The sequence below is a fragment of the Chlorocebus sabaeus genome, chromosome 22 (assembly GCF_047675955.1).
Source record: "Chlorocebus sabaeus isolate Y175 chromosome 22, mChlSab1.0.hap1, whole genome shotgun sequence".
In the NCBI taxonomy this organism is placed as follows: domain Eukaryota; kingdom Metazoa; phylum Chordata; class Mammalia; order Primates; family Cercopithecidae; genus Chlorocebus; species Chlorocebus sabaeus.
In genome coordinates this window covers 42,166,311-42,277,947 of record NC_132925.1, presented here as the reverse complement: position 1 = coordinate 42,277,947, position 111,637 = coordinate 42,166,311, and the positions used below count along the sequence as shown (strand labels likewise).

At 41.4% G+C, this 111,637-nt stretch overlaps 3 protein-coding genes across 6 annotated transcripts; 1 reads left to right on the top strand and 2 right to left on the bottom strand.

Annotated features, from left to right (window-relative positions):
* Positions 1–3,935: 3,935 nt before the first annotated feature.
* Positions 3,936–61,457, bottom strand: PARP15 (poly(ADP-ribose) polymerase family member 15). Its single transcript, XM_007985600.3, is given in 13 exon segments — positions 3,936–6,430; positions 7,053–7,227; positions 10,018–10,151; positions 17,415–17,618; positions 22,874–23,041; positions 24,645–24,707; positions 27,313–27,462; positions 28,612–28,690; positions 31,371–31,598; positions 33,906–34,142; positions 38,579–38,695; positions 60,577–60,680; positions 60,683–61,457. Coding segments are annotated over 13 exon segments (2,055 nt in total). The 5' UTR covers positions 60,789–61,457; the 3' UTR covers positions 3,936–6,140.
* Positions 61,458–63,194: 1,737 nt separating this feature from the next.
* On the bottom strand, positions 63,195–74,009 carry DTX3L (deltex E3 ubiquitin ligase 3L). The gene is made up of 5 exons (XM_007985604.3): positions 73,823–74,009; positions 72,361–72,572; positions 68,364–69,899; positions 67,716–67,933; positions 63,195–66,698 (listed from the first exon to the last, which is right to left on the bottom strand). The coding sequence occupies exons 1-5, from the start codon at positions 74,007–74,009 to the stop codon at positions 66,629–66,631; spliced, it is 2,223 nt and encodes a 740-aa protein (XP_007983795.2). The 3' UTR covers positions 63,195–66,628.
* On the top strand, positions 73,891–110,878 carry PARP9 (poly(ADP-ribose) polymerase family member 9). Of its 4 annotated transcripts, XM_038003406.2 has the most exons (12): positions 74,096–74,204; positions 78,343–78,446; positions 79,581–79,614; positions 81,873–82,708; positions 86,030–86,251; positions 87,886–88,104; positions 93,056–93,113; positions 98,190–98,570; positions 101,997–102,133; positions 102,733–102,907; positions 109,118–109,196; positions 110,059–110,255. In XM_038003406.2, exons 2-12 carry the CDS (start codon positions 78,432–78,434, stop codon positions 110,141–110,143), a joined length of 2,241 nt encoding a protein of 746 aa, XP_037859334.2. In that variant the 5' UTR covers positions 74,096–74,204; positions 78,343–78,431; the 3' UTR covers positions 110,144–110,255. The 4 variants fall into 4 exon arrangements, with proteins under 4 accessions (XP_007983793.3, XP_037859334.2, XP_007983792.3 ...); XM_007985602.3 differs by lacking the exons at positions 74,096–74,204; positions 109,118–109,196 and adding an exon at positions 73,891–73,997 and having other exon boundaries at positions 110,059–110,878; XM_007985601.3 differs by lacking the exon at positions 109,118–109,196 and having other exon boundaries at positions 110,059–110,878.
* The last annotated feature ends 759 nt before the right edge of the window (positions 110,879–111,637 follow it).

Below are 111,637 nucleotides of genomic sequence, written 5' to 3'. Positions count from 1 at the left end.
GTGACTCATGCCTGTAATCCCAGCACTTTAGGAGGCCAAGGCAGGTGGATCACTTGCAGTCAGGAGTTTGAGACCAGCCTGGTCCCTGTCTCTACTAAAAATACAAAAATTAGCCAGTGCCTGTAATCCCAGCTACTCAGGAGGCTGAAACAGGAGAACTGCTTGAACCCAAGAGTTGGAGGTTGCAGTAAGCCGAGATTGTGATCATACCACTTGCACACCAGCCTTGAGACTGTCTCGAAGAAAAAAAAAATTATTTTTAAGTATATTTTAAAACTTGGGGGCTCCTGGTGAATAATCTAAGGTAACAAGATAAAAGTTATTCTAATGCACGTGATTATTATGTAATCTCCCTTAATTGAATGAAGTGTCCTTTTTCCCCCAAAGCTATATTCTTTTTTCAATTCCAGGAAATTTTCTTTCATATTCTTGACTTGTGGTTTTTCAAGCTGCCTTTTGGTTGTGTTTACTCAGAAACCCCTTTGATTAGGACTTTGAATTTGCATACCCTGTTTTCTGAGTTAATTAAGCTTTCTTGACTTCTTGTGATAGGACTATTTAGTGCTCTTTCATTTTTCAGTTTTTTGTTGTGATTTTTTTTTTTCTTTTTTTTTTGAGACGGAGTCTTGCTCTGTCGCCCAGGCTGGAGTGCAGTGGCGCAATCTCAGCTCACTGCAGCCTCTGCTTCCCAGGTTCAAGCAATTCTCCTGCCTCAGACTCACGAGTAGCTGGGATTATAGGCACGCACCACCACTCCCGGCTAGTTTTTGTACTTTTAGGAGAGACAGGGTTTTACCATGGTGGCCAGGCTGGTCTCAAACTCCTGACCTTGTGTTCCACCTGCCTCAGTCTCCCAAAGTGCTGGCATTACAGGCGTGAGCCACTGTGCCCAGCCATTTTTCATTTTATTTGTTGGTTTACCATTTTTTAAGTCAGTATACTGTTTTCTGCTTCCATTCATGCAGTGTGGAGTCTATCAACAACTCTGATCTTTCTCAGAGATTTGACACCCAGTCCCAGCACTGCCACTTACTAGCTGAATGAGAGAGGCATGTCATCTGATCCCTTTGAGGATCAGCGTCCTCCATCAAAGGGGCCCTTCCTCAGAGGACTGCTACAGAGAGAAGTGAGATACTGTATATATTAAAATGCTCTGTTGGCTGGGTGCGGTGGCTCATGTCTGTAATCCCAGCACTTTGGGAGGCCAAGTGGAAGGATCACTGGAGCCAAGGAGTTTGACACTACTCTGGGCAACACAGGGAGACCTTTTCTCTACTGAAAAAAAAAATTATTCCAGTGTGGTGGCACGTGCCTGTGATCCTAGCTACTTAGGAGGCTGAGATGGGAGGATTGCTTGAGGCTAAGATGGGAGGATCACTTGAGCCTGTGAAATCAAGGCTGCAGTGAACCATGAGTGCACCACTGCACTCTGGCGTGGGTGACAAAGTGAGACCCTGTTTCAAAAGAAAAAAACAAGGCCTGGCACAGTGGCTCAAGCCTGTAATCCCAGCACTTTGGGAGGCCAAGGCGGGCAGATCACCTGAGATCAGGAGTTCAAGACCAGCCTGAACAACGTGGCAGAACCCCGTCTCTACTAATAATATAAAAATTAGCCAGGTGTGGTGGCACATGCCTGTAGTCCCAGCTACTTGGAAGGCTGAAGCACAAAAATCACTTGAACTTGGGAGACAGAGGTTGCAGTGAGCCAAGATCACACCACTATACTCCAGCCTGGGCAACAGAGACTTTGTCTTCCAAAAAAAAAAAAAAAAAAAAAAAAAAAGAACAAACAAACCTCTGTTAACAATAGAACATTTGGCCAGATGTGGTGGTTCACACCTGTAATCCCAGCACTTTGGGAGGCTGAGGCGGGTAGATCACCTGAGGTCAGGAGTTCAAGACCAGACTGGCCACCATGGTGAAACCCTGAGTCTGCTAAAAATAAAAAAATTAGCCAGGCGTGGTGGTGAACACCTGTAATCCCAGCTACTTGGGAGGCTGAGGCAGGAGGATCACTAGAACCCGGGAGGTGGAGGTTGCAGTGAGCCAAGATGGCACCATTGCACTCCAGCTTGGGCAACAGAGTGAGACTCCATCTCAAAACAAAAAACAAAACAAAAAACAATAGAAGTGAGTTATTGCTCTATGGTGTTTATCATTATATGTTCTAGATTCTAATACTCCTACTTTTACTTTCTAGGTTCTTGTTTTTATCCCCCTATCCCGTATTTACACTGAATTTGTTTTTGTTGTTGACCCTAGATTTGTTAATTTTATGTTGTTCTTTTTGTATTGGTACTTCCCTTATCTTGGGCACTTTAATTGGAATTTTAGTGGAGTTAATATGAAAAAAAGAGCTCCATCTAGCACCATAAACTACAAAGACCTAAAGAGAAGCATTTTCATTATTTTTTTTCTGTTTAGGTGGAGGGTTGATCTTGCATTGTACTAATTGAGTAAATTGAATGTGAAAAAGGTGTTGAGAGTTGAGCAGTCTAGGTGTGAAGAGACAAGAATACATTAAGCACATGAAAAGAAAGGCTCAGATTGAAGAGGTGGTTGGATTTTATGGAAGCCACAATCACTCCTCTGATAGGTCTTAGTTATAGAGTGATAATTTTAGGAACAAGAGACTTAGGGGAATTAAATACTGTGTAGAAAATGCCCTTCTCAGTGAAATAAAGAAAAGAAGATTGAGAATATTTATATCCTAGTTACCACAAAAATAGTGTAAACAAAGAGAAATGGGCCAAAGATCTTTTAAGTTATTCATACTCTGAATTTAGTTGTAAGATTCCCTTCCTATGTTTACTAATGTGGTGAAGACCAAAGCTAGGATATGGAATAATTTAATCAATTAAGCTTGTAAAACATATTTACTATAAAGCTTGTTTACTAAAAGAAACTGTATTTGTTCTAGTCAAGTACTCAGAAGAAATTGAATTTGATCATACTAGCTATGAAAGATCTTACCAGTCCTGTGATAACCCGCCACACTGTAAATGAATTTGTAAACCTTGTGTTCAATTAATACATTACCATATATACTATGTGGAATTTGAGTGGCTATCTAATATTGGTGCAGAAAAAAATGAAAATATTTCCTCTGATTCATCCAAGCAGAGTGTGTGTCCTTTTTTTCCACAAGTGAGAGAAAGAATTAAAAAAAAAAAAAAAGGAACAAGAAGGAAAAGAATGGTAAGAAAAGCAATAAGAGAAGATATTTGAGACCGTAAAGGCTTCTGTGAAAGAAGGCTGCCAGTCAGGAATTAGAGCTCATGGTCTCTGGTCTTGGATCGATCAGGTACCATTTACCTGAACTCTGAAGATACAGAGAAAAGAGATGGATTTCTTCAGTAATTAGCAGTTTGACAAGACTTCTAATTTTGATTCTAAGCTAGATAACAGTTAGTTCTTCGGATAGAAGTAGAGACCATTCTAGTCATATAGAGAGGAAAAATCAAGCCAAGTGGGAAGGAGATGGACTTAAAGGATGGAAAGATACAATTTAGCGTCAGACTGACAGGAGGTAGAATTTCTAAACAGCTATAATTATTGATTGGTTCATTGTTCCTCAAGAAAGCATCACAACTTTAATAACATGGGTATACTGTACTCCAGACTTCTGTGTCTCACTCCTGACATAAGGGTACAGCAAAATAAACTGGGGAACAACATCCCTGAGTAACAATATTGAAGGAGGCAACAAGTCAGCAGCGGACACTGTAAATAAGAGTCCACCTAACCTAAGTAAAAGGGTCTTTTTTTTTTTTTTTTTTTTTTTTTTTTTTGAGATAGGGTTTTGCTCTGTGACCCAGGCTGGAGTGCAGTGGCAGGATTATAGCTCACTGCAGCCTTGACCTCCTGGGTCTAAGCAATCCTCCCACCTCAGCCTCCTGAGTAGCTGGGACCACAGGCATGTGCCACCATGCTGGGCTAATTTTTTTTTATTTTTGTAGAGATGGGGTCTCCCTATTTGCCCAGGCTAGGAGTCCTTTCCTGTTCTAACATGGCTCACGAGAATTCTGCGATGGTATTGAGAGACAAGTCCCAGGCAGGAATTGCATTACTTAACCTTACTTTGTTCTCTGGGACTATATTTCCTTCAGGTATGTTACAAATTGCAGCAACAGAGCATTTTGACTGTCTTGTTGAAGGTAGATTAGGATCTTTGCATCTCATATTCTAGCCTCATATTTATCAAGAAATATAGGTACCTTATTTTGACACGACATGTAGGTAGAAACAGGCAATGAAATACTATGCAACCATTAAAAATAATATGTAAAATATTTAATGACATGAGGAAAATGATACACTGCAAAATAAAATTGATTATTAAACTATAAATGATGATTACATTTTTTTAAATTTTATAATTCTATATACATAAAAATAGGGAAAAGATATAAAGCAGAATAACTCTGCCATTAAAATTATGTGTACAGAAAAAATAACACAGGAGAACAACTTGTAATGTTAAATGAAAAATGGTAGAAATAATATCATATGATTCATGACTGAACAAAATGTGATTTTGACTTTGTTGAATTTGGACAGAGAAGAAACTGGAAGGGAGAACATGAGAAATTGGCAGTGGTTTTCCCTTAGTGCTGGAATTATGAATGAGTTTGGTGAGATATTTTTCTTTATACTCTTCTGTCCTTTTTAAATGCACATGTAATTTATTTATGATAATATAAATACTTCTTAAATGTCTGTAACTTTTCAAAAGTGATGCTTCAGGATAAATAAACTGCTAGGCATTTTAAGAATTTACATAACTCTAATATACTGGAGGGAAGGGATGAATCTGAAAGGCTACCATCGGTAAGAGGAATAAAACTTGTTCTGTGTCCTCCAGAAGTCTGGACAGTGATCAGCAGGTAATAGACATAGAGGAACTGATTTCAACTTTTGAAAAAAAGAGTTTTCCACTAATTAACACTGTCCCACAGTGGAATAGGTTCCCTCAAGATGTTGAGTGCTGAAAGTGATCTAGCAGAGGCTAGAGGGCTTCTTGCCTGGGAGCAGGGGAGGGCTGGGGGAGAAAGACAAGAGGACAGTGGGGTAGGTGACCTCTAGCATCATTTTCGCTGCTAACATTCTATCTGTGCATTCATTTGCTCATTCACACAGCTTCCAAGCTGGCCCCCAGTGATCCTTGCCAGTGTGTATTCATGTCCTTGTGCAATTCCCTCCCAGGTTGAACAAGATGATCCAAATAATCAATAGGATACTGCGGAAAAGATGGTGTATGACTTCAGTCATAAAGACTTGGTAGCTTCTGCCTTGCTCTCTCTTGAGTTGCTCACTCTGGAGTAAGCCAGCTCTTGTGTCATGAGGACACTCAAGCAGCCTGTGGAGAGGCCCGTGAGGAGAGGAACTGAGGACTGCCAATACCTGTGAGTGATTCACCTTAGAAATAGACCTCCAGCCCAGACAAGCCTTCAAATGACCACACCCCCTGACATCTTGTCTCTAAGTTCAGAGAGACCCTAGCAGAATGACCAGGTAGGCCTTACCTGAACTCCGGACCCACAAAGACTGTGTGGGATTCAGTCACTAAAATTGGGGGTAATTTTTTTATACATTTTTACCTGAAATGTAAACAGGTAAAATCTGTTATGATTTGTTCCATAACAGAGTTAATATTCAGTGATCCAGTCATTTCAGCTGAACTATCGACAGGTTTTTCTTAATAAGGCAAAATCCCCAGCTGTTACAGATGCGTAACAGTAGCCTCTCCACTTAAGTAGTACAGTTTAACGCGCCACCATTCGATGTCTTAACATGTTCCAAGTAGAACAGTGTCATCTGGGCTTTAAGGTGATGTATCTTGGTTTTTTTCTGATAGAAAAAGAATAATGTGCTTTTTATTCTCCTACAGATTTGGTGTCTGTGAATAGCTGTAGCTCTAACTGTGACATTTACCATACATTTCTTAGCTTCCACCCATCAATTTGCTGAGAAAAAAAGGTATGCTACAAATTGCAGCAATAGAGCATTTTAAAAAGGTAATTTTCAGCATTTTAGCACCTAAAAGGGAAACTTTTGTCTGCTTAAACAGGCCAAAAGCAAAGACAAAGATTGCATGTTGTTCTCACAGATAAATCATCTCTTTGATGATAAAAATATTTTTAACGCGTGAAACTTATGAGATATTCTGGGTAAGCCTGATTATCAAAGAATATCACAAATAGCTTTGGAGATTGTGTATTGTCTGTCACTGAGTCAAAGAGATCTGTGGGATTGTGAGGATTCTTGGGTGGAGGGGTAACTAATCCTGCATGTCCCTGTGTGAAGACTCCAGTAAGTACTCGCACAACGTACATGTGCTTTCTCCCATTGCTGTCCGGCTTGGAGTAGGTGTCGTTGGCAGAATAACTGGCATCTACAGCAAAATAGGTTCCTTTTCCATAGCATACAGCTGGAAAGAGAAAGACAAAAACCTTCCTAAGAATATAAAATTACACAATATGTAGAACCATGCCCAATCTGACAAAATTGTTTTCTAAATGCAGTTCTAGCCAGGTGTGTTGGCTCATGCCTGTAATCCCAACACTTTAGGAGGCTGAGGCAGGAGGATTGCTTAAGGCCAGGAGTTCGAGACCAGCATGGCTAACATTATGAGATCACTTCTCTATAAAAATAAAACAAAATTATTAGCCAGGCATAGTGGTGTATGCCTGTAATCCCAGCTACTCAGGGGACTGAGGTGGGGACATCATTTGAGCTCAAGAGATCAAGGCTGCAGTGAGCCATGATCTTGCCACTGCACTCCAGTTTGGGTGACAGAATGAGACTGTCTAAAAAGAAAAAAAAGCCTCCCCCCAAAAAAAACCTGCACATTAAAATTACTTTTCTTCATTTCTAAAATTTGCTCAATCTTCCCTCAGAAGGTTGCCAGTCTCCTTTATAGTGAAACACAGCGAGCTCTATTCTGACAGTGATAATACAGCTGCCAACCATGGTTCCACACTGCTTGGGTATGAAAAGTCTGAAACTATCGTTTGCCTCGTTCTGATCAGCCAGATTACTCACTTCCTTACCATTCTTCCCAGCATAACTTCGATTAAAGCCATGCTGATTGACATATGTCACTGAGTCTGCATCTGTCCCATGGAAGAGGAGTTTCTCATTATTCGTATCGTCATTCTTGATATCCATTTGCCTTTTCTTTACCTGGTAGCTCTGCCAGAGAAATGCATTCTGTATCCTCTCAATCTGCAAGTGACAAAAGACAAAATATTTCAGAAATGACCTTGGGGCTCAGTGTATTGCACTTGTTGTGGATTTAAAACAAGCAATATGAAAAAGAAGGAAGAGGAAGACGAGTTGGTGAAGGAAAAGGAGAAGAGAATACAAGTAGACAGCACATTCAGAGAGTAGGCAGTTTTCTGCCTTTAGAGAAAGATGGGCTAAAAGTATCTATTAGTATCTATGCTTTGTAATAGTGCTTGTTAGTATATATTTTAAATAACATAATTTATAGTTTATATCAAAATGATTACCAATATATATTCCCTGGAATTCCTGGAGATTCACTGACATTCAAACACCTACTCAAAAATGTGTAGTTATTCAATAGCCATGTCCTTAACTCCTTCTCATCTTCCAACTCATTCCATGTGGCTTCTCCTCATAACAGTTCTTTCTGTTAATGCTCCAATTATGGTCACAAATCACCTTATAATTGCCTAATCTTATGACTATTTTTTTCTAGACCTCTGAATAGCATTTCAAACCATGAACCATCCCCTCCTTAAAACTCTGTTCTTCTTTCACTTCTTTTCAAAATATCACTCTCTACTGGCTCTCCTTCCTCCTAGGAAACGGAGTTAACATCCATTCAGCCATCACCTACTGAACATCTCTATGAATCAAGCTTGTGTTGGATCTCTGCCTTCATGAAACAGTCAGTCTAATGGCACAGGGGCAGGGGCAAGGCAAGAAAACTAACCACTACCCCACAGAGTGATAAGGGATGGTCAGGAGAACACACCTGGAGCTATGAAGTTATAAGAACGGGCTCCAGATAACCTGTGTCTGGGAAAGGAGGAGGAAATCTGAAAGGACGATGTTCTGGAAACAGAGGAAGAAGAGAGGTTCAAGAAGAATGGAGTGGGTACCTGGGCAGCTGTTGAGGAGAATCCAAGCCATAAAAGGTAGGAAAGATGTTCTGCTGAAAGTAGCGGAGGCCTCCGGGAGAGAAATGAAGGTTTGCAATGGGGAATGTGTGAGGGGGTGACTGGAGGAAGCAATGAAGGATTCCAGGCAGCCTGGAGGGTCCAGCTGAGGCTGGGGATCATGAATTAGTAAGGATTTCATCTAGGAGCAGCAGGAGAGAAGGTAGGTTATGGAATTAATCCAAAGTTGGGGGTTTTCAAAAGAAGTATGAGCCAAGAAAGTTGCAGATACTGGGTAAACACAGTTGAAATGAGGTTCTTGCACATCTTGTACAGTCATCCTTCAATCTCCATGAAGGATTGGTTCCAGGACCGCTGCAGATACCAAAATCTGAGGATGCTCAAGTCCCTGATATAAAATGACATAGTACTGTATTTGTATTAATATATAATCTACACAATCCTTCCATATACTTTCAATCATCTCTAGATTTCTTATATTGCTTCATACAATGTATTAACAAATGCTATGTAAATAGTTGTTACATTGTTTAGGGAATAATGACAAGAAGAAAAAGTCTGAAAAAAAAAAGAAAAAGTCTGTACACATTCCATACACTCAATCATCATAGGCCTCACCACACTTTCCATCCGAGGTTGGTTGAAATCATGGATGCAGAACCCATGGATTCAGAGGTCTAGGACTGTACTTCCAACAGCTTTTAACACGACGAGGCATCTCCTCCTTTAAATTCTGTCCTTTCTGTAGGATGTCTCTATCTCCTGGTTCCCCTTTCTCAGGAATTAAGCTCATTCATTCAATCAAGTTTACTCAATACATATTGTGTCCTACTATGTGCTAGACAGCTTCCTAGGTACTGCGAATGAAGAAATGAACAAGATGCAACTCCTACCTTAAGCAGCTCACTGTCTAGTCAGGAAGCCAGGCATGTGAAAGGTTATCAAAGTACCTTATAAGTGCTGTAATGTAAGTGCATAGTTACAAAGTACCCACTTTATAAGTGCTCCAAGAGGTAAGTACACAGTTCTATGGAAGCACCAACAAGATTTTAAATTACTAGGATGCCACACCCTGTTCTGATACACATGGTATGATAATGACCTCCTATAGTTTACTGACTAATGTTTTTACGCAGCATAGAGGGAATTGTGATAATCTTCTAAACATACATTCTGCCTCATCAGCAACTTCTGGTTTGAGTGGGATTGGCCCTACTTATAGTTCTAGGATGGCGTCTAATTGAGTTAAACTGATCGGGATTTCAATTTGGATCACACATTGATGGCATTTGATAGCTCAGGCCCAAGCCAACCCGAACAGGGTATTCCCTAGACACGGAGATAGTTGCAGTGGTTGGGCTTCTTGTCCAGTAACTGCAGGACAGGACAGAGTTGTCTTCTATGGGTTGTGAATGAGAAAGCAGAGATCCTCTAATGGCTGCCAGCAGCCATCCAACAACCACAAAGAGAGTCCAGCCTTAACACAAAGCTGACACTGAGGACAGCAAAGCTGGAGCAACTGGATCCAGGACACCATCAAGCTGCTGGATCAGACTTCTCCAAAGCCCATCCTACTTCGGGACTTTCCATTAATTTCCGACACAGTTCTCCTTGCTTAATCAGTTTGAGTGAGTTGGTTTGTGACTTGCAGCTGAAAGCATCCTAACATACACATGTGACTTGGAATCTCCTTCATTACTGCTAATGAGTAAACCGTGAGATTTGAGGTCTGTGGAGCTTGAGTAAGCCTAATTCCAGTTAAAATAAACATAGTAAGGTACAAAGGAAGGAAAGGTGTCATTTAAAAAGAGATAGCTTTTATGTTAATTCATCAACATTTTTAAATAGTAAATTTTAACAGTATTACCTTCTCTATTGTGTAGGAAGAACAAGTTTGGGTGAACTTGTCCTTTATGGTATTATATTCTGGTTGTCCTGGGTCTAGCTGGACCATGCGAAACAGCTGATGATTCATGTCAGTCCAGTGTTCAGGAAGATTATCTGGAAAGTCAGCATTTGGTCAAAATACAACATTCATTTCCAAAGACCTCTGAAAATCAGGGCACCGCCTATGTTCTTGTCTCTCGCCATCCAAACCTGGTCTTTAAACTAGAAGTTACACATTTCACAGTTGCTTCTTCTATTATCCTCAGTTGAGTAAACCCAGATGAAGTGAACGGTCTGACATCAATATGACACACAATATATTCATTAATGCTCTAGCTAAAATATTTAGATAAACTTAGATCCACTGTAGCTTGACGTTGTAATTTTCCCAGAGAGTTCTATGGAATTAATTTTGTAAGAAACTAATATGTAAACATGAATGTTAATTTCTAGGTGCTTTTGCTTTTATCAGTATTATTTAATGTAGTTCTCTTCTGTTGTTTTGAAAATGATTACCCTGCTAAAGATATTTAAAGTACATTGTTCTGTACCCCATCTTATACACCAAGCAGAGAAAGCAGCATGTAAAGAAAATAGCAGATGTGCTAAGAGAATGCTTTCCCATAAGGTGATCATGCCCGGGTTTCCTTTGCTTTTCAATGGCTTCCTGGAACTTCTAAAACACCAAGGCTAGACATCAACTTGCTAAGATAGCAGGACCAGTGTGAACATGGACACCCTGCATTAGAGACACACCACCATAGGTAAAAACCAAAGGATTTCTTCCTTACAAACAAAGCCACAATTTACTCCTTTTTAGTGAAAGATATACCCAGCCTGAGAGAGGGATCCAGGGCACTGTCTTCCTGTTGAGCAAGTCCATCCGGGGTAAGTTCTCGTGACACAGGGAGGCATCTAACCCTAATCAGTAAGCTCTTTTCAAACTCTATTTTTAAAGTCATTCTGGCAGTTTCCCACCAATAAGATGTATGGTTTCTGAAAGCTACATTCCTTCCGTTCCCCCACTGTCCATCTCCTTCAGGATCTTTCTGCCTAATCATTTCTAACCCAAGGCCTTACAGTCCTTTTGGATCTGCTGCTTCCTTTCCCCCGAATACAGCAGGCAAGCCTGGGAAGTACGGAGGTGAAGGTTTTTTGGGGGCCCTCTATTCCTTTCATGCCCTGAGGTCGGAGAGCAGGAAGCTATCAAGACTTAGAATCAGAAGACCAGATCAGCCTCAGCCTGTGACCAGCCATATGACATTGAACACATATAACACCACTTCTGGGTGAGTTTTTATTTTCTCATCTGTGTAATGGGAATTGTAAGATAGATCCCATGAGCTCTATCTACCACCTCACAGGATTGTTGCAAAGTTAAAATATAGTAAGGAGTCTGAAAGTGCTTTAGGGAATGCCAAGTCCTTTGTAAACATAGGGTTATTATTCTTAAAAACCAATTAAGCTTGATTTTTTTACATCCCAGAGGTATTTGCATATTATTATTAATTATTATTATTATTTTGAGATAGAGTCTCACTCTGTTATCCAGTCTTGAGTGCAGTGGCACAATCATGGATCACTGCAGCCTTGACCTCCTAGGCTCAGGCAATCCTCCTGCCTCAGCCTCTCTAGTAGGTGCGACTACAGGCACATGCCTCGCTATTTTTTTTTTTTTTTTTTTTGTAGAGATGAGGTTCTGCCATGTTGCCCAGGCTGGTCCCACTCCTGGGCTGAAGCAATCCTCCTGCCTTGGCCTTCTGAAGTGTTGGGATTACAGGCATGAGCCACAGTGCCCAGCTGGTATTTGTATATTAACAGGGAATAAAGCATAAAGCCAAAGGTATTTTCTTGGAGGAGAAACATTTAAATCATACCCTTAAGCCACACCAACCTACTCTGTCTTCTATGTACAAAAGATGACTTTGGCTAGACAATTTAGAGGAGAGAAAACAGAGTCCCAGGAATACTCACCCAGCATCACATGGAAGGTCATTACCAAAGTAAGGAGCACTGTTGACTTGCAGCCCAGGGCTTCACAGAAATATCATGATAACTACCCTTTTAAAAGTGTTTCCATGTGCTAGGCATTTTCCTGAGCCCTCTTCCCATACAGCTCTTTGAAAAGATTAGTGTTTTTTAAAACAGGGGTCCCCAAATCCCAGGCCAGAGATTAGCACTGGTCTGTAACCTGTTAGGAAGCAGGCTGCACGCAGGAGGTGAGCCACAGGCAAGAGAGCAAAGTTTCATCTGTGTTTATAGCTGCTCCCTGTCATTCACATTACCGCCGTCTTCTGTCAGATCAGCGGCAGCGTTAGATTCTCATAGGAGCTCAAACCCTGTTGTGAACGGTGCATGCAAGGGATCTAGATTGTGCACTCCTAGTGAGAATCTAATGCCTGATGATCTGTCACTGTCTCCCATCATCCCTAGATGGGACTGTCCAGTTGTAGGAAAACAAGCTCAGGGCTCCCACTGATTCTACATTGTGGTAAGTTTTATAATTATTTCATCATACATTACAATGTAATAATAATAAAAATAAAGTGGACAATAAATGTAACGCACTTGGATCATCCTGAAACCATCCCCCTTCATAATCCAGTCCGTGGAAAACTTGTCTTACGTGAAACTGGTCCCTGGGGCCAAAAAGTTTGGGGACCACTGTTTTAAAAGATAAGCTCTACTTTCAAATTCCTGGTGGTTCAGGATAAATGCCCTCAGCTGTGGGGATGGGATTAAAAACCAAGATCCCAACCGAGCACGTTGGCTCATGCCTGTAATGTCAGCACATTGGGAGGCCGACAGGTGGATCACTTGAGGTCGGTAGTTCGAGACCAGCCTGGCCAACATGGTGAAACCCCATCTTTACTAAAATGCCTGTAATCCCAGCTACTCAGGAGGCTGAGGCAAGAGAATTGTTTGAACCTGGGAGGCAGAGGTTGCAGTGAGCCAAGATTATACCACTGCACTCCAGCCTGGGCAACATAGTGAGATTCAGTCTCAAAAACAAACGAACAAACAAACCAGATCCCTGGCTCTGCCCCCAGTCTTTCTCTCCTCACTGTTTATTCTCATGGATAAGCCAATCACACTTAAGGGCTTCAATCCCACCTACTCACATGACTTCCCAAATCTATATTTCTAGTATCTGATATACAGTTGGTGCTCAATAAATAACCTCTGGACTCAATAAATAGCTTTAACATACATTTGAAAAGTAATTGTGTATCATCTGCACAAATGAATCTCAAAGCTATCCTCTTTAAGTTCTTTTTGAAAAAGGGCTATATGTTAAATCCTTACTAAAATTCCAGTTTATCTGAGCCAACAAACTTCCTTTTTTTTAAAATTTATTTATTATTATTATACTTTAAGTTGTAGGGTACATGTGCATAACGTGCAGGTTTGTTACATATGTATACTTGTGCCATGTTGGTGTGCTGCACCCATCAACTCGTCATTTACATCAGGTATAACTCCCAATGCAATCCCTCCCCCCTCCCCCCTCCCCATGATAGGCCCCGGTGTGTGATGTTCCCCTTCCCGAGTCCAAGTGATCTCATTGTTCAGTTCCCACCTATGAGTGAGAACATGCGGTGTTTGGTTTTCTGTTCTTGTGATAGTTTGCTAAGAATGATGGTTTCCAGCTGCATCCATGTCCCTACAAAGGACACAAACTCATCCTTTTTTATGGCTGCATAGTATTCCATGGTGTATATGTGCCACATTTTCTTAATCCAATCTGTCACTGATGGACATTTGGGTTGATTCCAAGTCTTTGCTATTGTGAATAGTGCTGCAATAAACATACGTGTGCATGTGTCTTTATAGCAGCATAATTTATAATCCTTTGGGTATATACCCAGTAATGGGATGGCTGGGTCATATGGTACATCTAGTTCTAGATCCTTGAGGAATCGCCATACTGCTTTCCATAATGGTTGAACTAGTTTACAATCCCACCAACAGTGTAAAAGTGTTCCTATTTCTCCACATCCTCTCCAGCACCTGTTGTTTCCTGACTTTTGAATGATCGCCATTCTAACTGGTGTGAGATGGTATCTCATTGTGGTTTTGATTTGCATTTCTCTGATGGCCAGTGATGATGAGCATTTTTTCATGTGTCTGTTGGCTGTATGAATGTCTTCTTTTGAGAAATGTCTGTTCATATCCTTTGCCCACTTTTTGATGGGGTTGTTTGTTTTTTTCTCATAAATTTGTTTGAGTTCTTTGTAGGTTCTGGATATTAGCCCTTTGTCAGATGAGTAGATTGCAAAATTTTTCTCCCATTCTGTAGGTTGCCTGTTCACTCTGATGGTAGTTTCTTTTGCTGTGCAGAAGCTCTTTAGTTTAATGAGATCCCATTTGTCAATTTTGGCTTTTGCTGCTGTTGCTTTTGGTGTTTTAGACGTGAAGTCTTTGCCCATGCCTATGTCCTGAATGGTACTACCTAGGTTTTCCTCTAGGATTTTTATGGTATTAGGTCTAACATTTAAGTCTCTAATCCATCTTGAATTAATTTTCGTATAAGGAGTAAGGAAAGGATCCAGTTTCAGCTTTCTACTTATGGCTAGCCATAAGTAAAAAATTCGGTATTGATGGAACGTACCTCAAAATAATAAGAGCTATTTATGACAAACCCACAGCCAATATCATACTGAATGGGCAAAAACTGGAAAAATTCCCTTTGAAAACTGGCACAAGACAGGGATGCCCTCTCTCACCACTCCTATTCAACATAGTGTTGGAAGTTCTGGCTAGGGCAATCAGGCAAGAGAAAGAAATCAAGGGGATTCAGGTAGGAAAAGAAGAAGTCAAATTGTCCCTGTTTGCAGATGACATGATTGTATATTTAGAAAACCCCATTGTCTCAGCCCAAAATCTCCTTAAGCTGATCAGCAACTTCAGCAAAGTCTCAGGATACAAAATTAATGTGCAAAAATCACAAGCATTCTTATACACCAGTAACAGACAAACAGAGAGCCAAATCAGGAATGAACTTCCATTCACAATTGCTTCAAAGAGAATAAAATACCTAGGAATCCAACTTACAAGGGATGTAAAGGACCTCTTCAAGGAGAACTACAAACCACTGCTCAGTGAAATCAAAGAGGACACAAACAAATGGAAGAACATACCATGCTCATGGATAGGAAGAATCAATATCGTGAAAATGGCCATACTGCCCAAGGTAATTTATAGATTCAATGCCATCCCCATCAAGCTACCAATGAGCTTCTTCACAGAATTGGAAAAAACTGCTTTAAAGTTCATATGGAACCAAAAAAGAGCCCGCATCTCCAAGACAATCCTAAGTCAAAAGAACAAAGCTGGAGGCATCACGCTACCTGACTTCAAACTATACTACAAGGCTACAGTAACCAAAACAGCATGGTACTGGTACCAAAACAGAGATATAGACCAATGGAACAGAACAGAGTCCTCAGAAATAATACCACACATCTACAGCCATCTGATCTTTGACAAACCTGAGAGAAACAAGAAATGGGGAAAGGATTCCCTATTTAATAAATGGTGCTGGGAAAACAAACTTCCTGTTATCTGATATTTCATCTGTATTATTCCTTTTCTCTAACAACAAAGATGACGTAATGCAGTTTTATTGTGGTTTGTTTTTGCCTCGGGTGCCAGAAGTTCAGGTTGAAATCAGTCTTTCACTGCATTGACAACCCTGCTGTCTCAGAGGGTCAGTTGTCTGCTCATTTTAGTCAGTTTTTTGTTTGCTTCTCTCTTCAACTTCACTGTTTTGTTTTTTAAATTTGTAAGTCTGTTTAAAATCTTGATGAAAGCAAAGAGTGATGAACCAGTTAAACTTTATCTTTTACTTTACTGATAATGACTTATTTACTGTTCTTAAATTTAAATAAAAATTTTCATCTACAAGGACCAAAGGGAAAAAGTGTTAGTTTATATATCCCTAGATACTGTAGTAGGTACATACTATTTTTAAATGCCCAGTATCCTTTTCTCATCTTCTGGTAAAAGCTTTCTGAATTTCCTCTGGGGAACAGCTATTCCCCATTGCTTCGAATGGTGACCCCGTCTAGCTGAAGTGTGGAGTATGTGACCCTGGTTTGGCCTATCAGTGTAATTCTGGTTCCCTGCCTGCAATGATAACCTAAAATGGTCCAATCAGAAAGACTCTCAGCGCTTAAAAGACCTCTGTTCCCTGGCATCATGTTCCTGGATAAGTGTATATCTCCACTGGATATACTCTTTCCTGTTGAAACTGACTGTGGAAGGATGTGGACCTAAAGCTGCTAGCAGCCATCTTTCACCATATGAAGCCCAAGGAAAAAGACAACACAGCTGAGAAGAGAATGAGAGATGAAGAAATTCAGGGTCTAGATGATATTATTATATGAGCACCTGGACCAAACTGTACCTGAAGCCAGGAATGTGTGGGTTTTATAATAACATGAGTTATTGAATTCTGCTTTTTGCTTAAGCCAGTGTAAGTTGGATTTTCTGTTATTTGCTACTGCAAGAACCTTTACAGATCCAACTATTATTTTCATGTTTTTATTGTGTGTGTCCTACATGTATTGTGTGTTGTAGCATGCTGAGGAGAATACTTGTCAGGAAATAAATGTAGAGAGAACTGACATTCCTCCTGACAGCAGCAGATAATAATTCTCAGTTTAGGGAGGCTGCTGATGGCACATGTGCCTTATCACTAGCAAAACCCACAGCGCTTTAAGGGTGAGTGCTCCAAATGGGTGAAAATAGTGATTTCAAGAGGAGGCTGCAATCCTAGTTATTTTAATAGCAGTACAAATGCCACAAAATAGGGGAAAACGAAATCAGAGGAAGAGGTTGGTACAAATACTTAAAGTATAAACACACCTTACAGAGTAGCAACTGGGTATCTGGGAACTGTCTGGCTGCTTGTGATGTAGTACAACCAGCTGACCCTAGCCACTCCCTTCTTACATCTGATTTTATTCCAGGCTAACATGTCTATAGGTGGATGATTAGCAGACCAATATTAATCAGCTAGTTCACAGCTCCAAGAGGCAATGAGGGTCAATACCAACCAATCAATGAATATTGGCTAGACCATTGGCTAGAATTTGCAAAGCCTCCTCCCTCTTTCTGCTTCCTCACTTCCATTCTCTTCCTGTTTATTTGCCATTCCTATTTCCCAGGCATGATTTTGCCTCTCAGGAAAATAATCAGTTGACAGGAGGTTGCGTTCTCTAATTTTTGTACTTTTCCCATGGATCATAAAAACTTATCTGAAAAGTCCTAAAACAAATAGAAAACTATAAACTCAGTGTACATTCACACCTAAACATTTTCTAAGTGATTATCAGAGCCAGCTAGGTGATTTTTAAAAAGTAAACATCTTACATGTAGTCATGGAGAACGTGGACTGAAAGTTCGGTGATGCGCAGAGGTCTCTTTTCATGCTGTCGTAGAATACATTTAGCAGCTCAGGTTGAAAGATGACAACTTTAACGGTTTTTAATGATGTGGTGGAATGCTGCAATGAGAAGTCTACAATAGCATCGATTATGTTATCAGCAACTGTGACTGGATTTTTTCCGGCATTTCCTGAAAAAAATTTAATGACAAAGAAGAAATTTCAGCTGATGTTGGTAATATGATGAAATTCGGCACATGCAGTTCTCAGTGCTGAGAAACAGAAAAACCCCTGAGAGCCAGGAACTGATCTGACACTCACAGCTAGTTGATGTTCTTTAGCTGAATACAAACAATTTCATAGTATATCATCCATGTAACCACTCTGACCATGATGAATTAACACAAAAACAAGACTACTCCATAATTATGTCTTATCATAGACAAAAACATGAACCCTGTCCAAATCACAGAGATGGCCAAACATCCCCCATCTTGACTAATAAGAGTGACAGCTGCTAGGCCAGCCGTGGTGGCTCACGTCTGTAATCCCAGCACTTTGGGAGGCTGAGGTGGGTGGATCACAAGGTCAGGAGATTGAAACCATCCTGGCTAACATGGTGAAACCCCGTCTCTACTAAAAATACAAAAAATTAGTCAGGTGTGGTGGTGGGCGCCTGTAGTCCCAACTACTCGGGAGGCTGAGGCAGGAGAATGGTGTGAACCCGGGAGGTGGAGCTTGCAGTGAGCCAAGATCGTGCCACTGCATTCCAGCCTGGGCGACAGAACAAGACTCCGTCTCAAAAAATAAAAATAAAAAAAGAGTGACAGCTGCTGCATTACCAATCATACATTCAGCCAGAGTGCATCCTCCTTCCTTCTAGATAAGACAATCATAGAATTATGTCTGTTTCCTCAAAGTCTCTGATCCAGAGAAAAGCCCCACTTACTTGAGACTGCCACAAAATCACCTAAAACAAGCCCAAATCCATTACGTTTTCTAACGCTCTCCTACTGAGATGCTGCAGAGCTCCCCATAGTGTGTGTTCCTGGTGATCTTTTGCTTATGGGCATTGGCAGTGCAGAAATAAGAACATGTGATCTGGATGCAGAAGAGCTGAGTTTATGTCCTGGCTCCACTACTTACTAGCTGTCTGATCTTCAGTAAGTCATTTGATCCCTCTTGAAGTTAGCTAGGGCTGCGGTATAAAAAGCCATGGACTGGTGGCTTAAGCAACAGAAACTGATGTTCTCATAATCCTGGAGGCTAGAAGACTGAGGCCAAGGTATCAGCAAGGTTGACCTGTAGATGGCTGTCTTCTCTCTGTGTCTTCACATGTTCTTCCTTCCATACCTGGCAGTATCCTAATGTCCTCTTCTTATAAGGACATTAGTCATATTGGTTTAGGGTCCACCTTAATGGCCTCATTTTAACTTAATTAGCTCTTTAAAGACCCTATCTCCAGACTAGGTGCTCACGCCTGTAATCCCAGCACTTTGGGAGGCCAAGGCCAGTAGATCAATTCAGGTCAGGAATTCGAGACCGGACTTGCCAATATGGTGAAATTCTGTCGCTACTAAAAATACAAAAATTAGCTGGGCATGGTGGCGGGCACCTGTAATCCCAGATACTCAGGAGGTTGAGGTAGGAGAATCACTTGAACTGGGGAGGTGGAGGTTGCAGTGAGCCAAGATAGTGCCCCTGAACTCCAGCCTGGGTGACAGAGCGAGACTCTGTCTCAAAAAACAACAACAAACAAACAAATAAAAAACAAAAAACAAAAAAAAAAACCCTACCTCTAAATCTGAGGTACCAGGGTTAGGACTTCAACATATGAATTTTGGAGAGACACACTCAACCTATAGCATCTGTATACTTCAGTTTGCTCAGCTAGAAATTGGGGGTAATAATAGAAGGTAATAGGTAACAGAGAAGAATATGGTAGCTAAGAATACAGTAGGTAAGAATATAATGGTTAAAAAAAAAAAAAACATGTAATAGTAAAAAGCGAACAAGCAAGCGAACAAAAAACAAAACAAAAAAAATGTAATGGTAAAAATTGTGCAGGATTTGGGACCAGGCGGCATGGCTTTGAACCTAGCTCTGTTGCTAGGTTGAACCTACCTCAAGTTCCTCAACTACAAAATGGGGACACAGAGTTTAGGATGGATCCAGGTTTTGAAATTTATATATCTCAGAAAAAGAATAAGTATGTAATTATGTATAACAGTGAATATTTAGAATGAGAAAAGAAATCACAACAAAGTATATCTTTTAAAATGCTGAAAATTGTGTTTCTGAGGCAACTTTCCTTAGCTATATCGTGTACATGTTTATAGCCACCCCAACATCCCCCAGTGCAAGGGGAAGTATGAGACGTCAAAGTGGGGAGAAACAGTGGTCTTAATTCATGATGGTTAAAATATCCTACTTTTTAAATTTTACTAAGTCATAGAACCAGGTGAAGACATTATTAGGGCTTCTCTCAGGGTCTGTTAAAAATCCTGTGCAAGTGAAGTCCAATAACTTAAGCTTCATTATCTTCACAATAAATTTGTCTTTGCTAATAGTTTCCATGTCATAGGTACCAAGACCAACCCTCCCAGTTTCCCCAGAGCAGAGAGGCTGCCTGCAACATGGGACTTTCAGTGTTAAAACCAGGAAAGTCCTGGGAAAACTCAAAAGAATTGATCACCCTATATAAAGTTACTGTAATGAATACATGAGCTTTGACATATAAAACACCTAGAACATGTAGTAAGGACTCAATAAATCTTAGCAATTATTAATATTATTACTAAAATTAATGTAGCTATTCCAGCTACTTCATGGGAGTTTAGTGGTACTCAAAATAGATTGCGCCTGGCAAACATTTCTTTTTTCTGTCCGTCTTTTTGTTTTCGAGATGTAGTCTCACTTTGTTACCCATGCTGGAGTGCAGTGGTGCAATTTCAGCTCACTGCAACCTCTGCTTCCTAGTTCAAGCAATTCTCCTGCCTCAGCCTCCTGAGTAGCTGGGACTACAGTTGCCTGCCACCACGCCTGGCTAATTTTTCTATTTTTAGTAGAGACAGGGTTTCACCATGTTGGCCAGGCTGGTCTCGAACTCCTGACCTCAAGCAATCAAGTGATCCACCCTCCTCAGCCTCCCAAAGTGCTAGGATTACAGGCGTGAGCCCCTGCACCAGGCCTGAGAAACATTTCAAAAATGTTCGTTGACATCAATGGGGAAGAGAAAATCCATGAGCACGTCTGGAGGCATCATCAAAATCACCTGTTATTCATTCCGCCATTCAACAAAATTTAAAGGGCAATGATTCTTCACTCAACACAGGGCAGAGAAGACATAAAGATCTGGTCCTTCCCTTTTGAGGATCTCACAATGTATTCACAGTCGAAGAGGCCTGGCACAAGCATTTCATGGCCTCCCACTTCCTCCTCTGGGGTTTTGCACTTACCCTCCTCCAACACTTAGGATTACTGGTTGGTTCTTTTGCTGATTTTTCTGCCCTTTCCCCACCACAATCTACCTGTGGGCATTTTCCACTGTTCTGGTTTCAGCCCTCTTCTCTTTCTGTATGCAGTCCCTTGACAGGTTCATTCCACCTGCCCAGTTGCAAACCTTCCCATTATGTGGCCGATCACACCATGTGATCTCTGCATTGGGTATCATTCTCGGTTACTATGTCTTGCATCTGTTCCAAAATCACGAACTCCTGGAGGGGCCAGAGCTTACTCCATTCTGTTTGCCCAGTGCCAAGTAGCAGAGTGCTTGCCCTGGGTGATGGCAACAAAACAATTTGGGTTTGTGAGAGCTGTAATTAGCCAGATGGTGTGGGAGAGGCTCCAGATGGGGAGAAATGAATGAACAAAAGGAACAAAAAGTGGTAACAAAACGCTTGCAGCACGTTCCCCCTGGCTTCCCTATTGCCCTCATTACCACTGATAACAAAAGGTTATAACTAAAGGTTATAGGTGTTAATAAGGGCAGTGGGGAAGGAGGAAGAATGTACTGCAAACTTTGGAGGGTGCCCTGGGGGTTATACGAGAGGGGCCTGGGATACCTGCAGGAGCATTCTGTTTTAATCTGGGAAGAAGGAAGTCTACAGAGTTGAGCTAAAATGATGGTGGTGGCTCTAAGATAAAAAATTTAATTGCTGAAAAACTCTCTTAGATTAATGGTAATCTGTGGCTACATACTATTAATACTTCCCAAGGAAGAAGCCCTCACTTGCATGAGAGTGACAGGGGACATGGATGTGAATGAATCAGGAAGTGAGTGACCAGTAGCACTGTCAACTAAGAAGAGCAAATGACTGGATGATACGATAGAGATGAGGAAAGCATTCCTAGACACTGTGAGCAGGACAAACCTGAGCTTGTTGCTCATGGGGAGTGACTGCATCTTACTCATGATTTTCTCCCCAGTGCCTTGCACAGAGCCTGGGTAACGGCATTTCAATTCAATGAACGCATGAATGAGGAGCCGACTGGGAGACATTGAAGTAAACCAGATGGGGGAGGTCTGAAGGGTTTGGAAACGAAAAGAAAGGCTGGAACTCAACAACTCTCCGGAAGAAGATTCAGCAGGACTTGCTGACTCTGGGGGTCTGGGGACACAACAAAGCAAGGATGGCAGGCCAGGGTAGCTGGGAGCGTCATGGCACCACTGAAGAAGGAAACGAGAAAGCCTGAGAGCTCAAGAGGAGTGTCTGTTTTCAAGGGAGGATCATGAGTTTGGATTCTGATGTAATGAAGTTTCTAGTAACAGAAAACTTCCCCAGAGGAGATCCTGGAGAGAATGAGAAATGCTGATTTGAGAGTCAGTGCAGAAATGTTACCAGATATGAGAGCAAATGAATCCCCCAAGGGGAAAAAATGAAGAGTGAGAAAAGTATGAAGTTAAGGACCAAACTTGGAAAGATACTTAGGGAACATAAACAAGAAAGGGGTGGGCTCAGCGGCCCATGCCTGTAATCTCAGCACTTAGGGAGGCTGAGGCAGGCGGATTGCTTGAGCCTAGGAGTTTGAGACCAGCCTGGGCAACATGGGGAAACCCTGTCTCTATTAAAAAAATACAAATATTCGCCAGGCGTGGTGGTGCACACCTGTGGTCCTAGCTACTTGGGAGGCTGAAGTGGGAGGATTGCATGAGCCTGGGAGGAGGAGGTTGCAGTGAGCTGAGATCATGCCACTGCACTCCAGCCTGGGCAACAGAGTGAGACTCTGTCTTGAAAAAATAAAGAAAGAGAGAAGAAAGATGGAGGAAAGAGGCTTGGGCCCAGTAGCTGGTGGCGCCCTCTGGATCTAAAAGATGGCTCCCTCTCTGATTTACATCATTGTTGCCACCTTCAGATGGACTCAGCATTGATCTGCTTAAGAGTGAGACTAAATCTAAAGGAATTTGTATCATTCAAATTTTATTATAGAGTGATAAGCTGCAAACCTGTTCCGATGGCTGGAAGGGAAACTGATGTGTACTTCCTCTGTTCACACTCTTCTAGAACACTGGTGACTGTTTTCCTGACATCATTTTCCCCACGAACATGAATTATTATTTTGCACTTTAAGCATCCACCTTGTGTAATTATAAAATCTCCGTGTGGCTGTGCAGCTGAAAAAAAGGGAAGAAAAACAAACATGCAGCCCATTAGTTACTGGAGGCAACACTTTGATTTTTGAGAAATGAAAATAGCGGACATCAGTGAAGGCTGTGAAGCCCAGCCTCCCTCGAGCCTGTTGGTTTCATTCACTGGACTGTGACAGCCACATTTTCTTTACAATCAGAATTCTCGAGCTCAACAAATACACTGTTGAGTATTTGGGGTGCTATTCAAAAGCACTTTATCTGCATTAATCTGCTCAATCCTCAAAACAAGCCCGTGAAGCAGGTACTGTTTTCCCATTCACACATGAAACAGCCACAGAGAGAGGTAAGGTCAGTAGCCAAAGATTGCCTGGGACTTGAACCCAAGCAGCCAGTCTCCAGAGCTCTAAACCCCCACTCTGCTGTCCCAGAAGAGCAAAAAATAACGTGGCTCATTCAGCCACGTTAATTTTTGAAGGAGATAAAAGCAACGAACTCTGTGGCACGGAGGTGTAAAAGGATGAAAACTTCTCCTTCGCTCAGGACTCTAGAGCTCTTGAGCACATGGAAATGACCAGGGCCATTTTAAGGCATTGCTTCTTTGGTTCAGACTGCTCTGAGTAAGGCTGGGGCCGGCAAAAGGAAGGAGGAGAAGAGTGGATCCCTGCCCATCCCATCCTGCCCTCCTGAGAAGCACCCATGCCCAGGCACTCCCTAGGGCCCCTCGGGTGTCCTTCTCACCTCCCTCCCAGGCAGCCTCCTCAGGCTTTTCCAGGTTGTGCAGCCCACCTTCATCCTCTGCTCCTGCCTCCCAGGCACAGCGAGCTCTCCCAGTGCTCCAACTCCTGCTAACTCCTCATGTTAGTGATCAAATATTATCTTCCTCTGCTCTCACTCCAGAGCTTTATTCACTCCAGAGAAATTTCTTAATCAGAGGAGAGCTACTAAGATAGGAGTTTCAGGCACTGTAGCAGGTCAGTTGCGGGAATACATTGTCAAACATGGTGCACTATGACTTCTTGAAAGTACATTCACAGCTGACTGTCTACCCTCCTCTGCAAGGGGTATATTAAAGGACAAATAGTTTATAATCACTACCTTAGGTTCCCCACTCAAAGTCCACACTCATTCATAAAACGATTAGAAGTTGGTTATATGCAGTTGTGTTGGAAGAAGTAGAACAAGGTTGGGGAAAGTTTGTACAGCACTTTACAGTTTACAGAACTTTTCACATTAATTGTTCCTTCTGATCCTCAAAACCACCTGTGGCACAGCTTTCCCACACTACTTATTAGTAGAACTTTCCTACTGATGAGAGAAGCAAAGCTCTTAGCAGTTAGATGACGTGCCTAGGATCGCTCAGTAAATGGCAGAGCCAGGATTATTAGGACCCAGGCCTGGGTTCTTTTTACTACTCAGGAAGTAAGAGACAGATGAGATGGTGGGATAAAGAACCTCTCCCCCATAGCCTCCAAGTCCCACCACCTGTGCCTGCTCTTCCAGTGAACCAACCTTCTTTCAAAGTTTTGCTCGCTACTTACTCCACCCCCAGTCCTCCTGTACATCCTCTCATTGTAATCTCAGCCCCCTGATTTTCAAGTTTGTAGTCAAAAGTAACATGTGCCCATACCTAATACAGCACATTCATTTTCCACAGCTTGTCCAGCACCTTCTAAAATAGCTTTTGACACACCTAAATAAGACATGTTAATGGTAAAAGGCATCAGTTAGAATTCAATAAGTGGTTATAGCTTTTGTACATTAGACTTCTGCTCAACTCACCCTTTTGTGCATAATCCATTGACCACCCCCATGCCCAACCAACTGCTGTTTCTATAGCAACCTCCTCCCAGTGGCTGATGAACAGTCTGATCTCAGTGCCATGGAAGTGCCCAGGATCTGAAAGGCTGGCATCTGCAACTTTACCTTCTCTATTTATACAGGACTCTTTTTGCAGTTATTCGAAATTTTTTGCATTCTACCCTTATTATTTTGTAAAAATGAATGAAAATATAAAAATAAAAGTTCTGATACTAATGAGAAGCATGGATCTCAAAACTGTAATAAAATCAAGCACTTTACTAAGTTATTTGATTCCCTGCCCCATTCAGTTAGACAGCTGGTTTCAGTCCAGTGAATCTTCCAGTCAAGGTTGTAGCTTCACCACTTTGGTCAAGTCTAATGACAGCTGGGTTCAGTGGTTAAAAACATGGACTTTGCATTTTGACAAATTGGGTTGAAGTTGACTTCAGGATTTACTAGCTTGTATGTGACTAATAAGTTCCTCATCTGTTACACAGAGGCTAATATGGCACTTCCCTCACAGGGTTATTTGTACATTAAAAGAGGTAATGGATGAAAAATGCTTAGCACAGAACCTGGCGTGCAGAAAATATTGAATGAATGTTAGTTGTTTTATCATTATGAAGATATCTATATATCCTTGGTTGTGTGTGTGTGTGTTATAAAATGTGTCTTTTTAAAAAAATCTTTTTTCAACTTGTTTGTTCTGGTCTCTGTCTTTGCTGTGAAGACTTTTTTCAAATATCAAGTGATTTTCGCCAGTCCATTCCTATTTAAGAGTGAGCTTAGAAGTTCTACTCAAGAAGGCGTGTTGACCAGCGGCCTTCAGTATAAGGCAAGCAGGCAGCACCTACTGTCTGCTGCTCTGGGATCCACGCAAGGAGAGGGGCTGGGCACTCAATGTTTGGTACACAGATGTTCTCTTAAACAGTTTTCAGTCTAGCTCCTCATCTCACCTATGCCTGGTGCCCTAAGTCCAAAATCCCTCTGGTTCTGTTTCTCTAGAGAATAAACCTCCCATCTCTGGCCAGGGAAGAGCAAGGAAATTTACTGCTGTATAGGATGGGCGATCCAATCAAGTAGTCTAATTGCTACTGATCTTGAATTTCATTCAACCTTGTTTTTATCTCTGTACTTGCCCCCTGCCTTCTCAGATACCAGCAGCCTCCAATTCCTGTATCTCTGGGGCTACTCTTCTCTCCTGCAGGTACTAAATTTTCTCTACTCTATGGCAGTTACCACCCTTGGCTAGCAGCTCCCCATCATCTAAAAATTTGTTATCTTCTGTTCATAGTTGTTTTCCTTCCAATGTTCTTTTTTCTTGTGTGTTTATATCCTTTTCATTCCTTTACAGTTGTATTAATGGAATCCAAAAGGGGACGGGGATAAATGCATAGGTTCAATTTAGCATGTTTCAAATAACCAAATGTTATTTATGTCTACATTTTAAATGACTGAAAAATGGAATGACCAATGAATTAAATGGATATTCTACAGATTCACTTCTGCATGGTAAGTTCTATAATATTTTTCAACTTAGAAAATATTTAAATTCTATTTCTATTTATGTTTTATCTTACCCTTTTAACTTAAAAGTCAACGTTTTATAATCTACACAAATTTAAGAGGGCTAGGCACGGTGGTTCATGCCTGTAATCTCAGCACTTTGGGAGGCCAAGGCAGGCAGATCACCTGAGGTCAGGAGTTTGAGACCAGCCTGGCCAACATAGTGAAACCCCATCTCTAACAACAACAAAAAAAAAAATTAGGTGGTGGCGCGTGCCTGTAGTCCCAGCTACTCAGGAGGCTAAGGCATGAGAATCACTTGAACTCGGGAGGCAGAGGTGGCAGTGAGCCAAGATCACACCACTTCATTCCAGCCTAGGCGACAGAATGAGACTCCACCTCAAAAAACCCAGAAAGGTTAAGAGTGTATGTGTTTAAGTTATAAATTAATAGACATATGAGGGGAGGGCATGCCTGAATGTGTTACTATGATGCGAGTGGTCAAACATTTCAGGGAAAATAAAGAAAAAGGTTTGTGTTTCATTTCTGGGTCAGTGTAATGTAGAGAAGAGAAGAACTATGGGAGGTGAGTTGTGAATGCCAACTGGGTTGCATAAAAAGGAAAATAAAAATAGAGGAACTTAGAGGTACTAAACTATACATGTGGAAATTCAACAGTCCAGAGCTGACACTAAGTACCATGCATCAGTTACACTCCACCTTTATATCAGTTGACACCCCATCTCATCCTCTCCTGGGAAATAGGCATTTGACAGGCAAAGAAACTGACACTCAGAGAGGTTAAGTGACTTGTCCACAGCTATACATTGGTAAGTGACGTAGCTGGGATTCAACCCACATCTTCCTGAGTTCAGGGACTACATATTTTCTACAACACTCTCTGTATACTCAGGGCAAATATTAGCCACAATTTCCCTTCCAGAAATTAGTCATACTAATAATTACAATGTATTGCTTAAATAAAGTACCTGATTTCAGATTAAATGTCCTTGTTGTTGAGTTTACAATAACATCTACCTGTTCAGTGATTATATCTCCAGTAGCAACCTGAAAAGTAATTGCACCAATTTTCATTTCATATGCTGTGAAACAAGGCTTAGAGACAGTCCCGACCACACCTGAAAAGAAAGGAAATAGGTAAAGAATGGGCTGGCTCAGCTTCTGGAGGAAGAGCACTCATCTTGGGGCCCTATTCTCTTCCCAGCCCGGCCCTCTTTCTTTTTCCCCAACATAAACCCAAATATTACCGTATCTCCTGGCCTCTTAAACAGCTAGGTATTCTTTTTAAAGGAAATTAGAAAATAATGCTTTGTGACAGTAAGCATATCTACATTTTCTGAGTTACATAGGATGAGGCAGAAATATCCGATTGTGCCAGTCTGTCTACTGGCAGAGCTACTGTGGTGTCAAGAGAGAGGAGTGAGGAAAAAAAGGCAGTGTGAAAAGGGCACTGTCCTTTCTTGCAGACAACACTCCTAGGAGGGTCTTTTATTACCACAGGTGTAGCAATATAAAGGTTACTCTGAAATCCCAGCACTTTGGGAGGCTGAGGTGGGAGGATCACTTGAGGTCAGGAGTTCGAGACCAGCCTGGCCAATGTGGTGAAACCGTGTGTCTACTAAAAATACAGAAAAATTAGCTGGGTGTGGTGGTGCACACCTGTCATCCCAGCTACTCAGGAGACTGAAGCAAGAGGATGGCTTGAACCGAGGAGGCAGAGGTTGTAGTGAGCAGAGATCGCGCCACTGCACTCCATCCTGGGTGACAGAGCAAGACTCCATCTCAAAAAAAAAAAAAAAAGACTGCTCAGAGGAAGTTATGTTTAACCTGTTGACATATTACTCTCCACTCCACACTCTGAGGCTTACAACTTAGATATGCCACTTCAGCTCATCCCTTAAACCCTTTAGATCTACCTTTTGACATTTACAGAGTGGCAACAGAACTACCTGCCATGGGGCCATTGTACATGTTAAATAATATACTATATAAGACAGGAATCAGTAAAGTATAGTGTGCCAGGCACAGTTTCGTTATTTTTTATTACCATTACTTACAAACTGGTTTCATTACCATTGATTTGGTTCATGTTAATATGCGATTGCTTCTTTGTGTGCCCAGACAATGGGACATGCTGTAACACCTCCTCTATCACAGATTTGTTCTTCATGTGAATTAGCTTTGCCTCCTTCTATTGGACTTCAACTACCACTGAAGAGTTGCTCAGCAAGAGGAAATATTTCCTTGGCAGAATGACTTTACCAGACCTTGGGTATCTCCAGCCATGGGAATCCTGGCCTTGTCGGGATTTATTCTTGACCATTTAGTGAATTCATCTAAAAATGCCTGGAAATAGAAATAGTTACTGACCACAACAATGTTGCGTAAAAATATTAATCCAATTCTTTGGAGCATTGATCATCCAATATCAAAGAGTTGATAACAATAGTTCTCAAAAGATTTCCTCTTCCTTCAGAGACTTCTTAAAGGATTGCAGCTCAACCTAGGAATTTTCTCAGCAAATAGCAGTGCTGATTTACTTTACCCTGGGAGTAATCTAACACTGTCCAGGCAAGTATGTCAGCAGGGGTGCTGACTCTGGCTCTGCAGGAAGTCACATGCCTTTTTTGTGACCACTATCAGTTATCCCTCCTCTTTTGAAACTCCATAATTCTAATCTCCTACATCCAATGTGCTGAGGGCAGTGTAGAGCATTTGTAGGTGAGCGGGGTCAGGGCAACAATGTTCCTTGGCATCTCTGGCTATTAGGTACATTCTGGGGGTGATTAACAACAAACACATACAGTATGCTTCATCTCTTATGTTCAGCCAAAGCCTCCTGAATGAAAACATGAAAATTCACAGTAGAAAACCTCAGACATCGAAGTTTTGTTTAGAAATGAAAAAACAAAAAGGCATTTTGGTCGTGTGAGTGATAAAACTGAGCAATGGGTGACAGAGTAGAGTTATAAAGTTTCACTTGGGTTGTATTCATCCATTTTCTTTCTTTTCAGGTATCTTTGGGACTCTTTCTACTTTTTTTCTCTTTCTTTCTCCTTCCTTCCTTCCTTCCTTCCTTCCTTCCTTCCTTCCTTCCTTCCTTCCTTCCTTCCTTCCTTCCTTCCTTCCTTCCTTCCTTCCTTCCTTCCTTTCTTTCTTTCTTTCTTTCTTTCTTTCTTTCTTTCTTTCTTTCTTTCTTTCTTTCTTTCTTTCTTTCTTTCTTTCTCTTTCCTTTTCTCTCTCTTTCTCTTTCTCTCTCTCTCTCTCTCTCTCTTTTCTTTTCTTTTTCTTTTTGGACAGGGTCTCATTCTGTTGCCCAGGCTGGACTACAGTGGCGTGATCTTGGCTCACTGCAGCCTCAACTCCCTGGACTCAACTGATCCTCCCACCTCAGCCTCCCAAGTAGCTAGGACTACAGATGTGCACCACCATGCCTGGCTAATGTTTTGTATTTTTTGCAGAGATGAGGTTTTGCCATGTTGCCCAGGCTGGTTTTGAACTCCTGGGCTCAAGCAATCCCCCTGCCTCAGCCTTCCAAAGTGCTGGGACTACAGGCATGAGCCTGTACCAGTCCATGTTTCTAATTCTTGGTTAACAATGAAATTTGGGGCAGTTACTTTCCAGATTGCTACTGGAGATGTCACCCCAGTAAAGGGCAGATGTTATTATGAACTCAACAAGGACACATATATCATGAATATTTTGCTAATAATAATTTACCCCAGTTTATCTTTGAGCAAGAAAATATGTCTCTGGATATTTTATATTTACTGGGGGAAGAAAACTAAGAACCTTTGGGGCTAAATGTTATTTTTTAAACTGTTATTATTATTTCCAATGGATAAATTTACTTACGAACTACATCATGCAATACTTTGGAGTGTTTCTGGGGAATTTTGGGAAACATCTCTGGAAAGACCACACTTCCATCCAGAATGGGTAAGAATAACTAAGAACTTAAAAAACAAAATTATCTTTGATCCTGTTTAAGTGGTGATGTTAGTAAGTTGTAGCAATTTCCTGTCAGTCCTTAAAGTCAGGTAATGACTACAACCAGTTTTGGGGGTTTTCTATGTGCTAGATATCATGCAAAACACTTCAAATACACCCCTTTTAATAGTTAGAACAACTCCAAAAGGTGTTATTATCACACTTATCTTACACTTGATAAAACTGAGATTCAGGCTGGGCGCCGTGGCTCACGCCTGTAATCCTAGCACTTCAGGAGGCCAAGGTGGGTGGATCACCTGAGGTCAGGACCAGCCTGGCCAACATGGAGAAACTCCGTCTCTACTAATAATACAAAAATTAGCCAAGCGTGGTAGCACATGCCTGTAATCCCAGCTACGAGGGAGGCTGAGATGGGAGGATTGCTTGAATCCAGGAGGCGGAGGCTGCAGTGAGCCGAGATGGTGCCACTGCACTCCAGCCTGGGTAACAGAGCAAGGCTCTGTCTGGGAAAAAAAAAAAAAAAAAAAAAAAAAGCTGAGATTCAGAGAGGTATGTCACCCAACTTTTAAATGGTAAAACTGAGATTAAACCTAGGTATACCATTCTTCTAATGTCAGTGGGAACTACTTAGTGTGCTTTGACTGCCTCTCCACTGCTGAATATGGTGCTGCTATTTCTAGATCGTAGACACTCACAGACTTGTATAGACTGGTCTATTCTATCCAAATAACTAAATCTTTGAGGCTTCTCTTATTCTGCCCTTTCCCCATAGATAAAGCCATGACTTAGCTTTCATATAGTCAGTGTTAAAATGTCAAGGCCGTTTTTATGCCAATAACTTTCCACTTCTTTCTAAGAATGTATTTATTATCAATTAGCTTGTCTGTTGATGAACTGTCTAGGAACATGAGTTATCAGTGTTGGCTCATAGTTAAGTCATATGGCAACCTCCCATTAGCAACTATCACTTATGGGCACAGGAGTAGAAAACACAGTTATTCCTAGATCTATAAAAACATCTGAATGCTCTTGGGTTCACTTGCCAGAATTAAGCAGATGGGACATGTAAACATACCTGAAGGCCTTCATCGTCATTTGTATATACCAGAAAGTGGACTTCTTGTAAAGGTTTAGTTATCGGCCTTGCGCTGCTACTGTATTCGAACACTTCTGAAAGGATTAGTTTAGCAAAAACAGCTTTGGGAAACCGCAAATTGCCTGTTCCAATCATGGGAAATGTGATTGATGAGAAAGATAGCACTTCTACAGTTGTCAAACATTTCTTGACTATATTTGCCATGATCTGAAATGTGCAAAGTACATTTACATAAGTTAGGGCTTAAGTTGGTGGAAAACAAAGAGTTGTGGTCCCAGCAACTCTGACAAGGACCTCTCTGCTATTGTTGGCTTAGTCAGGGTCTGAGAAGTCAGAAAGAGGAAACAAAAACAGGGCAGAGTACTTTCCAGAGAGAGTCACACTCATTCAGGAGAGGCGGGTCCACAGTGTGGGAATGGCTGCATAAAATTGTACCTCAATGCAACTAAAAGTGGTGTTTATGAAGAATCTTTAAAAACATGCAGTATTTATGTTAAGTTTTTTTTAAAAAAAAACAAAAACAAAAACTGTATTGGCCGGGTGCGGTGGCGGGTGCAGTGGCTCCCAGCACTTTGGGAGGCTGAGGCAGGCAGATCACGAGGTCAGGAGATCGAGACCATCCTCGCTAACATGGTGAAACCCCGTCTCTACTAAAAATACAAAAACAAAATTAGCCAGGCTTGGTGGCATGTGCCTGTAGTCCCAGTTACTTGGGAGGCTGAGGCAGGAGAATGGGCGTGAACCTGGCAGGCAGAGCTGGCAGTGAGCCGAGATCACGCCACTGTACTCCAGCTCTAGCCTGGGTGACAGAGCAAGACTCCGTCTCAAAAACAAAAACAAAAAACGGTATTTAAAAATGTTTAAAGAGAATATTGGGCCAAAAGAAGAAGAAGAAAAAAAAGATAATATTGGGCCTAACACGGTGGTTCACACCTATAATCCCAACACTTTGGGGGGCTGTGGTGGGCAGATAGCTTGGGCCCTTGAGTTCAAGACCAGCCTGGGCAACATGGTGAAACCCCATCTTTACAAAAACACAAAAATTAGCCAGGGATGGTGGTGTGTGCCTGTTGTCCCAGCTACTGGGGAGGCTGAGGTAGGAGGATCACCTGAGCCCAGGAGGCAGAGGTTGCAGTGAGGTAAGATTGCACCACTGCACTCCAGCCTGGGCGACAGAGTGAGACCCTGTTTCAATTAAAAAACAAAAAAAGAGAGAGAGAGAGAATCTCAACTAAGAAATAAATATGCTGTCCAGTTGCAGTGGCTCACGCCTGTAATCCCAACACTTTGGGAGGATGAAGCAGGCAGATCACCTGAGGTCAGGAGTTCAAGACCAGCCTGACCAGCATGGAGAAACCCCATCTCTACTACAAATACAAAATTAGCCAGGTGTAGGGGCGCATGCCTATAATCCTAGCTACTTGGGAGGCTGAGGCAGGAGAACTGCAAGAACCCGGGAGGCAGAGGCTGCAGTGAACCAAGATCGTGCCATTGCACTCCAGCCTGGGTGACAAGAGCAAAACTCCATCTCAAAAAATAAATAAATATGCATGAAGTCATAAAGTTGACTTGAAGGAAATATAGTAAAATGTTAACTAAAGTTACCTCTTAAGGCCAGGCACAGTAGTAGCTCATGCCTGTAATCCCGGCACTTTGGGAGGTCGAGGCGGGTGGATCACTTGAGGTCAGGAGTTTGAGACCAGCCTGGCTAACACAGTGAAACCCCGTCTCTACTAAAAATACAAAAATTAGCTAGGCCTGGTGGTGGGTGCCTGTAATCCCAGCTACTCAGGAGGCTGAGGCAGGAGAATCACTTGAACCCAGGAGGCAGAGCGGAAGTTGCAATGAGCTGAGATGGCGCCACTGCACTCCAGCCTGGGTGACAGAGCAAAACTCTGTCTCAAAAAGAAGAAGAAAACAGTTATCTCTTGATGGTTGGATTATTATTTTTATTGTCTTTTTGTACTTTTCTATATTTTCCACAATGTAATTGTATTACTTTTTTATATTCTGAAAAAAAGTTGGGAAATTAAAGTGGGAGTGGAGGTGGGAATGATGTTATCGAAAGGGCACTGACTCTTTTTTATTCTTCACCACAGTGCTGGGCACACCTCTTTGCTATACTGAAAGATTATTACATTACATCTTAGACACCCCTCCTGTAGAATCCCAGTGACTGTTACTACTTCCAAGGGTCAATTACTCGGAAATAACTGGTAGTTGTGATGGATTCTCCATGGAATGTAATAAAGATTGCAATAGACAGACAGGGTTCAATCAATACAGGGTTTCACAGCCTAGGGCAGACATTTCTTTGTTGTGGGGACTGGTGTGTGCATCATAGGATATTTGGCAGCATCCCTCGCTTCTACTCACTAGATGCCAGTAGCAGTTGTAACAACCCAACTGTCCTCTGTAGGGCAAAATTGCCTCCCTTCAGCACAGATCTACACCACACCAGAAGAAGATTCCCAAAGCTACCAAGTGAGGTGGAGAACTAAGAGCGTTCCCTACCTGCCAAGAAGTCCCCGCTCCATTATTCCAATCTGGAGCCACGGCATGGAGCACAGCTTTGCAGTCCAGATTGCAGCCACTTGTCATGAATATGTTACCCACTTTTTCCTCTGTTTCCCGCCTGCTGTCATCTAACTCTTTCTGGAGCATGGGACCAGCTTTCTGCAAAAGTGCCCGAGATAGTGGTCCTCCTCCAAGCTGAAGATTCATGGGAACAGTGTTGACAATGACATCAGCCTTAACGAAAATAGCAACAGTTAGAGATTGAGTCAATAATACATAATGACTGAGCACCTGTAAATTTACTGAGTATTATGGGCTAATGTACGGATATGTTTTGCCTGTCATACTAACATGTCATCCCCACCCTCGAGGAGCTTACAGTCTATTGTTAGCACTGAAACACCATGATGAGGTCATTTCCAAAACTTAGACATTAAGGAAATATATTTACCACTGCTGTGAAATCAAACATAATGAGTCAGAGTAGAGCTATGAAAATGAGTCAGAGACCAGAGGCAGAGAGTCAAAGACTGAGAGAGAGAAATGGAGAAAGAAGAAAAGTGAAAGTGAAAAACAGAGACAGAGGCAGAGAGAAACAAAAACACAGAAAGACTGAGACAGAGAGACGGGAAGGGAGAAAGAATTGCTCTTAGGCTGGCAGGAACTGAGAATATTTATTTTGAATTTAACAATATACCAAAAGAAAGACTAGGTCGATGTGAAGGAGGGTATGGTCGACCCTGAACACCTTGGCAAAGGAAAATCACTAAGGTGAGGGTAGGCAGTATCCATTCTAGCCTGTCCAGGGATATCAAGTTCTCCAATGTCAATGCTAAGGCTGTTCATTTGGTGAAATGAGGGTCATAGCCTAATGCTATGAGATGTTACATATTCAGCCCGTAACTCCTATTAGTCAGATTTTGTGTTCACCAGAAACCTTCTGATTCCCTGGTAATTTGGGAGTAGGAGGAGACAAACACTCTCATGATGTGGCTTTTTTTTAATTTTAATTTTTATTTGTTTATTTATTTACTTTTTTGAGACACAGTTTCGATCTGTTCCCCAGGCTGGAGTGCAGTGGCATGATCTTGGCTCACTGCAGCCTCTACCTCCCAGGTTCAAGCAATTCTCATGCCTCAGCCTCCCAAGTAGTGGGGATAACAGGCATGTGCCAGCATGCCTGGCTGATATTTGTATTATTAGTAGAGATGGGGTTTCGCCATGTTGACCAGGCTGGTCTTGAACTCCTGACCTCAAGTGACCTGCCCACCTTGGCCTCCCAAAGCGTTTGGATTACTGGAATGAGCCCAGCCTGATCATGTGGATTTTGGTTGTCCTGGTTCTTTGGGGACTCTTCTTCATGGTAAATTAAAAGATGTCTATGTCTCTGAGACATATAATAGGTTATATTTCTCAACTTAATAATTAGCTTTCTTGGGTCCACTTATATAATGTTAGTTAGCATATGAGCTATTATATGAAGTTAGCATAAACCAATGTCAAGATCCGAGAAGCCCCCTGCAGAGACAAGAATGAGCAAGCCATCCAAGAAACAAAACAAAACGAAACAAAATTGATCTAGCCCATGTTCTCCTCACTCCCACTTGCAGTTTCACTCTCTGTTTACTGATTCCTACACAGTTTGGGGAAGCAATATATTAACATGTAAAAAAATAGGCCAGGCGTAGTGGTTGACGCCTGTAATCCCAGCATTTTGGGAGGACGAGGCAGGAGGATTGCTTGAACCCAGGAGGTCAAGACCAGCCTGAGCAACACAGTGAGACCTTGTCTCTACAATTAAAAAAAGAGGAAAATGAGCTAGTGGCCTGTATTCCCAGCTACTTGGAAAACTGAGGTGGGAGGATTGCTTGAGCCTAGGACACTGAGACTGCAGTGAACCGTGACGTGCCACTGCACTCCAGCCTAGGTGACAAGGTCAGACTCTATCTGGAAAAAACGAACAATGGAAAAAGTAACTTGTCATAACGTTTAAATCAATTCAAAATAATCAAAACACATGGTTAAATATACAAATATTAGTTGGTATAGAATTTCAAAAAAGATAGGAAAATATTTAGATTGGAATAGTGAGTGAAGACTTTTTAAAGGGGATAAGAATTTGAGATAGGCCTTGAAGAATGGCTGTAATTGAGTCAGGTAGAAAGAAGGCAGCAAGGCATTCAAGGTGTGTGGAATAGGATTGTGACCGGGTGTGGTGGCTCACACCTGTCATCCCAGCACTTTGGGAGGCCAAGGCAGGCAGATCACATGAGGTCAGGAGTTCGAGACCAGTCTGGCCAACATGGTAAAACCTGGTCTTCACTAAAAATACAAAAATTAGCTGGGCGTGGTGGTGGGTGCCTGTAATCCCAGCTACTTGGGAGGCTGAGGCAGGAGAATCACTTGAACCCAGGAGGCGGAGGTTTTAGTGAGCCGAGATCACACCACTGTACTCCAGCCTCGGCGACAGAGCGAGACTCAGTCTCAAAAAAAAAAAAAGAAAAGAAAAGAAAAGAAAAAGAAAAAAAGAAAGCATAGGATTGTGAAAGATCAGAAAGTAGTTCAAATTTAGCTGAAGCAGAGGTTCAATAGTGAGAAGAGGGGCTGGGAAGAGATTTAGGGCCAGACGATGGAGTACTTGGAAAGTCACACTTTTTTGGACTTTGCCCTATAGGTAGAAGGAAGACACCAAAGATGTATGTGCAGAGAAGTACCTGCTGAAATAATGTTTTTGGAATATATATCAAACAACAATGTGGAGGACAGATTAAAGAGTGACAAGGAGGTCACGGTAGTATTGAGGTGTGATTGGGGGTTGGGAGTGGTGTGTACTGAAATGTGTATTGTAGACAATAGCAATGAAAAGGAAAGGCATGCACATGAGATATTTTGAAAGAGGGCTTATTAGGGTTTGGAAACTAACTGGATAGGAGAAAGAATTCAGAGAAGAAAGATAAAGTGAATTCCAAAGTTTATACAGCACCACCCAATGGTAAGAATAGGTAAATCCCAATATGAGTTGACATGAAATTTATAATCAACTCGGTGGACTGCATAGTGAAAAGACCTTGGTTTCTTTATCTATAAAATGTGGGCATGTCATATATATCTTAATTAGGTTGTAGTACTAATTGAGTAAGGTAAAGTATAAAGTGGACCATCATAAGGGGATAATGATAATAGCTATCATTTTTTTGAGGCCTTTCTACGTGCAAGGCAGGGGATAAGTGCTTTATATGAGTTATTTCATTTTAAGCCTCATAACAACCTTCATATCATCATCATCCATATTTATAGATAAGAACTCTGAGACATAAGATGGATATTGACCAAGATCAGTGGCTGTTGAGTGGTGGAGCAGTATTTGAACCCTGCCAGAACGGACTTTAGAGTTCGTCTACTTACTCACCACACTATGCCTACACCTAGAGTGAAAAATAAATTTACTGTACTTTTATATCATCCAGTTCTTCTGGTCATATTACTCCCCAATCACTCTCATAATACTCAGTTGCAGAGCTCACTATTACCAGTAGCCATGGCAATTATCTTTCTCATTGCAAACAAAATAATTACAATTCCAGTTTTATAAGTAAGTCTCTTGAGTTTGATTAGTGCGAGTCAGATCAATTCTGTGTAAAATGATAAGATGCAACTTCTAAACGTGCTGATTTGAGGACAAAGTCCTGAACCCACGTGACAGAGGACTCTAAAAACTCTAGAGAACATGAAGAAAGCAGCTGGTTGCCTCCCCTCTGCCATCCCATTAACTACAGCAAATGCAAAGAATATTTCCAGTGGCTCCTAATCCAGAAGAGTCTCCCAGTTTCTCAGCAGAGTTCTCTTTCTGTTAGTCCTGAATGTCTGCCATCTGAAGGTAAACATCAGGTGTCCAAATGGTGGGGCTATAGAATTCTAAGAAGCATCTGGACCAGTGATTCTCAGCCCTAGCTGCATAAGATAATCACTTAGAATGCTTTCAAAAACTATTGTCACCTACACCACATCCCTGACCAATTAAAGTCAGGATCTCTAGGGGTGAGGCCTGGGAGTCTGTATTTTTAAAAGGTCCCCCAGATGATTATGATCTGCAGCCAGGATTGAGCATGATGGATGTCAACTATAGGAGGATTATAGGGCCTGAATCTTCTGTTAATTGGTGATTCCAAGGAAGAGGAAGCAGTAGGAGAGGAGGGATAGGCAGCAGCCAGGCTGAGGATTTAGCACCTCTTCTGGTAACCTTTATCCCTCCTCGTTCTTCCCGTGCTTCTGCAAAGTGCTCAGGCAGAAGCAAAGATGTGTTTGTGAAGGGTGATTCTATACTGTGGTGTACACATATCTTCCTCAATAATGCTGACTGGCGCAGGAGAGAAAAATAGAACTGGGTTGAGAGTAAGTCAAGATCAGTTACAGAGAAATAAGAGATGGATCTGCAAACTCTTGTTTGTGGTTAAACTTGAACCCCTCCACATGAGTACATGTGGAAGAATATAGGGGATGGTAAGTATATTTCTGCATAAACTTTAAGTGGGTTTAACTTCTCAAATTTATCTTTGATATCTTTAATCTTTGATTAAGACAAAGAACAAGTTAAATCATGGAACAAGTCACAGAACAAGTTAATTAGATCCCATTGTTCCTTGGTAGATTTATTAAATGGCATCACCTACCCAGTCGTATAGAACATCTCCACTTATCAACTTGAGATTCAGACCTTCTTTGGTTTGGATTGAAGCTACAACATTCCTGATTGAAAGGCAATCTTTCTTGCTGAACTTGTCTCTGGACTGTGGAGAAAACAGTAAAGCATTACCAGCAATGCCAATTTCAAGACTTCCCTTAGGCCAGGTGCAGTGGCTCAGGTCTGTAATCCCAGCACTTTGGAAGACTAGGTGGGAGAATCACTTGAGCCCAGGAGTTCAAGAACAGCCTGGGCAACATATTGAGACCCTATCTCTACAAAAAATAAATTTAAAAAATTAGCCAGGCTCAGTGGCATGTGCCTGTAGTCCCCACTACTCAGGAGGCTGGGATAGGAGGATTGCTTGAGCCCAGGAGATCAAGGTGGCGGTAAGCCATTATGGCACCACTGCATTCCAGCCTGGGTAATAAAGTGAGGACCTGTCTCAAAAAAATGAAAAATAAATAAATAAACTTTCCTTATAGGTGTTCGTATGGAAAATAACTATTACATTTCACAGAATTCTCTAAACTCATAACTCAGCTCTGGGATTTAAAAGCAGATAGTTTATTATTATAATGTTTGAATATCAATTGTATTTAATATCCCAAATGCCAGTGAGCTTTTTTACTTATCCCCCCAAGAATCCTAGCATAGCCAACCCTGTCTGTATTCCCCAGCCTTTACTGTTTAAATGCACCCTGGATATATTTCCAACTGTATTTCTTGCCTGGGGACTTTCTTTGGTGACAGACCTCATTTGGCTTGCTGGTGTAGCAGAGAGGAAGTGCAGGTATATTGAACCCCCCTCCACAATCCCCCACCACCAGCCCTCATCCAGTGGTTGACAGGAGCTGGTATAAATATACAGCAGCAACCTTGCCTCCCAGAGAGATTCACTGTGAGTTTCCCTAGTGGGATTAAGTGGGAGCTGATTTGATGATGTGCCCCATCGGTTTCCTTTACTTTCTTTCTTTTTTTGTTCTGAGACGGAGTGTTGTTCTGTCACCCAGGCTGGAGTACAGTGGCGTGATCTAGGCTCACTGCAACTTCCGCCTCCCAGGTTCAAGTGATTCTCCTGCCTCAGCCTCCCAAGTAACTGGGATTACAGGCATGCACCACAACACCCTGCTAATTTCTGTATTTTTTTTTTTTTATTTTCTTTTTGAAACAGAGTCTCGCACTGTCACCCAGGCTGGAGTGCAGTGGCACGATCTCGACTCACTGCAACCTCCGCCTCCCGGGTTCAAGCGATTCTCCTGCCTCAGCCTCCCAAGTAACTGGGATTACAGGCATGCACCACAACACCCTGCTAATTTCTGTATTTTTTTTTTTTTATTTTCTTTTTGAAACAGAGTCTCGCACTGTCACCCAGGCTGGAGTGCAGTGGCACGATCTCGACTCACTGCAACCTCCGCCTCCCGGGTTCAAGCGATTCTCCTGCCTCAGCCTCCCGAGTAACTGGGATTACAGGCATGCACCACTACACCTGGATAATTTCTGTATTTTTTTTTTTTTTCTTTTTGAAACAGAGTCTCGCACTATCACCCAGGCTGGAGTGCAATGGCAGGAATTCGGCTCACTGCAACCTCTGCTCCCGGGTTCAAGCGATTCTCCTGCCTCAACCTCCTGAGTAGCTGGGATTACAGGCACCTGCCACCACACCCGGCTAATTTTTGTATCTTTGCAAAGATACAAAAAATTATCTTTTTAATTGTTGGCCAGGCTGGTCTCGAACTCCTGACCTCATGATCTGCCCTCCTCAGCCTCCCAAAGTGCTGGGATTACAGGTGTGAGTCACCACACCCAGCCCTAATTTCTGTATGTTTGTATTTTTAGTAGAGACAGAGTTTCACCATGTTGACCAGGCTGGTCTCAAACTCCTGACCTCAAGTGATCTACCCGCCTCCGCCTCCCAAAGTGCTGGGATTACAGGCATGAGCCACTGCATCCAGCCTATTTCCTTTACTTTCTTAGTCAAATAAGTTGCACTTGAATCCTGTCTTAGGGTCCTCTTCAGGAGGCACTCAAACTAAGACATATCCCTGAGTACTCCATAATAATGCATTTGGAGTTTGACTATTAATCGATCACAGAATTTTAGAATTTAAAGGGTCATGACAGACCATCCAGGATAGAAACTTCATTGTCCTGAAAAGGAAACCAGTGTGCAGATGGCTGAAATCATTTGATCAAAATCAAACTACTAGCTAATAGAGGACACAGTACTTGAATCTGGTCTCTTGACACCCAGTTCAGTTCTACTCTTCATGGAATCTGAGCTTATCCACCTCATGGTATTTCTCACACAAATGGCAAAAATATAGTACATGTTACCCCTCTTGCACTTGTGACAGACATTATTAATCCATATCAGCATTCTTTTTCAATCAACCCAGATCTAGTCTCAGAATCTTCCTCAACAGAGCTCCAGGCAAGAATTATCATTTGGTCAGAGGTAATCCATGAAACAAAACCTATTTTCCATGCCTGATCTCACTCAAAAAGGATATCAATTTTCTTTGTTTAAAAATGTTTTTGATTATTTTTCACTCTGCTTTGGCAGTGGGTTTCTGGGCAATACCTTCACTTGCTCAAGAATTTAATGATTTGTTACTCTTCTGCATGCATGCTGGCATGTTTGATGAAAGTTTTATCAGTGATCTCCCACCCTAAGAATTCTTTGGGTGAGAGTCTTTTAAAGCATCGATGTGAAGACTAGAAAATCTCCCAAAAGAACTAGCTACATTCTCAGTCACATTTTGGTTTTCCTTTTTGTTTTGGTTGGTGCTTTTTCTTATTGTCTTTAATTGTGTTACAACTCTTCACATCCTCCAGACAACCAATTATTATGACCATTTTCTTGAACATATCAAAATCAAAATCCTATCATCCTCTACAGTTTTTTATGTCTTCCCGTACTGCTGGCTTCACATTGAATCTAATGACTTGATATTTAGACACAATGCAAGAGAATTTTTTAGAAACATGTTCTCTTCGGGTCTTGATGACATTGATTTTTTTCAGTCTTCCTTGAGTGAGCTGGGTGGTTGCAGACCTGCATGTTACCTCCAACCCCTTGCGGCTGCCTTGGGGTCATGCTACCTCACAGTGACAACTTCTCATCTTGTGATTTGTCATTGTGATCAGGTGATGCATTTTAGGCAATAACTTCCATATGTGAGGATCCAGGGCCACCAGGAGTGCTGCTGGCAACTTTCTCAGAGACTTTTACCCTTGATACAAGGCTGTGCCCAAAGACATAACACTGGGACACAGAAATGGGCCTTTCATTGAAGACCCAGGCTTTTTGCCCAAGTAGGTGTCCAGCACCAAAAATAAAAATAAAGGGTAGGCATCATTCAGACAAAACCAAATGGTAATTTTTAAAGAGTAAAAGGTACCTCTTGCACATAAATCCTGACACTCATGAGACTGAAATAGAATGTCTTCCTAAAATGGCACGACTGTCAACAGCTCAGTGAGAGATGTGACATTTGTAAATGCAATGGAAGTAATCCTCACCTAATGGAACGGATCGATTCCATGCATGTTTACTTAGCCATAAAGTTTTATCATTTTGATCTGATTTTCCCATTGACATTTGTCATAATATTGAAAAGGTAATTCTTTTCCTGAAAAAGTCTTGCCCTTAGAGATTCAATAAATACAAGCAACAATGCATAAGCAATTCAAAATAACCTATTTGAAGTAGGGTCATTAGTACTTTTGAAAAGAATGGTTATAATAGTCAAAAATATTAGAAACAGTTGTGTGCTATAATCAAAAGAAGTCATAAAATTAGGTCAGATTCCCTAGCAACAGAGCCTGAGTTAGAGATTCATGTGCAAGTAATCTACAATTGCATAAGGTTGTGCCCTCAGGAGAAACCTGTAGGGAGTGAGAGATGAAGATAGAGAAGGGGAAGAAGCTAAGCTAGAATATGTTTTTAGGTGTACCCTGGTGTCTGCCTGATCTCCCAGGGAGCTCTGGAATATATAACTTCCATAACAGCATTTGTCCCTCCTAGGGGCAAGGGAGCTCAGTTCCTCTACCTCCATACCAGTCAGTTATTGTCTACAGACCATCTGATCAGGAGATGAATGTCAATTCCCAGGCACCTCCGGGAGAGGCACCCTTCAGTCTCCCAAAGGCAATTCCCTGGGGAAGAATCTAAGTGTGAGTCCTTAACAGTAATACAGTCAATAAGCAGTTGGCTTATGAATGCACCTGATAAGTAAAAGAGACCAAGCCCAGGGCATCTGGAGAGGCACAAAAGAAAAGAAAGACCACTAAGGAAAGTCCAAAGAATAACTGCACAAGTTTGAGAGAAAGAGAACGTGACTCAGCAGCTAAGTCATATAAAAATGTCTAAGGGATCCTGATGGGCAGTAAACTCAGTACAAATTAACAGTAATGTAGCTCTGTTTAAGAAAGAAAAAAAACAGGCTGCCAAATGCTGGCAAGGATGTGGAGCAGTGGGAACGCTCATTCATTGCTGGTGGGAATGCAAAATGCTACAGCCACTTTGGAAGACAGGCAGTTTTTTACAAAACTAAACATACTCTTCCCATATGATTCAGCAATTGCATTACTTGGTATTTACCCAAATAAACTGAAAACTTTTGTTCACACAAAACCTGCACATGAATGTTTCTGGAAGCAATATAACTTTATTCATAACTACCAAAACCAAGATGTCCTTCTGTAAGTGAGTGGATAAAGGAACTATGGTCCTTCCATATGATAGAATATTATTTAGCACTAAAAAGAAAAAGAACTGAGTTATCAGGCCACAAAAAGACATGGAAGAAACTTCAATGCAGATTCCTAGGTGAAAGAAGTCAGTCTGAAAAGGCTACATACTGTATTGTTTAACTATATGACATTCTGGAAAAGGCAAAACTCTAGAGACAGTAAACAGATGAGTGGTTGCCAGAGATTTGGGAGAAGGAAGGAGAGATGAATAGGTGGAGCACACGGAATTTTCAAGGAAGTGAAACTATTCTGTATGATATTGTAATGGTGGACACATGACATTACGCATTTGTCAAAAACAATGGAGCAGGCCAGGGCAGTGGCTCACGCCTGTAATCCCAACACTTTGAGAGGCTGAGGCAAGTGGATCACCTGAGGTCAGGAGTTCGAGACCAGCCTGGCCAACATGGTGAAACTCCATCTCTACTAAAAATATAAAAGTTACCTGGGTGTGGTGGCAAGCACGTGTAGTTATGGCTACTCGGGAGGCTTGACCCAGTAGGTGGAGGCTATAGTGAGCTGAGATCACACCACTGCACTCCAGCCTGGGTAACAGAGCAAGGCTCTGTCTCAAAAAAAAAAAAAAAAAAAAAAAAAAAAAAAACACAAAAGACAAACAAAATCCAATGGAACTATACAACACAAAAAGTGAACTCTAAACTATGGATGTTAGTTAATAACAATGCATTGGTTCATCAATTGCAACAAACGTATCACACTAATGCAAGATGTTAATAATAGGGAAAACTAGGGGAGAGGGAGTATTTGAGAATTTTCTGTTTTCTGTTAAATTTTTTCTGTGTACCTAAAACTCTAAAAACAAAGTCCATTCATTAAAAAAAAAAGGTAAAATGAATTTGGGAGCAATACTAATAGAAACACACTAATGAGAATGTGCACGAATAATAACTTTATTCTACTTTTCACTGTTAAAAACAGGCAACACCTGTGGCATGTGCTTACTTCAAAGTGCCAAATGTTGCAAAGGGATTATGAAAACTAGATATGTTCAGAATAGAAAAACCGACACCCTGAAAGGATGCAAAACCATGTCACATGAGGATATGCAGAAGGGAATGAGAATCTTTGACTTGCAGGAGTAGAGTTAATGAGTGGGGTGGAATGCAAGAGCAGTGGTCTTTAGACATTCGAAGGGCTGCCTTATGAAGGAATGATTTCTACAACTCTACACTGGTATGTAGAGCTATAGTAAAACATTTGGGCTTAACATAAAGCTACATTTTTAAATAATTAGAACTGCCCTAAGATGGAATGGGTCAACATGGGAAACAATAACCTCCCAGGCAAGCAGAAGATAGACCATCACTTAGTGGTCTGGTTTTACATCTAAGTGAACTCTTTTGCCTTTTTTCTCCCATATTTTTCTTAATTGGACTCCCTAGCCTATTTTAAATACATTTTACTAGTAAAAACAGTTTTATTTAGTACTCATATCAGAGGTGATAGCAATGAAGGACAGTGAAAATGAAAGAGTGAAATATTTAAATAACATTTAATAATGGCATTTTGTGCTTATATCTGCTAAGAATTACAGCTATCCAAAACACAACTCATACCTGTTATTTCTCACCAAATTAGTAACTTTTGTGTTTCCCATTTGTTCTTAATTTGATAATTGTAACAGCTTTATTTATTGGGTACCTGTTATGTGTCAGATATTTTGTAAATATTGTCTCAATTTAATCTTCACAATGAACCTGTGAGACAGATTTTACCTGTACTTTCTGAATAAGTAAACAGGCCTGGTGCAGTGGCTCACACCTGTAATCCCAGCACTTTGTGACGCCAAGGTGGATGGATCACTTGAGGCCAGGAGTTCAAGACAAGCCTGGCCAACGTGGTGAAACCCCATCTCTATTAAAAATGCAAAAAAATTAGCCGGGCATGGTGGCAGGCTTCTGTAATCCTAGCTACTTGGGAGGCTGAAGCAGGACAATAGCTTAAACCTGGGAGGCAGGGGTTGCAGTGAGCTGAGATTACACCACTGCACTCCAGCCTAGGTGACAGAGGGAGACTCTGTCTCAAAAATATGGATGGATGGATGGATACATAGATAGATAGATAGATAGATAGATAGATAGATAGATAGATAGATAGATAGATTTTATCTTCTAGTCTCTATATATATATACACGCATATATATGTTCAAGGTGACTAGAAGATAAAATGATTTACAAAAATGGAGTAGCAGAGCTCACTCCTGGTATAGCGGATAAGGGCACACACATTGGAGTCAGAGAGATTTGATTTTGAATTCTGGCTGTAACATTAAAAAGGCCATTTACTGTAAGGCTTAAAAACAAGGGTTGCCTGGGATTTGAATCCCAGCTGCACCATTACTGAATGTGTGACTTTGGGCAAGTCATTTATGTTCTCTATGCCTTAGTTTCCTCACCCAGAAAGTGAGGATAATGATACTACTTGCCTCACAAGGAGATTAAGAGAGTTAACATTAGTTTAATGGTTAGAACAGTACTATGCGCATGCTTGACTTTCCTCTCTTTCTTTGCCTTGTCTGGTTTTCGTTTTTGTTTTTATTTTTATTTTAAGTTCTGTGGTACATGTGCAGGATGTGCAGGTTTGTTACACAGGTAAATGTTTATCATGGTGGTTTGCTGCACCTAAATACCCATCACCTTGGTATGAAGCCCAGCATGCATTAGCTATTTTCTCTAATGTTCTCCTTTCCCCCACCTCATCCCGCAACAGGCCCCAGTGCGTGCTGTTCCCCTCCCTGTTTTCATGTGTTCTCACTGTTCAGCTCCTGCTTATAAGTGAGAACATGTAGTGTTCCGTTTTCTGTTCCTGTGTTAGTCTGCTGAGGATAATGGCTTCCAGCTCCATCCATGTCCCTGCAAAGGACATGATCTCATCCTTTTTATGACTGCATAGTATTCCATGGTATATATGTACCACATTTTCTTTATTCAGTCTATCATCAATGGGCATTGGGGTTGATTCCATGTCTTTGCTATTGTGAACAGTGCCATAATGAACATATGCATGCATCATGTATCTTTGTAACAGAATGAATTATATTCCTTTGGCTATATACCCAGTAATGGGATTGCTGGGTCAAATGGTATTTCTGGTTCTAGATCTTTGAGGAATCACCACACCATCTTCCACAATGGTTGAACTAATTTACATTCCCACCAACAGTGTAAAAGCATTCTTCTTTCTCTGCAACCTCGCCAGCATCTATTGTTTCTTGACTTTTTAATAATCACCATTCTGATTGGCATGAGATGGTATCTCATTCTTTTAATGAAGGCCCATTGTGGGATGTCTGGAATCTCAAAGTAGTGTGCAACCATAGTTTGCAAATGAAATGTAAAAGCTGTCGTCTGTCTTACCAATTTTTTTTTTTTTTCTGAGACAGAGTCTTGCTCTGTCACCAGGCTGGAGTGCAGTGGCGCAATCTTGGCTCGGCTCACTGCAATAACCGCCTCCCTGGTTCAAGCAATTCTCCTGCCTCAGCCTCCTGAGTAGCTGGGATTACAGGCATGCACCACCACGCCCAGCTAATTTTTGTATTTTTAGTAAAGACGCAGTTTCACCATGTTGGCCAGGATGGTCTTGATCTCCTCACCCTGTGATCTGCCTGCCTTGGCCTCCCAAAGTGCTGGGATTACAGGCATGAGCCACTGCGCCTGGCCCCAATATTTTTAAGAAAAGTGACAACTTTAATGTTGGGTGTTACTCCCACCCTGAAGTCACCATTGGCTTCTGGCAGGTCACTAACAGACTCCATGAGCAAGGTTAGCATGTTCTGAGTCATGATGTCTTGGACATTGTGAAGTGCGGCCAAAAGAGAGACTTGTAAAGGATCTCTTTTGCAAATTCATCTACTTCATCCATTTCCACTTCTTCCATTTTATCCACTCTTCTGGAAAGTATTACTTTTGTACCTGAATGTTCCAACTTACTGATTTTTAAGGAGACAGAAACACTCAGGATATTTTTATGTCTGATTTGAGATTTGAAAGGATTTGGCCTTTATATTACTTTCTATTTTTAAATACTTTGGAAGAAAATAGATTTGATTTCTTTTAATAACAAAGCAAATAGTAACTCATTGGCTAAAATATTGCACAAAGTTAAACATTATATTTTGTAAAGTCAGATTTACTTACCAAATCATGGGGGAAAAAAGTAACAAACATGATAGTAAATGATGGCGATCATCCACTGATTTAAATTAATAGAACTACAACATTTTACCGCAAAGAAAGAAGTTTCTGTTACTGCATAACAAAAGGACAGTCTACAGATGTAACCAAGACACAGAAGTGTTGCATATTCAAAAAGAAGACTGGGTTTGAGTAGACCTTTATCACAAAGGAAGGGGACAATAGAGACTCTGACTTCCATTTTTCATTGTTTTTTATCTTTGAAAGAGAAATAAAGGAGCTTTCCCTTAGCATAATAGAGAGTCAAAGTCAACAGTATTCACAGTGAAGAAGAAAAGTCACTCTCCTTAGAAGTAGCAAAAATCAAAATAAAACAAAAATCAGATATGTGTTCTGTCACTACTTTGCTTCAATATATTATTTGGAACTCTTCTTGGTCATCAAAATAAGGTGAGGAAAAGAAAGAGGGTAAGTATAGAAATGAAAATGATAAAAAGTTATGCTTTACAGGCTGGGTGCGGTGGCCCACGCCTATAGTCCCAGCACTTTGGGAGGCCGAGGCAGGTGGATCATGAGGTCAGGAGATCGAGACCATCCTGGCTAACACAGTGAAACCCCGTCTCTACTAAAAATACAAAAAAATTAGCCGGGCATGGTGGAGGGCACCTATAGTCCCAACTACTCAGGAGGCTGAGGCAGGAGAATGGCGTGAACCTGGGAGGCGGAGCTTGCAGTGAGCCGAGATCGTGCCACTGCACTCCAGTGACACAGTGAGACTCTGTCTCAAAAAAAAAAAAAAAAGTTATGCTTTACAAATAATACAACGTATTGTGAAAATAAAAAAAATAACATGATTGAGAAAGTGAAGACAACTCACAGAATGGAAGAAAATATTTTCAAATCATATAGCCGATAAGACTTGTACCTAGAATATATAAAGATCTCTCACAAGTCAACAATTTTAAAAAATCCAATTTAAAAAACGACAAAGGATTTGAACAGACATTTCTTAAAGGAAGATATACAAATAGCCAATGAAGACATTAAAAAGATGCACATCATTAGCCATTAAGAAAGTGGAAATCAAAATCACAATGAGATGCCACTTCACCCCACTAGGATGATTAAAATGAAAAAGACACATTGCTGGTGGGAATATAAAATAAGGCAACCATTTAGGAAAACAATGTATCAGTTCCTTAAAAAGTTAGTTACCACATGACTCAGCAATTTCACTTCAAGGTATATACCCAGCAGGCATGAAAACATACGTCCACACAGTAACCTCTACAAAAATGCTATGGACTGAATGTTTGTGTTCCTCTCTAAATTCTTAAGTTGAAGTCCTAATTCCCACTGTGATTGTATTTGGAGCTGGGGCTCTTGGGAGACAATTACGTTTAGATGAGGTCATGAGGGTGGACCCCATGATGGGATTAATACAAGAAGATGAAGGGACAAGCCCATGTGAGGAAACAGCAAGTAGGGACCATTGACAAACCAGGAGGAGGGCCCTTACTAAGAACTCTACCACGCTGGGACCCTGATCGCAAACCTCCAGCCTCCAACTTATGAGAAAAAAAGTTCATTTTTGAAGTCATCCAGTCTGTGATATTTGATACAGCAGCCCAAGCTGACTGAGACAACAAATGTTCACAGCAGCATTATTCACAATCGCCAAAAAGTAGAAACAGGCCAGGCGCGGTGGCTTACACCTGCAATCCCAGCACTTTGGGAGGCCGAGACAGGCGGATCACGAGGTCAGGAGATCGAGACCATCCTGGCTAACATAGTGAAAATCTGTCTGTACTAAAAATACAAAAAAATTAGCCAGGCGTGGTGGCAGGCACCTGTAGTCCCAGCTACTTGGGAGGTTGAGGCAGGAGAATGGCCTGAACCTGGGAGGTGGAGCTTGCAGTGAGTCAAGATGGTGCCACTGCACTCCAGCCTGGGCAACAGAGTGAGACTCCATCTCAAAAAAAAAAAAAAAAGTAGAAACAACCCAAACGTCCATCATTCGAATGGATAAATAAAAGGTAATATATTCATACAATGGAATATTATTTGGTTAAAAGAAGAAAAAGTAATGAAGTTCCTATACATTTGACAACATACCTTGAAAACATGCTAAGTGAAAGAAGCCAGTCACAAAAGGCCACATATTGTATGATTCCATTTATATGAAATGTCCAGAATATATAAATCCATGAAGACAGAAAGTATAGTAGTGGTTACCAGGATTTGGGGGAGAGGGAGGAGGAAATAAGCGGTAACCGCTAATGCATACGGAGTTTCTTTTGTCGTGATGAAAATTTATTTATTTATTTTTATTTTTTAGAGACAGTCTTGCTCTGTCACCCAGGCTTGAGTGCAATGGCACAATCATGGTTCACTGCAGCCTCAATCTCCCTGGCTCAAGTGATCCTCCCACCTCAGCTTCTGAAGTAGCAGGGATTACAGGTATGAGCCACCACACCTTGCTGAAAATTTCTAAAAGCAGATAGCAGTGGACTCCGTAAACATACTAACAACCACTGAATTGCACACTTTTAAAGAGTGAATTTTATGGCATGTAAATTATATCTTAATAAAGCTGGTATCAAAAAACAAGAATCAATAAGCCAAAAAAAGTCAATAAACCAATTCCTAGAAAATATATAGATATATGAGATCATATTAACAGAATAACTTAATTTTAATGGCAAAAATAAGCCTCAACAGATAGTCTCTGCTCATGTGTAAATATAGTACAAATAATAATAGTCTCCAAGCTAAATTATAGATAAAATAAAACTTTTAATTCAATCTCAAGACACTAACACGATAAACTATAAAATTTGATAAAATAAAAGCAAAACGTATATATTTTTAAAAAGATAATACCAAAGGAAATGATTAGGAACTTGGCTTGCTACACTTTAAAATGCATCTTTCCACAGACTGGGAGAAAATTTTTGCAAAAGACATATCTGATGAAGTGTTATCTAAAATATACAAAGAACTCTTAAAAGTCAACAATTTTTTTTAAAAAAACACCAAATTTTAAAATGAGCAAAAGATGTGAACAGACACTTCACCAAGGAAGATATACAGACAGCAAATAAGCATATGAAAAGATGCACAACATCATGTTAGTGAGTTGCAAATTCAAACAACAATGAAGCCGGGTGAAGTGGCTAACACCAGCGTGTAATCCTAGTACTTTAGGAGACTGAGAAGGGAGGATTTCTTGAGTCCAGGACTTCAAGACCTGAACAATATAGTGAGACCTCATCTCTACAAAAAAATAAACAAAATAAGCCAGGTGTGGTGGCTTATAGTCCCAGCTACCAGAGAGGCTGAGGTGGAAGGATCACTTGAGCCCAGGAGGTTGTGGCTGCAGTGAGTGATTGCACCACTGCACTCTAGCCTGGGGGATAGAGCGAGACTCCAGCTCAAAAATAAGTAAATAAAAATAAAAACAAAACAACAATGAGCTACCCTATACGCCTGTTAGAATGGTGAAAATCCAGAACACTGACACCACCAAATGCTGGCAAGGATGTGGAACAACAGGAACACTCATTTGTTGTTGATGGGAATGCAAAATGGTACAGCTACTTTGAAGACAGTCTTGCAGTTTCTTACAAATCTAAACTTACTCTTCTCATATAATTCAACAGTCGTGCTCATTGGTATTTATCCAACTGACTCGACAACTTTTGCCCATGCAAAAATCTGCATATACATATTTATAGCAGCTTTAGTCACAATTGCCAAAGCTTGGAAGCAACCAAGATGTCCTGCAGTAGGTGAATGGATACATAATCTACAGTACATTCAGACAAGGGAATATTATTTAGTGCTAAAAAGAAATGAGTTATCAAGACACCACACACACACACACACACACACACACACACACACCACCACAGAGGAAACTTAAGGCATATTACTAAGTGAAAAAAGTCCATCTGAAAAGGCAAAATACAGTATGATTCCAACTATATGACATTCTGGAAAGGCAGAATTATGGAGGCAGTAAAAAGATCAGCTGTTGCCAAGAAGGAAGATGAATAGCAGAGCACAGAGAGTTTTTAGGGCAGTGAAATTGTTCTGTATGATACTATAATGGTATATACATATTATTAAACATTGTCAAAATCCACAGAATGTATAGCACCAAGAGTGAACCCAAATATAAACTAAGGGCTTTGGGTGATAATGATGGGTCAATGTAGGTTTATAAATTGTGACAAATGTACCACTCTGGCGTTGGATGTTGATAGTTGGGGGGACTGTGTGGGGCTGGGGTGTGAGGGATATATAGGAACTCTGTACTTTCTGCTAAATTGTGCTGGGAACCTAAAACTACTCTAAAAATTGAAGGCTATTTTTAAAAAACGCATCCTTAAATAACAATTATAAAACTAAATAGTTCTAAGTTAAGAATGGATAATATAAGAACCACAAGAGCAATTCTAGAAATAAGCCTTAATCTCTCAAAAAGTTTAACATATGGGCATGTTGGCTCATACCTGTAATCCCAGTACTTTGGGAAGCTGAGGTGGGAGGATTACTTCAGGCCAGGAATCTGAGACCAATCTAGGCAACACAGCAAGTCCTCATCTATACAAAAACTTTTCAAAAAATTAGCTGGGCATGGTGGTGTGTTCCTGTAGTCCTACCTACTTAGGAGGCTGGGGTGGGAGGATCACTTGAGCCCAGGAGTTCCAGGTTAGAGTGAGCCATGATTAGGCCACTGCCCTCCAACAGAGGTGATAGGAAAAAAAAAAAACGTTTAACGTATGAAATATTAAGGAGAGTGGAGAGATGAATCATAATTTAATAAATATTGTTGGAAAAGTTGGGTTTTTTAATGAAGAAAATTAAACATCAATTCATACCTCACAATCAACACCTAGTCACAGTAAAACTAACGCTGTTGGGTTAAAATTTTTAACTTTTAACACCCCAAAAGTAGTAGAATAAAAGTTCTGTATTTATTTAATTAATTGAAAATGTTTCAACTGATGAAGCAAACAGAAGATCTACCAATGGCAATTGAAATGGATTCATATAAAATACTAAAACATTAATTTTAAAGACATTTGCAAAACAACAGTTACTCAAGAAACGTAGGTTGATAAACTAACACAATGGAACACAAGGCTCTGTCCTCAACCAAGGTGGTAAACTGTCTAAAGTTCCAGAAATGGAATAGGGGATGGCAGTTTATGGAGTCCATGTGATAAATCAAAATTGTCTTCTATCAGATGATTCATGAGAGGGTGAATTCAGTATGCAAAAATGTAAATGCACCAGACCAATGTGGTTCAACTTTTATGTAACGAAGTTGCAAGTTGTTTTTCAGTTGCCATAGACCCCCAGGTTGAAGGTCACGTAACTGAACACCCAAATGTGCAACCATGGGCAGAACCTAAGTGCTCAGCAGCAAGGAACGGGAACTGTATTTAGTGGTGGACACTACATGGCGGGATCCAGGATCCAATCAGATCAAACTCTGATGTCACTCCATAACAGGATCCAGTCATATCATGTCTCCTAGCATTATCTCATTGCAAGATCCAATCAGATCATACCCCATTTTTCTGTGGCTATAAAATCTGACCCAGTCTCCAGCTTGGAGAGACAGATTTAAACAAGGTCTCCCTCTGTCACCCAGGCCAGAGTACAGAAGTACAAACACTACTCTCTGCAGCTTTCACCTCCTGGGCTTAAGTGATCCTCCCACCTCAGCCTCCTGAGTAGCTGGGTAGATGTAAGCACTTCCTCCTGTCTTTGTGTCAGCTCACTCAGAATAAATCTTTCTCACTGCAAAAACCTGGTACTTTAGTATTTGGCTTTCCACTGCACAAGCAAATAGACCCAGTTTAGTTCAGTGACAAAAGGGCACTTCATAGATATCAATGTGTAAAGCACTAGAATATGAGTTACATAAAAGTCAAGCAAATCAAGAATGGGTCAATTTTCAAAAATCTATTACTATAATTCACCATATTAATAGGTTTAAGGAAAAAAAAAATATGATTATTTCCAAAAATACTGAAAAAGCTTAGACCAAATTTAACACCAATTCCTAACAAAATCTCTTGAAAAATAGAGATGGGCCCAGTATGGTAGCTCATGCCTGTAATCCCAGCACTTTGGGAGGCCAGGGCGGGTGGATCACCTGAGGTCAGGAGTTCAAGACCAGCCTGACCAACATGGTGAAACCCCGTCTCTATTAAAAATCCAAAAATTAGCCAGGCATGGTCACACACACCTGTAATCCCAGATACTCGGGAGGCTGAAGCAGGAGAATCGCCTGAATCTAGGATATGGAGGTTGTAGTGAGTCAAGATTGTGCCATTGTATTCCAGCTTGCGCAACAAGAGTGAAACTCGATCTCGAAAAAAAAAAAAAGAAATGGATGAATATTTCCTTAACATAATAAAAACAGATGTACTTCAATCCTAAAGGAGCATTCTACTTAGGAAAACTCTGTAGGTATTTTTTCATTAATGTCAGGAACAAGGTAAGTATGGTAACTGATTTAACATTGCTCTGTAGGAACTAACTAATGCAATTATATTTGTCAAAATATAAGTTCATAGAATAGAAAAAGGTGAAATAAAACTGTTTTCACTTGAAGGTGACATGATTTATACCTGGAAGACCCTAAATTAAATGAAAAAATAAATAATAAAAAAACTCATCTGGCAGCAAGATACATACAAAAGGAGCACGCAAACATCAAAAGCTTCAGGACTTCTACTTAGGCAAATATGAGTAACAGACTTCCCATCCCACTTTAAACAATTAGAAATTTGGTCAAAAGATATCTCAAATATTTTTTGAGATATTTGATAACAGGCAATATGGGACAGTGATTCCTCGGAGAGAAGAAACAGGGTGAACTCTACAATTGCTCCCTTCTAGGCTTACCACATGGAGAGCGGTGCAAGTCACAAAGCAGGAAAAAGAAACTCAGGAGAAGCCTGGAAGCCTCACTGAGTGAGGAGACAGACAGACTTGGGACTTAAAGGAGGCGAAAGTGACTAGAAATTACAGGTCAGAGTACTGGAGAGGAGAGAGTTGCGCAAAGAGCTCCAGAAGTCTACAGAGTATCCCCCTTGAGTCTCGAATGACAAAAGGGCTAGGAATAGTGCCTGTTCTTAATAGCCACAGTAGAAAAATCTCATAATGCTTATGGTATAAGGTAGAGCATTCAGAAGGGTTTTGCCTCCATGGTGTAAAAATTAACTATAGATTAAAGGTCACTCTGCTCCTGCCTAACAAAGCTTAAAAGCAAGCCTCAAAAGGGTGAAACAGTTCTCAAGTAACTTAACTGCAACCCAGATACAATCTCAAGAATATTTGTTAAAGTGCAAAAATATCCAGGACTCAACAAAGTGAAATTCGTATAATGTGTGGCATCCAATCAAAAATTACTAGGCATGAAAAAAGTAGCAATATATAATGCATAATGAAGAGAAAAATAAATCAATTGAAATTAATTTAAAAATGATACAGGCTGGGCATGGTGACTCACACCTGTAATCCCAGCACTTTGGGAGGCCAAGGTGGGTGGATCACCCAAGGTCAGGAGTTTGAGACCAGCCTGACCAACACAGTGAAACCTTGTCTCTACTAAAAATTCAAAAAACAACTAGCCAGGCATAGTGGCAGGCACCTGTAATCCCAGCTATTTGGGAGGCTGAGGAAGGAGAATTGCTTGAACCTGGGAAACAGAGGTTGCAGTGAGCTGAGATCACGCCATTGCACTCCAGCTTGGGCAACAAGAGCAATAATCGATCTCAAAAAAAGACAAAAAAGATACAGATGATAGAATTAGTAGACAAAGATATTAAAACAATTATTATAATGATATTTCATACTTCCAAGAAGGTAGAGGAAAACACGGGCATACTTAGCAGACACTTACTATAAAGGAGAACCAAATCAAACTCCTAGAGAGAAAAAATACAATGTCTGAGGTAAACAAACAAACAAACAAAAAACATTGTATGGGATTAACAGCATAATTATATACAGCAGAAAGAAAAGACAAGTGAAATTTAAGTCACAGCAATGGAAAACAAGCAAAATGAAAGACACAGAAGATAATGAATAAAGTATTAGTAAGGTATGGCAAAAGTTAAGTGGACTAATATGAAAGAGAGACAGGATGGTACAGAAGAAAATACTTGAAGAAATTATGCCCCCCAAAATTTCAAATTTTATGAAAACTATAAACCAAGAAACACAATAAACATGAAGAAGAACTACACCTAGACACATCATACTTGCTTAAAACCAGTGATAAGGAGAAAATCTGAAAAGCAGTCAAAGGAAAAAGAATTACACACAGAAGGATAAAAATAAGAATGACAGCAGACTTCTAGTTAGAAACAATGTAACCCAGAAAACAGTAGAGCAGTATCTTTAACTGTCAACTTAGAAAATGTCATTCATGCTGGGTGCAGTGGCTCCTACATTTAATCTCAACACTTTGAGAGGCTGAGGTGAGAGAACTGCTTGAGCCTGGGGGTTGAAGACCAGCTTGGGCAATATAGTGAGACCCCATTTCTACAAAAAATGTTTAAAAACCAGCTGAGTGCCAAGGTGGTGCATGCCTGTGGTCCCAGCTACTCAGGAGGTTGAGGTGACAGGATCGCTTGAGCCCAGGAAGTCAAGGCTGCAGTGAGCAGTGTTTGCACCACTGCCCTCCAGCCTGGATGACAGAGGGAGACCTTGATTCAAAAAAAAAAAAAAAAAAAGGAAATATCAATCACAATAAATGTGAAATAAAAACCTTTCAGACATGTAAAAGCTGAAAGAACTCATCATCAGTGGACCAGTGCTATAAGAAATGTTGAAATGTTAAAAGAAGGTCTTCAGAGAGAACAAAAATAATGCCAGATGAAAAATGGTAAAATGCAAGTAAATATAAAAGACTGGTTCTCTTATTTTTAAAATCATTTTTAATCTCCAAATAACCAAAACTATCTTAAGAACGAACAACTAAGCTGGTGGTCTTTCACTTCCTGATTTCAAAACATATTACAAAGCTATGGTAATCAAAACAGTACAGTACAGGCATAAAGGACATATAGAACAACGGACCAAAAAAGAAAAGTTTCATGGCATTGAATTTGGCAATGATTTTTTGGATATGACACCAAAAATACAGGCAATAAAAGTAAGAATAAACAAATGGACTACGTGAAGCAAAAAACTGCATTGCAAAGGAAACAATCAACAGAATAAAAAGGTGACCTACAGAATAGGAGAAAATATTTGCAAATCATATATTTGTGAAGAGGTTAATATTCAGAACATACAAAGAACTCCTGCAACTTAACTTCAACAAAAACCTGATTTAAAAATGGGCCAAGGACTTGAATAGACATTTCTCCAAAGAAGATATACAAATGGATGACAAGAATATAAAAAGATGCTCAACACTGCTAATCATTAGGGAAACAAAAATCAAAACCATGGTGGAATATCACCTCACACCCATTAGAATGGGTGCTGTAAAAGAAAAGGAAAGCAAAGGAAGACAGGAAGGAAGAAAGAAAATAAATAATAAGTATTGTCAAGGATGTGAAGAAATTGGAATCCTTGTGTACTGTTGGTGGGAATGTAAAAATGATTTGGTTGCTATGGAAAACAGCATGGCAGTCCTAAAAGAATTAAAAATAGGATTACCATATGATCCAGCAATCCCAGTTCTGGATATAAATACAAAAGAATTGAAAAAAGGATCTTGAAGAGATACAGTAATTTGTCACTTAATGATGGGGATACAGTCTGATAAATGTGTTATTAGGCAATTCTGTCATTGTGTGAACATCATAGAGTGTACTTACACAAACCTAGATGGTATAGCCTACTATACACCTAGGCTACATGGTATAGTCTATTGCTCCTAGGCTACAAATCTATACAGCATGTTACCGTACTGAATACTACAGGCAATTGTAACACAATGATATTTGTGTATTAAACATACCTAAATATAGAAAAGGTACAGTAAAAACACAGTATTATAATCTTCCGGGACCAGCATTGTTTACATGGTCGATCACTGACTGAAACTTCATTATGCAGAGCATGACTATATTTGTACACCCAAGTTCATTATTATTAGTCAAAATAGCCAAAAGGTGGAAGCAACCCAAATCCATTAATAGGTGAATGTATAAACAAAATATGTTTATATATACACAATAAAATATTATTCAGCCTTAAATAGGAGGGAAATTCTGACACATGCTATCACATGGATGAACCCTGAAGACATTATGCTAAGTGAAATGTCAGTCCTCCCCCCAAAAAAAATACATACTGTTTCAGTTTTGCAAGATGAAAAAGTTCTGAAGATTGCCTATGCAACAGTGTAAACACACTTAACACTACTGAACTATATACTTAAAAATGGTTAAGATGGTAAATCTGATGTTATATGTATTTTATCATTATTTTTTAAAATAAAAGAAAAAAACTTGGTAGATTTCAGTGCAAATATTATCAAGGGTAAAAATGGCATTTCATAATGACAAATGAATCAATTCATCAGGAGGAAATAATCCTAAACATTTTATTCCTAATAACAGAGCTTCAAAATATATGAAACCAAAACTGATAGAACTCTGAGGAGAAAAGAAACAAATCCACAATTATAGTTGGAGATTTCATCATCCTCTCTTAATAATTGATAGAATAAGTAGACATAAAATCAGTAAGGACATGAGGACTTGAACAACAACCAACTCTACCTAATTCACATTTATAGAACACTCTACCCAGTGAGAGAATGTACTTTGTTTTCAAGTGTGCTTGGGAATTTACCAAGATAGATCATATTCTGTCCATAAGACAAACGTCTTTCTCTCTTTCTCTCTCTCTCTCTCTCTCTCTCTCTCTCTCTCTCTCTCTCTGTGTGTGTGTGTGTGTGTGTGTGTAGTTGTTGTTGAGACAGAGTCTTGCTCTGTCACCCAGGCTGGAGTGCAATGGCACAATCTCAGCTCACTGCAACCTCTGCCTCCCAGGTTCGAGCAATTCTCCTGCCTCAGCCTCTCGAGTAGGTGGAACTACAGGCGTGTGCCACCAGGCCTGGATAATTTTTGTATTTTTAGTAGAGACGAGGTTTCACCATGTTCGCCAGGCTGATGTTGAACTCCTGACCTCAAGTGATCCACCCACCTCGGCCTCCCAAAGTGCTGGGATTACAAGTGTGAGCCACCGGCCCTCAACACATAGGTTTTAAAGAATTCAAATAATGAAAAATATGTTTTCTGATCACAATGGAATTTAACTATTAATAGAAAGCAGTAGCAAACTGGTGATACCTAAGGCTCCAAAGACTCTCTGCTGGATGATTTTATTTACATGACTTTCTGGAACTTTAGGGACCAAAATATGACCCCTAGTGATTGCCAGGAGCTCATCTTGAGTGAAGAGGTTGAAGACAAAGAAACTGGTAGAAAACTCTTTTTTATCTTCATTGTACTGGTAAACATTTGTCAAAACTCACAGAACTATACAGTAAAAAGTATGAATTTTCTAAATATAGAAAAGCTGTCTGTAAATTACACCTTAATTTTTTAAAATGAAAGAAAACATCAAAGTATACATACACGTAGATAGACAATACAGTGAATGAGAAAACCTCATATATAATATTGAGAAAAAAATTAAACAAGAAATGTTTTATGTGAAGATAACCATAAACCTTCTTTAAAGACACAAAAGTCAACTTAAACAATGAAAATGCGTCCTTTGTTTTGCTTCCTTTTCTACGTGCTTCAAAACATTCTTTCATAATGGAGATTTCACTGGTTGTGTTCAGGATCAGTACACAGATATTTCAATTTGTACACAATTCTTAACATACACACACACAAAAATTTTACAAAGTCATGTATTGTAATTCTTTTTAAAAGTTATTTTAGTGACTTTCCAGCTTAAAATTTGGAGGCAAATTTTCCTTAAGAGGATATGAAGTACCAGTATCTACAACTGTTGATAAGCTGTTACCTATGTCCCACCAATTCACAATTTAATATCATATACATTACATACTCAAATTCTCAGTCTTTCACAGCACGTTAGGTTAGACCATGTCAACACCACCTAAAGATATCAGCTCTCTATAATTTATTAATTTAATGCAATCCCAATAAAAATTCCAAAGAGTTTTTCTTTTCTTCTTTCTTTTTTAACTGATCATACATCAGAAAAGTTCATAAGGAAAAATAAACAACAAGAATAGCTAGGAAAATAGTGACAAGGAAGCACTCTCTAGAAAAAACATACAGCAAAGCCTCTCTAAAACAGATGAATGAACAGGTCAATGGGCGAAAATAGAATGTCCAGAAATATCCAAACTACATATGAAAGTCTAGTACATGATAAAGCTGGTATCTCAAGTTACTGGGACAGGGATAACCTTTATAATAAATGGTGTTGGGACAGCTTGACACCCATTTGAAAAAGAAGTAATTAGATTCACTCCTCAAATCACACACAATAACACACTCCAAATGTATTACAGATCTAAATGTAAAAAATCAGTTCAAGTACTAGAAGTAAGCATAAGTGAATTCTTCTATAATTTGGGTGTAGGGAAGAGTATGACTAAAAGTCATATATTAAAATATGACTAAAAGTCTAGACGTCATAAAATAAAAGACTGGTAAGTCTGGCTACACAAAATTTAAAATATTTGCATGGCAAAGAAAAAAAAGCCACCATAAGCAAACTCAAAAAACAAAAAATAAATTGGGAGGACATACTCATAACACATATCACAAAGGACTCATATCCCTTCAAACTTTATAAAGAACTTTTAAATTTTAAGCAGGGCGCGGGGGGGGTGGTGGAGACCAGAAATCCTAAGGAAAAAGAGGCAGCACGCTCCCCCCTCTTCCGGAACAGGGAAGTAAGTCACTGTAGTCGGCGCCCCCTGGAAGAGAGGGTTCTGCGTGGCGTGGGGTCTCTGCGCCCGCCCGGGCTGCTGGGTCTCCCGGGCCCCGGGCTTAGCCCTGCTGTCCCCTTCCCGCACCCGTCCCCCACGCTGCTCACCATCCTCCCGAAGGAAGAGCGCCGGAAGGCCTGACGCGCCCCAGGGTTCCCGGCCAGCCGCACGCTCCCCGCCTCCGGATCTCGTCCGGCTCTGGAAGTACACGTGCAACTCGGTTCGCAAGTTCTTCGGAGGTCGGAGCCCCTGCACTCAGAGCAGCTGCAGGAAGGGGCCTGGGGCAACCATCCTCGGCTCGCCCAGACTGCAAGTGCATCCCACCCAACAGGCTTGTACCTCGAACTTCTTTCGCTTTCTTTTCTCTGAAAACCGCTTCTGCCAAACATTGAGGCCGCAAGTCCACAAACAGCTGCCTCAGGATTTTGTCGCCCTTTGACAAATCCTGGGTCAAAGTCTTGGGCTCTGCAGTTTTATTAGTTGTGTAGCCTTAGTCGATAGCATCTGTACAATGGGCACAGCCATAGCTATTTTATGTTATTATCATGAAGATTAAATGAGATAAAGTCTGTAGAATGCCTGACACATTAAAACACAAAAATCGGTTTTCCTTTCCTTTTCTGCTGGGCATCCCATTCCTTGCCCCCCAAATCTCCCTACACACCCATCTTTAGAAAAATACACTGGGTTCTTTCCTGTGCTCCCTAAGCCAGGGCTGGAGTCAGGTTCCCCTCTGGCCCAACAAGGCATTATTTAACAATCAACGCGTATTGAAGGCCTTTGATATGCCTGGCACTGTGTTGAGATTATAAAGATGAATTAGACAGATCCCTTCTCTTTGGAGTGAGGGGGGAAGTAAGAAGATGGAGAAATAAAACATAGATTAATACAGTTACCTGGTGTATCACAAAAAGTCCTGGCAGTATACCGGTGGTATACTCAAAATTAATCATTGAGGATAATTTAATAAAGAAATTATTTACACAGGTGTGGGCAAAGGATTAAGGAAACCAGTGAGAGATGGCGAAGCAGCCTCCTCTCCTTACCATCTAGGCTGAAGGGGCAAGGGAGGGGGCATCTCCTGAACTTGGTAAGAGCTATACCCATAGGAAAGTGCCAGCAGGTAGGATCCATGACTGCTTTCCGGAGACAGCCAGGGGAGTATAAGCGTCTCAAGTACTCTCTCCCTCTGCCTTCCAGTCTCGTGCTGGTATCTCCCACTGCAGAACCCAATGAGTAATCAGAGAATGGAGCTGATGTGGTACTCAGAGGTCAGCCCTCTGTACCACCTCCAAGGCAGAGAGCAAGGCAATGGGTTTTGGTATCGTATTTGCATTGAGACACATGTAAAGTATTAGGATAACAGAAATCAGTGGTTTGTTGTAATTTAGAGACAAGATTGGAGAAAAGTTTCTATAGTAGTGGCATTTCAGTAAGACCTTGGATGATGAGTAGGGGATTTTCTAAGAGGAAAATGAGGTGAAGAATGAGAATGAGGTGTGTCTCTCTCTCCCTCTCTCTCTTCAGAGTTCCTTCCTTCATCATCTGTCATGCAGAGAGCAGGAGTAGGGGGTGGATTACACAGAACAAAGATCACACGAATGAAAGTATAGACTGTGCTTTGGAAAATCTTGTAGTCTGGTGTGACTGAACCCTAGGGACTTGGTGGTGAGGAAGGAACACAAAGTATGAAAAGTGGCATGAGAAATCTCTAATAGCCATGCTGCTGAGTTTAAACTCTATTTTCTAGGCCAGTGGATCTCTAAATGTAATTCCCAGACCAGCAGCATCAGGCTCATTGTGAAGCAGGAACCAGGGTGATAACTCCTAGCACTGCATTGCATTACATCTTACTTTGCCTCACTTCTCTTTTTGTTTCTCCTTGGGCTTGGACCTCCAAAATTATTAATATGTTAATCTTTGCATCGAGCTCTGTGTTTTAGATCTGATCAATAAAAATGACCCAATCGATAAAAAAGGAAATAGTACCTAACTTCTGTATGGAAATCAAACCAAAAACAGTACTAAACTTTTTTTTTTTTTTTTTGAGACGGAGTCTCGCTCTGTTGCCCAGGCTGGAGTGCAGTGGCATAATCCCAGCCTACTGCAACCTCTGCCTCCTGGGTTTAAGCGATTCTCATGCCTCAGCTTCCCAAGTAGCTGGGATTACAGATGTGCACCACCATGCATGACTAATTTTTGTAAACACTAAACTATTACAGTAAGTGTAAGGAAGTCCAATAAAGATCTTATTTTTCTCCTAATGACTACTTTGATGCTATTTTCAGGGAGGCATCAAATACGTCAGTATTATTCTTTTATTGTATTTTTTCTTTGGAGAGAAGGATGCCCCTGATCTAATAGTGCTCAGTGAGTTGTCTGGGTAATTCAGCACCAATGTTGAAGAGGTGAAACAGAACCTCGAGAAGCAAGGTATTGCATATGCTTTCTCTAGGAGAGAAGAGATGAAATCTGCAGCCTACTTTTATCTTTATAACCTATGTGTTATAAGGAAAAAATATTGAGAAATGTGATTTTTACAGCCAAAAGTAACAGCAGTGAAGTCAAGAGTAGTTAAGTTGTACTGTGATAATTTAGGAAGCAGCTACACACCAAATCAACTAAAGACCTCCATGCACATGTTTTACAACTGTATCCTGTGTGTGTTGTAGGAAACACCCAGAATCTCAACCGAAAGGGAAAAAAAAGAAGGGAGAGAACACAATTTGTTCTAAATCTTTAACTTTATTTAAAGCAGATACAGATAACACCTTCCAAAGAGTAAAAGCAGTAACCCAAATGCTCTCCAGTCACCCATACCATGAAACTTGCACATCACACACAGTGCAATCTCCCATCCAGAACTTAGTAGAAACCAAACTTTTCCTTCTTTGGAACAAATTTAGCTAAAAGATGAATAGTTAGAAAATAACTATAATGGTAAAGAATTTAATGAATCACCAAAAACTAAATTTATAACCTGATTTTTTAAAAAATCATGTATCATTTAGCTTAAGCTTCCTCAACTCTCTGGACAAAGAAAAAGATTCTGAGTTTTTAAGTTCTTCAAGTAGGATTTCCTCTGGGGAAATTTGCTTTGAGTACTGTGTGGGAATCCATTTCTGAGAGAAGCCCAGAATAAAGGGTTCGACTCAGCCTGCTCCATGGAGAAGTACCCTCATGGGAGACAGTACAGATCTCAGGGGCAGAACTATGGGGGCAGACTACCTGGTTCATGTCCCAGCATTTCCACTTATTAACTGTGCGACCTTTGGCAAGTTACTTATCCTCTCTGTGCACCAGTTTTCTCAGTTATAAAATGGGAAAATGAATTGTATCAATCACACGTATGTAAATCTGTTGAAAGGGGACAAAATAAGGTAAGTACTCATTAAATATTAGCTATTATTATCTGATAAAAAATTTGTACGTGTGTATGTGTATCTTTGGGAAAAGAAGAAGGCATCTTGTTTACCATTTTTTTGGAGAGAGGCTGGGAAATGGATAATCACATAATTTGCTATTATTAATCTGACTTGAAGAACTATTTAAAAATAAAATTTGGCATGTCATATATTGCATATAGTAGGCTTATTTCACCTTCCTTCTGTCCAGAGAGAGTATCAGCGAGAAGGAATTTAAAGGTGAAAACATGAATTGGTGGGAGTTAAGGGTTGAAAAACTACTACAATGTGGGCTACGGTTATTATAAAATGATGGAGATGGAAACTAGAGTAAGTTCGTCTGTTAAACCTGGAAGTGAGCTAGGCATGGTCGCTCACACCTGTAATCCCAACACTTTGGGAGCCCAAGGCAGGAGTATATCTTGAGCCCAGGAGTTCGAGACCAGCCTGGGCAACACAGGGACACCCCATCTCTACAAAAAAAAAAAAAAAAAAAAAAAAAGCCAGGCATGGTGGTGCACGCCTGTGGTCCCAGCCACTTGAGAGGCTGAGGTGGGAGGATCACCTGGCCCCAGAAGGTTGACTCTGCAGTGAGCCGTGATTGTGCCACTGCACTCCAGCCACTGCACTCCAGCCTGAGGGACACAGTGAGAACCTGTCTCAAAACAACAACAACAAAAACAAAACAAAACAAAAAAAAACACTTGGAAGTGGGGTATACTCAAAAGTACAAAATTATCTAGAGAAAAACAATGCTCAGAAATATGTAGCATTACTGTGGCAGGGCAAGTGCACCCAATATGGCAGTTTACAAGGAACAGAAAGCAAAGGCTCAAGTGAGGGGCCTGGTCAGAGTTCAGGCTGCAAGTGTTCTAGAATAAGAAACTTAAGTCAGGCACAGTGGCATGTGCCTATAATCCCATCTACTCGAGAGGCCAAGGTTGGGGGATGGCTTGAGCCCAGGAGTTCAAGTCCAGTCTTGATGTTTTCCCTTAAGAGACAGGGCAATATAGTAAGGACTTGTCTCTTAAGGCAAAAAACAATGAAAGAAAGAAGCTCAGTTTTCCAAATTAGTAGCCAGGACTCTAGAAATGGCTTCCTTACTCCTGCCTCTGCCAAAGATTTTGGAGGCAAATATCCCTCTGCTGGCTTACTAGCAACCTAAGTCAGGCAACACAATTTTATGAAACACTGCTATAGTTTGGTTTGTTTGACCTCCTCCAAATCTCATGTTGAAATTTGATCCTCAGTGTTGGAGGTGAAGCCTAACGGGAGGGGTCTGGGTCATGGGGGCAGATCCCCCATGAATGGCTTGGTGCTGTTCTCATGGGAGTGACTCACTCTCAGTTCCTGAAGAACTGCTTGTTAAAAAGAGCTTGGCACCTCCCCCACACCTCTCTCTCACTTCCTCTCTGTCATATGATTTCTGGCTACACTTGGCTATGAATGGAAGCAGCCTGAGGCTTTCACCCGATGCCCAACCTTCTGGCCAGCAAAATTGTGAGCCAAACAAACCTTTTTTCTTTATAAATGACCCAGTCTCAGGTGTTCTTTTATAGCAACACAAACAGACTGACAGGCACCAACTATATAGTAGGCTCTTGGCCATTAAAAATGATAGTCTTGGGTGGATGTGGTGGCTCATGCCTGTAATCCCAGCACTTTGGGAGGCCAAGGCAGGAGGATCATTTGAGCTCAGGAGTTTGAAACCAGCCTGGCCAACATGGCAAAACCCCTTCTCTACTAAAAATACAAAAAATTAGCCGGGTGTGGGCGCACACACCTGTAACCCCAGCTACTGGGGAGGCTGAGGCAGGAGAATCGCTTGAACCCGGGAAGTGGAGGTTGCAGTGAGCCAATATCACACCGCTGCACTCCAGTCTGGGAGACAGAGCGAGACTCCATCTCTAATAATAATAATAATTAGTCTTATTCCACTTATTACCAATGCTTGCCCAATCTCTACTCATGGCCACTTTTCTTGCCATGAGTAAGAAAGCGGAATATGGGTCTTTAATTTTCCACAACCAACCCTTTTTCCTCCCATTTACAATAGAATTTCACTTTCACAGGTAGAGATTAAGGGGAAAACACACAAAAAAATGAAGAACCACCCCAGAGATGGCAATGAAAAAGGGATCAATTGGCAGCTGATAGTTCAACGGAAGGACATAGAAGATGATTTCAGACCCACCTCTAACCCCAGTGATGACACAAGAGGCATGACACCCTTGCAGCAGATTTTACACAGATTTGGGGGGCTTTTGTCTTCCATAAAAAGTATCACTCCAGGGCCAGGCACAGTGGCTCATGCCTATAATCCCAATGCTTTGGAAGGCTGAGGTGGGCAGATCACGAGGTCAGGAGATCAAGACCATCCTGGCTAACACGGTGAAACCCCGTCTCTACTAAAAATACAAAAACAAAAATAAGCCGAGCGTGGTGGTGGGCACCTGTAGTCCCAGCTGCTCAGGAGACTGAGGCAGGGAGAATGGCGTCAACCCGGGAGGCGCAGCTTGCAGTGAGCTGAGATCGCACCACTGCACTCCAGCCTGGGCGACAGCGAGACTCCGTCTCAAAAAAAAAAATCACTCCAGAAATGACAGACTAGCAGATTCTTATTCTTATACAAACCATTTCTTAAGAAGAAAAATTTCAAAGTCCTTTCTACATAAGGATTTAGATTGGCATAAAATCAGCCTCCTAAAATATACTTTTTTGAAAGCTTGATTTAAGACATCTTCCAGCAGTTTTCTTACTCAATTCCTTTCGCTTTCAGCTCCTCTTTGACACGTTTCAGGTAAGAAGGATCAGGGTAGCCATACCTGGAGAAAGAAAAATTCCTTTAGTGTCACCACAAATTTTTCCGATATGTGCAATAGATATCCAGCATTTAAGGATTTAATATCCAGTGTTGCAAACATTCACAAGTAATCCTGAAGGTGGATGATGTATCATGACTTTTAAGTTTGCAGATGCAAGTCATTTAGCTAGTGAGTGAGCCTAGCTGTCTGGCCAACATCTGCCTTTCAACCTGGCTTCTACCCTGCCAACTCCAAAGTATTAACATGATGTAGTTATTACATTTTGCATCAAAGGGCAGGGGGTTTGAGAATCCAAGATGAATGGTAAGTACGTTGATTTAATTTGAGGCTTCATGTCTATGTTAATTCTTAAAATTTTTCAGTTTATGGTAAGTAGTGACTCTCATAAAAATATAATAATATACTGTGTTTTATTGGGGCGTTGTAATCACATGCTAGTAGGATTTTCAAATTTCAGGTTTTGAAAATGTCTCAGGGTATATATTTTTTCTTTAGTACCAAGGGTCTGAGGAATCCTATTGAGGTTTCATAAAGAACAATTGGATTTCCTATAATACAGTTTCTACCAATAGTCTCCTTACAACTTAGACTTTTTCTAGAATATTATTGGTCAAGTGATTTCAGGTTCTCTGTGGACTGGTGGGGGAAGAGGGGAAAAAGAAAGGTGACCTTAAAAGAAAGCAAAGTAAGTAACTTTCGTAGCATCTAGCCTTCAAGTAGACACCAAACCTCAAATTAAATCAGCTTATATGGTATTCATCCTAGATTCAAAACCCCCCGGCCCTTTGGTGCAAAACTGAAATAACTCCATAGTACTTTATAGCTGGCAGGGTAGAAGTTGATGGGGACCAATCTTGCTGTCTTTGAGATTATCATCCCTGACTAGCATCTCTCAAAATACTTGACTATACCCAATACCACTGCTATAGATTCTTCTTATATCCACATCCAGAAATTGCCATAGTTCATAATCCCTATAATCTGTTGAGTAGCCATTACATCCCAAAAGGCTCTCACTTTTCTGGTCCTCCAAACTTGGATGTTTTGTGGTGAATATCATTCCAAGTGATGACATCTGAGGTTCCTGATACGCGAGAGTACCCCACTGTGAAAATCAGCTTTTGGTCAAAGGCCCTATGAAGCAGTTCCAAAACCTTCCTTCCTTCCCTATTATCAGGCAAGTATGCAGTTCGCTGTGTTCCAGAGTATCTCTTTCCTGGGTTTGGGTGTTCTCCCTGTGTGAGGACAAGAAAATGTCATGTGAAAACAGTGCCCTGTCTAATTTTTATTATAGGTATAGATGTGTTCATTTGTAGATAAAGCAAATCAAAAGCAAGAAAAGTATTGAAGTTATGCTGATATTCCCAATGACCCATATTTCTCCTCTTTCCTTGAATTCATGCTGGAAACACTGTCCACCTTCCTGATACCCCCATCTCAAGATATAATCTCCACCTACCCTTTCTCTGTCTTAAGAAATAGACACAAAAGATATTTGAATTATCAGCAAACATTGTGACCTTTACCACTATTTCAATCCCTTGCACATGACCCTGGAGATAATTCCTTGGGAAATCTACTGTCTAATAGGCAATAGGACAGTCTCTTTTGCCCTGGTAATCGTAGCATAGTGGCAAGAAACCCATGGACTTCAGAAATACTTACTGTTTGTATGCCTCCTTTCATAGAATAATTAATCACAATGGTGCCACAGGACTCATAACCTGGAAGTGAGTCTCTTGAAACAGAGACAATCATGCTTCCCTCTGGCTGATTTCCTTTGTGAACACCATAGGAAGTCTGGCACGTGGGACAGATTGGCTTATATGACATGGCTTTGCTGATACAAGGGCCGCAGAATTCATGCTTGCACTTTGGCAGCACTTTTTTGTTACTAATGGTGTCCATACAGATGACACAGAAGCCCTCTTCCTTCTTGTCCAGTTCTGAGGCCTCAGAGCTCACAGAGCCCTTGAGTGGCGGAGAGGCTGCTTTGGAATCATCGCTATCAATGTCCATCGGTGTTTCATGATCCTCCTTCAGTTTCTCTCCAGCCAGTGAAGATTTTCCTCCTCCTTTTAGAACATACTGCTTTGCCTTTGCAAGGTGATTTGGCAAACCAGTCAAAATCATTAACTCTTGATTTAGCACAAAGTGTACATTTGGATGTCTTTTTCTAAAGTCATCTGCAAACTTGGTCTGATATAAATGCTTTCTCTCCTTGCCCAAAGATTTCAGTAAAAGAACTTCTTTCATCAAGTGACATGAGGCATGTTGAAAGGCATCGATGAAACTTGCATAAGCATGCACAGATAGATCTACCTGCTTGTCCTTGGGTTCAAACAGAACGCAGGTTTTCTGACCTTTCTCAGAAACCTTGCTGCAAGTGTCATACCTTTTTTCGATCTCTGATATCTCCTGTAGTAATTCAGTTTCTAAAAGTTTATAGCGGGCACTATCAACCTCAATTCCATTCATCATGTAATTGACAGTGAATAGTTTCACGGGTGTCTTGACAAGAGCTTCAGAGATTTTTTGTTTGGCAGCTGAAATGTCATCTTGGGTTCCAAGGAGAGTTAATTCTCCTCCTTTCTCCTTTATAAGAAGTTTTGTAAACTGTTGATTCAATTCCTGTTTGAATTTATTTGCCTGCTTACTGTCTGCTAAAGAGACACATTCTTGCTTCAGAGGTTCTGTGTTCTTCTGAAATTCACTAGCAAAAGACTCACGAGCTGCTTCCAGGTCACCTGATTGACTTGAGGTGAAATCTAAACAGACCATATTTGGAGAACTGTCCTGGATTTCAATGTTTATACCAAATCTTTTCTCTATTGAGTCGATTTTATCAGGACAGATATATTTAAAATATTCAAAGTAAGGCAAGGAAACTTCAAAACAGTTGCTTTTTTCTTCTGCCTTGGTTTCTGGTTCAGAACGAGAAATGTAGCTGTCCCTCTCCTGCTGACTGAGTGGCTTCCCCTCTGTCATTGAAGGGGAAAATTCTTGTTTCCGCTCACTTTCCAGGAACTGCTCACTCAAAAATTGATGTATTTTTTCAATGTCTTGGAAGTCACCACACACCTTCTCAATTCCATCGTGACCTTCCATTTTTCTGATACTAGGGCACAGTGTGGTTATGTATGCCCTCTGCTCTTTGGAGAACAGGTTACAGTTCAGGTCAGCTGTTACAGTAAGAAAGATCTGAAATTTTAAAAGGAACAGGAACAAATAAAACCTCTCAGCATGCAGACCTACCATCTTCTCTTCAGGAGAATGCATAGAGACTAGAGAAACAACCACTACATCTTCTACATCTTCCCCAAGCAGGGGGCAACTTCTTTCAAATCCTATTTATTTATTTATTTATTTGTTTGTTTGTTTGTTTGTTTGTTTTGAGATGGAGTTTCGCTCTTGTTACCCAGGCTGAAGTGCAATGGCATGATCTCGGCTCACCGCAACCTCCGCCTCCCGGGTTCAAGAGATTCTCCTGCCTCAGCATCCCGAGTAGCTGGGATTACAGGCATGCGCTGGCACGCCTGGCTAATTTTGTATCTTTGGTAGAGACAAGGTTTCTCCATGTTGGTCAGGCTGGCCTGGAACTCCCAACCTCAGGTGATCCTCCTGCCTCGGCCTCCCAAAGTGCTGGGATTACAGGTGTGAGCCACTGTGCCCGGCCTCAAATCCTTTTTAGAGGATACAGCATGCTACATCCCAGAGGTTCTCAACCCTGTCTGCATATAAGACTCACCTGGCAAGTTCAGGAAAAAATAAACCAGCCAAAGCCCAAGCACATCCCCAGAGATTCTGATGTTAACTAGTCTGCAGTGGAGCCTGGGCATGAGCATTTCTAAAAGCTCCATGGCCAAGAGATCTGTGTTCTACAACTGCCACTATCTGTTTGATCTTGGGAACAGCAGACAAGGGAAGGCACTTGTGCTCTCTGGGCGAGTTGTCATGGCCCTCACAAATGTTTGTGAACTTGGAAGGGAGCCATAAAGCTGAGGAAAATGGCTTTCCTATGACTGTTTTTTCTCTTCTTCACTCCTCCTCCTTTTTTCTTTTTTAAACTAAACACCTGACTGCATGCGAAGTTGTTGGTCCCTTCTAAACCCTGGCCTTTAGAAGCTCAAATATAAGATGTGCCAGGTTAAGATGAAAAGGACAGAGGCCAATTAAATGTAATATAAAAGCAAAATTTCTAATGTTTTGTTCCTTCTCAAGGACTTTGCATGTAAGATCCTTCCTCCAGATCCTCAAAATGTTTCCTGAATCCAGCCATTTTTCACACCTCCATCAAGGCCACCCAAAGTCCATGCCATTCTCATCTTTCACCTGGCGCATTGCAACCCCTCCTAACTGGGTTCTAACTCTCCATTAGAACCCAGGAAGGGGAACATGGGTTCCCCTTCCTGTGTTCAGTTTTCCAACAGCAGCCAGAGTGACCGTTTAGAAATATAAACAGATCGCCCTCTCCCCTGGCTCAAAACTATCTGATGAATCCCCTAACATTTTAAGTTAAAAATCCAAAATCCTTACCTTCAGCCCCAAAGGCCTGTCTTCTGTGTACCTTCCCGAGTTCCTAGCACCTCTCTCCCTTGCTCACTGCCCTCCCCACCACACTGGCTTCCTTCAAGCTTCTGGGCCTCAGAATGTCAGCTCTTGGGGCCTTTATACCTATGCTTCCCTCTAGGACATTTTCCCCCCAGAAATCCACTTGGCTAGAGATGTCATCTCACTTGAGGCTTTTCCAGACATCGTATTTTAAATGGTGGTTCTGTCATTGTCTATCACGTATTCTTCTTCTTCTTCTTTCTAGCAGGTATGACTGGCAGACATTTTATTATATATCTATTTGTTTATTAATATTGTCTGTTTCTCTCATTAGAAGGTGCCATCCCCGGAAGCAGAGTCTGCCATGTTCCTGGCTGCCTCCCCAGCTCCTATAACAGTGCCTGGAACACATTAAGCAGTGGATATCTATTGTTGAATGAATCTTGTCATCATTCAAGTTGCAGGCCAAACGTCACCTCCTCAGTCAAGTTGTCTCTGATTTCTGGTTAGAAGTAGCACCAGGCTAGGCGCAGTAATTCATGACTGTAATCCCAGCACTTTGGGAGGCCAAGGCAGGCAGATCGCTTGAGCCCAGGAGTTTGAGAACAGCCTGGGCAACATAGTGAGACTCTGTTTCTACCAAAAAAAAAAAAAATTGGCCAGGTGTAGTGGCACCTGTAGTCCTAGCTACTAAGGAGGCTGAGGTGAGAGGATCGCTTGAGCCCAGGAGGTCAACGCTGCAGTGAGCCATGATTATGCCACTGTACTCCAGTCTAGGTGATAAAGTGAGACTCTGTCTTGTTGGGGGAAAAAAGAAGTAACACCACCCCCATCTTCCCTTTGCTCGCCCTAGCCCTGTTTCTCTCCAAATAAATAAAATGGTTCTAATTATTTCACTTGCCTACTGTCTTTCTGTGCATGCCCTGGGTCCCAATATAAGCTGCCTGAGAGCAGGGACCTTGTCTGTTGTGTTCATCTCTGTGTCCAGTGCCTAAAACAGTGCCTGGCTCCCAGGTATGTGCCCAGCACATGGGTGTTGGATCAATAATACATGAGGCTGGTGACTGGAGAGGAGGCGCAGGCACAGCCAGCTCCTTCTTTCAATACTCACCCTTTGGAGACAGGAATCCACAGCATTAGGAATTTGTCCTTCATGTTGATGCGTATCACTAGACGATGTTTCTGCTTGTGGCTGTGTCAGTGAAGAAATTTGAGGTCTCGTGTTCTTCTTTATTGAATTTTCAGTGGGTACCAGGAAAATGGGCACAGGTTTGTTGTCAACAAGCATTTGGTGTTCTCCTTTTTTCAACACTCTCTCCTTAGCTTCAGCGGAAACATTAAACACACACATATACATACATAAAAATGGGAGAGATTTCAAGTAATCCTCTCATTGCTGTGTCTGTACCCTGCCCCAGCACCTCCCAGTAAGGCTGCTCACTGCACCCCGGAATAGTGGGTTGGCGATGGAGGAAATCGGGGAGCTATTAAGAGTTCTAAAGTGTGCGGATTAAGTTTTACTGTAGAAGTGAAAGCTTAACGACAATGGAACATTGTCCACTCATTAAACGTCATGTTCCTGAAACTGTCTCCAGTCTCCCCTTTCTTCTTTCCTTCTTTCCCTCCCTCCCTTCCTTTTTTTGTTTTGTTTTGTTTTTTGAGACGGAGTCTCACTCTGACACCCAGGCTGGAGTGCAATGGTGCGACCTCGTCTCACTGCAACCTCTCTGCCTCCCGAGTTCAAGCGATTCTCCTGCCTCAGCCTCCGGAGTAGCTTGGATTACAGGTGCGCACCACCACGCCCAGGTAATTTTTGTATTCTTAGTAGAGACGGAATTTCGCCATGTTGGCCAGGCTGGTCTCGAACTCCTGGCCTCAGGTGATCCACCAACCTCGGCCTTCAAAGTGCTAGGATTATAGGCATGAGCCACCGCACCCATCCCGGTCTCCCATTTCAATACTCATTATACAAGTAAGTTACAACAGCAAGTATCAAAAGTGCAGACTCCGAATTGTGTAAATACACGTGTGTTTGCTGGCATTCGTAAAAAAGGGCAGGAAGAAAATACACCAAATGGACACATTGTTTATCTCCAGGTTGTTTTCTTTTTCACTCTTTTCTCTTATTTCTATAGTGAGCATATATCACTTTTGTAATCCTCAAAAATACAAAATGGAACACCCTTTTGTTAATGAATGGAACAATGGAACCATTATTTAAAACATAAAAGTGGAATCCCTGAATGACAAGGACGGCAGCTGACAGGCATCTGGGGGATGGAAGATGACAGCTGAGAAATTAAGTTAGAATGAGGATATGGAAAATATCCACACTAAGGCGGGGTTAGCCGGATCCGCACCGGGCACATGTGAGGCCCTATCCTCCACCGAGTGTTCACTGTCTCAGTGAGTCTCTTGGCAGCAGGGCCCCGTCCCTGTCCGCCACCGCACAGTGGCATACTTTCTTCCGCCCTCTCCCCTAGGTCAGCTGGAACTGGATCCGCCTGGAAACCCGGGAGCCCGGCCCCCAGAGACAGCTTTCGGCTTTCGCAGCCCGACCTCCCGAAGCTCACCTGCCCTTTCACTGAACTCCACCCGGAAGGTGCCCGGGGCTTCGTGTTCCTGGGGCCTGACCGTGCACTCCCCGCCGCCCGAGGACTTAGAGCTCTGGAAGTAGCTCTCCAGCTTCCGTTGTACCCGGACGCCGGACCCGGACACCCGCACGAGGAGCGGGGACGGCGGGCGCAGGTCGGAGGCCATGGCTCTGCGCGTCGGGAGGGCGCGGGGGCTCCGGGACGCCGCTGGGCCGGGACTGGGGTAAAGGCGCGGCCCGCCCCGCCGACTGGGCGCAAAGTTTCAGTTTCGCTTCCCCGGAGGTCCCTCCCTGTTCCCAGCAGAGCTGCTTCCCCCTCTTCCCTGTGCTGTCCGCACCGAGGCGAGTGGTCTGCCGGGTGGGTAAGTCCGGTGCCCCTGGGCCCTCGGGGTCCCCTTTCCTGCAGGCTCAGGGTGCGGGGGGGCGGAGAGTGGGGGCGGGCGCAGACCGGGATCCCAGGGCCAGGCCTCCCTTATGAGTAGACTATGCAAAGAAAGTAAGTTTCTCCTGTGTTTCTTATTCTTTGTAACTCTTACTGCTGTTATCACTGTTATTTGATGCTAAAAAGTAATTCACATCTGAATCCATGTTAAACTTACCCATTTTTGAAAATTTGAATGTGTTCATCTGGTAATTGTGACCTGTTACCCCCTCCCTCCCTCCAACTCTACCCTTTTGACAGGCTCCTGGGGGCTTTTCTCCTCCATTGCTTGATTTAACCAACAGCACTGAATTGTTTCTTGCTGCCCAAAGAGCAGAGCAAGGGCCTGATGTCAAGGGCTGGCGAGGGGAGGCGGACCTGTGAACCAAGGAGCAAAACTTCTTCAAGGCCTCCAAGGAGAAGTTTCAAGCAGCATCTTAATAAACTGAGTGTGGCGACGAGATGGGGAGGACAGGGTTGGGGGGAAAAGCACCTAAGGCTTAGGGACCACTGTGGTCTGAAGCACAGAGTGGGCCTGGGGCCTGGGAGGATAGGAGATGGGTGAGGGGATGAGGGAGGGAGGGCCTACCTAGATGGGCACTGTCCAACAGAAATACAATGTGAGCCAGTATGTTCATTCTAAAATTTTTGCAGCCATATTTTTTAAAGGATAAAGAAACAGATGAAATTAATTGTAATGATGTTATTTAACTTGACATATCCAAAACTTAATCATTTCAGCACGTAATGAGCTTTTTACATTTTTTATCATACTACGTCTTTGCAACCCAGTGTTTTTCTTATACTTACATCACATCTCGGTTCAGACTGGCCACATGTAGCCTCAGTAGCTAGGTGAGGCTGATAGTCCACCCTGGACAGCACATATCTAGATGGTGAAAAGCTTTGAAGAGCAGTGAAGATGACTCGAAGGGTTGTAAGCAGGCAAAGCAAGAAAATGACTTGCCAGATTTGCATTTTAGAAATATGGTGCTGACAACGGTGTGGAGGACACATTTACAAGCAGGGATGACTGGCGGCAGAGAGGACAGAGATAAGGTTTTTGCACATGGCTGGTAAGACTGGAAATGGGTCAGTCTTCACTGTGAGCAATTTGGCAGTACTGTCAGAATTACAACAGCATATGCTTTTTGATTCTGGAGTTCCATTTCTAGGAATTTGTCCCATTGATATATTAGCCCCTGTGTGAAGTGACCTGTGTACAAAGATGTTCTTTACAGCCTCGTTTACAATGGCAAAAGATAGGGAACTCTTTAATGTCCATAAATAGGGGGACCAGCAGTTTAATAATAATAATAATATATCTATACAATGGAATACAATGGGCAGCGGGAAAAATGAAGAAGCCCTCTATGTGCTAATATAAAAAGACCTCTAGGATACGTTATGTTAGAAACATAAAGATGCAGAAGTGTGTGTATAAGCTACTACCTTTTGTGTAAAAAATGCCACTGGAAGAATGCAGGAGAAGCACTCTGGACAGGGAATTTAGTAGGGGAGATAGGAGGAAACCTTTTACATTTTCTTATACATCGTAAATGTAATACCTATTCAAACAATAAAATGTCAAATTAGGTACATTTAAATCTTTGAAAAGAGTATATTGCTGGCTGGGCCCGGTGGCTCATGCCTGTAATCCCAGCACTTTGGGAGGCTGAGGCAGGTGGATCACGAGGTCAGGAGATCGAGACCATCCTGACTAACACAGTGAAACCCCGTCTCTGGTAAAAAAAATACCAAAAAAAAAAAAAAAAAAAAAAAAATTGGCTGGACGTGGTGGCGGGCACCTGTAGTCCCAGCTACTCAGGAGGCTGAGGCAGGAGAATGGCGTGAACCCGGGAGGTGGAGCTTGCAGTGAGCCAAGATCACGCCACAGCCTGGGCCACAAAGTAAGACTCTGTCTAAAAGAAAAGAAAAGAAAAAGGGAAGGGGAGGGGAAGGGAGGGGAGGGGAGGGGAGGGGAGATTGCCACAGCTCAGGCAAAAAGTGCTGAGACCCTGAGGTGAAGCAGTGTCAGTGGGTGAGGAAGGTAGGGGCATATTTGAAAGTGATTTAGATTGTCAGGTCCCAGATATGAGACAAAAAAGACTGAGGGAAAGTTACTAGATTTCTGATTTGAGTGCATAAATGGTATTATCATTTACTGAGCTGCAGAATCCAGGAGATAAATTATGGATTTGGTGGGGGTGGGATGGAGGATTGGAGACCAGGAGATATACAGAGGCTTATTTGAGGGGACTGTGAAACCTCCAGGTGGAGTTGAAAAATGGGGCTCAGGAGAGCTATGGCCTAGAACTGCAGATATGAGAGTCATATTTGCAGTTGGTGAGTTGATGCCGCAGGAGTGGATGAGATCACTCCTGCAGAGCATGTAGAATGAGATGAAAAATGCCTTAGACAGAATCCTGGAGCAAACAATTAAGAGGGGTATGGTGGAAGTGAACGCAGGGAAAAGGCCAAGGTAAAGTGAAGGATAATAAAAGAACCAAGGGAAGATGGCATAGGAGAAGCCAAGAAAGCAGGATTTCAGGAATGAAAGAGTGAAATACCATAGAAAGTGTTCCAGTAAAGATGGATAGAAGATAATCCATTGGCATTAACCACATGAGGGATTCTGACGAGCAGTTTCTCTCCTTTTTTTTGAGACAGGGTCTCATTCCTGTTGCCCAGGTTGGAGTGCAGTGGCATGATCACAGCTCACTGCAGCCTCAGCTTCCCACCAAGTGATCCTCCCATCTCAGCCTCCCAAGTAGCTGGGACTATAGGCATGTGCCAACATGCGCAGCTAACTTTTTGTATTTTTAGTAGAGATGAGGTCTTGCCATGTTGCTGAGGTTGGTCTCGAACTCCTGAGGTCAGGCAATCCGCCTGCCTCTGCCTCCCAAAGTGCCGGGATCACAGGTGTGAGCCTTCGTGCCTGGCCACTGGCAGTTTCTAAAGGGTGCTGGGAATGAGACAGGGAGCCAGGTTATAGTAGGCTGAGTGGGCAGGTGGACAGGCGAGTCCACTACTCATTCCAGAAGTTTAACTGCTTATGAGGAGAAGGAAACACAGTAGGAACCAGTGATGGAAAGTTAGGAAGGCTTTTGTGGTTATGCTGTTTTTAATATGGAAGAGATGGAATGCTTAGAGCACTATGCTCCTTGTTTGGCTATCCATAGGCCTGTAAAACCTGGCCTGAAGACAGAAACAGGTGCAACATTTAAAGCAAAAGCTCATGGTCAAAGCAGATGAAGTCATCCTTCTTTTTTGAAAAGAGCAGTGCCCTCTGGAGGCCAAAAATGCATCTTGTCTTTGCATTTTAGGATGCAAAGGATTGTACTAGACCTGCTACTTCCCCTTGATGAGTAAGAATAAGGATCTGATGCTGTAGATGGTTGTACAAAATTTTTCTATTGCAAAGACGTTAGAATCATTTAGCGGCCTAAATATAGTAACAAGTATGGGCAACTGTATCTTTAAGCATTTTCATCATCACTCTTCTAAAAATTCATAATCTTTAATTCCTACCTATTAGATGGAAAATCATTACAAAGTATTTTTTTCTGAGATTTTCTGACTTTTAACCAGCTATGCCCCTATCATTAGGTCAAGGATATTTGTCACAAATTCAGTGATACACACTCCTCACAGGCACAAATGGCATTTCCTCTTTCTTCAGACACTCTCCAGGGGGCTTGGTCTTCCTTACTGTTCTTTGAATGTTGTTCTCAGTCTCACCACTTTGTTATCATCCTCTTCTTCTAAATATGTAAAATCCTCCTGCATTCTTCATTGCCAGGCTCTAGTCTCACCTCCTCCATAAAGCTTTCCCTGTTGCAGGCCGTAGAGCATTTTCCCTTCTCTGAACTGGCGTCATGATTTCCATTGGAACCCTTCTTGGAAAGGGTAGAAGGTAAACAGTAACAACAACAGCAAAACAATGTGTACATCGTTATCAAGGAAATTAAGAACTGTTCAAAATCAGAAATCATGTTTGGTCCTCCTACAGTATATTCTTACTGAGTTTCCTAAGATTCTGGCTAATGTTTATTGCATCTTTTCTAATTCATTCCTAGAAGTGGACCACTGTATCTGGAAACTACAGTCTATGCTTTGAAGCGCAAAAGAGAATAAACATTTAAAGACTCCCCCGGGGACCTGGAGGATGGACTTTTCCATGGTAAAAAGCATAAATGTGTATATGTCATGAACCTTGATCAGCACATGAATACTTCTTTCTATAACAGCAAGAAATCTGGGGTGTTCGCTAATACCCGACATCCTCATCTGCTTTTAATAGCCCAATAAAGTTTTCTCCTGTCTCCCTTCTTGGGAAATGGGGAATCAGTAATATGCTAATCTAATCAATAGTGTCAACTTGAAGCTGGATGATTTTTCAGAATATTTTTAATTCTCTTAGCTCATTTAGTGATTCTGCTTTTTCGGGTTGGGGTAAGGAGAGTAATAGAGGATGAATGAAAAGAAGGGAATAGAGAAAGATCAGATTAGAAGTCACTAAACTTGAAAAGTCCACATTAAGGCTTGTGCCATGACAAAAGCAATTGAAAGTGGATCCTTGCTGGTGAATGAGAGACAGAGCTGATGAGGCTCACGTCCCCAGGTCTTCTGTCTAGAGAACCCCATGAGCCTTTGTAGATTGGAGTCTATGTGAGAGTTTGGGGTCATTTTGGTCTGTGACTTTTGGGCCTTTTAAAGTGTTAATCTCTAACCCTTATCTCATTCTGAATTAGAATGAGATGCACTGAGATGCACTGGCAGTGGCTAGCGCCTGTAATCCCAATTACTACAGAGGCTGAGGCCAGGAGGATCACTTGAAGCCAGTAGTTCGAGACCAGCCTGGGCAACATAGCAAGACTCTGCTCATCTCTAAAAACATAAAAACAACTAGCTGGGCATGGTGGTGCATGCCTGTAGTCCCAGCTATTCAGGAGACTGAGATGGGAGGATCGCTTGAGCCCAAGAGTTCAAGGCTGCAGTGAATTGTGATTGCACCACTGCACTCCAGCCTGAGTGACGGAGTGAAACCTTGTCTCGAAAAACAATAAAATTAAATTTAAAAAAAGAAATGCATTGGCCCCTAAGAAAATGGCATAGGGCGATGTTTGCTGGCACATTTAGTATTTTAAGTGTTTCGGACCTGCAGATTTTTAAAAACACATGCTCACCTCCCTCCCAAACGCAGTGCTTTGAGCAGGATTTCCGTTGCATTGTGTTTACTAGGGTGTATTTGTTATCAGTAAGCTGTAGTCATTGTACTTCCATTTTTTAAGAAAGCCATTCTCATTTTTCACAGGTTGCCGGAGCAGCAGCTTACAGTGAAAAATCAGGTAGGATTACCTCGCTCTCACTCTTGTTTCAGAAGGTCTTTGCTCAGATCTTTCCTCAGTGGAGAAAGGGGAATACATAAGGAGAATATTTCCCCTGCAGGTGCTCAGGTGCGTGACTGCAGATCCTTGTGGGGACCCCCGCACATGCTTCAGAGTTGGTGTGGCACCAGCAGGCATGATCTCTCAGGGCCCCCACCATTCCTCTCCTGTGCCCATAAATGTGAGACTCTTTTAATGAGAGCCTACAGCTGAAATTGGCCAGATGGGGTGGCCAACTGATTGTCTCCTTGCTCAACGAGTGCTATACAAGCTAAATAGTTCTGGCCTAATTCCAGGGGTGCCCCATTAAAGATTTTCAACCAAAGCTCAGGTCAATAGGGCCTTACTACTCAATTCCGGCTTTGTTTGGGTAATTGAGGCCACAAGAGGTCTTTCTAGGAGACTCAGATTAGAAATGGGAGTTGACGCAAAATAAAAGTAATTATCACATTTTATCTATTTTAGCATGCACATTTTTTTTCACATTTTAACATTACTGAAATAAGGTAGTATACCTTTTATCAATTGATGGTATGCCCCAGTTTAGTTGGCATTTTTTTCCCTTTCTCAGAGGCATTGTAACAACAATGTCTTAGACACCATGAAATACGGTGACCCAAGCTGGGTCCTCCGGGAAGCAGAATTTGAGATGGAATTAGGAGTACAAAAAATTCACTGTGAAAGGTAAAGAGAGGAAGCCGGACTGAGCAGACTAGCCATCAGACTGTAAGCAGACTAGCCATCAGACTGTAATAAGAACCTGACAGTCTCTGCAAGCCTGAGATTGACTGTTAGGGGTGTCCCACGTTGGGCATAAATGGCCTTGCTCAGCTACTGATGGAGGCTACCCTGAGAATAGCATGACCTTGGCTGAAAGCTGAGATGAACCCTGAGGGGCTAGCAGCTGGAGGCTGTCAGCTAACTGTATTTCCCACTTCATAGCCAATTGCAGGGAGATCTGAGTAGCACATCTTCTTGTCTGCCACATACAGTAAATAATTTTTAGTCAATTAGTTTTAATTTCACCAAAATTGTGCCAGACTAGAATATCATAAAGAATTATTTACTGAACTGAAGCAGACATTATCAATGCTCCATTCATTGGCTGGTCCAATGTCTTTCCCTACTCCTACTCACCAGGGACTGCCTCAATCAATGACCAGTAGAAGTCGGGTAGCCCAGGCATGGTTGCCTTTTTGGAGTCACCCAGGTGGGCAGATTGCTTGAATCTTTTGGAGCACTTTTGTAGACCCAGGTGGGCAGATTGCTTGAAATCAGGAGTTTGAGACCAGCCTAGGCAATATGGCGAAACCCCATCTCTACAAAAAAAAAAATATGGAAATTAGCTGGACATGATGGTGTGGGATGCTGTGAGCCTGTAGTCCCAGCTATTCAGGAGGCTGAGGTGGGAGGATGGCTTGAGCATAGGAGGCAGAGGTTGCAGTGAGCCAAGATTGCATCACTACACTGCAGCCTGAGCAACACAGTGAAACACTGTCTCAAAAAAAAAAAAAAAAAAAAAAAGAAGTTGGATAAATATCCCAGCTCCTGTGGTTACTACCCTACCAGTGATATAACCCTGAAGCACAAGATCTACACTGTTTCCCAGTGGAGTTAAGTTCCATCTGCCTAGTTACACGTGCTTTGTTCATTTGTCTTACTTTCACACCCTGCCCTCCCCACCCCAAGGCCCTAGTATTTCCTAGGATCACCTCCCAAATAAACTACTTACATTCAAATCTTTGTCTCAGGGTCTGCTCTTAAGAAAACACAAACTTAGATGCTGACAAAAGCAAAAAAGTTATAAAACCTCCACCTATTTTGGCTCATAACTAAGTCCCTTCCAATACCTGTGCCCTAAGCATGGGTCTTTCTAAGCTCTCCACTTTTATATACATTTTTTACAATTCATGGCCTCCATATACATAGTTTTCCTACCATCATCACTGCATCGTAGTAGCTACCACTTATGGAGTACTTAATATATGTCAGGCACAAGAATATGCACTTTATGGGTGACTCATTGAAAACTCTTAGATGTCCTTGGTCTGATTATATGTCTAGTTGAGAAGAAGAATCACGAAGGATAATAGATGAAGTTCATCTCTCTTTTGCACATAGGAAACATAGTCTCCTGGTATGAAGTGGGATTACAACCTTTCAAACTGTGATTTTTTTTCTTTCTTTCTTTCTTTTTTTAATCTTCTCTTCTTTTCCAGGAACTGATGCTGTTGGAGAAAAGTATAGTTGGCGAATTCCCATTAACCACAATGACTTCAAAATTTTTAAAAATAATGAGCGTCAGCTGTGTGAAGTCCTCCAGAATAAGTTTGGCTGTATCTCTACTGTGGTCTCTCCAGTTCAGGAAGGCAACAGCAAATCTCTGCAAGTGTTCAGAAAAATGCTGACTCCTAGGGTAGAGTTATCAGTCTGGAAAGATGACCTTACCACACATGCTGTTGATGCTGTGGTGAATGCAGCCAATGAAGATCTTCTACATGGGGGAGGCCTGGCCCTGGCCCTGGTGAAAGCTGGTGGATTTGAAATCCAAGAAGAAAGCAAACAGTGGGTTGCCAGATATGGTAAAGTATCAGCTGGTAAGATAGCTGTCACGGGAGCTGGGAGGCTTCCCTGCAAACAGATCATCCATGCTGTTGGGCCTCGGTGGATGGAATGGGATACACAGGGATGTATTAGAAAGTTGGAGAAGGCCATTGTAAGTATTCTGCATTATGTCTTCTATAGAAATACTCACATTAAGACAGTAGCAATTCCAGCCTTGAGCTCTGGGATTTTTCAGTTCCCTCTGATTTTGTGTACAGAGACTATTGTAGAGACTATCTGGGTTCATTTGCAAAGGAAGCCAATGATGAGTAATTTGAAAGAAATTCACCTGGTGAGCAATGAGGACCCTACTGTTGCTGCCTTTAAAGCTGCTTCAGAATTAATCCTAGGGAAGAATGAGCTGGGACAAGAAACCACCCCTTCTTTCAATGCAATGGTCGTAAACAACCTGACTCTCCAGATTGTCCAGGGCCACATTGAACGACAGACGGTAAGTCTTTGTTTCTATTCTCTCAAACTGGCACAGGTGATCCTTGAAAGTTAAATAATTTTTAAGTGTACACTACGCAACACTACGTAGAAACCATCTTGTTTGGATTAAGAATATGAGCCAGATGCAGTGGTACATGCCTGTAACCCAGCCACTTGAGAGCCTGAGGTTGGAGGACCATTTGAGCCCAGAGTTGGAGGCCAGCCTAGGAAACATAGCCAGACCCCATCTCTTGAAAAATTTTTTATTTTAAGTTTTTTTATAATAGGCTGGTCATGGTGACTCATGCCTGTAATCCCAGCACTTTGGGACGTTGAGACGGGAGGATCACTTGAGCCCAGGTGTTCAAGACCAGCCTGAGGAACGTAGCAAGACCCTGTCTCTCAAAAAAAAAAAAAAAAAAAAAAAAATTATCAGGGCATGTTGATGCACATCTATAGTCCCAACTACTTTGGGAGGCTAAGGCAGGAGGCTCACTTGAGCCCATGAGTTCAAGGCTATAGTGATTCCTGCTAGGGCAACAGAGCAAGAGTTTGACTTTGTCTCTAAAAATAATAATAATAATAATATAGCATTCAGGGCCAGGCCATCTGGATTTGAATACCAGCTTTGCTATTTTTTTAACTGGGTAACCCAAAGCAAGTTACTTTATCTTTAGTTCTTCAGTTTCCTCATTTGTACAATGAGGATAATAATAGCATTTATATCTTAGAGCTGGGATCAATACACATAAAATGCTTAGAGTAGTGCTTGATATGTAAGAAGTATTTATCATTTTTTTTTTTTTTTTTTTTTTTTTTTTTGAGACGGAGTCTCGCTCTGTCACCCGGGCTGGAGTGCAGTGGCCTGATCTCAGCTCACTGCAAGCTCCGCCTCCCGGGTTTACGCCATTCTCCTGCCTCAGCCTCCCGAGTAGCTGGGACTACAGGCGCCCGCCACCTCGCCCGGCTAGTTTTTGTATTTTTTAGTAGAGACGGGGTTTCACCGTGTTAGCCAGGATGGTCTCGATCTCCTGACCTCATGATCCGCCCGTCTCGGCCTCCTAAAGTGCTGGGATTACAGGCTTGAGCCACCGTGCCCGGCCGTATTTATCATTATTATTGCTATTGCTATTATCTTAGGCACCCTGAGGAATTAGAATAACCTTTGATCCCAAGGAACCTAAAGTCAATTATATTCTTCACTGTAAAAATATTCTTTATTTGAAAAATCTCTCTGGAGAGAAAAACCATCTCAACATTTCTGAAGCAACCTATCAATAGTAAACAAAAATAATACTTAAGAGTATGTAAATTTGTGACAAGAGTGGAGTATAGTGGACCAAGAAAGATTGCTTCAGAAGGTATGAGTTTTGAATCTGATCTCAAGTTTCAATGGTTATGATTGGCAGGAGGGGAAGCTTTCTGGGTAGTCAGAGTGACTTGATCAGAGAGATGCAGAGGAATTGACAGAAAATAATGGGCTTGACTAGAGTCAGGAGACACGGGAGGAGCTCTAAGTCATAGTCTGTGTGTTTATACACAGAATGTAACTCTGCCAGGGGCTGTGGAGAATACAAGGTGCAACTAAGCGTTTAGCTGGGAGTCACTGGGCACAAAAGTGAGGACGCTAACAGGGAGAGGGAAGGAGTCAAGGTAGTGGTGAACCTAGGTATTTCTGAGTTAGTGCAGCTCCCCTGCTAGACGGAGAGCACCTTAAAGATGGAGATCTTGGCCTGTTCATCCCTATAGCCCCAAGGCCTGGTCTGGGCATCCATCTAAAGGTTCAGCAAATTAATGATAAATAAGTGGAGGGAGTAGGAGGGAGAAGGCACCACAACAGAGGGTGAGAATGAATATAAGGCTATATTCTTTTTTTTCTTCTGGATCAGTGATGTCACACTTAAGACTCCCATGACCACAATCAGACTTAGACATTGGTAAAACAAACAAACAAACAGACAGACAAACAAAAAACACTTATTGCATATAAGACAATTAGAGAGAAGACTAGGGGAGTTCATGAAATGAAATATTTGAGAAGTCATTAACACACAAATTTAAAATTAAAATGGAAGCATTCTAGTTGACTAACTTATCCCTTTAACTGAATTTTTTAATGTATATTTATTGCCAGCAACATTAGGAACATTACAATTTTTAAAGGGTGTTGGTGCCCCCAAATTGCAAATTCTAATTGTGCTTTCAAAGTGATGCATTCATTAACATCAGTGAAGAAGTACCTGAGTTACCCTGAAAGGGAGCCAAAGTCAATAGAATGATTAGGGGAATTTGGGCATGGGGGAAGGAAGGACACTATCATTTTTAGCACAGCTCTGAGGGTTAACTAGGAGATGATATTGTCTAAAATACAGCTCATGTATATGTACAGTCTATTTCTGAAGAGAGAGATGAAGAACTTGGTTACACATAAGATGGGTGGGTGAGTAGGAGGTCTGGGGACCTGACCAAGAAGAGGGCCTACTTTTCATTGAATACCTTTTTGTCCCATTTGGAGTTTCTTCAACCATGTTAAGTTCGTTATACTTTAAACCATAAAAACATTAGGAGATGGAAATTTCCCAAGAAATTTTATTTCCTATTTAAAATGAGACAAAACAAAAACCCATGATGAAATAGCAAAAAGTCATGGTGGTCAGGCAGAGATGAAACCATTTATTCACAGAGCTTAAAACAAATCACAGGGAATACTTGGAATCTAGCCATCTGGGAAGTGTAATCCAGCAAGGGGCAAACAGATGTTTGCAATGAAAATTACATCAGCCAGGCTGGGCGCGGTGGCTCACACCGTAATCCCAGCACTTTGGGAGGCCAAGGCGGGTGGATCACGAGGTCAGGAGATCGAGAACATCCTGGCTAATATAGTGAAACCCCGTCTCTACTAAAAACACAAAAAATTAGCCAGGCATGGTGGCGGGCGCTTGTAGTCCCAGCTACTCGCGGCTGAGGCAGGAGAATGGTGTGAGCCCGGGGGAGGTGGAGCTTGCAGTGAGCCGAGACCGCGCCACTGCACTCCAGCCTGGGTGACAGAGCGAGACTCCATCTCAAAAAAAAAAAATTAAAAATTAAAAAAAAGAAAAAAAGAAAATTATATCATCCGTACATTTTCGTAATTTCTGAATTATGTAATTCAGCTTCAATCATGGCAATCAAATGATCGCTCTTTGGAAATACGAGTTTTTATATATTAATAATGAAATTTTTTAGAAATTAGGGTCTTCAAAGAGTATTTTTCAAAGTTCTTCAGGGAAGTAAAGATTTAAATTATTCATTTAAGAAGAAGGAATTTAACAATGAATCCTACCCTTTCTTCCCTTTTCAGGCAGATGTAATTGTTAATTCTGTAGACCCACATGATATTACAGTTGGACCTGTGGCAAAGTCAATTCTACAACAAGCAGGAGTTGAAATGCAATCGGAATTTCTTGCCACAAAGGCTAAACAGTTTCAACGGTCCCAGTTGGTACTGGTCACAAGAGGATTTAATTTGTCCTGCCAATATATATACCACGTACTATGGCATTCAGAATTTCGTAAACCTCAGGTAAGTTTAAAATAAATGTGTCTTTATTTAGCTCCATAGTCTATATAGTCTTTTTTTTTTTTTAACAAATTTCCATCATTTCATTACATTCATGAAATATTTTGTCAAGTGGTATAGTCCTCATTTTTTAGCACACCTGTGAATACCAGAAATACTGAACAGGTATGGTTGTCATAAGTTATCTTAAGAAGTTTGATTTAGGTCTGGCGCAGTGCCTCATGCCTGTGAATCCAGTGCTTTGGGAGACCAAAGTGAGAGGATCACTTGAGCCTAGGAGTTTGAGACCAGCCTGAGCAACATAGCAAGACCCCCATCTCTACAAAAAAAAAAAAAAAAAAAAAAATTAGCCATAAGCCACCTGTAGTCCCAGCTACTCAGGAGGCTGAGGTAGGAGGATCACTTGAGCCCAGGGGATTGAGGCTGCAGTGAGCTGTGATCACACTGCTGCACTCTAGCCTGGGTGACAGAGACTGTCTCAAAAAACAAACAAACTAAACAACAAAGAAGTTTAAAATGTTGCCTAACCCATGTCTAAATTTAAATAGGCATACTGCAGATAGACACTGAAACTAGTACTCCCTCAGTCTGAACACTGGTTCACCCCAACATACCCGGTGACCTCATCGGCCTTTTCCTAAGTAGGCAAGGGATTCAGTCTCTCATGTCCCTCCATGTGTTATATTCCTGAAGCAGCTGGGGTTCCCCCTCCAGCATCATTCCAGTCAAATATATTACCTGAGGTCTCTTCCACCCGTGGCTGTCTAGCCCACTCTCCACTGAGGCACATAAAATACAAGCATTAATGAACTCAGGAGGCAGAGGTCGCAGTGAGCCGAGATCGTGGCACTGCACTCTAGCCTGGACGACAGAGTGAGACTCTGTCTCAGAAAATAAAATAAAATAAAATAAAATAAAATAAAATAAAATAAAATAAAATAAAATAATAAAATAGTCATTAAAGAATAGGAGGAACCCACTCAGATGGTGAAAAGAGGGAAACTTAATCCCCTTCTCTGCCTTTGTCTATCTTTCTTCTTCACCATTTCTGGTTCCCTCTTGAGAGCTCTCTAATCCCAAATTGGTCCTCTAGTCTCCCTCTATTCCTCAGTTTTCCAAAGTCCTTCCATGGGCAACATTCCTGTATTATTTTGATGTTAACAGTTGGTAGAAGTTTAAATCTGCCAAAAACGTTAGCATTTCTCCAAGAGGAATGACATAATAGATCTTAATGACGTTGAATAAGTGCTGGTTTCTTATTTTAATCTTGATATCCTTTACGAAAATTCAGTCCTCTTTACGTTGACCTGGAAGGGGTAGGTGAATGGGGTAAACTGACGGTTGGCTCTCTGACCTGGGGGGATGGGCAAGGCTACATAAACTGGGAGAAATTCTAGTGCCCACATGTCCTGAATAGCACAAGATGGCCACTCTATTGCTTCAGTTTCTCACCACCTAACCTTATAGCCATAGTGGGTTCCCTCTGGAGTGGGACCTTTCCTGTCATGTGAGGAGGCAGGGACACGAACCCTGAGGGAGAGTGGAGGTGGACATTGTAAAATACGGGCAGGATCAAGGGGTAAGTGGAGTCTTGTTCTTGACTCAAATGCTCATCTTAAAATTGTGTTTTCCTACAGACATTAAAACATGCAGTGAAGGAGTGTTTGGAAAAATGCATTGAGCAAAATATAACTTCCATTTCCTTTCCTGCCCTTGGGACTGGAAACATGGATATAAAGAAGGAAACAGCAGCAGAGATTTTGTTTGATGAAGTTTTAACATTTGCCAAAGACCATATAAAACACCAGTTAACTGTAAAGTTTGTGATCTTTCCCACAGATTTGGAGATACATAAGGTAAGTTAATATCTTAGAAATGTCCTACAGTTCATTCATTTATTCATTCATTCAACAACATCTGTTTAGTATCTACAATGTAAGACGCAGGGCTAGGTGCTGTATAATGTAGTGGTGTTCTAACTTGGTGAAGTTTAATTTTTACAGATTGTCTACCTCTGAACTAGTAAACATGTCATTATAGACGGCCGGGCGTGGTGGCTCACACCTGTAATCCCAGCACTCTGGGAGGCTGAGATGGGTGGATTACCTGAGGTCTGGAGTTCGAGACCAGCCTGACCAACATGGAGAAACCCTGTCTCTACTAAAAATACAAAATTAGCTGGGTTTGGTGGTGCATGCCTGTAATCCCAGCTACTAGGGAGGCTGAGGCAGGAGAATCACTTGAACCTAGGAGGCGGAGGTTGCGGTGAGCTGAGATCACACCATTGCACTCCAACCTGGGCAACAAGAGTGAAACTATCTCAAAAAAAAAAAAAAGAAAAAGAAAAAAAAGAAGCCATGTTTACCCCACTACCTAGCTTTGGTCTTTCCTTTTATTGGCACTTATTCTTCCCTCTGCTCCTTAAAGGTAAGCAACCCTCTAGTTTCAGTGTGGGGTCCTTGCCGCTCTCTCACCTCTCTCCCTTCAAGAACACAACTGTTCTTACAACTTCTGTGAAGTCCTATCTTCTTAGCCAATCTTCTCTCATTTCCACTTGGATCTCTGACCGTCATCTCAAATGCAGTGTATTTAAGGCAAATTCTTTGTCTTCTCTCTCTCTGTCTCTTTTTTTTTTTAAACAGATGAGGTCTTGCTCTGTTGCCCAGGCTGGAGTGCAGTGGCACAATCATAGCTCACTGCAGCCTTGAACTCCTGGGCTCATATGATCCTCCCACTCCAGCCTCTTGATTAGCAGGCACTACAGGCACATGCTACCATGCCTGGCTAATTTTTAAATTTTTTGTAGAAAAGTGGTCTTACTATGTCACCCAATCTGGTCTTGAGCTCCTGGGCTCAAGTGATCTTCCCATCTCAGCCTCCCAAAGCTCTGGGATTATAGGTGTGAGCCACTATGCCTGGCCTGTCTCCTCCTCCTCAATCAGTTTTCCCTCTAAAATCCCCATCAGTCTCAGCTTTGTCTCTTACTGACTATATAACCTTGGGCAAGTTAGTTTACCTATCTGTGCCTCAGTTTCCTGATCCTTAAAAGAGGGATACTAATTACCATCTTATGAAGCTGTTGTGAAGATGAAATGCATTAATACAGTCAGGTGAGGTGGCTCATGCCTGTAATCCCAGCACTTTGGGAGACTGAGGCAGGCAGATCATCTGAGGTCAGGAGTTTGAGATCAGCCTAGCTAACACAATGAAACCCCATTTCTACTAAAAATTCAAAAAATTAGCCAGGCGTGGTGGCACACACCTGTAATCCCAGCTACTCGGGAGGCTGAGGCAGGAGAATCGCTTGAACCCAGGAGGCAGAGGTTGCAGTGAGCCGAGATCACACCACTGAACCCTGGCTTGGTCAACAAGAATGAAACTCCATCTCAAACAAACAAAAAAAAGAGTTAATACCTGTGAAACACGTAGAGTAGTACCTAGCACAGAGCAGAAGGTAGCTGTTATTGTATCAACTGTAATGAGCTGTAGTTCACTGAGTGATGAATTGTTACTAAATTCAGTGAATTGTTTATCTTTTCTTTCTAGTTTCTTTAACAGCAGCGGTATGCCTGGCTAGTTTTGCCATGTCTCCAGTACTGCCCTCAAATTCAACCCATTCTTTTTTAGCTCATCTGTAGGCAACCTCAGAAGGAAATCAGCCGTGGTCTAACACGTCTGGGGTCCCTGTGTTGGAGGGGAGCTTGTCTTATGGGTCTGAGTGCACTTCATCTCAGCTTTTTGTTTGGGTGGACAGATCAAGCTGAGTTCCTAACATGTGAATAAACTGTGATATATTCAGCGTAATTAACATATATTGCAGTGCTGTTCTGCCTTTAAAGTACTGACCATCTCTGCTTTATTCTCACTTAGCTGGCATTTTCGAGAAAGACTTTAATGATGTTAGGGAAGAATAAAAAGGAGGGGAAATAAGATACAGCAACCTAAAATAGGTTTTCGAGATATAGGTTTCTGTTTCTGCCAACAGCAACATCTGAGTTTTAGTGAGACTTCTCAGCACGTGTCTGGATTTTGGATATAGAGGGCCTTGCCTGGCAGAAAGTGGCTGCAAACATTAGTTCTCTGACTGCTCATATTCCCACCTCTTGGCCTGCTCTATGTGCATGGTTGCCATTTTATCTCTGCCTATAAGGAAATGAATTTATACTTGTTCCAGCTTGGTCTTTCTTGGAACAAGTATAAAAGTCCTTATTCCTTCTGCTGCCCAATTAGACACAGAGAGATTTGTAGCATTTGCTGATTTCTGTGGCTGCTTTCAAGCTGTTGATATGACATCACTGAAAGCAGAGCTGGAAGAGATGGTCACAGCAGGCTCTCTTGAGTCACTGTATGCCAGCTCCAGTATCCCACTGCACCTCACCCACAGCTGACTGGTGAGATGGTGGTGCATGACCCGAGGAAGTAGCTCACCTTCTGATAAAATGAATAATCCTGTCCTTCAGATGAAGTTCATTAGTTTTCCCATGCAGAGGATTATCTCTAAGCCCAGATAGGTGCCCTGATCACATCCCTGAACTCCTGAACTATTTCTTTTTTTAATTTCCTTTTTTTTATTTTTATTTTTTGAGACAGGATGTTGCTCTGTTGCCTGGGCTGGCGTGCAGTGGTGTGATCATAAATCCCTGCATCCTCAACCTCCCAGGCTCAAGCAATCCTCCCATCTCAGCCTCCTAAGTAGCTAGGACTACAGGCATGCATCACCATGCCTGGCTAATACTTTTATTTTTGTGGAAGTGGGATCTCACTATGTTGCCCAGGCCAATCTCAAACTCCTGGACTCAAGCAATCCTCCCACCTCAGCCTCCCAAAGTTCTGGGATTACAGACGTGAGCCACCATGCCCAGCCCCTGAACTGTTTATGAAGCACCATTTTCATACAAGAAGAATTAACCACATCTAGAAAAGAAGGTTCATTCTCTCCAACATACAAAAAAAAATGTGCATGACAGTTTAAGAAAAATGGAAAGATCAACCACAGTCTGAGCGCTCCCCCAGGGACTAATAATAAAAATAGTGTCATAGGGGGCTGGGCTCGGTGGCTCATGCCTGTAATCCCAGCACTTTGGGAGGCTGAGCTGGGTGGATCACCTGAGGTCAGGAGTTGGAGACCAGCCTGGCCAACCTGGTGAAACCCGAGCTCCACTGAAAATACAAAACTTAGCAGGGCGTGGTGGTACGTGCCTGTAATCCCAGCTACTCAGGAGGCTGAGGTAGGAAAATCACTTTAATCTGGGAGATGGAGGTTGCAGTGACCCGAGATTGCACCATTGCACTCCAGCCAGGGCCGTCTCAAATTTAAAAAAAAAAAAAGTGTGTGTGTATATATATATATAGTGCCATGTATTGTGTCTGTCAGGCACTGCGCTAAGAAGGTGTCTCATTTCCTTCTCCCCTTAATCTTTTGATGAAGCTACTGTTGTCGTCTCCATTTCCCAAATCCAAAAACATAACCCAGAGGTTAATATGCACACAGATAGTCACATGGCCAAACCAAGATCAACCTTGGTATCTGTCTGCCCTCAAAACTTTGTTCTGAACCATTAAACACAAACACAGAGAATGATACATCTTTCAGTTTTGTAACTCAAACAAGAGGATTATCTTACACAGCAATTTACATTAAAAGTGAATGTTGACCATTCCTTCAGGCTCTTTTCAGCATTAACACTACTTTATATCCACATGGAGGTATGATGTGTGTGCAGATATAATGTATACATCTTCTAATAAGCCTTCTAATAAGCACATATTTTCTTCCTAAATAAGTTGCGGTGAGATAAATGCATTTAATAAACCTAACCTACCAAACATTATAGCTTAGCTTATCCTATCTTAAACATGTTCAGAACACTTACATTTGCCTATAGTTGGGCAAAATCATCTAACACAAGCCTATTTTGTAATAAATTGTTGCATATCTCATGTAACTTACTGAATACAGTGTTTACTGTGGCTGACTGGGAGCTTGGCTTGTGCCCAGTATCACGAAAGAGCATCTTACTACATGTCACCAGCCTGAGAAAAGCTCAAGATACAGTTTCCACTGAATACATATCACTTTTGCACCATCAATAAAGCCAAAAAGTCCTTAATCAAACCATTGTAAGTCAGGACTATCTGTATTGCCAATTGTATCTACTTTGGACAAGGAAGACAGTGAATACCATGGCTCCAAAAGCTAAGTGAGATGTGTTATTTCTAATAGACATTATATTAATGGATCTGTGTTGCAATATGCACAAATCTTTGTCTATAGACTTTCATATAATAACAATTACAATAGCTACCATGTACTGAATGTTTACTACACGCCAGGAGCAATTTCAAGCACTCTATAGGAATTAACTTACATAAAACAGATTATTTTATTATTCAATTTACAGACCAAGTTTGGTGTGTATACCATTTTTTAAATAATTTTGTGTTTTGTTAGTTACCTATAGTTTTCTTCTTCAGTGACATATCCACAGCTTTGGTTTAGTGCAAGCAGGGCATTAAAATCTGTTGAATGAAAACATGGTTATATTTTGTCTTGGAATGCATAGTCTTCTTTATTTATACCAGATTTTGATTTCATCTTCATTTTTCCTATGCTTGTTCCTTCTGTGTTCTAATAGATGGTGGTCCTCTTCTCTGGGACTTTCCTAAAGGCTGCTTTAGATTTGTGGTAGTAGGAATGGGACTGACAGAGTGGATGAAGTCAAGTGCTGTGTGTGCAGAGAGGGAGACTTTGATGACAATGGCTATCAGCCCTGCTTATGACTCTCTGCTCTATTTTGCTTCTTGTAGGTTTTCAGTGCTGAAATGGCAAAGAGGTCCAAGATGCTGGGTTTGAACAATTACAGTGGTGAGTAAGAAATTCACAGGCCAATAAGTAGTGTCGCCCACCATTGGCTCATTCTATTCTTGATCATCTGAACTAATGGAGGGGAGAAGAAGAATAAATAAGCCACATGTATTGCATTGTGGTCCTGCTTGGATACCTGCCTACTCTATGCCCTGATCATGAGTCTATTCTTGCTTGGTCCAGTTTCATGATATGAACAGAGGAGGTTTGAGGTGCAGTGGATAATCCAAGTTGTGGGTGGTTGATTCATAAATAGATATCTATAATTTTTTCCCAGGAAAAAGTTCTGGCTTCCATAAACTGGCATTCAGTCACCCTTTCTGCTCTGAACATGTAAATAGGGTTACTTATGGTAATTACAGAAAACACATCTCAATAATAACAGATAAATGGGTTAACTCAATGCTACTCAAACCCGAGTAATCACTGGGATCACGATGGAAACTTTAAAAAACAAACAAACAGAAAACTCCCAAAATATGTATTTGTCCCAGCTCTACAGATGCTGATTCAGGGACTCTGGGTCTGGGCCAACAATATCTATTCTGAATGCTCCCTAGTCAATTTTGATGCCGAGCATTTTTTTTTCTTTTCTTTTTGAGACAAGGTCTGGCTCTGTTACTCTGGCTGGAGTGCAGTGGTGTGATGTCAACTCACTGCAACCTCTGCTTCACAGGCTCAAGCCATCCTCCCACATGAGTCTCCCAAGTAGCTTGGACTATAGGCACATGCCACCATGCCTAGTTAATTTATTTTATTATTTTTAAATATTTTTGTTTTTGTTTTTTGGTAGAGATGGGGTTTCACCATGTTGCCCAGGCTGGTCTGAAACTCCTAGGCTCAAGTGATCTGCCTGCCTCTGCCTCCCAAAATGCTGGGATTACAGGTATATAACGTCATTCTTTTAGTGGAGTTTGGGTGGACTGAGATGGAATGTTCAGTGGCCTGGCAGTGCTGGAAGTAAGGAAGGAGAGCATTAACATTTCTGGCCTGGAACTGTGCCTTTTATGATCCTGTTTATTTATCTGTATAGTGATGATAATAACAGACTGTTGTGAGGATAATACATTATGTATGCAAAAATGTTCTATAAATTGAAAGCATTAAACAAATGCCAGACAATAAATAATGACTGAGAAGATGGACAAACTCCACAGGTAGCTAAGAGGAGAAAGAGATTCCTTTTGACTGGTAAAGATGAAGAATGGCTTCATGAATGAGATAGTTCTAAGCTGGGCTGTGAGCATGGCAAGATTTCCAATGTCCAGAGAGGGTAGGATGGGGCATCCAAGGTAGAGAAAACCCACAGGAGCAGAGAAATCCAGTGCATGTTTGGGGAACCACAGGGAATCCATTATGGGTACATAAGAGGAGTTTTAGGTGAGAATAACATAGAAAAGGAACATTAAAAGGTCTGTATGTCATTAATCTGAATAATGGTGGCAAATGTCACCATTTAATTCAGTAATTCTTGCGGACACTGTAAAGGAATTATATAGCACAGGACAATAATTGACATAAAAATGATTAATGATGGAACATGGTGGCTCAAGCCTGTAATCCCAGCACTTTGGGAGGCCAAGGCAGGCGATCACTTGAGGACAGGAATTCGAGACCAGCCTGGGCAACATGGTGAAACCCATCTCTACAAAAAATACAAAAATTAGCCAGGCATGGTGGTGCATGCCTGTAGTCTCAGCTACTTGGGAGGATCACCTGAGCCCGGGGAGGTCAAGGTTGCAGTGAGCCATGATTGTGCCACTGCACTCCAGCCTGGGTGACAAATAAACAAAATGATTAATGATGATGATCTCAGATTATCAAGGAAAAGTTAAACTATTTAGGAAAGGCCGGGCACGGTGGCTCATGCCTGTAATCCCAGTACTTTGGGAGGCTGAGGCGGGCAGATCACCTGAGGTCGGGAGTTCAAGACCAGCCTAACATGGAGAAACCCCATCTCTACTAAACATACAAAATTAGCCAGGTGTGGTGGTGCATGTCTGTAATCCCAGCTACTCAGAAGGCTGAGGCAGGAGAATCGCTTGAACGCGGGAAGTGGAGGTTGTGGTGAGTCAAGATCACGCCATTGCACTCCAGCCTGAGCAACAAGAGGGAAACTCCATCTCAAAAAAAAACAAAAACAAAAACAAAAAAGCAAACAAACAAAAAAAAACTATTTAAGAAGGCAGAGAGGTGGTATGTTATCATTAGAAATATTTAATTCAGCTGGGCACGGTGGCTCATGCCTGTAATCCCAGCACTTTGGGAGGCCGAGGCAAGCGGATCACCTGAGGTCAGGAGTTCGAGACCAGTTTGGTCAACAAGGCGAAACCTCGTCTCTACTAAAAATACAAAAAAGAATTAGCCAGGCATGGGGGCATGTGCCTGTAATCCCAACTATTCGGGAAGCTGAGGCAGGAGAATCACTTGAACTCAGGTGGCGGAGGTTGCAGTGAGCCGAGATTGTGCCACTGCACTCCAGCTTGGGCAACAGAGGGAGACTTGGTCTCAAAAAAAAATAAATAAATAGATAACTCATAGTTAAAATTCAGTGCATTTTGGTGCTAGAAGAGTTATCCTTTAGTGATCCGAACAATTTACTTATTTAGAAGAATAGTGCTCACTTTGCCAACACATATACTAAAGTTAGAATAATAATTATTGGCCGGGTGCGGTGGCTCACGCCTGTAATCCCAGCACTTTGGGAGGCTGCGGTGAGCAGATCACGAGGTCAGGAGTTCGAGACCAGCCTGGCCAACATGGTGAAACCCCATCTCTACTAAAAGTACAAGAATTAGCTGGGCGTGGTGGCAGGCGCCTGTAATCCCAGCTACTCGGGAGGCTAAGGTTGCAGTGAGCCGAGATCGCGCCACTCTACTTCAGCCTGGGCAACAGGGTGAGACTCTATCTCAAAAATAAATAAATAAATAAATAATTATTATTATTATTATTATTGGCCAGGCATGCTGACTCATGCCCATAGTCCCAGTGCTTTGGGAGGCCAAGGTGGGTGTATTGCTTGAGGCCAGGAGGTCAAGACCAGCCTTGGCAGCATAGTGACACCCCGTCTCTAAAAAAAAAAAAAAAAAAAAAAGAAGAATAAGAAGTAGAAGAAGGAGGAGGAGAAGTGGGGGAGGGGGAGAGAGAGGAGAGAGGAAGAAGAAGAAGAGGAAGAGGAAGAAGGAGAAGAAGGAGAAGAATTTTCTCTTGATAATAATGGCTAAATGAAATATCACTATGCATTGTTTTTATTTTCTCCTAAAAAATAATATAATCTTCCAGACAGAACAAGGGTTTAAACAAAAGTATACCTCCAATATAAAACCTGGGTTACTTCTTACTGTTGTCTAAAACCTTGACTTTTGTATTTTTTATCTTTACTCAGAGGAAGACCATCCTCCCCGTATTACATCTGGGTCTGTCCTTATACTTCTTTTGTAACTCCTGTACCACACAACTGAGATCTCAGGAGAAAGATGCTAATTTCCACTGCTGTTCAGATATTACTCACTGGAAGGCATATGCGGGAGCACTGGAGTCAGATGCCCATACCTACTAGCTTCATGGCCACCACTAACTAGTCCTATAGCCATGGGCAAGTTACTTAATGACTCTGTGAATCAATTTCCTTGTTGGTAAGATGGGACAACTACTAGTATCTGTCTCATAAGGTTGTGAGGAATCCTGAGTAGTGGAATTACAGGTATTTCTTCCTTCCATTATATGTTGATAATTTTCCAATTGTTAAATAATAAACATGTATTATTCTTAAAATCAGAGATTCATTTTTTAAAAAATAATTTTGACTCTTCAAGCTCTGTGTCTTTCAGAGATGTTTGATTTTAAAACTAGTAGCAAGAGGTTAAGGAAAATCCTATTCAGCAGGAAATAATACTTAGTTAACATCCAGGGTGAGATCACAAGGTGAACTCATCTGTGAACTGATAAATGCAACATAGCAGAGGCAAGAGATGATAAAGCTAATCCATTACAAGCTAAACTCTGTGTTCCAAAGGAAGCTGTAAACAATACAGGTAGATTTCCTTCATACCCAATGCAGCTTTCAGAGATAGGTACTTAATTGAAGCGGCTACTGCTGACAGTGGTGACAATATCACAGGGGTAAAACACTGGCCATGGTGTTTTGTTCTATACTGTTTTATTTTTTTTAATTTTTTTTTATTATACTTTAAGTTCTAGGGTACATGTGCACAACGTGCAGGTTTGTTACATATGTATACATGTGCCATGTTGGTGTGCTGCACCCATTAACTTGTCATTTACATTAGGTATATCTCCTAATGCTATCCCTCTCCTCTACCCCCTCCCCACAATAGGACCCAGTGTGTGATGCTCCCCTTCCTGTGTCCAAGTGATCTCATTGTTCAATTCCCACCTCTGAGTGAGAACATGCGGTATTTGGTTTTCTGTTCTTGCAATAGTTTGCTGTGAATGATGGTTTCCAGCTGCATCCGTGTCCCTACAAAGGACACGAACTCATCCTTTTTTATGGCTGCATAGTATTCCATGGTGTATATGTGCCACATTTTCTTAATCCAGTCTGTCACTGATAGACATTTGGGTTGATTCCAAGTCTTTTCTATTGTGAATAGTGCCGCAATAAACATACATGTGCATGTGTCTTTATAGCAGCATGACTTATAATCCTATCTAGAACTAGAAATACCATTTGACCCAGCCATCCCATTTCTGCACTGTTTTAAAACCCACTAGTCAGCTGGGCATATTGGCTCACACCTGTAATCTTGGCACTTTGGGAGGCTGAGGCGGGCAGATCACGAGGTCAGGATATCGAGACCATCCTGGCTAACACGGTGACACCCCATCTCCACGAAAAATATAAAAAATTAGCTGGGTGTGCTGGCAGACGCTTGTAGTCCCAGCTACTCGGGAGACTGAGGCAGGAGAACGGCGTGAACCTGGGAGGTGGAGCTTGCAGTGAGCCAAGATCACACCACTGCACTCCAGGCTGGGTGACAGAGTGAGACTCTGTCTCAAAAAAAAAAAAAAAAAAAACCGCTAGTCTTCCATGGTTGCTTATTATAGTCATTTCAGTCCCCCAGTCAACCAGAGAGGAGAAAAGAGAAAATGGGCTTGAAGCTAGATTTCCTGCCATCAATCTGATGGGATTCAACATGGAAAAGATGTGGGAGGCCCACGCATGGATCCAAAGAATACTGAGTCTCCAGAACCATCACATCATTGAGAATAATCATATTCTGTACCTTGGGAGAAAGGAACATGACATTTTATCTCAGCTTCAGAAAACTTCAAGTGTCTCCATCACAGAAATGATCAAACCAGGAAGGACAAAGTTAGAGATTAAAGGAGCCCAGGCTGACCTCATTGAGGTGGTTATGAACATTGAAGATATGCTTTGTAAAGTACAGGAGGAAATGGCAAGGAAAAAGGAGCAAGGACTTTGGAGCTTGTTAGGTGAGTAAGTTTCTATTAAGTTAGAAAGTAAATTCTCCCCATTGTTCCTTCTTTTGGGTGTGAGCATGTATGTATGGATGTGGGTGAGAGACAGAAGGAGAGAGGAGGGAGCAAACATTCTGATTCTTTGTTAGATCATAAACCTTCGTGAGTTATTTTTTGCTCTCTTTTGACAATCAGGATTATTTGTGAACACACACACAAACACAATTTTATTTACTTATAATAACCCTGATTGTCTAAGAGGCAATTACATGGAATTTTGGCAGTGGTAAAACTCAAGCCCAAGCCATGGGGAAAAGTATACATTTCTAATTCTTCAGATGCACCACTCAAATGTAGACACATTCTATCAGATTATCTTATTTCTTTTATCAAGTTTTATTGTATTTATTTGTTACTGACAGCATTAGGAACCCTAAAATTACTTACCTTGAGTCCTCTCGCCAGTGAAATTTTACATTGGTACTGTGAGGTACACTCAAGTATCTCCCATTCAGTGGGGCTAAACTCATCAGGATACATGTGGGAATTTGGATCTGGAGAGATCCTTTCAACAGAGCCCTAGAGCTAACTAGGAAATTATACTATACTATTGAAAATGCCATCTCAGGGCCGGGCGTGGTGGCTCACGCCTGTAATCCCAGCACTTTGGGCAGATCACCTGAGGTCGGGAGTTCAAGAGCAGCCTGACCAACATGGAGAAACCCTGTCTCTACTAAAAATACAAAAAAAAAATTAGCCAGGCGTGGTGGCCCATGCTTGTAATCCCAGCTACTCGGGAGGCTGAGGCAGGAGAATTGCTTGAACCCAGGAGGCAAAGGTTGCAGTGAACTGAGATCAAGCCATTGCACTCCAGCCTGGGCAACAAAAGTGAAACTCTGTCTCAAAAAAAAAAAAAAAAAAAAAGAAAGAAAGAAAGAAAAAAAGAAATGCCATCTCGGGAGATAGAGATAGATATAGATTTCATTCAACTAATACATATTGCACCCATGACGTGCCAAGCATTGTGCTAGGTGCAAGGACTACAGCAATAAACAAGATGGACATTGTTCCTGCTCAAAGTCTAATGGGGAACCTTGATGAGCACACAGGTTAGTGATGATAGAGGAGAGCGAAAGCACTGCAGAGAGGCACCTAACCCAGACTTGGGAAGTCATGGGAGGGCTTATCACAGGTGTCATAAATGGAGAACTGGATAATAGGTAGAAGTTAGTTAGGCAAAGAAAGAAAACGTCAAGAAATAAGATTGTTGCAAGGCCTGGATTATGTAAGACCTTATAAATCATGTGAAAGAGTTCAGAGAGTTTCTTGAAACAAATAGGGAACCTTAAAGAATTTTAAGCAAAGTTAAGATCAGACTTGTGTTTTTAGAAAGATCACTGGTTATAATGTGGAGAATGGATTTAGTAAGAGGTGCAAAAATTCAGAGGCAAAATTTCAAAGGACACCTTATTTTCACCATGTGTTTGTAAAAATAATGCAGGAATAAATGGTTACAGTGAGTGAGAGTTCCCCATAAATGTTGTATCCACATTCCACAGAAAACACAGTGGCAAAAAAAAAAAAAAAATGGATAAAAAGAATACACAAGCATAAGAACCAAGATTATGATTTTCACTTAGTTTTTGAAACATAGTGAATGTAGGTATTGAAACTGACACCAGTGTCAGCTTAGGGGAACAGGATACAAAGAAACATGAATCTCCTATAAAACTTGTGGCATTATTTTGTTAGTGTGTGTGTGTCTGTGTGTGTGTGTGGCATTGCTTTAAATTAACTGAAATCATAAGGTGGGCTAATTCTCCCAGCTATTGACAATTTTGAGTCATGTAAGTCCCTTGTTCTGCCGCAAGATGGCACTTTTGGTAGTTGATGACTAAACATACTATTCCACAGAAGCCTTAGAGGTTCAGGAAAACCTACCCTGTCTTAATCAGATTAAGATCTTAATTAACAAAATGGGTAATTTTGAGATGAGTTATCATTATAAGGAATATCAAATATCCATCAGAACAATAATTTTATTTTTTAAATCAAAGTTAGGCATCACCTCTCTTTTATGCCACTCTTTTAATCCTTCCTGGTAGGCGTTTCTAATGGCAGAAGTTTGTGATCTTTGGGTCCCCAGTGCCCAGTCCAGTGCCTGGCATATAGAAGGAGCCTGGCAAATGTTTGTTGAACTCAAGGAAACTGAACTCTAATATTACACCTTATAAATATGAGGTATTGCTCTCCAAAGTTAATTTACAGTCTTCTGTTGAAGTTTCTGGTCTTTGCAGCTCCTCTGCTATGGAGTTTTGTCCCTCCCACTTTCTCAGATTTACAACTTGGCTCTCTAGTGAGTTTCCCTCAATTCGTCACCTGCTTTTTGTGGTTAAATTGAGCCCATTCAATTAGATAATGGACCGGGGATTAGGTCATTTTATTATACTTGGTCTTAAGTCAAACTAAAAATAAACCAAGAGAAAACAGTCTTTTTTGGTTTCATTGTCCACCTGTATATTTAGTCCAGTAAGGAGCGCCTTTGGACAAAAACAGGTTGCCTCTTGAAAAAAAAAGGATGGGAGGAAAAAAAGGAAGGAGGGAGGGAGGGAGGGAGGGAGGGAGGAAGGAAGGAAGGAAGGAAGGAAGGAAGGAAGGAAGGAAGGAAGGAAGGAAGGAAGGAAGGAAGGAAGGAAGGAAGGAAGGAATGGAGGGAGGGAGGGGAGGGAGGGAGGAAAATAGGAGGAGGAGAAAAGAGGAAGGGAGGAAAAACAAGACACTATAGACTCTTAATCTCCAAATTTTGCTCTTCTTCATTGGGTGGTATATGAGTGATGCATGTTCCAAGTATTTTGCCTTGTCACTTACAAAAAGCATTGGTGAAAGCCAGGTTTGTAATCTTAGCTCTTTACTTACTAGGTGTGTGCTATGGGGCAAGTTACTTATTTGAACTTCAATTTCTTTATTTGTAAAATGGTGTTATTTCATGGTGGTGCTATAATGATCAAATAAGGAAGGAAACTGAAAATTTTGAAGTGTTTTACAAATGTCATGTGATTTCCTATCATTCCTTATTTAATATTTTCTAATGCCTGTCTCTTTTTGCTGATAGGCATTGGGGCTAGAAATAAAAACATTCCCTATGAGCAACACAATTATTTCTCATTATTACAGCATTGATTGTGGAGAAGCAAGTATATAATGCTCCTTTTACTCACATCCCCTTAGCCTCATGGTTCAAATCATCTAAAGACAAATTTATTACCCCTTTATTTTATCCTGACTGCTCATAGTATTATAGCTCTCCTTGCATGTCCTAAATGCATGAGGCACACAATTTAAACTGGCTAATCCCTCTAAATTTCTAGAATTTGTTTCATTAAGTTTCCTTTTTCCTCTCTCAGAGCGTTGAAACAAAGTTTTTGTGTTACTCATTTTTAGGACAGTGGACTAATCAGCAACAAAAAACTCAAGACAAAATGAAAGAAAATATATTTCTGAAATGTCCTGCGCCTCTAACTCAAGAGCTTGAAGATCAAAAGAAGCAGTTTGAAAAATGTGGTTTGCAGGTTATAAAGGTATACCTAACAAAGGGGAGGATTTGGCTCATTTTGTTGTTAATTAACTTGCTTCTGTAGCCCAAGGAAAAGCTCACCTGCTGATGATTCTAAGCTGGCCACTCGTGGACTTGGAATCCTAGGTCAGTAAGACCGAGAAGAGAGCAAGGCAGGGCAGGCACGAGGGATATAGTTGGAATCGGGAGGTAGAAATGACGTCAGGACACACAGAAGCAGATTCCAGATCCAGGAAGCCCGTCTTTGAGCAAAATAAAAGAAGTGGAATAGCATTTATCACACTGTGTTATAATTGTTTACCTATTTTTCTATCTCATTAAACTATGAGCTTAAGAGGGCAGACATTATGTCTAAGTCAGTGAATTTTTGTTAAAGAAATTTATTAGAGAAGGGGCAGGGAATTTTGAAGAGACAGAATCAAAATAGGAGAGGAGTAGAGGGAGGAGAGACTCTTTTGCAACTTTATATGAAAAGTGAATTGCATGCAAAGTAATATTATGCACATAAGCTCCTTTATTTTTGAAGCAGTATAACAGGCAATTTAAGAGCTTTGCAGCTCTTTTTCTAGCCTCTTTTTCAGTCTTTCTTTTCTATTATTCTAGGTGGAGAAGATAGAAAATAAGGTTCTTATGGCTGCCTTTCAAAGAAAGAAGGAAATGATGGAAGGAAAACTGCCCAGGCAATCAGTGAGCCACAGGCTGTTTCAGCAAGTCCCATACCAGTTCTGCAATGTGGTATGCAGAGTTGGCTTTCAAAGAATGTACTCGGTGCCTTGCGGTAGGTGTCAATGCCTCATCATTGGGGCTACTCTGTGGGATTTGGTGAGCTGACATCAGTAGATGCTTCCACTAATAGCATTTGTTGTTGTGGGGAAGGGATCATTTGTGACTGCGATTTAGAGGTCACGAATAATGACCCAGGTCACGAAGTATTCTGGAAAGAGTGATACTTTTTACTTTTCCTTTGTATCTTTTGTTGCTGTTGCATTTTACATTGATGAAAAGTGTGAGCAGTAAGAACTACGGTTCACTGTTTTTCTCCTTTATGTGTTTCTGTGTCCTATCTGCAGAAAGCACGTTGAGGCTTTTTTTTTTTTTTTTTTTTTTTGCCTTACTTATCTCAACAAAATTATTACCACCAGCACTGAACCATCCTCATCCCTTAATTAAAAGGGCATTTTCCTAAATTTAAGAAAGTTGGTCTTTTCTCTTTCATCCCTTTATTTCCTATAGCCTGCTGGTGGATGAATTAGGTATCATTTGGCAGGTGAGGTGCATAGCATCTTAAGATCCTCTTCAGTCATAGGAGTTCTATGTGTAACTCCCATGTCTGTTTTCAGATGTACAAAAACATTGCATATATAATTCCTATATTGCCCCCTCTACTCCTCGGTCACTGATGAAGATTTCTGGCTTTAGGTCTCTCCAAAGGAGGAAAAGACGTTTAGTAATAATTATGGAGAGGTACTTAGCAGGGTGGCTTGATTTTGCTTGGTCTGTTAAATATACGGCTCTTGATCTTCAGCTTTCAAAATATGTAGCATGATCCTTGCTGAGGAGTCAATTCCAATAGACTTGGTTTCTAGGATGCAAAGGCTCTAGAAATCATCTTTTCTTTGTTCTGGAGAGAACACAGGCAAAACCTGGGGTAAATACTGAACATAGACAATTACTGGGGATAAAAATAGAGAAATGAATCCCCACCAAGAAGCCTTTTGGGGCAACCAGGAAAGTGGTGATCAGTATAGTCCCTTCATTAGCAAAGTCTCAAAAAATCTACAACTTCCATTTGCTCCTAAAGCTGGCTTCTCTGCAATCCCCACCCACTACTTCTGCTTAAATTACTTTCATTAAGATCATCACTGTGCTCCTATTTTCCAAATCTAGTGAGTATTCTCTTTTCAGTCCTGTGGCAGACCCTGCTACTTGTCTACTCAACATCTATACACATCTTTCTTACTAAAACAAATAAGACACCTACTATCTTCCCAAGGAATATGGTCCCAAGGTCTTAGCCAGACTCATCATCAGTTCAAGTTCAGGCAGTTCTCTCCTTACTTATTTTTCTGAGATAGAGTCTTGCTCTGTCGTTCAGGCTGGAGTGCAGTAGCATGATCTTGGCTCACTGCAACCTCCGCCTCTGAGATTCAAACGGTTCTCCTGCCTCAGCCTCCCAGGTAGTGGGATTACGGGCGTGTGCCACCACACGCAGTTAATTTTTGTATTTTTTTTAGTAGAGACGAGGTTTCATCATGTTGGCCAGGCTGATCTCGAGCTCCTGACCTCGTGATCTGCCCACCTCAGCCTCCCAAAGTGTTGGGATTACAGGTGTGAGCCACCGCGCCCGGTAGACAGTTCTGTCTTAAAGCTTAAAGGCAAGATACTGCCCTCAACTTACCCATTATATAGTGATATGAAAAGGAGCAGGAAAACTGCAGTGAAAACTCTCATGTTGAAAGGGGAGAAGCAAACACAACAGCCACTGGCTCACACCACTTATCTACATGCTGCTGATGAAGTATAGGGAGGACTCTCTATTCCATGTTGTAAAACCTTTATTTTGCACTCTGGGAAAATCTTCCTTATATATTGTGGCCCTTGGCTATTTCCAGGTTCATTGCCTATCAGGGAGCCATGGATTGTTCATAGGCTGGAATGTGCTCAGACTGTTGTAACCAGGCTTGTGGTTTCTTCAGCAATATAGTTCCTTTAAAAATTAAGTGGGCATGAGGCCTAATTTCTTCTGGTTAAGTTTATGTCTTTATAACCTAACCACAGATCTTGTCTTCACATAGTCTTTCAACTCAAGATTTTGGTCTCTTACCTGCTGTCTGTGTGCTCTTCCCTTCTCCCTAACCTTTAGTTTAACAGCCACTGCCTTGAGGCAAGTCAGACATGACCCATAATGTGACCTGCACCAATTGACTCATCTCTGTAGGCTGGTGAGAACCCTTAACAGAAGGTGCCAGACAAGCCCAGGAGATACCAGTCTTGCTACCACTGAAGCTGTTATTATATGGAGTACAAAAGCTCTTAGCTTTTTCAGCCCTGCAATGTTCCAAATTATAGGACTCTCAGTCAATGTAGATGGCCGCCCACAGGCAAAGGAGAGGGAACTTCTGTTAACAAAGCTTTATTTTCTTTTTTCTGTTTATGTTTGCACTCCAGCCAGTTCTGAATAAATCTCTTGCTTGTAGGACTTGGTTGAGTACAGCAAGAAGGCATCTACACATGCAGTTTCTTATTGGGTTGATTCATTTGTTCCACAGGTATTTATTAAGCACATTCTATGAATCAGGCCCTGTGCTAGGGGTACTAGAACTAGTACATAAATAAAAAACCATAGAGTTCTTGCCTTTACAATTTATAATCTCATGAGTTCATTTGTTGCCCCTTCTTTGTCTTCTCTCTTTTTCTTCTACAATGTCACCCTTGGTGATGGCACCTATTCCCATGGCCTCAACTCCTACCTTAATGATGATGACTTAGGAATTTCCAACTCTTAACTCCCTACCTCTCTCCTGACCTGCAGGTTCATATATCTGACTCTCTTTTTGACATCTTTACCCAGATGTCCCATAGGTATCTCAAATTGATCTCTTTTCTTGGCCATGATTTTCCCTAAGAAATATGCCCCTTGTTTGCTGATTCTCCCTAACCTGGTTAATATCATCACCATCTACCTACCAGGTTTCCTAAGCCTGAAACATTATCATCCTCTATTCCTCCTTTCCCCTCACCCTTATATCCAGGCATTCACCCAGTCCTAGTGATTCAATCTCATGAAGATCTGAGCTCAGTTTCACCTCTCTATTCCTACTGCCTTAGTTCATCTTCCTTTAGTCCTAGACTATTAAGAGGTCCTCTCCTTGCCACAAAACACACCCCTGCCTAATCTATCCTTTACCACCAGAATTATCACACTAAAAATTACATTCTTGCTTAATATCTGCATTCCCAGTTGCCTATGAGATAAAAGCCCAAACTCCTTAGCAGAGAATATAAGGCCCTAGTTCCCACATCATTTCAGCAGTCACCCACTATGTTCCTCAAGACTCCAGCCATAACTTTTTAGAGTTTCCTAAACATGCTGTATACTTTCATGCCTCTCTCCTGTTGTCTGTGGAATGACTTCCCTCCTTGCCCTTTTCAGTACTACAAACCCCTATTCTTTCTTCAAGACATAGTACAAATGGCATCTCCTGGTTGGCATCTTTCCTGCAGGCCTGCAGGCCTAGTATCTTCCTCCTCTGTGCTTCTGCATACCTCCATTCCTTTATGACATCTATAACTTTAATTAGTACTAAAATCTATTGTCCTACGAAACTCAGGCATAGAACTCATTTCCTTTATGGCTCTATAATGGAACTTTACCCAACTGTCCTGTTCCCCATGTCCACAGATGTGGAAAATTTGAATCTTGACAGTTCAACGTGAACTCAGTCATTTTCAGAGTTTTCATAGTCCCTTCAAGATTGAAACTCAGTTCCTGCAATGTTTGCCCCTTTTCTCCTCTTTTCTCTATGTGAGGAGGGTTGTCTGGCTTATGGCTCCCATTGTCCTCTGCTTGATAAACCACCTGAGCTTTGGTCATTAGCACTCTCCTGTGCCTTTTACACTCAATGTCTGCACAGGCCACTCTATGTCTTTTCCATGCTGAAGAAATTCCTTTCCAGGCCATGTCTGTGTTCCTCCTGCCACACAGGAAATTTTTGAGCATGTTCATCCTCCAAGCTGAGTGCAGGGTCTTGGGTAGTGGTCCTCACCTGCTCCAGAGACTTCTCCAGCCATTGCTACTCTCCACTCAGGTGTTGAGGCTGGATGAGGGACTGCACCCACCAGAGTCAGGCCAGGGTCTGTCTGCTCTGCGAGTCCCTCCAATTGTTCTTATTCTGAGACTTCCATTGTTCTGCCCCCTCTTGACTCCCAGGGCTCTCAAGGGAGTGGGAATAGTAAAGGGAGCCCTTTCCCAAGCTCCCCCAAGAGCTCTAGTCACATCACTTCTGATACTTCTCTTCCCACCAGCTGGAAGAAAGAACTTTCATTTGTCTTGAAATGAGAAAAATGTTCTTAGAATATGTTATATTACTGTCTGCTCTGTCATTTATGGTAAAAAAAAACCCATGCTCTGAATCCTTCTGGTTTTTAGCTTTTGGTTCAAAAAGCCCTCTTCCTCTCAGAAAAGCTAACTCTGAAAGCCAGAATTTCAAGACCATACTCTCTTCTGTGAATAAAATATAATTATATATAATATATTACATTATAATATATTATATATTATAATATAATATATGTAATATATAATATATTATATATTATATATTATATATAATTTACATATATAATATATTATATAATTATATAGTATATATAATATAATATTATAATATATATTATATTGTAATTATATGGGGTTTCACCATGTTGGCCAGGCTGGTCTCGAACTTCTGACCTCGTGATCTGCCTGCCTCGGCCTCCTGAAGTGCTGGAATTACAGATGTGAGCCACTGCACACAGCAGATAGTTCTCAAAAAACTATACATATATTTATATATAGACTTTGTTTTCAACTTTATCTTTTTCATCCTTAATAAGAAGCAGCAAGGACTCAATAGGTAGAAGAACAAAGAGCAAGAAGAAACTCCTGGGAAAGAAAATCTTTGATTTTTATCTCAAAATATTACCTTGCCACATAAATTGTACTATATTTAATCTGTTTACACGCAGAGACTTCCCTTTGTGAAATACTGAGAATAGGGATCATGTCTTACTCACTTTTAAATTTCCAGAGCTGCACTGTTCAATATGGTAGCCGCTAGCTACATGTGGCTATTGAGGACTTGAAATGTGTCTGATCTAAATTGAAAGATGCTGTAAGTATAAAATACACACCAGATTTCAAAGACCTACTACAAAAGAATGTAAAATATCTAATACTTTTTAAAATATAGATTACATGTTAAAATAACGTCTTGAATGGCTTAAATAAAAATGTGAATTTCACCCTTTTTTTTTTTACGTTTTTAAAATGTGGCTACTAGAGTAGCTGGGACTCCAGGTGAGTGCCACAATACCTGACTAATTTTTTTTAGTTTTGGTAGAGATTAGGTCTCACTGTGTTGCCCAGGCTGGTCTCAAACTCCTGACCTCCACCAATCCTTCTGCCTTGGCCTCCCAAAGTACTGGGATAACAGACATGAGTCACTCAGCCTGCAAGTTTTAAATGACATGCGTGGCTCGTAGTACGTTTCTATTGTTCAGTGCTGCTCTTGAGCATAAAAGTGTTTGGTTATGTCCCACTTAAAGATTTAAGAGAGGGAGGAAATGAAAGGAAAAAAGGAAAGGAAGGAAGGATAATATGGCATCAAAGAAGGTATAATTTTTTTCCCCTCTAAGTGAGGTCAGAAAGGGCATTGAACAGGGATTCCTTTGAGGTCCAGAATTTGGCCCTCAGCCTCCCAAGTGTTTTTAATACTCCAAAGAAGATAATACAGATCACAGGCAATGTGTCAGAATGAAGAGTACTCATTTCTAGTGGTCAGAATAGGGCATTTCTTCCTTAATATCACAGTCCCCAGAGTGCCTGATGAGTGGAAAGTTGCCTGGTGAGCATGGACCTAGATAACATGCACTTGGAGATTCTTCATGAGGTATTGTGCCAACCCATGGAGAGTACACAGTACCTTCCTGGTGACTAGAATGCCTCTGTCCTTCCAAATCCAGGAGTGCTTTTCCTAAACAATGAAGTATGCACACTAATATTTTATATACTCCACATTCCCCTTGACATATTTTTCTTCTTCTTTTTTTTTTTTTTTTTTGAGACAGGGTCTTGCTTTGTCACCCAGGTTGGAGTGCAGTGGCACAGTCACAGCTCACTGCAGCCTCAACCTCCTAAGTTCAATCAGTCCTCCCACCTCAGCCTCCTGAGTAGCTACAATTATAGGTGTGTACCACCATGCCTGGTTACTTTTTGTATTTTTTGTAGAGATGGGGTTTTGCCATGGTGCCCACGCTGGGCTCACGCGATCCACCGACTTTGACCTCCCAAAGTGTTGGGATTACAGGTGTGTGCCACCAGTCCCAGGTGACATATTTTTCTTGTAATGCTGTTCATGAGGTTAGGAGGTACTCTGTCTTCTCTTATTAGATGCTATTTTCAAACCATCTTCTTGAGAGTTCTGGAAATATCCCTATTTGTAGCATGTAGAAGTCAGACAATGTTCTAAGGGAAACAGAACCTTCCTTTTGTTACGCTCTGTCAGCTACTTAGTTGATAATACTGACTTGAATCTAAGTTCTTTGAATCTCAGATCTTTGTCTTTTACATGGAGTTACTACCCAAATCACAGATAGTTTAATCTAATCAATGTGCAATACTTTGAAAACCATTAACTTGTCTATGAACACTAATGTTTGTTTGTTTTGTTTTTGTTTTTGAGACAGAGTTTCACTCTTATTGCCCAGGTTGGAGTGCAGTGGTGCGATCTTGGCTCACTGCAACCTCTGACTCCTGGGTTCAAGTGATTCTCCTGCCTCAGCCTCCTGAGTAGCTGGGATTACAGGTGCCTGCCACCACGCCCAGCTCAATTTTTGTGTTTTTAGTAGGGACAGGGTATCATCATGTTGGCCAGGCTTCTGACCTCAGGTGATCCACCCGCCTCAGCCTCCCAAAGTGCAGGGATTACAGGAGTGAGCCACCGCACCTGGCCCTAATGGCATATTTGGATGCAAGTTATTATTATGTTGATGGTGTCAGTGATAATTTGTTTCAAGGAACAATTTTTAGTGCCTTTGCTATAGACACAGGAACTCAGAACCAGGAGGAAGTGATTATTTGGAAGACTAGAGAGAATAGATATTAGTACCCAAATCGGCAATATCATTTACCAGATTATAATAATCTTTTTATTTTTTTTTCTTTATCAGAGCCAAAATATGGAGCTGGCATATACTTCACCAAGAACCTCAAAAACCTGGCAGAGAAGGCCAAGAAAATCTCTGCTGCAGATAAGCTGATCTATGTGTTCGAGGCTGAAGTACTCACAGGCTCCTTTTGCCAGGGACATCCGTTAAATATTGTTCCCCCACCACTGAGTCCTGGAGCTGTAGATGGTCATGACAGTGTGGTTGACAATGTCTCCAGCCCTGAAACCTTTGTTATTTTTAGTGGTATGCAGGCTATACCTCAGTATTTGTGGATATGCACCCAGGATTATGTACAGTCACAAGATGACTCATTAGGACCAATGAGACCCTTTGCACAGCATCCTTGGAGGGGATTAACAAGTGGCAGCCCCGTTGATTAATCTCTACATCATTTTAACAGCTGGTATGCCCTTACCTTGGGTGAATTAACCAAATAATGACCATCGATGGCTCATAGAGTGGCCTGAATATATCCCATGGGTTATCTGTATGGACTGACTGGGTTATTGAAAGGCCTAGCCACATACTAGCATCTTAGTGCCTTTATCTGTCTTTATGTCTTGGGGTTAGGGTAGGTAGATACTAAATGAAAAACTTTCAGGACCTTCCTTCCTCTTGCAGTTGTTCTTTAATCTCCTTTACTAGAGGAGATAAATATTTTGCATACAATGAAGAAACTTTTCTAGTATATAACCCAGGCCTTTTATTTTCTAAAATGATGACAGTATAAAAATATTAGGAAAACAGCATGATTTTAGATTTTCCAGAGAATATTATAAAGTGTTTTAGATATGAAAATAAATCATCTTTGTCTGATTAACTGGCTCTGAAAAATTATGTGTAAAATGAAACAATTTGAAGTGGAAGGACATAAAAAAGCTGATATTCTGTTTGGATTCAGCTATATCAAGTAATGCCACTCAAACACCATGAGGACATATTATCAATGCACCAAATATATATTGACCGCCAGATGCATTTCAGCCACTTTGTAGGTCCTGGGATATGATGTCGGACAAGACAAATGTCTTCACAAACCTTTTAGCCTGAATAATCAAAAAGGCAACCATGGACAACTTAACAAGTGTGATTAGATATAACAAAAAGAGAAGTACAGACTCTGTGGAAAAATTTAAAAGGGAGAGGGATAGATTAATCAGGGGCTTGGGGCAAGGCCTCCTAAAGCAAGTGAAATTCAAGCTGAGAACATAAAGGATGTAGCAAATCAGGGGCAGTCAGAAGAGTTGTTTAAGTAGAAAGAATAGCCCTAATAAAGGCTGAATCTGCTGTAACTATGCCCAAAGTTGACTACAGAGTTCTACTTGCAATGTAGAGGCCAGCTAATTTCACCATGCATCTCTTGCCTACTTTTAAATCCACATTTCTCTGTACTTCCAAACTTTCCTGACCTCACATCCTCAACCCCTGGCACAGAACACTTCCTCCTCTTCCTTGCCTTACCTTACTAGCATTCTCCCTGTTGAAAGAAGTGTGCTTGTTGTCTCATATGGCACTGCCCTTGGATCTGAGTAAGAGGGGATCTGCCTTTCCCCCTGGATTGAGAGGCCCCCTGCCTTAG

Excerpts from the sequence above, each read along its gene's own strand:
- DTX3L (XM_007985604.3), bottom strand. The coding sequence starts at position 74,009 with ATGGCCTCCGACCTGCGCCCGCCGTCCCCGCTCCTCGTGCGGGTGTCC. Across the intron at positions 72,573-73,822 it reads GGAGTTCAGTGAAAGGGCAG|CTAAGGAGAGAGTGTTGAAA; the intron begins GTGAGCTTCGGG and ends TTTCCGCTGAAG. Across the intron at positions 66,699-67,715 it reads AAGTTTGGAGGACCAGAAAA|GTATGGCTACCCTGATCCTT; the intron begins GTGAGAGCCTTT and ends TTCTTTCTCCAG.
- PARP9 (XM_007985602.3), top strand. Across the intron at positions 86,252-87,885 it reads CAGAATTTCGTAAACCTCAG|ACATTAAAACATGCAGTGAA; the intron begins GTAAGTTTAAAA and ends GTTTTCCTACAG. Across the intron at positions 102,908-110,058 it reads AATGTACTCGGTGCCTTGCG|AGCCAAAATATGGAGCTGGC; the intron begins GTAGGTGTCAAT and ends TTTCTTTATCAG.